The 144,179-nt window shown below is 42.7% G+C and overlaps 2 protein-coding genes and 1 long non-coding RNA gene across 5 annotated transcripts; 2 read left to right on the forward strand and 1 right to left on the reverse strand.

Moving 5' to 3' along the window:
• Positions 1-8,186: 8,186 nt before the first annotated feature.
• Positions 8,187-76,101, forward strand: ARL8B (ARF like GTPase 8B). Its single transcript, XM_060022945.1, is given in 8 exon segments — positions 8,187-8,337; positions 8,339-8,512; positions 57,042-57,122; positions 58,470-58,543; positions 59,191-59,284; positions 69,385-69,452; positions 70,035-70,105; positions 72,096-76,101. Coding segments are annotated over 8 exon segments (735 nt in total). The 5' UTR covers positions 8,187-8,214; the 3' UTR covers positions 72,146-76,101.
• LOC138414202 (uncharacterized) lies at positions 75,058-82,091 on the reverse strand. The gene is made up of 3 exons (XR_011246651.1): positions 81,937-82,091; positions 79,021-79,200; positions 75,058-75,134 (listed from the first exon to the last, which is right to left on the reverse strand). It is a non-coding gene; the product is annotated as an uncharacterized lncRNA (long non-coding RNA).
• Positions 82,092-82,247: 156 nt separating this feature from the next.
• On the forward strand, positions 82,248-119,599 carry EDEM1 (ER degradation enhancing alpha-mannosidase like protein 1). Of its 3 annotated transcripts, none has more exons than XR_009520904.2 (14): positions 82,248-83,004; positions 88,092-88,164; positions 91,470-91,573; positions 92,745-92,916; positions 94,153-94,336; positions 96,020-96,194; positions 97,749-97,869; positions 98,348-98,518; positions 100,367-100,440; positions 101,310-101,406; positions 102,580-102,783; positions 104,027-108,753; positions 115,970-116,107; positions 117,030-119,599. XR_009520904.2 is itself a non-coding variant. In XM_060022944.2 (12 exons), the coding sequence occupies exons 1-12, from the start codon at positions 82,487-82,489 to the stop codon at positions 104,114-104,116; spliced, it is 1,983 nt and encodes a 660-aa protein (XP_059878927.1). In that variant the 5' UTR covers positions 82,248-82,486; the 3' UTR covers positions 104,117-111,760. The 3 variants fall into 3 exon arrangements, 1 of the variants encoding a protein (XP_059878927.1); XR_009520905.2 differs by having other exon boundaries at positions 104,027-108,503; XM_060022944.2 differs by lacking the exons at positions 115,970-116,107; positions 117,030-119,599 and having other exon boundaries at positions 104,027-111,760.
• Positions 119,600-144,179: the final 24,580 nt, after the last annotated feature.

Below are 144,179 nucleotides of genomic sequence, written 5' to 3' on the forward strand. Positions count from 1 at the left end.
GCTGGGGGCAATCTTGTCCCTGAGGAATATCTGGCCGTGTCTGGAGCCGTTCTTGATTGTCATAATGGGGCGAGGGTGTGCTGCCGGTGCCTAGTAGATGGAGTCCAGGGATGCCTTTAAAGATCCTACAGCACACAGAAAAGCTGCCCATGCACAGAATTACGAGGCCCCAAATGCCAGTAGTGCTGTGGTTGAGAAACCCCGGCTCCAACACTGAAACCACTGTATGTATCCTAAGTGCTCCTAAAGTGGCTGTGAGGATAGCCGAGAGAGAGCACCCCCAGGGCGTGTGGTTGTACAATGGGAATGCTTAGGAGGGGACTGGGTCAGTCACTTACTGGGCGGCGTGCCTGTCACAGGAACACGCAAGAGGGAATTTCCACGTTAGGCTTCGGGATCCCAGATGTGAGAAGTAACGACAGTGGGATTAAAGGAGCACTTTCTGTGGGCAGAGCCCTGTGCTGAGGCGTCGTTGTGTTGTTTCATTTGACTCTCGTGACAGCCCCGAGAAGCAGGTATTATTTCCATCTAGGCTCAGAGAGGTGAAGTAATTTGCCAGAAGTCGGAAGGGAGAAAATTGGGATGCAAACCTGCTCCCGCTTGACTCCAAAGGGCAGGCTTTTGTTACCCCCAACCTGGACTCACCTCTTGGTGGGTGTTGAGCCCCAAAGCACAACTAAGCCAAAGATGGGGAGAAGGAAGGATTTATCACTTGCAACAAGTAAGGAGGACACTGGGGATCTTTTCCCAAAGCAGCGTCTCCCTAAACAGCAAAGGGGGACATTTTAAATTGAGTACATGCATATTCACGAAGGGGCTTGAGCAGAAGGGAATGCGGGATAGAATTGGGGCAGAGGTGGCCAGAATCCAGTCTTTGGTTGATTTAAGTCAGGAGGGTTGGAAAAGGTCAACATCATCATTCCTTGGGTTCTGACCAGTCTGGGATCTCAGCATGTTGTTACCCTCCTCCACTGCGGTGGGGCCTTAGTTTCTGCAAAACTTGGAGATCTGTGTCAGGTTGTTAGGTAGATCCCTTGAGGAGGAACTAGGACTCTGTTTTGTTGCTGAACTATTGCTTTCTTGACTGCTTTTCTTTTGTTCCTGTCTTCCCTTGTTTTCTTCAGATCATTAGTTACTGAGACCTGCTCAAAGATCAACATTGTGGCCAGGCTTAGATCACGAAATGGCTTAGACCAAAAATGGCTTCTCTTATGTCAAGAAAGCCAGGCCTAGTTCTCTTTCTCCAGGACCGCCACCCCCTTCCCTATCTGCTTACAATTTTACCCCCGAAACCATAACACTGACCGGTAATCAAATCCACCGAAAAGCACAGATGACCTGGATGGAGAGATCTATTTGAAAAAAGTTAATGCTTCTATCCAGTACCTGTATTCTTTTCTTTGTCTATTGTTTCTTCTACTTTGTTGCATTTTATTTCATTTCTTTACCTCACTTGGTTCCTTTCAGAGACAGTTGAAACTAAAGCCCAGAGGAGGGAAGTGACTTGCCCAAGGTCACTGTTTAGGTTTTAAAGCCAGAATAAGAACTTTTTATTCAAGGTAAGGCTTTTCCTTGCCAGCAGAGTGCTCTTTGCATCACCCCGAGCGTCTGTTTAGTATCTGTTTTCCACCCTTGGAATTCTCAAATCATTGACTTTTCTTACAACGGGGTGGACGAGTTCAGTTTTAGAATAATGAGGAGTGTTCCTTCTAAAGAGAATTCCCTAACTGGTTCTTGCTTCCCTTTTCCTGAGGTTGATGCTCTTTTTAAAAGACAAAGCTGGCATTCTGCCCCTTGTCAATTTGAAGGGCTCTCTCTATGACCTGGGCTGATGTCCATGGCTAAGGAAAGATTCTGGCTCTTTGACTGACTTGGCCAAGATGCGGCCATGTCCTGTGGAGAAGGCTCAGGTGCTGTCATTTTAAAATGCTGTGAAACTGATAATTAGGCCAGTGGGAACATATGGAATGTGTCACACCCGTCTTATTCCTTGTCCAAAACTATTATCTCATTAGACAAATATGAGGCTGACAAAACAGACAGCTAAGAGATGAGACCTTAACCACTCATTTTCTCAGAATGACTTTATTAGTTTAAGTAGAAATGGTGCCTGTTCTTAAGATTACAACTGAAAATCATGTCGCTAGCTGTGATATTTCCTCCTCCGTGCCTCAGTTTTCTTCTCTCTCTCTTTCTTTTTTTGAGATCGACACAGCACAAGCTTTATTCAGTGGCCAAAGAATGGAGGATCTGGAACTAAGTTCACAGATCAACTTCTCACCCACCTGGGGAGAGTTATTTATTTTATTGTATTTATTTATTTTCTAATTTTTTAAACTTTTTATTTTATATTAGAGTATAGTTGATTAACAATGTTGTGTTAGTTTCAAGTGTACAGCAAAGTGATTCAGCTATACATATACATGTATCTATTCTTTTTCAAATTCTTTTTCTGATAGCCAAAACTAGAATGGTCTTCAAGGATGCGTCCAGGTCTGATGCCATAGAGTTTTCCATTTCTTATACAACAGCCATGTAGCAAACAAATGGGTTATTCTGATCACTTGCCTTGTCCTCTTCATCCACATTCCCAGGACAATGGGATTCCTGACCTTTACGCATGACTTGGGAATATATCTGAGCACATGATCCTGCATTCCCATTTTTATTATTTATTTATTTATTTATTTACATATTTTTTAACATCTTTATTGGAGTATAATTGCCTTACATTGTTGTTTTAGTTTCTGCTGTATAACAAAGTGAATCAGCTGTACGTATACATATATCCCCATATCCCCTCCCTCTTGCATCTCCCTCCCACCCTCCCTATCCCACCCGTCTTAGGTGGTCACAAAGCACGGAGCTGATCTCCCTGTGCTATGTGGCTGCTTCCCACTAGCCATCTATTTTACATTTGGTAGTGTATATATGTCCATGCCACTCCCTCACTTCGTCCCAGCTTACCCTTCCCCCTCCCGGTGTCCTCAAGTCCATTCTCTACATCTGCGTCTTTATTCCTGTCCTGCCCCTAGGTTCTTCAGAACCTTTTTTTTTTCTCTTTTTAGATTCCGTATATATGTGTTAGCATACGGTATTTGTTTGTCTCTTTCTGACTTACTTCACTCTGTATGACAGATTCTGGGTCCATCCACCTCACTACAAATAACTCAACTTCGTTTCTTTTTATGGCTGAGTAATATTCCACTGTATATATGTGCCACATCTTTATCCATTCATCTGTCGATGGACACTTAGGTTGCTTCCATGTCCTGGGTATTGTGAATAAAGCTGCAATGAACATTGTGGTACATGACTCTTTTTGAATTATGGTTTTCTCAGGGTATATGCTCAGTAGTGGGGTTGCTGGGCCATATGGTAGTTCTACTTTTAGTTTTTTAAGGAACCTCCATACTGTTCTCCATAGTGGCTGTATCAATTTGCATTCCCACCAACAGTGTAGAAGGGTTCTTTTTTCTCCACATCCTCTCCAGCATTTATTGTTTGTAGATTTTTTTGATGATGGCCATTCTGACTGGTGTGAAGTGATACCTCATTGTAGTTTTGATTTGCATTTCTCTAATGATTAGTGATGTTGAGCATCCTTTGATGTGTCTGTTGGCAATCTGTATATCTTCTTTGGAGAAATGTCTATTTAGGTCTTCTGCCCATTTTTGGATTGGGTTGTTTGTTTTTTTGATATTGAGCTGCATAAGCTGCTTGTATATTTTGGAGATTAATCCTTTGTCAGTTGCTTCATTGGCAAATATTTTCTCCCATTCTGAGGGTTGTCTTTTCGTCTTGTGTATGGTTTGCTTTGCTTTGCAAAAGATTTTAAGTTTCATTAGGTCCCATTTGTTTATTTTTGTTTCCATTTCTCTAGGAGGTGGGTCGAAAAGGATCTTGCTGTGATTTATGTCTTAGAGTATTCTGCCTATGTTTTCCTCTAAGAGTTTTACAGTGTCTGACCTTACATTTAGGTCTTTAATCCATTTTGAGTTTATTTTTGTGTATGGTGTTAGGGAGTGTTCTAATTTCATTCTTTTACATGTACCTGTCCAGTTTTCCCAGCACCACTGATTGAAGAGGCTGTCTTTTCTCCACTCTATATTCTTGCCTCCTTTATCAAAGATAAGGTGACCATAGATGTGTGGGTTTATCTCTGGGCTTTCTATCCTGTTCCATTGATCTGTCTTTCTGTTTTTGTGCCAGTACCATACTGTCTTGATTACTGTAGCTTTGTAGTATAGTCTGAAGTCAGGGAGCCTGATTCCTCCAGCTGCGTTTCTCTTTCTCAAGATTGCTTTGGCTATTCGGGGTCCTTTGTGTTTCCATACAAATTGTGAAATTTTTTGTTCTAGTTCTGTGAAAAATGCCATTGGTAGTTTGATAAGGATTGCATTGAATCTGTAGATTGCTTTGGGTAGTATAGTCATTTTCACAATGTTGATTCTTCCAATCCAAGAACATGGTATATCTCTCCATCTGTTTGTATAATTTTAATTTCTTTCATCAGTGTCTTATAGTTTTCTGTGTACAGGTCTTTTTTCTCCTTAGGTATGTTTATTCCTAGGTATTTTATCCTTTTTGTTGCAGTGGTAAATGGGAGTGTTTCTTTAATTTCTCTTACAGATTTTTCAACTTTAATGTATAGGAAAAATTCCCATTTTTAAAACTTAACTCTAGATAAAGTTCAAAGGGAAGAGTACCCACAGGACTTTGTACATGATGGACTGACTCCAGAAGAAAATGCCTCTTCAGTTAAAATATCAAATAAGGGTGGTATCCTTACCCCTATTTTACAAATGAGAAACTGAGCGCCTGAATTGCTAACCAAATGTCCTGAGTCGCTATGTTCCAGAAATAATAACTAACATTTAGTGAATGTGAATGCTGCACCGGGTGCTATAATAAGAGTTTCATGTGAATTCATTTACTCTTCACAATAGCCTTTTGAGGCTGATAGCAATATTACCTCCCTTTACAGTAATTAGAGGCACAGAGAGGTTAGACAGCTTGCACAGTTCACACAGCTGATAGGTAGAGGAGCTGTGATCAGAAGGTTCATTCTATACTATGAACACCATACACAAAAAGTGTATCATCTTGACTTTCATTATCTTACTTAATATAATTTACTATTATTTTATTTAATTCTCACTTTAGTGCTATGAATTAGGTACTATCAGTAGTGTGCCAGTAAATGTCTAACAACTGGCTCTCCAGGGAAGGGTAAGTTGTAGCCTAAATTGTAGTGTTTGCCAATTTCCATGGTGCAAATACTCCCAGAGTGGTTAATTTCAAACTACCAATGAGAATGATGAACTCGGAATTGGGAAGAAATGTTCTCCATTATATGGTATTTCCATCCTATGGATACACTACTTGTAAATAGCTTCAAGAATATAGCCAAGGGCTTCCCTGGTGGCACAGTGGTTAGGAATCTGCCTGCCAATGTAGGGAACACGGGTTCGAGCCCTGGTGTGGGAAGGTCCCACATGCCGCGGAGCGGCTACGCCCGTGAGCCACAACTACTGAGGCTGCGCGTCTGGAGCCTGTGCTCTGCAACGGGAGAGGCCGCGACAGTGAGAGGCCCGCGCACCGCGATGAAGTGTGGCCCCCGCTCGCCACAACTGGAGAAAGCCCTCGCACAGAAACGAAGACTCAACACAGCAAAATAAATAAATAAATAAATTTATTTTAAAAAGAAAAGAATATAGCTAATAGTAAACTGTATTAAAGTGATTAGGAAACGATGTTTTGAATATCTATTTGAATATTTATGCCTTTCTTTTTCATGAAATGTATTTAACTATAACTGAACAAAGGAAGCTCTAGAATAATACCTACAACATGTTCCCATTTTTGTGCATAAGAGAAAATTCTCTACCCCGTGTATGTGTATAAATGTTTGTTTGATCAAAAAAGAGTAAACTCTTAAAATGGGTTACTTCAGAGATGGGGACTTGAGGATGCCAATAGACAGATTCCCTTTTTCTTATCATACGTCTCTACTAGTTGATGGTTTTACAACCATCATATTGTGCTTTTATGATAAAAAATAATTTATAAAGTTTTCTTTTCTTTTTTTCTTTTTTTTTGGCCCTGCTGCGTGGCTTGCGGAATCTCAGTTCCCCAACCAGGGATTGAACTCGATTGAACTTGGGCAGTGGAAGTGCTGAGTCCTCACCACTGGGAACAACTGATAAAAGGGGTTTTGTGTTTTTTTACTGTGAAACTAGAATCAGGAGGTAAGAAGTGACTTTTCTATTAAATGGTTTTAGAGGTGAAGGAAATTATGATAATTGTAAAGGCTGAGGAATGTTCAACTTTTCATTTTGAAATTAGTTTGTTGACTTGTTCACTGTCTTTCTCTCTAGAACGGAAGGTCCGTGGCAGCCGACACCTAAGTGTGTCCAAAGTCTTGGGCCCAGCCACCAGCATCACTCCCTTACACTAGTATAAGAGCTTCTGAACCCATCTCACTGCTTCTGCTCTTTCCCTCTGTATTAATTTGCTAGGGCTGCCATACCAAAGGACCACAAACTGGGTGGCTCAAAACCACAGAAATGTATTGCCTCACAGTTCTGGAGGCCAGAAGTCCAAGATCAAGGTATTGGCAAGGTTGGGTCCTTCTGAGGCTGTGAGAGAGAATCTGTTCCAGTTCCTGGTGGTTTGCTGGCAATTCCTTGGTGTTCCCTGGCTTGCAGCTGCAACACTTCAGTCTCTGCTTCTGTTGTCCCATGGGTCTCTCCCCTCCTGTGTCTGTGTATCTTCTAGTCTTCTTGAGGAGAAGAAGTCATTTTGGATTAAGGGTCCACCATACTCCACTAAGACCATCTTAACTGATTACATTGGCAATGGCCCTGTTTCCAAAGAAGGCCATTATCTGAGGTACTGGGGGTTAGGACTCCAATGTATCTTTCGTGGGGACACACTTCAACCCATAATGCCTTCCTACAGTCAGTTCTGCATGGAGCTGCCAGAGAAAACTTTTAAAAATATAAACTGGTTCACTCTCCAAGTTCCCCATCATATCAAGACCTGAACTAGGGCGACCATACCCTACTTCCTCTGGTCCCTGCATCCTTCTCCATCCATATCTCTTAGTATTAGGATTCTGAGCTAACCACAATGACTGTCTCTCTATTCCTAGAGCATTCCATGTGCCTTTCCCCTTCAGAGTCTTTGCTGTTCCTTCTGTCTGAAACGTGCTTCCACCAGATGTGTGCTTGGCTCTCATTCTCATGTCCTCCAGGTCTTCCCATCCAGGGCCAACTCCTTTGAGAGGTCTACTCTGACCCTAACCCCTAGAACAGGGACCACTCCTGTGTCTTCTTGTTCAGTTTTCTTTATAATGCTCAGTACTACATGGCATTATGTCTTATATTTATTTGTTTATTATGTTACATATCTCCCCCCTGGAATGTAAGCTCCTCAGGGGAAGGTATTTTTTAAAATTTGAAAACCTTGCAGATATTTTAGTGTACTTTTTAGTTAAATTAAACTTTTGAACAGGTGACTTATTTACATGGTTGAAAGTGAAAATGATATAAAAAGATATCCAGAGAAGGCTCGTTCCCATTTCTGGGAACTATCCAGTTTCCCTGACCCTCATAGAAAACCATTTTTACTAGTCTCCCAGTATCTCTTTATGGAACTACAATACGTATTTGTATATATGTACATATATATTCTTGTTTTCCCATCTTATACTGAAGATGTCATTTAATCCATAGTTGGCCTCTTGCATTTATGTTCCTTCAAAATATTTCCTGGACATCATTCCATATCAGTTTATATAGAACTTTCTCATTCTTTTTTAAACAGCTCTATAGTATTCCCTTTTGGGAACATACTGGAGTTATCACTTCTCTACTGATAAATACATGTGGCTTCCATCTTTTATTATATACGACAGGGATTTCCATGCTGTATCCCCAGAGTTTTGAAGTCTTTCTGCACAGAGCGGACTGTCAATAAACAATTGTAGAGGATGAAAGATGAATGAACCAATATGAATGAGCCAAGGAGGGTAGTAGGAAAGGAGCCCAAGGGCGGCTCGCAGGTACGCGGTGCTGCACGGAGGCCCCAACAGGTGGCGCTGTAGGCGGCGGGCGCGCCTGGCCGGGGGGGTGGGGGTGGGGGCCCGCCGCTCTTGCCGTGGGCGCAGACGGCAGCGCGGGGACAAGCGTGCGGGGTAGGGCAGGTCATATGACCCGTTCGGCTTCCTGGCTTCGGCCACTGCCGCCGCCAGCCCGTGCCCGCCAGCGTCGAGCCGGGGTCCCGAGGAACCGTTGGGGGGTTCGGTCCGAGGCCCACTTGTGTGGAGGTCGTCGTCACCGCTGCCTGCCCGCTCGCCCGTCCGTCCTTCCTCCCGGCCGCCATCATGCTGGCTCTCATCTCCCGCCTGCTGGACTGGTTCCGCTCGCTCTTCTGGAAGGAGGAGATGGAGCTGACGCTCGTAGGGCTGCAGTACTCGGGCAAGACCACCTTCGTCAATGTCATCGCGGTGAGTGCCCTCCCGCTCACCCGCCCGGGGCGCCGCAGCCCGCGCGTCCGGCGCGGGGTCCGCGGGCAGGCCTGGCTTGGGGGTCCCCTCTGCGCGGCGGGGCTCTTGGGAGTGTGTGTGTGTTGGGGGAGGGAGTAGCCGTGCTTGTCACCTCCCCTAGGGTCAGGACTCGGAGCTTCGCGTGTGTTGGTGGCTGAAGTGTAGCGCTGAGATCGGCAGCTGAAGGGTTAATTCCATTTAGTTGTTTTCTTCCAAGCGCCGTGTTCTTAACGCGGCCGGGGTTTGGAAAGGGTGGAATTGGGCTTGTCACATTTTTAAGGCGCTTGGGGGATTGGGGTTTCCTTCGGGTTTGGTCTGTGAAGGCAGCGGAAGGGTTAACTCCAGCTTGTCACTTTCCTGAAGGGTGGGATTTGGCGACTCCGTGTGTCCCGTGAGAAAGCATAAAAATTGAGATCCTCTCAACTAACCACTCGGGACGAAGAGCCCCGATGTAGGAAAGCAGGGGACCGGTGGGGACTCATTCCTGAATTCTGTGGGCAGCTTCTCCGCTGTAATTCAGTTACTGGTTTTCACCCGTTCCCCGAGGGGCCAAGATCAAGTTGATTGTGCTGCGCTCACCGGTAAAGCTGGGGAGGGACATTTCCAGCCAGTCCAGAGTAGTGCACAGCTTTTATTTTACTTTATTCTGCACTTTACATATCTAATTGAAGTATAATTGACTTATAAATGCACAGCTTTTATTAAGCCGAGCAGTTAGGGGGTCTTTGCAGTTCTAGAGCTAAATGTCCTCATCTAGGGGGTAAGATTTGCAGCCAGCGTAAAGTTAACTACGTTGAAAAAGCGGGGGTGGTCTTTTGTGATGGTGCTTCTTAAATGAAGGGAGGGGAAGGGTCTGGGCAGGAATGTAGCTTATTCCGCGCCCAGGGAATGGGTGTCTGGGAGGGAAATTGCCCTGGGAACCGATATATAATGTGGTGTTTATTCAGCAGTGATTGAGGGGAAGGAGGATGATTCAATATTGCTTGTTTGGTTGGCTGGGGAAGAAATAAGAGCGAAAGATTCTCGTCAATCTTTATTTACAGCCCAGGAGTTGCTGTGCCTCAGTCTTAGCTGATAGGGGCTTGTGCTTGCCCAGCTACTCCAAAGAGAGATGGCAGCAGTTCCTCCACCGTTTAGATGATGGGTGAAAAAATAGGCGACTAGCTGTCCAACTGGTTGGGTTACTGGAATTATTCAAACACGACTTCCTTGTTAGGGAACACAACTTGTGTAACTCGTGACTCTCAGTCCTTGCAGTTATAGAGCAACAGGAATGAGTAAGACTTGGAGAAATAGAGATCAGCAGAACTCCAAACTTCCTTTGAGGAATGTTGCATGGCCTACTTTTTGGGCTCTTTTTGTATAATATGATTGGGGGGGTGCTTGAGGTGACTTTTTTCAACAGTCATAGAAAAGTGGCATGTGTGTCTAGTACCACTAAAATTAGTAAGGAAAGACTTTGCGCTAAGTATCCATATTCGAACTTTTGTGTGATGTGGAAAAGCTCAGCCTGAGTGCAGCTGAGCTCATTTAACTGTACATTTTCTGATATTCCTTTCAGATAAGAATTGGTGTCTCCTCCTAAATTCTATCTTTTTGACAAGACTGAATTATTTTATAGGGTATATAGGTATATTACTACAGTCAGTCTTGTTTGTTGCAGAGAAGTAGTTATTCTTGGGAAACCTAAAAAAAGTTTAGTAAATCTTTGAGGAACTTCTAAAAATACAAGCTCTATTTTCATGCTTATGTTTCCAGTAGACAGTGTAGTTTAATATAATGAGCATGAACTTTGAAGTCAAGCATCCCTGGGTTTGCAGTCTGGCTCTGCCACTTAGCAGCCTTGTATCCTCTTTCAGTCCTTGATTTCCCATCTATTAAGAGGAGATAATAATGGGTTTCTTAGAGTTGCTGTGAGTACATGAATTGACAGATGTTAAGTGACTCGCGTCATGCCTGCCTATAGAAGGGGTTAGATAAATGGTAACTGATGTTATTATTTGTAGTGGGTATACTCGTTTCATGCAGAAACGATATTTTGAAAAATATTCAGAAAGGAATTAGCTGGGGTCATTTCCGTCTTTGAATTTGTGTATGTATGCAAATGTGGACTGCTGTAGTGGATTCCTAGATTGTGGCAAGTAATCACATCATGTCCTCTCTGTTCCCCCCTTTTTTGCATTAGATTATTTTAACATCTGGAAAGCTGTTGAACTCAAAGTGAGCTATTATTTTAATGTTAGACTCTTCATTGCGTTTTGTTTTGGCTGCGCAGTGCGAGTTGGGGAATCTTAGTTCCCCGACCAGGGATTGAACCTGGATCTATGGCAGTGAGAGCTCTGAGTCCTAACCCCTGGACCGCCAGGGAATTCCCTATACCATTCTTTTTGAATGATATGATGTGGGTAGGTTCTGTTAAGAAAAAATCGTGACGGTAATTGCCCGTGGCCTTTAAGATGCTGGAAAAAAAGAGACCTCAGTAAATTTCATGCCTTTTTTTAAACCTCAGACTTTAATCTAATCTGTGGTTCCTATAGAATATATTGAGGGTGAGGAAAAAGTTTGTAATTAGAAGTGAATTTACAGAGTTTTAGATAGAAACAGTGTGTCCAAAATAGTAAATTTAGCTTTATCTTAAAAAAAATCAACTGCATTATTCTTTGTATAAAGTGTTTGATTTGTAGACTCAGAAATTCAGACGCGTTGACTCCTACATGTTACTTTAGAAAGTTGGCCGTTTATTTCTCAAATTCAACAAGTAACTTTCCAGGTAGGAAAAGCTTCAGGTGAAGCCAATTTTCTTAGGTAGACATCAACTTTTTGTAAACGTCAAATTAAAATGTGTCTTTATTTTCTGCCTTAAAAGTTAAGACAACTTTGAGTGATGTCATTTAACTTACTCAAAAGGTTTGTGAAGCTGAATTACTTATATGCAGGGTTTGGTCCATTCTGAAATTAGGCAGTTTGCTTACAGAGAGTTTCAGTCCTCAAATTCATATTCTTATGGTTTCAAAGCCCAAATGATACTTCATGTTATCTAATGTTTTATGTAGAGACATTTAATATACGTAGTGTTCTCTTTGTTTTGAATATTAAAAAACAGAAAAGAAACACATCTAGTCTTTAATTTTTTTGATTAGTGTTAGGAAATGAAATACTGCCCATTGCTAAGTATTATGGCAGTTATGACGTAATAAAGCATGTGTCTTGTATGTGTAATGTATGTTGAGTAATCTTTATTTTTAACTGAGACCCTTAGATGGGTTATAGGATACTTATGAAGAAATGTTTAATAGGATTTACCAAAATGTTATGGGATAAGTTTTATAGACATTGTGTATTTTTGAAATTAGTAGTATTATAAAAATTTGTCTACATTTTTGTGAAGTATCGAGAGCTCAAAGGTTAATCCAAGGAAAAGTTTATTACTGCTGAGAATTAGAAAAAGGAGATATTTGGAAAAATGGTAGAAATCTGCACCTAGAATAATTTTTTTAAGAGTTTGTAAAAACCTTAATTAAGTGGTCTAATTTTACCCTCGTTTTATAGTTGTAGGTAGGAGATCCAGAAAGGTTAAGTGAAATTCCTAAGGCTAATTAGTAGCAGAGATAAAATTAGAACCCATGGCCAGTGCACTTTCTGCGTCTGTAGATTTACCTGAGGTTAGAACCATAGAGCTGTGAATTGGGAGCTCTTAATCCTTTAAACATCTTTTTTGAATATAAATATACTCCTCTTACAAATCTGGATAGCTTTTTAGATCCAACCTTCTTAAGCATATTGACTAACATTTGAGGAATATACACACACACAGACACACACACACAGTGTTTGTGTATTTGAGGACATCAATTAGAGGAAAGAATGATAATCTATGGAAAGTAGCAATAGTGGAATATTATACTACTGTGTTTGGACATTTAAATAACTGGCTAACAGGCATTGTTGGGTTATTGAACTACGTTTAATATCTTTTAAGAGCAGAAATAGTTCTGTGATCACAGTGCTTCTTATTGAATTACTTTGGGGTAAGAAGGGCAAAAATAGTTTTTAAAGAAAACATGCTCACCTGTAAAGTTTAGCAAATCTGAAACTTGACTGTAGGAGCTGGCCTTCCAGTGAAGTCATCTTCAGATACAGATTCAGAGTTGTGGAACAGGAGGCATCCTGCCAAGGAGCATTTCTTCAAAGTTCTTTACCCCCTTCCCCTTTCCCATTGTGTTTTCCATGCAGGCTTAGAATCTCAAAACAAAATGTTCTCCTTAAGAAGCTGTTAAGAGTGCATTAAGGCACTTTAAATTACTAACTTAGAGGATATTTCACAACGTAAAGCACTGTGTTTCTCAGAGATAAAGTGGAATGTCAGTGAACATGGATACAAAATGCATTGCACCTATTAAAGAAGAGTTATTTACATATTATTTTTAGAAGATCTTTTTTTCCCCTAATTATCAAAATAGCACAGGGTCATTAGTAGAAATTTGAAAAGAATACTATAAAATAGAAGAAACCGCTTGTTATCTCCACCATCCAAAGTTAACTACTGTCAGCATACCAGAGTATTTCCTTTTCATCTTTTTTTTTTAAAAAAGTATATATCTAAACGGCTAAAAAAGTCTTGAGATAACGTTTATAATGTTTGTATCCTGGTTTGTTTTCTTTTAATTACGGTGTACACATTTTTCTGTGTCTAAAACCATCTTTAATTCCTTCATAATTTATCCTGTTATAGCATATCTTGTGGATATACCACGTATATTTGATCATTTCCTCATTATTGGACAGTTGAGTGGTTTGCAGAGTTTTGCTGTTGTACATCAGTTTGATCTGCATTTCCTGAGGATGGGTTCCAGAGTTGGCGTCACTGGGTCAAGGGTGTGAACATATTTCATGTCAAATGGCCAAATTGCTTTCCAGAAAGTATGCACTCCTACTGAGAAGGTCTTCTGAACAAAACTTGGACTTCATTTAAGCACTTTGTCCTGTGGTATTTTTAGGGCATACTTAGTTTTGTTGGTAAGGTAAAGTTAACCAGCAGTATTTTAAAACTATCCTATCAGATAATTGCTCTGTTTCTTTGTTTAATGTTTTAAGAAGTACCTATTTATGCTTCAGCAACCGCTAAGACTGAGACTATAGAGAACATAATTCCTTTTTCAATTTTCTTTTTTACTAAACTTTGCAGGCAAGCCATATAAATACAGCTCATCCCCTTTAGCTATCACAGCCTAATTTGTTTTAAACTTCCTGGTGGATTGTCTTAGGGGTTTGTATTCCAGAATTATGGCATGTTTCCGTGCAGTCCTTACCTAGTCTTGCCTATTATAGTGGGATGCTGCTCACTTTTTTTGCGGGGGGTGTATTAAAAGCAGTTTTTCCTAAACCAGAGTCTAAGAAAGTTTGCCAGGTAGACCACTTTTTGAAGCTATAGCATATGAAATTTTTAAGTTTATAACTTGAGTATCATTTATACTTGTAAAAGTTGATTTATGTCTTTTGAACTCTTGTACGAAAAAAACAAAGGAAAGAAATATTAACCTGTCTGCTGAATAGGTCAAAATCAAACGATAATTTAAGGCATTTAGTTTTTCTGAGACAGGACAAACCAAAATTGAAATCTGTAATGGAGTGATTTGAGTTAATTTCTTTCTTCAAAGTAAAAACCACAAGTCTTACATTCTATTGTGCTATTTTTTTTAAAGGTTACATTGTTTTTTGTTTTTAATAAATTTATTTATTTTATTTATTTATTTTTGATTGTGTTGGGTCTTCGTTGCTGCGTACAGGCTTTCTCTAGTTGTGGTGAGCAGGGGCTACTCTTCATTGCAGTGCAGGGGCTTCACAGTGCAGGGGCTTCTCATTGCTGTGCTTCTCTTGTTGCGGAGCGCAGGCTCTTGGCGTGCGGGCTTCAGTAGTTGTGGCTCACAGGCTCTAGAGCACAGGCTCAGTAGTTGTGGCGCACGGACTCAGTTGCTCTGTGGCATGTGGGATCTTGCCAGACCAGGGCTCGAACCTGTGTCCCTTGCATTGGCAGGCGGATTCTTAAGCACTCTCCCACCAGGGAAGTCCCGTTATATTGTTTCCTAAATTAGATATTGGATCTTGTATTTGGATCTGATTTCATAGTTTTCCCAGTTTTATATAATAGAATAAGATTCTTATTTCATATCCGGACAAACTTTTTTAAAAAATTAAAATATTAATAAAGCTTTAGGGTTCATTTAGAAATTATCTCTAAGAATACTGTATTTTTAAAAAATTATAATACTGGCAAAATAATTTTAGGATTCAGGTACCTAAGTAGTGACACTTTTCTTGAAAATTGAGGCCTTTCCTCTTAAACTGGGCTAGAAAAGTAATCATTTGTTGTTAAAAAAAAATTGTATGATGATTGGCAAAATGCTTCTAAAAATGTCTTTTGTATCAATTTACTTGATGACAGTTACTTAAGCATCTACCAAAATAGTGTTACTATAAGAATATATTTTGAGCCTAAATTTGTTGGTATATGAATGTGGTATGGTTGAGTTTATTTGGAATATGTGTAAGTGGCTACATGAATTAGAATGCATGGAGGTTGGGAGTTGAAAGCCAGATTATTTAGGTCCAGATCCTGACTCTTAACACCTGTACTATTTTTGGCAAGTTATTTAACCGCTCAGTATCTGCTTCCTTACTTGTAAAATAGGAATAATAGTAGTTTCTACCTCATGGAGTTATTATGGGTTTATACTTCTAAAACACTGAACAGTGATCAAAATAAGGCATGTGTTAGCTGCTAGGTTACTATAATATGATCTCCTGGAGAGCAGGGAATTCTCTCTTTTTTGTTCACTGATGTGTTCCAAGTGTCTTAAACAGTTTCTGGCATACACTGGGTGCTAACATGTATTTTGCAATGGACAAATATTACATTTAAAATATAAAATTAAGAACAAGTGTCTTTATGAACCCATATTCATATTTCAGTATGCAAAGTGTAGCATAATGTTAGGAATGAGAGTTTTGGAATCTGATAGATTTGGATTTGAATATTGACTTGGCTATTATATCACTTGTATTAGCATCTGTGTGTTTCATTTTTTCCTCCTCTGTAAAATGTAGATGGTCAAAGAACTGCCTCCTGGAGTGGTTTTCAGAATTAAATGAATGTATGTAAAGTGCTTAGCACTGTGCCTGGCACATAGCGCTCTAAATGGTAACTGTTATGTGTCAGGGGTAACATTTGATGTAATCATCAGCCTTTATGCTCAATTATTTTTTAGATTTCTCTTAATTATATTTAAATATTTGTAGCTTTTGTTTAGGAAGTAAAGTTTGGTTTTGTTTAATTCTTGGAAAAGTTTTGAGCACGTTATATTTTATCATGTTGAATTTTTTTGATAGCTGAGATGGGCTGGTAGAAAAAATGTTTTAGCCTCCTGGATAGGCTAGTTATTTTTGATGGACCTACTCATATAATTCTTCCTTTTAGAAAATGAGGTTAATAGATCTATATACTTCTCCTTGGACTGTGTGTGTGTGTCTGTGTGTCTGTGTGTGTGTATATATAATTGTATTATTTGTTATGGAAAGAATTTACAGGGAATTGGAAATATGAGTTGTTCTTTTGTTTGTCCCACCACTGACTAATGGCAGGACTGTGGACAAGTCATTTAACTTCTCTGTTCTTCGGTTTTGATGCTTGTGAAGAGTGAATAAGCACTGACAACCTTATTGTTTGAGAATTTAGTGGTGCTTTCCTATATCTGGAATTGGAACTCTTACTCACAGATCAGAGAATAAAATAAAAGTGTAAAGGCTCCAATATAAAATGCCGGTTATAAGATCCCAGCCTCTTGCCAGAAGAAAAACTGAGATGGTTTGCTGCTTTATTTAAGAGGTGGAAAGGTAGACGGATCCCAACAGGAAGAAAAGAGTGAACCTTTTGAGTAGTACCTGCCCTCTAGAATTCAGGTGTCCTGTACAAATATATGCTTAGATGAACTTTTTAAATTTGTATTAAACCATAGTAGTGCTTTTTGTGTATGTTTGTTGTAATTTTTAAACCAGGATTTAAGATCCAAGTGGATTTTAGTCACTGTTGACAGCTGTAAATTTGCAAGCCCCAGCAGGCAGTGTGCTGTGTCTGTGTTGGCCTGTTCCCCTATATGAGAACTGGGCTCTGCAGACTGCATGCAGGCTGGGCCAGAAAGGGCTTTTGGCAGAGTTTCCTTTCTTAAGGTGGCTTAAGGTCTGGTTTAGACACACATCACTAGGCTACCTTTTCTTTACTTTTTTCTTGAAAGCTCATTTTGTCTGGAGAATGGTTTAACACAAATATATAGATTTGATCATTTCTGAATAGTTTCTTTCAGAGGAAAAACTGGGAAGTGGAGGAAATTCACTTTTTTCTCCCTCTATAATCTACCTGTTTCACTCCACTAGCTGTTGGTTTCCTTATTTTGATCTTATTATTTCTTCATTCAGTGGCTGAATTAAAAAACTTAAAACGTTTAAAAAAATACACAAAATCCATATTGTTTAAAAAAGTAGTGTGGATATACAGATTGGAAAAAATAATCTTTAATACCATTAAGATTTAATCACTATTAACATTAAGCTGTATATCCTTCAGATTTTTCTTCTCCCTTTATATATACAAATATCAGCTTTTAAAAAATTGATGTATTTGACATATAATATATTAATTTTAGTTGTATAATGTAACGATTCTATGTTTGTATATACTGTGAAATAATCACTACAGTAAGTCCAGTTAACATCACTACCATACATAGTTAGAATTTTTTTTCCTGTGATGATTACTCTCGTAGTAACTGCAAGTATACAGTACGGTATTCTTAACTATAGTCACTTTTCTGTACATTACATCTCATGACTTCTGTATGTATTTTGTAACTGGAAGTTTGTACCTTTTGATCTCCTTTCACCTATTCCAGCCCCAATCTGTTCTCCGTCTATGAGTTGGGATATTTTGTGTTTTGTTTTAGATTCCATATATGTGTCTTTCTCTGTCTCAGTTATTTCACTTAGCATAATGCCCAGTATATGCTTTCTTGACAACATTGATGGGATCATGCTGTACATGCTGAGTGGTCTCGAGTAGTCTACTTGATTTACCTACTTTGACGGCTAATAGGCAACTCACATTCAGTCAGTTCAAGACGGAATTCCTGATCCCTTCCTCTCTCAATCCAAGGAACCAACATCTACCCTTATCTTAAAATTATTTTTTAAAAAAAGAAAAAAAGGATGTTACAGGCTTTAAATAACCCTTATGTGTACATTTTGGTTACAGGCATGATTTTCCACTGTTGAGTGATTGAAATGTTGGCGCCTAAAACTTTCATTTTGTAGTTTTCTTTGGAGTTCCAGGAAGTGGGCCAAATGATTTGACCAGCTTTAACCTTTACATTTTCCTGTCATCCTGTGTATGGTAGGTATCTTCCCCAGTCAGGATTGATCATGTCACCTCCATTGTAATTTTCACCACACTTACCACCATCAGAGATTATCTTGCTTATTGTCTTCATCTGTCTTCTGAATATAAATTCCATAGGGGCAGGGCTTTTTCCTTTTTTCATTGGTGCATCCCAGGGCAAAGAACAGTGCCTGGCACATAGTAAGCTCTCTAAATGTTGAGTGAATGAATGAATATAACAGCAAAGTAGTGTATCTATTCTTTTATACTCAAACTGTGTGCAAGGCATCATGGTAGGAGATGATTCATAAATATATCAGGCAGGGTTATTTGTGGTAGAGTATTTGCCTCATAATAGCCATGTATAGGATAGAAATATTAAGTGCCTTAAAATTGGCACATAATGTTATGGGAATCTCCCCACCCTCACGGAAGACATAAGGGGAGTTTTAGAAAGGCAGTTTGCTGGCTTTGGGTGGGACTGTGTTGAGAATGGCCATGGAGCTGAGCTTTGAGTAGGGTGGTTTTCATTCATTCAGTGGATAGTTGAATCAGTGTTCTAGGCAACATATGCATAATGAAGAACAAAAGAGATACGGTTCCTTCTGTTGTGGAGCTTCCAGTGCCACGAAGGAACAGTAGGAGAAGCAAAGACACAATTGAGGGCAAGAACTTTTGTCAAATTGAGTGTAACTTGCACGAAGGGAAAAAAACCCAAAAGCCTAGAAAAATGGGTTGAATCAGTTAACACAAAACCTTGAGTAAATTTGAATCTGTAGGCATGGGGAGCCATTGAAGATTTTGTTCATGGGAATGAAGACCTGTGTTTCCAAAGGATTAATTTGGTAGCAATATAGAGAGCATCAAGAAGGAAATTGGTTGCAAGATTATTACAGAAGTCTAGTTAAGAGATAATTAAGTGGGGTGGGGAGTAAGAGAAAGTAGTGAGCTTTATTATGGAAGTGGAGTGGGTACAGTTGAACAGTTGAATCAGATGTACAGGGCAAAGGGGAATTTGTAGTCAAAGACCTTTTTAAGGATTTAAGTGGAAGATGGTGGAAGAGTGAGACGCGGAGATCACCTTCCTCCCCACAGATACACCAGAAATACATCTACATGTGGAACAACTCCTACAGAACACCTACTGAACGCTGGCAGAAGACCTCAGACCTCCCAAAAGGCAAGAAACTCCCCACGTACCTGGGTAGGGTGAAAGAAAAAAGAATAAACAGACAAAAGAATAGGGACGGGACTTGCACCAGTGGGAGGGAGCTGTGAGGGAGGAAAGGTTTCCACACACTAGGAAGCCCCTTCGCGGGCGGAGACTGCGGGTGGCGGAGGGGGAAGCTTCGGAGCCAGAACCGCGGAGGAGAGCGCAGCAACAGGGGTGCGGAGGGCAAAGCAGAGAGATTCCAGCACAGAGGATCGGTGCCAATTGGCACTCACCAGCCCGAGAGGCTTGTCTGCTCACCCGCCAGGGCAGGCGGGGCTGGGAGAGGGCTGGGGTTGGTGGCGTGAGCACAGCCTGCAGGGGGTTAGTGCACCACGGCTAGCCGGGAGGGAGTCCGGGGAAAAGTCTGGACCTGCAGAAGAGGCAAGAGACCTTTTCTACCCTCTTTGTTTCCTGGTGCGCGAGGAGAGGGGATTAAGAGTGCTGCTTAAAGGAGCTCCAGAGACGGGCACGAGCTGCGGCTAAAAGCGCGGACCCCAGAGACGGGCATGAGACACTAAGGCTGCTGCTGCCGCCACTAAGAAGCCTGTGTGCGAGCACAGGTCACTATCCATACCCCCTTTCTGGAGAGCCTGTGCAGCCCCCCACTGCCAGGGTACCGGGATCTAGGGACAACTTCCCCGGGAGAACACAAGGCGCACCTGAGGCTGCTGCAATGTCCCACTGGCCTCTGCCACCGCAGGCTCACCCCGCACTCTGTGCCCCTCCCTCCCCCCAGCCTGAGTGAGCCAGAGCCCCCGAATCAGCGGCTCTTTTAACCCCGTCCTGTCTGAGCGAAGAACAGATGCCCTCCGGCGGCCTACACGCAGAGGCGGGGCCAAATCCAAAGCAGAGCCACGGGAGCTGTGAGAACAAAGAAGAGAAAGGGAAATCTCTCCCAGCAGCCTCAGAAGCAGTGGATTAAAGCTCCACAATCAACTTGACGTACCCTGCATCTTTGGAATACCTGAATAGACAACGAGTCATCCCAAATTGAGGAGGTGGACTTTGGAGAGCAAGATTTATTATTTTTTTCCCCTTTTCCTCTTTTTGTAAGTATGTGTATGCTTCTGTGTCAGATTTTGTCTGTATAGCTTTGCTTCCACCATTTGTCCTAGGGTTCTATCCTTCCTTTTTTTTTAAAAAATCTTTTTCTTAATAATTATTTTTTATTTTAATTTAATTTAATTTTATCTTCCTTTATTTTATTTTACTTTATCTTCTTTCTTTCTTTCCTTCCTTCCCACCCTCCCTCCCTCCCTCGCTCCTTTCTTTCTTTCTCCTTCCTTCCTTCCTTCCTTCCTCCCTCCCTTCCTCCCTTCCTCCCTTCCATTCCTTCCTTCCTTCCTTCTCTCCCTTTTATTCTGAGCTGTGTGGATGAAAGGCACTTGGTGCTTCAGCCAGGAGTCAGTGCTGTGCCTCTGAGGTGGGAGAGCCAACTTCATGACACTGGTCCACAAGAGACCTCCCAGCTCCACACAATATCAAATGGCAAAAATCTCCCAGAGATCTCCATCTTAACACCAGCACCCAGCTTCACTCAACTACCAGCAAGCTACAGTGCTGGACACCCTATGCCAAACAACTAGCAAGACAGGAACATAACCCCACCCATTAGCAGAGAGGCTGCCTAAAATCATAAGTCCACAGACACCCCAAAACACACCACCAGACGTGGACCTGCCCACCAGAAAGACAAGATCCAGCCTCATCCACCAGAACACAGGCACTAGTCCCCTCCACCAGGAAGCCTACACAACCCACTGAACCAACCTTAGCCACTGGGGACAGACACCAAAAACAATGGGAACTACGAACCTGCAGCCTGCAAAAAGGAGACCCCAAACACAGTAAGATAAGCAAAATGAGAAGACAGGAAAACACACAGCAGATGAAGGAGCAAGATAAAAACCCACCAGACCTAACAAATGAAGAGGAAATAGGCAGTCTACCTGAAAAAGAATTCAGAATAATGATAGTAAAGATGATCCAAAATCTTGGAAATAGAATAGACAAAATGCAAGAATCAGTTAACAAGGACCTAGAAGAACTAAAGATGAAACAAACAATGATGAACAACACAATAAATGAAATGAAAAATACTAGATGGGATCAATAGCAGAATAACTGAGGCAGAAGAACGGATAAGTGACCTGGAAGATAAAATAGTGGAAATAACTACTGCAGAGCAGAATAAAAAGAAAAGAATGAAAAGAACTGAGGACAGTCTCAGAGACCTCTGGGACAACATTAAACGCACCAACATTCGAATTATAGGGGTTCCAGAAGAAGAAGAGGAAAAGAAAGGGACTGAGAAAATATTTAAAGAGATTATAGTTGAAAACTTCCCTAATATGGGAAAGGAAATAGTTAATCAAGTCCAGGAAGCACAGAGAGTCCCATACAGGATAAATCCAAGGAGAAACATGCCAAGACACATATTAATCAAACTGTCAAAAATTAAATACAAAGAAACCATATTAAAAGCAGCAAGGGAAAAACAACAAATAACACACAAGGGAATCCACATAAGGTTAACAGCTGATCTTTCAGCAGAAACTCTGCAAGCCAGAAGGGACTGGCAGGACATATTTTAAGTGATGGAGGAGAAAAACCTGCAACCAAGATTACTCTACCCAGCAAGGATCTCATTCAGATTTGATGGAGAAATTAAAACCTTTACAGACAAGCAAAAGCTGAGAGAGTTCAGCACCACCAAACCAGCTTTACAACAAATGCTAAAGGAACTTCTCTAGGCAAGAAACACAGAGAAGGAAAAGACCTACAATAACGAACCCAAAACAGTTAAGCAAATGGGAATAGGAACATACATATAGATAATTACCTTAAATGTAAATGGACTAAATGATCCCACCAAAAGACACAGATTGGCTGAATGGATACAAAAACAAGACCCATATATATGCTGTCTATAAGAGACCCACTTCAAACCTAGAGACACATACAGACTAAAAGTAAGGGGATGGAAAAAGATATTCCATGGAAATGGAAACCAAAAGAAAGCTGGAGTAGCAATTCTCATATCAGACAAAATAGACTTTAAAATAAAGACTATTAGAAGAGACAAAGAAAGACACTACATAATGATCAAGGGATCGATCCAAGAAGAAGATATAACAATTGTAAATATTTATGCACCCAACATAGGAGCACCTCAATACATAAGGCAAATACTAACAGCCATAAAAGGGAAAGTCGACAGTAACACATTCATAGTAGGGGACTTTAACACCCCACTTTCACCAACGGACAGATCATCCAAAATGAAAATAAATAAACACAAGCTTTAAATGATACATTAAACAAGATGGACTTAATTGATATTTATAGGACATTCCATCCAAAAACAGAATACACACTTTTCTCAAGTGCTCACGGAACATTCTCCAGGATAGATCATATCTTGGGTCACAAATCAAGCCTTGGTAAATTTAAGAAAATTGAAATCGTATCAAGTATCTTTTCTGACCACAACTGTGTGAGACTAGATATCAATTACATGAAAAGATCTGTAAAAAATACAAACACATGGAGACTAAACAATACTTAATAACGAAGTGATCATGGAAGAAATCAAAGAGGAAATAAAAAAATACTTAGAAACAAATGACAATGGAGACACGATGACCCAAAACCTATGGGATGCAGCAAAAGCAGTTCTAAGAGGGAAGTTTATAGCAATACAATCCTATGTTAAGAAACAGGAAACATCTCAAATACACGACCTAACCTTACACCTAAAGCAATTAGAGAAAGAAGAACAAAAAACCCCCCAAAGTTAGCAGAAGGAAAGAAATCATAAAAATCAGATCAGAAATAAATGGAAAAGAAATGAAGGAAATGATAGCAAAGATCAATAAAACTAAAAGCTGGTTCTTTGAGAAGATAAACAAAATTGATAAACCATTAGCCAGACTCATCAAGAAAAAAAGGGAGAAGACTCAAATCAATAGAATTAGAAGTGAAAAAAGAGAAGTAACAACTGAAACTGCAGAAATACAAAAGATCATGAGAGATTACTACAAGCAACTCTATGCCAATAAAATGGACAACCTGGAAGAAATGGACAAATTCTTAGAAATGCACAACCTACCAAGACTGAATAAGGAAGAAATAGAAAATATGAACAGACCAATCACAAGCACTGAAATTGAAACTGTGATTAAAAATCTTACAACAAACAAAAGCCCAGGACCAGATGGCTTCACAGGCGAATTCTATCAAACATTTAGAGAAGAGCTAACACCTATCCTTCTCAGACTCTTCCAAAATACAGCAGAGGGAGGAACACTCCCAAGCTCATTCTGTGAGGCCACCATCACCCTGATACCAAAACCAGAAAATGATGTCACAAAGAAAGAAAATTACAGGCCAATATCACTGATGAACATAGATGCAAAAATCCTCAACAAAATACTAGCAAACAGAATCCAACAGCACATTAAAAGGATCATACACCATGATCAAGTGGAGTTTATTCCAGGAATGCAAGGATTCTTCAATATATGCAAATTAATCAATGTGATACACCATATTAACAAATTGAAGGAGAAAAACCATATGATCATCTCAATAGATGCAGAGAAAGCTTTCGACATAATTCTACACCCATTTATGATAAAAACCGTGCAGAAAGTAGGCAAAGAGGGAACTTTCCTCAACATAATAAAGGCCATATATGACAAACCCACAGCCAATTTCATCCTCAATGGTGAAAACTGAAAGCATTTCCACTAAGATCAGGAACAAGACAAGGTTGCCCACTCTCACCAGTCTTATTCAACATAGTTTTGGAAGTTTTAGCCACAGCAATCAGAGAAGGAAAGGAAATAAAAGGAATCCAAATCGAAAAAGAAGTAAAGTTTTCACTGTTTGCAAATGACATGATACTGTACATAGAGAATCTTAAAGATGCTACCAGAAAACTACTAGAGCTAATCAATGAATTTGGGAAAGTAGCAGGATACAAAATTAATGCACAGAAATCTCTTGCATTTCTATACACTAATGATGAAGACTCTGAAAGTGAAATCAAGAAAACACTCCCATTTACATTGCAACAAAAAGAATAAAATATCTAGGAATAAGCCTACCTAAGGAGACAAAAGACCTGTATGCAGAAAGTTATAAGACACTGATGAAAGAAATTAAAGATGATGCAAATGGATGGAGAGATATACCATGTTCTCGGATTGGAAGAATCAACACTGTGAAAATGACTATACTACCCAAAGCAATCTACAGATTCAATGCAATCCCTATCAAACTACCACTGGCATTTTTCACAGAACTAGAACAAAAAATTTCACAATTTGTATGGAAACACAGAAGACCCCAAATAGTCATAGCAATCTTGAGAAAGAGAAATGGAGCTGGCGGAATCAGGCTCCCTGACTTCAGACTATATTACAAAGCTACAGTAATCAAGACAGTGTGGTACTGGCACAAAAACAGAAAGATCAATGGAACAGGACAGAAAGTCCAGACATAAACCCACACACCTATGGTCACTTTATTTTTGATAAAGGAGGCAAGAATATAGAGTGGAGAAAAGACAGCCTCTTCAATAAGTGGTGCTGGGAAAACTGGACAGCTACATGTAAAAGAATGAAATTAGAACACTCCCTAACACCATACACAAAAATAAACTCAAAATGGATTAAAGACCTAAATGTAAGGCCAGGCACTGTAAAACTCTTAGAGGAAAACATAGGCAGAACACTCTGACATAAATCACAGCAAGATCCTTTTTGACCCACCTCCTAGAGAAATGGAAATAGAAACAAAAATAAACAAATGGGACCTAATGAAACTTAAAAGCTTTTGCACTGCAAAGGAAACCATAAACTAGATGAAAAGACAGCCCTCAGAATGGGAGAAAATATTTGCAAATGAAGCAACTGACAAAGGTTAATCTCCAAAATTTGTAAGCAGCTCATGCAGCTTAATATGAAAAAAACAAACAACCCAATCCAAAAATGGGCAGAAGACCTAAATAGACATTTCTCCAAAGAAGATGTACAGATTGCCAACAAATACATGAAAGAATGCTCAACATCATTAATCATTAGAGAAATGCAAATCAAAACTACAATGAGATATTATATCAGTCAGAATTTCCATCATCAAAAAATCTAGAAACAATAAATGCTGGAGACTGTGTGGAGAAAAGGGAACACTTTTGCACTGCTGGTGGGACTATGAATTGGTACAGCCACTATGGAGAACAGTATGGAGGTTCCTTAAAGAACTACAAATAGAACTACCATATGACCCAGCAACCCCACTACTGGGCATATACCCTGAGAAAACCATAATTCAAAGAGTCATGTACCAAAATGTTCATTGCAGCTCTATTTACAATAGCCAGGAGATGGAAACAACATAAGTGTCCATCATTGGATGAATGGATAAATAAGATGTGGCACATATACACAATGGAATATTACTCAGCCATAAAAAGAAACGAAATTGAGCTATTTGTAATGAGGTGGATAGACCTAGAGTCTGTCATACAGCATGAAGTAAGTCAGAAAGAGAAAGACAAATACCGTATGCTAACACATATATATGGATTTAAGGGGAAAAAAATGTCATGAAGAACCTAGGGGTAAGACAGGAATAAAGACACAGACCTACTAGAGAATGGACTTGAGGATATGGGGAGGGGGAAGTGTACGCTTTGACAAAGCCAGAGAGTGGCGTGGACATACATACACTACCAAATGTAAAATAGATAGCTAGTGGGAAGCAGCCACATAGCACAGGGAGATCAGCTCGGTGCTTTGTGACCACCTGGAGGGGTGGGATAGGGAGGGTGGGAGGCAAGGAGACCTAAGAGGGAAGAGATATGGGAACATATGTATATGTATAACTGATTCACTTTGTTATAAAGTAGAAACTAACACCCCATTGTAAAGCAGTTACACTCCAATAAAGATGTAAAAAACGTTTTTTTAAAAAGGATTTAAGTGAATGGTGGGAAATGTGATTGTGTGATCAACAAGTAGCACATATTGGGGTAGAAAAGGTGGAATGGGTGAAGAGAAGGGGACAAGTTGAGTATAGAATGTATTATATAATTAATGATATAAAGGGAATGCTGTTTGGGAAGGGAATTAGTACTATATTTACGTACAGTGGCACTAAAACTGAGAATTGAAATTTCCTCCAAAATCTTGCCAGTGTTTAGTATGCAGGGACCAAGCAGAATATCTCCACTTCTTCAGAATTGCAGTTGGACTATCTTTTTTTTTTTTTTAATAAATTTATTTATTTTAGTTTTGGCTGAGTTGGGTCTTCGTTGCTGCGCGTGGGCTTTCTCTACTTATGGCGAGTGGGGGCCACTCTTCGTTGTGGTGTGTGGGCTTCTCATTGCGGTGGCTTCTCTTTGTTGTGGAGCACAGGCTCTAGGCATGCGGGCTCGGTAGTTGTGGCTCACGGGCTCTAGAGCGCAGGCTCAGTAGTTGTGATGCATGGGCTTAGTTGCTCCGCGGCATTTGGGATCTTCCTGGACCAAGGATCAAACCTGTGTTCCCTGCATTGGCAGGCGGATTCTTAACCACTACGCCACCAGGGAAGCCCCAGTTGGACTATCTTGATTTATTTTTGGTGCTTAGGTGCATTAATCTGTGCCCAGAATGAAGGCCTTCCATAACAGGTCCTTTCCGCTGCTGAATGAAGGCTGTGTGTTCAGAGTGACTCATACTCTTTTATAGTCTTGGAAGCCCTTGCTACTTTGAAGAGGAATGTTTCTATCCCTGGAACATGTCTGGTTTAGTGTCTTTCTACTGAAGAGAAAAGTTGTTATGTGTCATTTATTTTCTTTAAACATAAAGAGTATCCGATTTGTTGGGATTTTTTCTTAGGTGCTGGGTAAGCTTGTAGATAGTATTAGGCTCAGAATATCATTTTTTCTTTCTTGTCAGGTTACATTACTGATTATTTTACTGTGTGGTTGTGAAAACAAAGTGTGATCCTCAGTTCTCATGTCAGGCAGTTTGATGTCTGCTTAGAGCCTCACTTAGTGCAGTCTGTCGTGGATTTATAGTGCTCAAAGTGCTCAAAGACATCAGTTCATCTTCGAATGTGGACATTACCATAAAACAAGACAGGAAGTGGCTGTGCCACCTACACTATGTCGTTCTCAAGGGTGATTAACACAAAGAATGTTCCTAGACCTCCTATTTCTTTTAATTTCTTTTATTTATTTATTTTTGGCTGCATTGGGTCTTCATTGCTGTGCGTGGGCTTTCTCTAGTTGCGGCGAGCGGGGACCACTCTTCGTTGCGGTGGGCGGGCTTCTCATTGCGGTGGCTTTTCTTGTGGCAGAGCACGGGCTCTAGGCGCACGGGCTTCAGTAGTTGTGGCACGTGGGCTCGGTAGTTGTGGCTCGCAGGCTCTAGAGCGCAGGCTCAGTAGATGTGGTGCACGGGCTTAGTTGCTCCAAGGCATGTGGGATCTTCCTCGACCAGGGCTCAAACCCGTGTCCCCTGAATTGGCAGGCGGATTCTTAACCACTGTGCCACCAGAGAAGCCCCATCCTACTGTTTCTTAATCCTCCTTTTCCTTTATTTCCATCACACAGGGCATTCAAGAAAAATCTTTTCATTCATTTAGTTAATGAAACAGTTGACTGTTTTATGAAGTGCTTTCGCACACAATGCATTGTATGTTTTTTGTGGCTCCTTTGTTAAGTGGATATTCATTATATAGGGTAAAGAAAGGTTTAAGTGACACAGTTTTTAGATAGATCTGGAATTCAACTCCAGTGCTCAGCCTGAATGTTGTATTCCATAAAGAAGGCGAACTATGATGAATCCATGGTGACCGACAAATCCTTTAGGGTTGTACTTTGCCACCTGATAAGTACAGTTCTTCCAAGTCCTGTTACAGACTAGTTTGGAAATTGGACATGACCTTGTGTTGTTCCATATGCGATTTTAGCTTTCTTTGGCTGTTTGTTGCCAAATACTTTGTCTCCTTTACTGGTTGTTTAAATAGCCCCTATTTTATCGTTTCTGGGAGCATTTCTAAATCTTACTGTTTTGTTGTGTTTTTGTGAGACTTAGGAGGGGGTCTTAAATTTGCCAGTGTGGGTGTGGGGAGAAGGATAGAGGAAGCAGGCCTTTGGAATCCATGTTAGACTGTGGTAATGAAGGAGAATGAGACACCCAAGATATCAACACCCCCCCCCTTTAATTTTGGCCTACAATACAGTTTTTATCTCCCAGTGTTCCTTTTTCCTTAGATGACACTGTCTTACACATTGTTTAGGTCCCAGATCTGTGAAACCTTGCCCCAGCTCTTCTCCCAGGCAAAGTTAATTGTCCCTTGCTCTGTTGTCATAATACTTTGTTCAGAATTGTATTTGAGCCAGTTATCTGTTCATCTGTCCCTACTTCCAGACTGTAAACTTACTTATTATTATTTATGCCCCCTAAGTGTAGATCTGGGCCTGACTCAGTAGGTGCTTCATAATTATTGACTTAATAGAGTGAAGCAGAGTCAGGTCATGTTTAAGTATGTTGGGTCAGACAGGCCTAAATTTGAATTCTAGATCTGTCAAAGCTCTGTGATGCCCTCAGAATTTTAGTTTGCTCATTGGTGATGTGGGAGTGAGACTAGGTACCCCAGGGACGCATGGTATGAGGTAAGGTAATCAGCACAATCCCTGGCATGTAGTGAATGCTCCATAGTTAGTAATTATCATTGTGGTTGATGTGATGTTTGGGAATTAGGGCAGGGGCATGTGCTCCATTTAGATGGTAGGTGAAATGGAAACCCCTCACTCCTCAAGTGAGCACTGAGTAGGGATTCAGTTTCAGCGGGGGATGAAAGGCTCCTGAGAGTCAGGGTAGAGGTGTAATGGGTGCTAGGGACCAATTTCTGATTCTTGGTGAAGGTTTTCCATTATTGTGAGAGAGAAACTAAAATAACAGACTGTCCTTTGCCATAGTCCACTGTAGATGTGCTAGGATGTTTAGAGCAACCGTTTGAAAATTTTGCTGGTTTATTTGGTTTGTCTTCCTGTTTGTACATTTAGTTGTGGTTACTGGTTTTGGCTTGGTGGGAGAGATTCTGATTGCTCTAAGTTGGTATTTTACTGCACATGCTAGTAGAATACTAGCATAGTATCTATTTACAGCCTCTCAATTGACCATTGAGTGTGTATTTTGTTGTTGTTGCTTTTGAGCATCCTAACGTTGCCTTCAAGCTTCTGGACAGATGATGACCCTTGCTTATTTATCAACAAATAACCCTCAAATGCCTGAAGTAGTATATTCAAGTAGTGAATAACATTAGGGCTTTGAAGTTTAGACTTGGATTCAAATCCCGGTTTTGCCACTATTTATAGCTGAGTGTGTGACCTTGACACCTTGACCTCTAACTTCCATTTCTGTAAAGTGAGGCCAATAAATCAAATGGTGTTGTGCTGCTATTGTTATTTTTATTGTTATTAATAGGGTAAGCCAGCAACATGTATCCTAGCTAATAACTAATGTATTCTTGATGCAGTAATCACATATAACTGGAAAATATTCTTGTTACTTCAGCCTCTTTCTGCACTTTCAGTTCCCTGCCAAGCTCCCCACCCGGATGGTAGTAAGTGGGGTTGTAGACAGCTACTGAATTAATAATGATGTTAGCATCTTAGAAGGCTCTGCAGTTTGGAACCTGAGCAGTGTACAGTGACTCAGTGTTTCATGACTGTCCATCATTTAAGAGCTGAGTTTCAGTATGAAGCAATTCTGATAACACTGATTGGGCTAATGGAGTAACTTTACAGTGTTTAATGTTTCTTTGGGGACACCCAGAGAGCCAGAGAGTGAAAAATAGCCACTGAGAGAGAACGTATTCAGATCATTTTGTGCAGCCATGCCACTGTACTGCCAAACTGATAAACATTGAATAAGAGATGCCTCCGCTGATACACAAATAAATAGATAGCTAAAAGAATTGATGTGTTTTAGTTTAATATGTTTTTAGGGAATTATTAACTTTAATATTTAAAAAAGTAAACAGCGCTACTAAACATTTTACAGTGGGGAAGACAAAGCAACCCACATGACATTATTAGTGGAGGAGATAAGTTTGTAAATCCACAAGGCCAGAAAGTGTTACAAGTAGGCAGTAAAGGACTAATAAATTAAAATCCATGTTTTAATGTATCCTAATGATAGGTCCCACAGTTTGCTTTCTCCAGAGTCTGACATCAGAATTGTGTTTATAAACATTTTCTTGCCTCCACTACTTCTGTCAAGAATGCCTAGGCTAGGGCTTCCCTGCTGGCGCAGTGGTTAAGGATCTGCCTGCCAATGCAGGGGATGTGGGTTCAAGCCCTGGTCCAGGAAGATCCCACATGCTGCGGAGCAACTAAACCCTTGCGCCACAACTACTGAGCCTGCACTCTAGAGCCCATGAGCCACAACTGCTGAGCCCGTGTGCCACAGCTACTGAGCCTGTGCTCTAGAGCCCATGCTCCGCAACAAGAGAAACACTGCAATGAGAAGCCCGCGCACTGCAACAGAAAGTAGCCCCCGCTCTCCGCAACTAGAGAAAGCACATGTACAGCAATGAAGACCCAATGCAGCCAAAAATAAATAAATAAAATAAGTTAAAAAAAAAAAAAAGAATGCCTAGGCTAGTCTTTAAAAGATAAGGGAGGATTGCCTATCGGTTTTATGAAATAATTGTGGAGCATGGTTTTAGTAGCTTCATTTATCTTCCAGATGGAAACGAGAACTGATCAGAGATCACGCATATACTGTCATCAGGCAAGATATGGTGTAATCCTAGGTTACATTTAGAGGATTTTTCATTCTAACATTTAAGGGTTTCAAGTAGCAATAGTAGTCATGGATTAAGTTCTAAACTAGGAGATGGTTTCTTGGTACCTTCTAAGTAATGTCTTTGACATTTGTTTGATTGCAGATCTAAAAAGCCACTAATGGATATTACAGTTTCAGTGAGCAGTGAAATTTGTTTGCCTGGAAATAGATTGAGGCATACTCAGACAATTGTGTAAAACGTTGCCAACAGTTAGATTTCTTCATGGCCTAGAAAAACTCCTGTATAACTTCCCTTAAAGAAGTGGAGCTGGGCTCCCCTGGTGGCGCAGTGGTTGAGAGTCTGCTTGCCGATGCAGGGGACACGGGTTCGTGCCCCGGTCCGGGAGGATCCCACATGCCGCGGAGTGGCTGGGCCCGTGAGCCATGGCCGCTGAGCCTGCGCGTCCAGAGCCTGTGCTCCGCAATGGGAGAGGCCACAACAGTGAGAGGCCAGCATACCGCAAAAAAAAAAAAAAAAAAAAAAGAAATGGAGCTGAACAGGAAGCAAAAGTAGTTAATGGATGATATTGGACCTGGGAGTTCTGAATGTGTCAGTTCAGTTCCTACAGGGTGTCCTGTCTAAGAGAAGTTAGGGGAATATGCGATACAGAGCTTGCGGGGCTCCTAGTGACCTTCTTACTCATATTCTTTCAGAGGTGGCAATGGTCATGGCATCATCTTCCTATACAGGATATGATAGCTTGTTTTCTTCACTTTGGGGACCATGTGTGGCAGTTTTAAATTTGATGCTCTTTTGGTGCCTCAGGAACCAAGCTTCATGGATAAATTCCAACACAGATTAATCTTGTCTTTATTTCTCTATTTAGAGAATATTGGAGCAGGTTTTCACACTGCTTAAAACTGAAATGTGGGTACAGTCAGAAGAGAAAAGACACCCTCGGGGAAGCAGCTGTATGTGTGGAACTGATTTGTTGTATTCTGAAAATTAGAATAAATGGTTCCTGAGATACCAGGAACCATCGAGGAGTTATCACCAGTAACCTCCTGGCAGGGGAGCTTGGCATGCTCCCACTCCGCTACCCTTCCCCACCAATCTCTGTCTGGGCCTAGAGATTTCTATTTAAGAAGATTTAAAATTACTTATTCCATTTCTTTAATAAATAGAGGACTGTTAAAGTTTTTCTTCCTTGGTAAGTTTTGATAGATTGTAACTTTTAAGGAATTGGTCCATTGCACTGGAGTTGTTGAATTTGTGTGCATAGAGTTCATAGTATTTCCTCATTATCTGTTTAATGTCTGTAGAGTTTAGTGATATCTCTTCCTTCATTGTTGGTATCCATAATTTTTGTCTCCTCTTTTTTCATTTGTTAGTTTATCAGTTTTATCTATCTTTAGAGAACCAGCTCTTGGTTCCATTGATTTACTTCTATGGATTTTCTGTTCAGTGTTATTAATTACCGCTCTTACTATTTTCTTCTGCTTATTTTGGATGTATTTTGCTCTCCCTCCCCCCCCCCAGTTTTATTGAGATATAATTGACATAAGCACTGGGTAAGTTTAAGGTATACAGCATAATGATTTGACTTTCATATATTGTGATGAAATGATTGTCACAAGTTTAGTTAATACTCATCACCTCTAGATACAAAAAAAGAGGAAAAATTTTTTTTTCTTGTGATGATAACTCTTCGTATTTTCCTCTCTTAACAACCTGCAAATATACCGTACAGTAGTGTTAACTATAGTCATCATGTTGTACATATCTTTTCTTTTTCTAATTTAAGTTGTTAATTTGATACCCTTCTTCTTTAATATAAACATTTGAGTCTTTGAATTTCCTTCTAAGCATTGCTTTAGCTGCATCCCACAAATTTGGATGTGTTTTTGATTTAGTTCCTTGAGACTTCCTCCTTGCCCCATAGATTATATATAATCAAGTATTTGGTTATTTGCAGATACTTTTGTAGTAATTATTTCTAGTTTAATTCCACTGCAATCAGAGAACATATTTTGTATGACTTGAACCTTTTAAAATTGCTTAAGTGTTGTTTGATGGCCAGCATATGGTTTATCTTGAATGTTCCCTGTTTACTTGAAAATAGTGTATATTCTGCCCTTTTTGAGTGGAGTGTTCTATAAATGTCAATTAGACCTAGTTGGTTGTTGGTGATGTTAACTTCTGCACCTTTTTTTGTTTTCTTGCTATTTGTTCTATCAATTAAGAGAGGAATCCTGAAGTCTTTATAATTGTGGGTTTATTTCTCCTCTTAGTTCCATCAGTTTTAAATTTATTTTGAAGCTTTGTTGTTAGGTGCATACATGTTTAGGATGTTATATGCTCTTGGTGAATTGATTTATCATTATTTAGGGTCCCTCTTTATCCTTGGTAATTTTTCTTGCTCTGAAGTCTGTTTTGATATTAATATAGCTATTCCAGCTTTCTTTTGGTTAGTCGTTGCATGGTGATACTCTTTCTAGCTTTTTCCTTTTAACCTACCTCTGTCATATTTGAAGTGGATTTCTTTTTTTTTTTTTTTTTGCATTACGCAAGCCTCTCACTGTTGTGGCCTCTCCCGTTGCGGAGCACAGGCTCCGGACGCGCAGGCTCAGTGGCCATGGCTCACGGGCCCAGCCGCTCCGCGGCATGTGGGATCTTCCCGAACTGGGGCACGAACCCGTGTCCCCTGCATCGGCAGGCAGACTCTCAACCACAGTGCCACCAGGGAAGCCCTGGATTTCTTGAAGATAGCATATAGTTGGGTCTTTTTAAAAATACATATATTCCAACAGTCTGTCTTTTAGTTGGTGTGTTTAGACTACTTACTTTTACTGTAATTATTGGTATGTTTAGATTTAGTTCTACCATTTTGTTTTGTTTGTCTCCTTTGATTTTTGTTCCCTTTTTCCTCTTCTGTTTTCTATTCATTCTTCAGTATTTTAATTTATTGAGGTTTTGACTGTTATCTTTGTATGGCTCCTTTAGTGGTTATTCTTGGGATTAAAATAGACATACTTTACCTAGTTTACCTGAAATTAGTACATTATCACTTCATGTGGAATGTAGAAACCTTACCACCATATAGGTTCGTTTACCTTTTTCCCTTTATGTTGTGCTTGTCATATCATATCTACATACATTGAAAACCATACCAGACAATGTTGTAATTTTTACTTTCAACCATCAAACATTTTATAGTAAAGAGAAAGTAAATACTTTATTACATTTACCCAGATATTATCATTTCTTTTGCTTTCCTTTAATTACTGAAGCTCTAGGTTAGTTTCTTTTATGGCTGAAGAATTTCATTTAGTATTTCTTTTAGAGCATATCTGCCAGTTGCAAATTCTTTTAGTCTTCTTTCCTTTGAGGATGTCTTTATTATCTTCATTCCTAAAGGATGTTTTCCCTGGATATAGTGTTCTAGGTTGACAGTCCTTTTTTTTCACCCAGCACTTTTGAATAAGCATTTATTATTTATGATGAGAAATTCATAATCATTCAAATTGTTATTCTCATGTCATATATCATTTCTCTCTGGCTACTTTCAAGATGTTTTTCTTTGTCTTTGGTCTCAGCAGTTCAATTATGATGTATCTGGGTGTGGATTTCTCTGAGCTTACCCCGCTTTGGGTTTGTTGCATTTCTTGAATCTGTAAGTTTGTCTTTCGGCAAATTTTGAACATTTTCAGCCATTTGCTCTCTTTTTCTTTATTGTATAATTGACATCGAACATTATGTTAGTTTCAGGTGTGAAGTAAAATGATTCAATATTTGTATACATTGCAAAATGATTACCACAATAAGTGTAGTTAACCTCTGTTACCTTACATAGTTGCCAAGGAACTTTTTTTCTTGTGATGAGAACTTGAAAGATTTACTCTTAGCAACTTTCAGATATTTAATACAGTATTATTAACTTTTGTCACCATGCTGTACATTATATCCCCATGACTTACTTATTTTATAACTGGAAGTTTGTAACTTTTGACTCTTTCACTCATTTCTCTTACCCCCCATCACGCATTTCTGGCAACCAGCTGTTTGTTCTCTATCTATAAGCTTAGTTTTTTTGCTGTTTTGTTTTGTTTTTAGATTCCACATATAAGTGAGAGCGTTTAATATTTGTCTTTCTTTGTCTGACTTTTTTCACTTAGCTTAATACCCTTGAGGTCCATCTGTGTTGTTCCAAACGGCAAGATCTCATTCTTTTTAAAGACTGAATAATGTTCCATTGTGCGTGTGTTTGTATGGGTGTGCACATGTGTATATGTCTATTAATCTGTCACATTTAAAAAATCTTTTCATTCGACACTGGACACTTAGGTTGTTTCCATATTTTGGCTGTTGTAAATAATGTTGCACTGAACATAAGTATGCATATATCTTCTTGGGTTAGAGTCTTCATTTGCTTCAGATAAATACCCAGAAGTGGAATTACTCGATCATATGGTAGTTCTGTTTTTAATTTTTTGAGGAACCTCCAGACTATTTTCCAAAGTGGCCAAAAGTGCCAATTTACATTACCACCAAGAGTGCACAGGGGTTTCCTTTTCTCCACATGCTTGCCAAAACTTGTTATTTCTTTTTTTTTTTGATAATAGCCATTCTAACAGGTGTGAGGTGATATTTTCTTGTAGTTTTAATTTGCATTTCCGTGATGATTAGTGATGCTGAGCACTGTTTCATGTACCTGTTGGCTATCTGTATGTCTTCTTCGGAAAAATGTGTTTTCAGATCTTCTGACCAGATTTTAACCAATTGCTTGTTTTGCTAGCTTTTGAGTTGTATGAGTTCTTACATTTTGGATATGGGCCCTTTATCAGATACATGATTTACACATATTTTTCCTATTTGGTAAGTTGCTTTTTCATTTTGTTGATGGTTTCCTTTGCTGTGCAGAAGCTTTTTAGTTTGATGTAGTTTCACTTGTTCATTTTTGCTTTTGTTGCTTTTGGTGTTAGATTCAAAAAATTGTCACCAAGACCTGTGGCAAGGAGCTTAGTGCCTATGTCTTCTTCCAGGAGCGTTATGGTTTGAGGTCTTTTATGTTCAAGTCCTTAATTCACTTTGAGTTAATTTTTTTAATATGGTGTAAGATAGTGAGTGGTACAGTTTCATTCTTTGGTCAGTGAACCTGGACCACTATCCAGTTTTTTGGTTGTCCAATTTTCCCAATGCCATTGATTGGAGTGATGTCTTTTCCTTATTGTATATTCTTAGCTCCTTTGTCATAAATCAGTTTATTTCTGAGTTCTCTATTCTGTTCCATTGATCTTTGTGGTTTTTTTAGGCTCATACAATACTGTTTTGATTGCTACAGCTTTGTAATAGAGTATGAAATCAGGTAGCATCGTGCCTCTAAATTTGTTCTTTATTCTCAAGATTGTTTTGACTCTTTGAAGTCTTTTGTGGTATCATTCTTTTTCTCTTATTCTTGGATTTCAATGACATGAATGTTAGACGTTTTTATAGTCTTATGGATCCTTGAGGCTCTGTTCATTTTTTCCCCCAGTCTTTTTTTCTGTTTCTTTCAGCTTGGAATAATTTCTCTTGATCTGTCTTCAACTTCATTGAGTTTTTTTCTGTCACCTCCATTCTTCTGTTAGCCCATCCATTGAGGTGGTTTTTGTTTGTTTTAGATTTTGGTTATTGTATTTTTCAGTTCTAAGATTTCCACTTGGTTCTATTTTATGGCTTTTATTTACCCTCTGAAACTTTCTTTCCATTCATTTCAACAGTGTTTGCCCTTCTTGGAGTATGGTTATGGTAGCTAGTCTTTGATATTTCCGTTATTTGTGTTATCTTGATGTTGGCATCTGTTCAGTGTCTTTTTGCCTTGCTACTTGAAATTTTCTTAATTCTTCACATATTCAGTTATTTTGGACAGTTTGAATATTATGAGACTCTGGGTTTTGTTTAAATTCTTTGGAGAATGTTGATTTGTTGTTTTGTTTTAGCAGGCATTTGGCCCAGTTAGGTTCAGGCCACAAGCTCCAATCAACCTTCTTTGGTCTTTGGTCTTTGGTTCTTATGTCAGTCTAGTTTGCAGTAGTACTGTTTGGATCATTCCTGCCTGTACACTACTGAGAGGATTAACCAGAAATCTGGCTAGTGGTCTACCTCATAGTTTAGTTCTCAAGGCCTTTGTTTAGGGTCAGACCCACATACCACAGTTTGAGGATGAGCCCAGGAGTTCAGATACAACTTATGGGGTTCATTTCCCTAGTCCCTTTCTTTATGAATCTCCCTGATACTGACTCATAGGGCTCTCCCCCTCCCCGCTTTCTGATCCTCTGGCTATAAAGTTGTGGGTGGTTGGATGGAGTCAGTCTCCTTGCTTTGCTGTGCCCTTTCCTCAACTGAATCTCTCAGGAGCTAAGTGGTAGGAGAGAGAATAAAGACCAAAAAAAAAGAAAAAACAAATCAACAGGGATTTCTCCCTCTACCACCCCCAGTGCTCTTCTCATCCACCCCACCCCCAAGTACTTTCCACAGTTGCTATGGTTAGAGAAGATTCCTCTTCTCAAGGTACTTGCTTGGCCATAGCTGCTGTTAGGTGCTCACAGCTTCAAGACTTGGTTTGTCTGGGGGCTATGGCAGGAGAAAGGATAAAACCCAGGGCATTTCTCCCACTTTCTCTGTCCTATTACCCACCTCCCTGCCGGCCCCCCCCACACAAACACCCATACACAGTCCTCCTACCAAAAAGAGAAGACTCTCTAAGCTTTTTCTGTTCATGCTTGGTATACATTTCTGGCAATTGGGCTGCCTTTGATCCAGGCTCTGGGAGATTGAGAGGGAAGAAAAAAAAGCAAAGAAGCAACTAGGAAATAGCATCAGATTGCTTATGTTGTGTTTTTTTTTTTTTTGAGGATATATTTATTAAAAAAATTTTTTTAATAGATCTTTATTGGAGTATAATTGCTTCACAATACTGTTTCTGTTGCACAACAAAGCGAATCAGCCATATGCATACACATGTCCCCATATCCCCTCCCTCTTGAGCCTCCCTCCCATCCTCCCTATCCCACCCCTCTAGGTCATCCCAAAGCACCGAGCTGACCTCCCTGTGCTATGGTGCTGCTTCCCACCAGCCAACTATTTTACATTCGGTAGTGTGTATATGTCGATGCTACCCTAGTTTCGCCCTCCCACCCCACGGCCTCAAGTCCATTCTCTGTGTCTACCTCTTTATTCCTGCCCTACAACTAGGTTCATCAGTACTTTTTTTTTTTTTTTTAGATTTTATATATATGCCTTCGCATATGGTATTTGTTTTTCTCTTTCTGACTTCACTCTGTATGACAGACTCTGGGTCCATCCACCTCACTACAAATAACTCAGTTTCGTTTCTTTTTATGGCTGAGTAATATTCCATTGTATATATGTGCCACATTTTCTTTATCTATTCATCTGTCCACGGACACTTAAGTTGCTTCCGTGTCCTGGCTATTGTAAATAGTGCTGCATTGAACACTGTGGTACATGACTCTTTTTGAATTATGGTTTTCTTAGGGTGTATGTCCAGTAGTGGGATTGCTGTGTCGTATGACAGTTCTATTTTTACTTTTTTAAGGAACCTCCATGCTGTTCTCCATAGTGGTTGTATCAATTTACGTTTCCACCAACAGTGCAGGAGGGTTCCCTTTTCACCACATCCTTTCCAGCATTTATTGTTTCTAGATTTTTTGATGATGGCCATTCTGACCAGCGTGAGGTGATACCTCATTGTAGTTTTGATTTGCATTTCTCTAATAATTAGTGATGTTGAGCATCTTTTCATGTACCTCTTGGCCATCTGTTTGTCTTCCTTGGTGAAATGTCTATTTAGGTCTTCTGCCCATTTTTTAACTGGATTGTTTGTTTTTTTGATATTGAGCTCCATGAGCTATTTGTATATTTTGGAGATTAATCCTTTGTCTGTTGTTTCATTTGTAAATATTTTCTCCCATTCTGAGGGTTGTCTTTTTGTCTTGTTTATGGTTTCCTTTGCTGTGCAAAAGCCTTTAATTAAGTCCAGTTTATTTGTGTTTTTATTTCTCTTACTCTAGGAGGTGGGTTAAAAAAGATCTTGCTGTGATTTATGTCAAAGAGTGTTCTTCCTATGTTTTCCTCTAAGAGATTTATAGAGTCCAGTCTTAACATTTAGGTGTTTAATCCATTTTGAGTTTATTTTTGTATATGGTGTTAGGGAGTGTTCTAATTTTATTCTTTTACATGTAGCTATCCAGTTTTCCCAGCACCACTTATTGAAGAGGCTGTCTTTTTTCCATTGTATGTTCTTGCCTCCTTTGTCGTAAATTAAGAGATTGCTTGTGTTTTGAGTTCTGATTTCATTGTCTAATCTATCTGCTACACTTACTTTCAGAGTTCTCAGTTAGCTGCTGCGTGCATTCTGTCCATGGTGTTTAGTTACATTCAGTGGAAGGGACAGGGTGGAGTGTGTTTACCTAATCTTAACCAGAACACTGTGAACTACTTTTTAACATCACATTTCATGGACTCTATGTGATGATGATGATAGCAAATATTCAATGCTTCCCCTGTACCTGTAACAATGCCCAAAACAGGCATTGTTCTAAATGGTGTATGTATTTTAAATCATTTAACTTGAGGTAGAGACTTGGTTATATTCATTTTACATTTGGAGAAAGTGAGTTTCAATAAAGACTAGGCTTTTGGTTTTTTTTTGGCTGCATTGGGTCTTCGTTGCTGCGCACGGGCTTTCTCTAGTTGCGGCGAGCAGGGGCTACTCTTTGTTGCGGTGCACGGGCTTCTCATGCTGGTGGCTTCTCTTGTTGCGGAGCATGGGCTCTAGGCGCACAGGCTTCAGTAGTTGTGGCACACGGACTTAGCTGCTCTGTGGCATGTGGGATCTTCCCGGACTAGGGCTCAAATCTGTGTCCCCTGCAATGGCAGGGGGATTCTTAACCACTGTGCCACCAGGGAAGTCCCCTCTTATTTTGTTTTAAAAGAGTTCAAGATTCATTTTACCATTTGTAGGTTACAAGTTGTGATTTCCATCACAGTGTTTTTCTTAAGACTGAAGGGCTTTTGTTATGTATGTAACTCATTGATGTGTACCATTTGGTTGGCTTTAGGAATCCCCTTTTTAAATTTAATAATAGAAGCCTATTTTAGGATTTGAAGGAAAGCTTTTCTTTTTATAATCTTTTTTTTTTGAACAAGCTGTACATGCACACACAGAAGGGCATACAGTGAAAAATAAGTCTCTTTCTCATTTTAGTTCCATCAATACCCAGTTCTTCCCAGAAAGAGGGAAAGAAACTTTTAAATATAGAAAATCACTTATTTTGTTCAGTATAACTGACATATAGCACCGTATAAACTTAAGGTGTACCGCATAATGATTTGACTTATGTACATCATGAGATGATTACCATAATAAATTTCGTGACATCTATCATCTCATAAAATTAAAAGGAAAAAAATTCCCTTAGAACGCTTAGGATTTACTCTTTTAATAGTTTTCATATGTAACATTCAGCATTATAATTAATTATATTAATCATGTTGTACATTACATCTCTAGTACTTATTTATCTCATAACTGGAAGTTTGTACCTTTTGACCACCTTTATCCAATTCCCCCTCCCCCCACCCCTCACCTCTGGTAGCCACAAATCTGACCTCTAAAAAGAGTGTTTGTTTTTGAAGTATAATTGACCTGTAATACTATGTTAGTTCCTGATGCACAGAATAGTGACTTGATATTTCAGTACGTTATAGAATGATCATACTGTAAGTCATCATCTGTTACCATATATAGTTATTACATTATTATTAACTGTATTCCCCCACTCTTGTACATTTCATCTCCATGAGTCATTTATTTTGTAACTGGAAGATTGTACCTCTTAATTTTCCTCAGCTGTTTCACTCATCCCCTCCACCCTCCTCCTCTCTGTTTTCTCTGTATCTGTGGCTCTGTTTCTGTTTTGCTACGTTTGTTCATTTGTTTTGTTTTTTAGGTTCCACATATAAGTGAAATCATACTGTATTTGTCTTTCTCTGTCTGACTTATTTTGCTTAGCATGATATCCTCTAGGTCCATCCATGTTGTCACAAATGGCAAGATTTCATTCTTTTTTATACCTAGTATTCCATTGAATGTATATATATCTATACACACGCACGCACATATCACACCCCACATCTTTTTTATCCATTCATCTGTGGGTGGGCACTTAAGGTTGCTTCCTTATCTTGGCTATTGTCAATAATGCTGTAGTGAACATGAGGTGCATATATCTTTTCGAATTAGTGTTTTTGTTTTCTTTGGAAAAAACCCAGAAATGGAATTGCTGGATTGTATGGTAATTCAATTTTTGATTTTTTAAGGAACCTCCATACTATTCCATAGTGGCTATATCAATTTATATTCTCACTGACAGCACACAACAAGGGTTCCTTTTTCTCCACATCCTTGCCAGCACTTGTTATTTGATGTTTTTTGATAATAGCCATTTTGACAGGTGTGAGGTGATATCCTATTGTGGTTTTGATTTGCATTTCCCTGATGATTAGTGATGTTGAGCATCCTTTCATGTGTGTGTTGGCCATCTGTATGTGTTCTTTGAAAAAATGTTTATTCATGTCCTCTGCCCATTTTTTTAAAAAATATTTATCTCTGCTGTTGAGGTCTTAAGATTAGCGTCTTTCAACATTTTTATTTATTTATTTATTTTTACATTTATTTTTGGCTGTGTTGGGTCTTCATTTCTGTGCGAGGGCTTTCTCTAGTTGCGGCAGGCGGGGACCACTCTTCATCGTGGTGTGCGGGCCTCTCACTATCGCGGCCTCTTATGTTGTGTAACACAGGCTTCAGACGCACAGGCTCAGTAGTTGTGGCTCACGGGCTTAGTTGCTCTGCGGCATGTGGGATCTTCCCAGACCAGGGCTCGAACCCATGTCCCCTGCAGTGGCAGGCAGATTCTCAACCACGGCGCCACCAGTGAAGCCCTGCCCATTTTTAATTGGATTGTTTTTTGATGTTGAGTTTTAAGAGTTCTTTGTATATTTTGGATATTAAATCCATATCATGTTATCTTCTCCCATTCAGTAGGCAGCTTGTTTCCTTTGTTGATAGTTTCCTTTGCTGTGCAAAAGATTTTTAGTTTGACGTAGTCACATTTGTTCAGTTTTGCTTTTGTTTCCTTTCCCTGAGGAGACATACCCAAAAAAATACTGCTAAAGATTGATGTCAGGGGACTTCCCTGGTGGTCCAGTGGTTAAGACTCAACTCTCCCAATGCAGGGCGCCCAGGTTTGATCCCTGATTGGGGAACTAGATCCCATATGCCCCAACTAAAAGAGTCCTCATGCCGCAACTAAAGATCCTGCATGCCTCGACGAAGATCCCGCGTGCTGCAACTAAGACCCAGGACAGCCAAATAGAAAAATAAATATTAAAAAAAAAAAAAAGACTAATGTGAAAGAGCATATGGCCTATGTTTTCTTGTAGGTGTTTTATGACTTTAGTTTTTACACTTAATGTAGCTGTACAGTTTTCCCATCACAATTTATTGAAGAGGCTATCTTTTTCCCATCATGTATTCTTGCCTCCTTTGTCATAGATTAATTAATCTAGTGTGAAATCCAGCAAAGGGCATGTGTGCCCATGGTGCCGAAAGCCAAACTCTGATAGTGGTAGTTTGCAGCAAAGTAAGGATATGTTGCAGGACGCCAGCAAGGGAGTAGGAGGCAAGCCTCAGATCCACTCCAACTTGGTCTTTGAGTTAGTTTTTTGTTTTTGTTTTTTTAAAGGGGGGAGAACAAAGAGGCTGGGATTAATCATTGTCATGGGACATTTCTTACTTGAAGTTTTGGGAGTCTGGTTTATGAGTATCTGCCAAGTGGTCCATGGGTTGGGGGTCTGTTAGCTCATCTTGCCCTGGAGGACAACCTGAGTTTGTACGTTAATGTTGATATGATGATATCTATGATAGCAGTTTTAGTACATTATCGATGGCATCGACAACAGCAGTTTCAGTCATCCAACTGGTTGATTAGTATTAAGTTAGCACAGCATTGAGGTCAGAGGAGACAAGAAAGGGAATAAAGTATAGGACAGAGAGATTAATGATAAACTTGGTAAGGGAACTTAGTTTTAGGGAGACTCAGTTTCAAGTGTGGGTTCATTTCTGGGCTCTCTGTTCTGTCCTTTGATCTATGTGTCTGTTTTTCTGCCAGCACCATACTGTTTTGGTTATTATAGCTCTGTAGAATAGCTTGAAATCAGGTAGTGTGATATCTTCAGCTTTGTTCTTCAAGATTGTTTTGGTTATTCAGAGTCTTTTGTGTTCTTATACAAATTTTAGAATTATTTGTTCTACTTCTGTGAGAAGTGCCATTGGTATTTTGATAGGAATTGCATTGAATCTGTAGATTATCTTGGGTAATATGGTTATTTTAACAATATTTATTCTTCCAATACATGACCATGGTATATTATCTTACATCTTGTGTCATCTTCCATTTATTTAATCAGTGTCTTACAGTTTTCTGAGTACAGGTCTTTTACCTCCTTAGGTAGGTTTATTCCTAGATATTTTATTCTTTTTGATGCAGTTGTAAATGGGATTTTTTTTCTTGCTTTCTCTTTCTGATAGTTTACTGTTAGTGTGTACAGACACAATAGATTTCTATATATTAACTTTGTATTCTGCAATTTTACTGAATTCATTGATGATTTTTTTTTTTTTTTTTTGGTGGTACGTGGGCCTCTCACTGTTGTGGCCTCTCCCGTTGCGGAGCACAGGCTCCAGACGCGCAGGCTCAGCGGCCATGGCTCACGGGCCCAGCCACTCCGCGGCACGTGGGATCTTCCTAGACCGGGGCACGAACCCGTGTCCCCTGCATCGGCAGGCGGACTCTCAACCACTGCACCACCAGGGAAGCCTGATGAATTTTTTTGATGGTGTCTAGAATTTTTTATATGTACTATCGTATTATCTGCCAACAATGGCAGTTTTACTTTCTTTCCAGTTTGGATTCCTTTAATTTCTTTCTCTTGTCACTTTCTTTATGAAAAGGTATTTGTTACAAAGGAAAGTAAAATTAAAAAAAGTAGTAGAATTGTCTAGAGACCAATCAGTAGTAATAGTATCAATGCCTGAAAATGTGACTTGTATGCTAATTCCCCTGACCCTCATGCTTCGGACTTCAGAACATGCTTCATCCTACATGTGAAGATTAGTAGACTTTTTTCATATAAAGATACAAGTATTTATTACAGATTTATAGTGGGCTCTTGATGTTCATGGGAAATACATCCAGACATATTAATGACTTGACAAGTTAGCAAATACTGTATTTGCTAAAGCTCTCCAGCGCTGATTTCTTTTGGGGCCCTTTTTTACATTGTTATTGCATCATCAGAATTTCTGACTGAGTGAAGATGCTGCACTGTGGTGTGGTTGCCCAGTGATTGACTAGGGATGCTTACTAGCAAATTGTTCTATAGACTAGCAAATTAATTTTCTTCAGCAGTTCTTTGGATGTAGATTTAGTAAAACCGTTACTAATGTGCTGTTAGTGAAAGTCGTAGTGAACGTAGGAAATAGTCATTAGAGACCTTTTGAAGTGAATTTTCTTCAGGAATAGAGGTTAGCAGGAATGAGAGTTTTCAGGCTCCTAATTGAAATTGTGGGTTTGAGAACATTTTAATCCTCAAGACTTGTCTTTGTAAAGGAGATTGCTGCATAGTAGCTCTATTGGTATTAGCAGGCAGTAGGGATTAATTAGTTGTTTGAAATGAGTTGAATTACAGTGACAGGCATTTAATTAGTTCCCTATGTCATTATGCTTAGTAAAAAGTTTTTTTTTTTAAATTCGGCTGTGATTTTCAGTTAATTTATTTTATTTATTTTTGGCTGTGTTGGGTCTTCGTTTCTGTGTGAGGGCTTTCTCCAGTTGCGGCAAGCGGGGGTCACTCTTCATCGCGGTGCGTGGGCCTCTCACTATCATGGCCTCTCTTGCAGAGCTCAGGCTCCAGACGCGCAGGCTCAGTAGTTGTGGCTCACGGGCCTAGTTGCTCCGCGGCATGTGGGATCTTCCCAGACCAGGGATTGAACCCGTGTCCCCTGCATTGGCAGGCAGATTCTCAACCACGGTGCCACCAGGGAAGCCCGCTTAGTAAAAAGTTTTTATCTCAAGAATTCTCATCTGTTATATTCAGATTTCATAGTTTCATATCAAAGAAAACATAGTGTCTTTCACCTAGTTTTAATGTTGCTACCTAAAAATAACTTTTAATTCATGTTGCTACTATTTGGGGTGTATAGATAAAACCTAACCAATAGTTAACTTTAAAAATAAACTATTCACCTGAAGTCCCTCCCAAGGCAAAACTGATTGCTTGCCAAATTACCATAAATTTACCATCAAAAAAGAACAAAACAAAAAAACCTGGCAATTTCAATCCTAAAACCTGGAGACTTGCCTAACTGGACCCTTTAAAGGAGTGGTCTTCAGTCCACAAGTATATCAAGAGTGCCTCTGACAGCAGAGAGACAATTCTTGAGTGGTTTATGAGGATCAGGATAGCAGTTAAGGGTTAAATATTACATATTATGCATCCGAGTGGGTCTGGAGCCTTAAATATCACTCCTTCAGAGAGGCTTTCCTTGGGTACCCAGTCATCCTGTATTATCTCCTCTGTAGGATATATTTGTTGTGTGATGTTTTTATATTTGTTTCCTAGTTACTTTTCTTTTCCTTTTCTCTGTTGTTGAATAAGTGAGTGAATAAATGAATGAATAAAGGCAGAGGCACAGTAGCTTTGTGGGTTGATAAAACCATAAAGGAGGGGGTGAACAATAATAGTTGTTTGTGAATCATTACAATAGAGATTCATTGTCTGTGTCTGCTGTTGATGATTGGATCATCTGCAAAGTAGGCTTTTATAATTGGCCTGCCGACATTAGAACATCTAGACCAGAGTTTGTAAATGCCTAGCATGAGAGCCACAAGCACTTCTCCCTCATCTGTGTGGATAACACAGATGAAAGAAGAGCACAGCACTCACTGTGCCCAGGTGGAAGCTGCTGCCAGTCAGTTTGAGTTGGCAGACCAGATGGAAAACATTGGCATCTAGACCACAGTCTACACGGGGGCCTGTCCATGCCAGAATCTAGGGATGCCTTTATCTTTTTGGCTAGTGTTTTTTGAAGAGTTAGAAGTTTTTTTTGAGTCAGTATTGTTGCAAATTACGCCACTTTTTGAAGGGTAATCCTGGAACTTTATGATTCTGCAGAAAGTTTTTATTACTTAATTTGCTTCAGAAAAATAGCTCTTCAGTTTGGTTTATTTGGAATGATGGCCCATTTTCAGAATCTGGGCCATTTGGAGATGAGAGGCCTTAATTGATTATGCCCCTAAGAAACCTAACATTTAAAAATTTTGCATGCTACTTAATTTTTTCTGGTAAGGACTGAAGAGAATCCCTCCCTCTCAGAACAAACAAAAAACACAAACAAACCCACTGGGATTTTGAGAGACATTATTCCTTGGTTACTAATATTTAAATCTCAAATGAATCTTAACATGTGCTTTTAAACTGACATCCTGTGGGAAGCAATTTTGTCTGTAGTTGGAAGTAACTCTGGCACATAAAACTGAGAACAAATTACTGTCTTTTGGGAAATTATTTAAGGAAATGTCCAAAATGTTCTAAAATAGAAAATGAACATTGTATGATCCTTGAAATACTGCTGTAGTGAATGGTCTTTTCTAGCCCCTTAAAAAGAGGTTGTAGGGAGATATCCTTAGATACGATGTATGTGTTCACAGTGGTAACTACTGTATGAAATGTTCAGAAAGAAAAGAAGAATATGTGTTAAGTGGGACAGTTTTCCCCAAAACTAAGAGGAATTTAGACTTGGAAGAGCACACTATGTTTAATTCATTTCCCAGCTTATAAATAAATATTAAAACATTGGAGTAGATTTTAAAATGCCAATTTTAAAGCCCAGAGGCATTTTCCTTACACTGAAACTATAAAACATGGATTTTTCTATTAGAAGACATTTGTAAGTTAGTATTCTTTTAGAATATTAAAGGACAAAACAAGATTAGCAATGACTTGTTCCTGAACTAGTTGTCATAATTCCTTGTGATTGAATGTATTCATGAATTTCACTACTATTGTAGTAGGTAATTTATCTTCTAATTCTAGTTGTGTCCTAGATATGATATACAAGAAGATGGTATTTGATTATTCCATTTAACAAATCTTTTATTTGGAAACAATTTCAAATTTACAGAAATTTTGCGGGAATAAAAGCATTCCAAAAAACATTTATATACCCTTTACTGAGGTCAAACATTTTACCTCATTTGCTTTATCATTCATGCACTGCGTGTGTCACCTTAGGTAAGTAAGGTCTATGTACCATGGCCCTTATTCCTAAATACTTAAGTTTGTGTTTTCTAAGCTTAGGAATATTCCCTTGCATAACTAATTTAGTTGCCAACTTCATTATGTTAGAAAATGATACCTCACATTTTTATCTCTTCCTGTTTTGCCACTTGACCCGATAATGTCGTTTATAGTGTTTTTGTTCTCCAGTTCAGGATCCAGTCTAGGGTCAGCCACTGCATTTAGTTGTTGTGTCGTTTTAGTCCCCTCTATCTAGTCTGAAACATTTTTACAGCCTTGATCTTTTATGACATTGACATCTTTGAAAAATTACCCTCCCTCCCCCGCCTTTTTAAGAGAATGTTCCTCTGTTTTGGATGTTTCTTCATGATTAGATTATGAAGAAAATATGTTAGAAAATGATAACCTCACATTTTACCTCTTCCTATTTTGTCACTGGACCCGATAATGTTGTTTATATTGTTTTTGTTCTCCAGTGCAGGATCCAGTCTAGGGTCAGGTACTGCATTTAGTTGTCATGTCTTTTTAGTCCCCTCTATCTAGTCTGAAACATTTTTACAGCCTTGATCTTTTATGACATTGACGTCTTTGAAAAATTACCCTCCCTCCCCTGCCTTTTTAAGAGAATGTTCCTCTGTTTTGGATCTTTCTTCATGATTAGATTTAGTTTATGCATTCTCAGCTGAAATACTATATGGGGGATATTGTGTCCTCGTAGTAATACTTCTGTAGGCACATGAAGTCCATCTGAGAAGCCCATGTGAAGTCAAGATGTTGTCTGATTTCTCCATTGTAGAATTGCTTGTTTTTCCCTCTGCAACTGATGCGTAGTTTGTGGGGTACACTTTAAGATCATGGAAATACCCTACTGCTCATCAAAAGTTCCCCTAGATCTACCTTTCATTTTAAACAACTTCAGTAAAAAATAGGTTGCCGTTTTTTTTAACTTTTGTAAATTGAAATAAAAGAGCAATATTATCAGTAATTCTGCTTACTAGTGAAATATAAGAAGCGTAATAATGCTACAAACTAGGAAAATGGGTATTGATAATAACAGTTTTCCATTTGAATTAAAAGTTCTTGGAAAGAAAAATGACTAACTTGTGTATTTATTGGCCATATCTTCTCACTTGTCAAGTGTGTAAATTTTGGCGATTAAACAACTGAGTCATAGTGTGAGATGACCACTCTGCTTAACATGCGAAAGTAGTTTCTTTGGCTGAAAGGAGAAATTTAGTATGAGTATTTTGTTGTGCTCTTTATTTCATTCTTTAGCTTGATAACTAAAGCCTTAAAAAATAAAAAGATTCTTAGAGAAAGAGACTGTGAGACATTTGTCGAAGCAGGTATTTTTCCACTTGTGTTTAAAGTTTGTTGAATTGGATTGGACTGCTACTACAGAGGAACAGATTAAGCGAAGAGAAACTTCTACTACCATGTTGTTAATAGCTTGATTTCTGCATTTGTTCATTTAAAAGAGCAATGGTAAAGTCTAATCTGTTCCATTTGGAGTCTCTACTTTAAAGCCCTGAAATGTATGAGTATTTCACTGTGTTCTCACTAGTGTCAGGTATCATGTATATAAGCAGCCAGTGCTGCATGGTACATCTCTGTACATTAACCTGTTTACAAAGAATAGACCCCTCCCCCATTCTTATTGTCTTAGAGTACACAGTGTCCTTTCACTAATACAGGTCCACTGCCTCCTGTTTTCTGCCTTCGTGGTGTTAACTTTTGCCTTGGTTGTTCTCTTTCCTTCCCCTTTTCTATTTGCCTCATTCCTACGATCTGCAGTAATAAATTTAGGTCAGCTCTGTTTGCTGAAGTTGACACTAACAAAACTTTATGGGACAAGGTCTGCTTTTAGCCTTTGGTATACTAATGAATTTTTGGAAAAAAAAAAAAAGAGCCACATTTTTCCTACTGCTGTAGGCATTCATTTCTTAACTATATTTTAAATGAGAGGCCTATGAATAAAACATAAAACCATAAATGTTAGAGCTCGAAGTGATTTTGGAAATACTCTTCCAAGTACCTTTTTCTCTAGTAAGAAAGCTTAATCCTGAGGGTAAGATGACTTGCATGTGGTTAGTAAGTAGTGTAATTGGTGATAAGATTCCTGGACCTTGAGATAGTCTTTTTTTTTACCGTTTTATTTTGCTTCAATTTTATCTTGTCCGAAGCCAGATTCCAAAGATACTACCTTGTGACTTTGGGTACACATTGATAACTGCAGTTCTGTCCACTGTCACAAAATCACAGTGAGTGTCACTTGTGGTCTTGAATTTGTGTTATTAAGAGAAGGTCAGTTTATGTTTCATATCGTATTTAGGAAGACAGGTATGAAAGCATATTTTTACTTCTCTTCACAGATCTTAAAAATGATGGGACTTTGAGCAAATGACTTAACCTATCTTTGCCTTGGTTTTCTCATCTGAAAAATGGGGATAATGCTACTTACTTCATAGGGTTGTTAAAAGGATTAAGTAAGTTAATACTGATTAATATTTACTAAGTACTTAAAACAGTGCTTCACATTATTTAAGTGTTTGTTAAAATAAATAGCATGATACACAATTAAGTAGTACTTTTAAAGCATCTACTTGTTTCCTGAATTGCTAGTCTCAGCCTAGTGGCATTTTGACAGCATAGAAATAAATTCTGTTATTTAGAGCACAACTGCCAGCTTAGTGGTTTAGTCATTCAGCACAAACTTTGAAAAGTGACGATTAAGATTTGATACGAAGAAAGAAGTTGAAAATGCTTCCAAGTCTGTAAAGTTGTTATACCACAGAATCCATTCATAAAAGCTAATGAATGATTTTTGAACATTTTGCTGTACTCAAGACATTTGGGGATTAAAAACCCGAAGATTTGATTACCTAATTTTCAGCCATTGCAGATTAGCAGTGCCAGGTGAATTAGGGAACGTTATTGTTAACATCTGCCAGCAGTGAGAAGTAATGGTGAAGAGAGAGATGAACATTTATGAAAGTTCAGGGGCAGCCGTGTATACTACAGCCCCCTACATCATTTCATCATGGGCTGGTACTATAATTGATGGTCGTAATCATAAAATTTTACTACCAGAAGGGCCCTTAAAGGTTATCAAATTTAGTTTTCTTGTTTTTTTAAAAAAAAATATTTTAAGTATTTCCACTTTTTTTTTGGGCCGCACTGCATGGCATGTGGGATCTTAGTTCCCCAACCAGGGATAGAACCTGAGCCCCCTGCAATGGAAGCACAGATTCTTTTTTTTTTTTTTTTTTAACATCTTTATTGGAGTATAATTGCTTTACATTGTTGTTTTAGTTTCTGCTTTATAACAAAGTGAATCAGCTATACATATACATATATCCCCATATCCCCTCTCTCTTGTGTCTCCCTCCCCCCATCCCTATCCACCTCCTCTAGGTGGTCACAAAGCACCGAGCTGATCTCCCTGTGCTATGTGGCTGCTTCCCACTAGCTATCTGTTTTACATTTGGTAGTGTATATATGTCAGTGCTACTCTCTCACTTCGTCCCAGCTTACCCTTCCCCGCTCCCCTTGTCCTCATATCCATTCTCTACGTCTGCGTCTTTATTCCTGTCCTTCGTCTAGGTTCTTCAGAACCTTTTTTTTTTTTTTTTAGATTCCATATATATATGTGTTAACATACGGTATTTGTTTTTCTCTTTCTGACTTACTTCACTTTGTATGACAGACTCAAGGTCCATCTACCTCACTACAAATAACTCGATTTCCTTTCTTTTTATGGCTGAGTAATATTCCATTGTATATATGTGCCACATCTTCTTTATCCATTCATCTGTCGATGGACACTTTGGTTGCTTCCATGTCCTGGCTGTTGTAAATAGTGCTGCAGTGAACATTGTGGTACGTGACTCTTTTTGAATTATGGTTTTCTCAGGGTATATGCCCAGTAGTGGGATTGCTGGGTCGTATGGTACTTCTATTTTTAGTTTTTTAAGGAACCGCCACACTGTTCTCCATAGTGGCTGTACAAATTACATTCCCACCAACAGTGTAGGAGCGTTCCCTTTTCTCCACACCCTCTCCAGCATTTATTGTTTGTAGATTTTTGGATGATGGCCAATCTGACTGGTGTGAGGTGATACCTTATTGTAGTTTTGATTTGCATTTCTCTGGTGATTAGTGATGTTGAGCATCCTTTCATGTGTTTGTTGGCAATCTGTATATCTTTGGAGAAATGTCTATTTAGGTATTCTGTCCATTTTTGGATTGGGTTGTTTGTTTTTTTGATATTGAGCTGCTTGTATATTTTGGAGATTAATCCTTTGTCAGTTGCTTTGTTTTCAAATATTTTCTCCCAATTTGAGGGTTGTCTTTTCATCTTGTTTATGGTTTCCTTTGCTGTGCAAAAGCTTTGAAGTTTCATTAGGTCCCATTTGTTTATTTTTGTTTTTATTTCCATTTCTCTAGGAGGGGGGTCAAAAAGAATCTTGCTGTGATTTATGTCTTAGAGTGTTCTGCCTATGTTTTCCTCTAAGAGTTTTACAGTGTCTGGCCTTACATTTAGGTCTTTAATCCATTTTGAGTTTATTTTTGTGTATGGTGTTAGGGAGTGTTCTAATTTCATTCTTTTAAATGCAGCTGTCCAGTTTTCCCAGCACCACTGATTGAAGAGGCTGTCTTTTCTCCACTCTATATTCTTGTCTCCTTTATCAAAGATAAGGTGACCATATGTGCATGGGTTTATGTCTGGGCTTTCTATCCTGTTCCATTGATCTATATTTCTGTTTTTGTGCCAGTACCACACGTCTCGATTACTGTAGCTTTGTAGTATAGTCTGAAGTCAGGGAGTCTGTTTCCTCCAGCTCTGTTTTTCTTTCTCAAGATTGCTTTGACTATTCGGGGTCTTTTGTGTTTCCATACAAATTGTGAAATTGTTTGTCCTAGTTCTGTGAAAAATGCCATTGGTAGTTTGATAGGGATTGCATTGAATCTGTAGATTATTTTGGATAGTATAGTCATTTTTCAATGTTGATTCTTCCAATCCAAGAACATGGTATATCTCTCCATCTGTTTGTATCATCTTTAATTTCTTTCATCAGTGTCTTAGAATTTTCTGCATATAGGTCTTTTGTCTCCTTAGGTAGGTTTATTCCTAGGTATTTTATTCTTTTTGTTGCAGTGGTAAATGGGAGAGTTTTCTTAATTTCTCTTTCAGATTTTTCATCATTAGTGTATAGGAATGCAAGAGATTTCTGGGAAGCGCAGATTCTTAACCACGGGACTGCCAGGAAAGTCCCTAGTTTTCTCTTTTTACAATTTATAAAATAACCCTGAAACACCAAGAACACATTAAATCATGTTCCATAGACTGTGAGAAGTTAACCAAGTATGTATTTCATTTTAGAAAGCTTTCTGTGCAAGCTTTTTTAAAAGTTTTGTTATCTAGAAACTTTAGCTACAATTTCTGGCTGCTTTATTATGTATAGCACCTTTTCCTAATATACCAAATAAATGAAGCATTATCTCATACACACCTCTCCTCAGATATTAATTAAAGCCTATTACAGTTCACAATGGCGATCTGTAAGACATGTAATTAGCAACTATTGAGCTATGTGACCTTGGGAATTTCTTTCTTGTTCTGTAAAGTAGTAGGGATAATTGCCTCCCTTTACATCATACATTTCTAAAAAATGTAAAACACACAAAACGTTAAAATTACCATCTTAACTATTTTTGGGTGTACAGTGCTATTAGATACATTCACATTTTTGTGTAACCATCACTGCTGTCCATCTATAGGACCTTTGATCTTCCCAACCTGAAATTGTGTACTCAGTAAGCATTAACTCCTTGTTTCCCCCTTCTCTAGCCTTTGGCAACTACCATTCTATTTTCTGTCTTAATGAATTTAACTACTCTAGGCTCCTTATTTAAATAGAATCATGAAGTATTTGTCTTTTTTGGGACTGCCTTACCCTTAGCATAATGTCTTCAAGGTTCATCCACGGTGTAGCATGAATAAGGTTGGGTTTTTTTAATGTCTTTATTGGAGTATAATTGTTTTACATTGTTGTGTTAGTTTCTGCTGTATAACAAAGTGAATCAGCAGTACGTATACATATATCTCCATATCCCCTCCCTCTTATGCCTCCCTCCCACCCTCCCTATCCCACCCCTCTAGGTGGTCACAGAGCACCGAGCTGATCTCCCTGTGCTATGCGGCTGCTTTCCCCTAGCTGTCTGTTTTACATTTGGTAGTGTATATGTGTCAGTGCCACTCTTCCACTTTGTCCCAGCTTACCCTTCCCCCTCCCCGTGTGCTCAAGTCCATGAATAAGGTTTTTAAGGCTGAAAAATACTGCATCGTAGGACTAGACCACACTTCATCTGCTCATCTGCAGGTGGACACTCAGGTTGCTTCCACTTTGTGGCTATTATGAATAATTCAGCTGTGAACGTGGTTATACAAATATTTCTTCAAGTTCCTGCTTTCATTTGGGTATATACCCAAATGAACTGGAATTGCTGGATCATGTGGTAATTCTATTTTTAATTTTTTGAGGAACTGCCATATTGTTTTTCATTCTCCAGCCCCTGACAACCACTGATATTTTTACTGTTTTCATAGTTTTGACTTTTTCATAATGTGATATTGTTGGAATCATACAGCATGTAGTCTTTCCACATTGGGTCTTTCATTAAATATGCATTTGAGGCTTCTCCATGTCTTTTGTCGCTTAATAGCTAATTTCTTTTAGTACTGAATAATACTGCATTGTCTGGATATACCAGTCTATCCATTCACTTATTGAAGGACATCTTGGTTGCTTTCAGGTTTTAACAATTATAAATAACGATGCTGTAAGCATTTAATGTGTGAGTTTTTGTGTGGACTTAACTTTGCAAGTTCTTTGGGTAAATACCAAGGAGTGTCATTGTTGGATTGTATGGTAAGAGTATGTTTGGTTTTGTAAGAAACTGTCAAAGTGTCTTCCAAAGTGGCTGTACCATTTTGCAAACCTATCAGCAATGACTGAGAGTTCCTCTTGCTCTACATCCTCATCAGCATTTGGTGTTACCAAAGAATACCAGATTTGGGCCACTCTTATTGCTTTGTGGTGGTATCTCATTGTTTTAATTTGCATTTCTGTGGTGACACATGATGTGGTGCATCTTTTCATATGCTTATTTGCCATCTGTATATCTTTGTTGATGAGATGTCTGTTAAGATCTTCGGCTCATACTTTAATTGGATTGTTTGTTTTTGTACTGCTGAGTTTTAAAAGTTCTTTGTATATTTCCCATAACAGTCCTTTATAGAGTATCTTTTGCACATATTTTTCTCTTACTCTGTGGCTTGTTTTCCGAGTCTCTTGGCATTGTCTTTTGCAGAGCAGAAGTTTTTAATGAAGTTATCTTATTATTTCTTTCATAGATTATGCCTTTGGTTTTGCCTTTGCCCATTTTCAGGTTATATTTTTTGTTCTTGTGTTATGGCTAGTTATGATATATGTAGTTTTGATATCATGACTAGATCTTCACACATATAAATCGTATATGTGAAAGTTCTGAAAATTATAATGTCTGTATGTATAAATAAAGTAGTGATTATGGTTGTGTTAACTTTCTTCCTTTCTCTCTCTCTCTTTCTTTCTCTTTCTTCTTTCTGTCCTTTCTTTTCTTTTTCTTTCTTTCTTTCTTTCTTTCTTTTTCTTTCTTTCTTTTCTTCCTTCCTTCCTTCCTTCCTTTCTTTCTTTCTTTCTCTCTCTCTCTCTCTGTCTCTCTCTGTCTCTCTCCCTCTGTCTCTCTCTCTCTCTCTTTCTCCTCTCTCTCTCTCTCTCTCTCTCTCTCTCTCTTTCACATTTTTTTGAGATTAGCCCAAACTCCACTGAACAGGAGGGGAAAAAATTTTAAAGTAGAACACTTTTGGGGTTATGTAGAAGAAATTAATTTGTAAAATTGGAATTCATTGTGCTTGGTACAATTGGTACTTGTAGACAGTTTTGGAATGAATGTGTGGCAAACAATTGGCCAGTGTTAGGGCCTTGAAAATAGTTCCATTTGTTTAATCACTCCCATGTTGATACATTTCATAATCCCGAGCTGTACCTAATAAATAAGAGACCACTTGAGAAATAAACATTTGGCAAATAAAATATATGAATATGTAAATATATAAAATCTGTGTCAATTGTGACTCATTAGGTGTACTTCATAATTGCAGTCAAAATAAAGAATATGACAAGAAACATGGAAGACCTGTTAGAGAATTATGATACTTCACTGAACGATATAAGGGATTTGAATGTTTGAGTGGACAAACCGTGTGCCTAGGTGGAGAGACTTGGTTAAGTATCAAGAGTTGATAAAGGGAAGTTAGTATTTTAACAGAATTATTAATTTTTAAAGTTTATTTCAAATGCGAGAGATGAAACACATTCCTGAACATTCCAACTTCTTGATCTGCTATATAGAATAATATGTAGGATAAGCTACAGTAATTCATGTAGTCCTAATTTATTTCCAATTAGAAATAAACAGACTAATGGAAAAGAATGAAAGACTCAGATATAGAATTGTCTCTATATGGAATTTGGCATATCACATCAATCTAGTTAGGAAAGTGTGGATTTTTAAATTAGGAGTGAGGGCATCCCTGATGGCGTAGTGGTTAGGAATCCGCCTGCCACTGCAGGGGACACGGGTTGGACCCCTGGTCCAGGAAGACCCAACATGCTGCGGAGCAACTGGGTCTGTGCACCACAACTACTGAGCCTGCGCTCTAGAGCCCCCAAGCCACAACTACTGAGCCCACGTGCCACAACTACTGAAGCCCACGCACCTAGAGCCTGTTATCCGCAGCAAGAGAAGCCACTGCAATGAGAAGCCCGTGCACCACAACGAAGAGTAGCCCCAACTCGCCGCAACTAGAGAAAGCCTGTGCACAGCAAAGAGGACCCAGCACAGCCAAAAATAAATACTAAGTAAATACATAAATATTAAATGAGGAGTGAGGTGATTATAGGTTATACATTTGTAAAAAGGGCCTTTCTTGCATTGTATAATCAAATCCTAGATGGGTGAACATTTTAAATTTAAAAATATAAATACTCTTAGAAGATATTTAATTTTAGTCCTCTGACAGGAAAGTCAGAAACCAAAAAGGGAATATAATTGATTACATAAGGGAGGATCATGTTCATGAAGAAAACATTTTATAAGCCTTGTTAAAAGACTGACTCAGAAAAGCAACAGTGAATTTTAACAGTATTGTCAAAATAATTTCAATCCTAAAAATAGAAAACTTTGAACTTTTACTTCCGATTTACTTGTACCTTGTATGCAAAAATTCACGTATAGGTGCAAGAATTAATAAATGTTCATATGTAGTTGTACAGTATTTCTTAAACTTAAAAATATGTAAAAAATTATAGTAGTTTCAGAAGTATCTTTAATGGAAGACTATGTCTTTGAATGAAAAAAATAATGCACCTCTTCAAGATTTATGGCTATTAGGAGTGTTTTCTTAAGGTATATTGTTATCGTCACTAAAAAATTAGTTATTTGCTAAAATGGGTACAGAGTAATGTTGATGTGAAAGGTTTGCAGTGTTACATGTTTTAATAAACAACGATTAGTCTAAAAATGTTTTCTTTCAGTCAGGTCAATTCAGTGAAGATATGATACCTACAGTGGGCTTCAACATGAGGAAAGTAACTAAAGGTAACGTGACAATAAAGGTACGTCAGCTTCTTGCCATACTTGATTTACATTGTTAGCAGATACAAACTAGGAATTTTTCTGTTTGTTTCTTTGCGTTTTACATGAGTATTGGCAGTTCTTAATTAATGAGTGGGCATATTCGAAAAAAGTGTGTAAATCAAGTTTTTTTCTTTCTTGCTCTAATAGATCAAAATGTGTGTGTTGAAATGTTGTTAAGTGCCCATAAAAAACTTAACATATGGGTTGGCAGAAGTATTATTTGGGATTTAGGTGTTCCTAGGAAAGAAAAATCCCATCTTCAGAGTATTTGGAATGTGATATTATTACATTATTTCATGAATGATATTTTATATTGAAAGATAATAATTGTTTATAATGTTGGTAATTTAGTATTATATTTGTGGTAGCAAATATGGTAAACTAGTTTTCCCTTTCTTTGCTAATAAGCCCTAAAATTAAAACTATAAAACAGTAAAAAGTTAACTAGTTTAACATAATTTTGTTTCTAGAATAAGTTTCATAGGTTTGAATAATGGACTGTTGGACTGTTTTTTAATTTATTAGTAGTATTATTTTTGGCTTCCCTGTTCATGGGGGGAGTTTACTTCTATAGCCTGAACTTTATGGCCATTTTACCCAGTTCTTGTGGTTCACAGAAGCTGTTTACTAAATTCGTTCCATAGCTTATCTAATGAAGCTGCTAATTTTTCGTGTGTGTCTTCATGCATGTTTCCAGTGTCTATGGCTAAATTGGAAGCCTCCTAAAGATAAATATCATGACTTCAGACCTTTACATAGCCCTACAGAGTAGCCATAATAGTGAAATTACTGTGGGTAGTAGCTTTCATATGGGTAAAATAATGTTATATAAGAAAAGCACCTAGGTAGGAATGTTTTCTGTTATGTACAGAATAACTAAAAACGATTAGATGTTAATATATACCCAATCAGACAACTAAAATAGATTCTGAATGAACCGTTTTTTTCTGTCTTGGACTCCAAATATGGATGACGGCTGATTATGCAGATTCTAAGAGTGCTATTTCAAAAAATACGTATTTTCAATATTGGAAATTTATTGGTTAACAGGCAAAGAAAGTATTGCACAGAAACTAAATGTTTGCTCAAGCACCACCTATTAGGTCTAATGTAAACATATTAAGTATGAGCTTCAAGTTTAGAAGTGGCCCCAAGAACTTCCAGATTAAGAGCTTGTTTGACCTCAAGTTTTTCAAAAGCAGTTTGGCTCTAATACTGTGGAAATGAGCATATCTGCTTGATCTTTGTCCCCTCCTTCTGCTGCTTTTTTCTTCAATGTGTTATTTGAAATATCTTTATTAAGAACTGTCTATCTTGATTTGAAGATTTGGGACATAGGAGGACAACCCCGCTTCCGGAGCATGTGGGAACGGTACTGCAGAGGGGTCAACGCTATTGTGTAAGCTGCTTCCACGCCCCTCCCCCCCCCCGCCCCGTCTCTCCCCCCCCCCCGCCCCGTCTCCCCCCTTGCAGTCAGTTTAGGTTTCAAGGGAAAAACGCTGGTTTTCATACTTTTAAAGGCTCAATTTTTACTTTGGGCAATAACAGTCTTTCTTAGATATTTTCTTAGTGTAATCCCATTAGCATCAGACTTTAAAAATAGAATGAGAGTTTTATTTGCTTTTTATGTAGCTAAGAGCTAATGGATATAAATGTTTTACTATCATGTATTAGCCCCCTAAGAACAGTCTACCTATCTACTTATTTTATTGAAGTATAGTTGATTTTCAGTATTGTGTTGGTTTCAGGTATACAGCATAGTGATTCAGTAGTTTTAATTATATTCCATTATAGGTTATTACAAGATAATGGGTATAATTCGCTGTGCTATACAGTATATCCTTGTTGCTTATCTAATTTTATATATAGTAGTTTGTAGAACAGTCTATTAGAAAGTATTTTTGGGTGCCAGCCTTTTAAAATCGAGGACTTTATTTTAATGAACAGTTACAGTAGTATAAATTAAGAAAATTAAAACATCTATTAATTGCGATCATCAAAGAATATGGTGGAGACATATTGAGATCACTTCATGTTTCTGTAAAGCTACATGATAGATGCTGCAGATCGTGAAAAGATAGAAGCCTCTCGAAATGAACTACATAATCTTCTAGATAAGCCACAATTACAAGGAATTCCAGTGAGTATGGAGTACTGGTTAATTTTACATTATATAATTATAATATTTATAATTATTATTACAAGTATAATTACACATTTTTATTTATTGTGTTTGAAATCAGTAAAATGTCTTTTGTTTTAAAGCGTGGAAGGCTTACATTTACTGAGTATCTGCCACATACTGTGCAGTGTGCTGTTTATTCATTTCTTAACCAGCTGTTTATTGCAGTGTATGTAGTAGGAGCAGTGCTTAGTCCTGGGGAAATAGTAGTGAGCAGAAGTGAAAAGAAACATGCTGCCTACAATCATGGAGCTTATGGTTTAGTAGGAAGCTAGGTAGATGATATGAAATCATTTGAATAATAAGGCTGTGATCAGTGCTACAAGGGAGAGGTACAAGGGGCTATTGAGTTGTAAGTTAGAGGGGAGATTTAATGTAGTTTGAGGGAAGAAGGAAGGATTCCCTGAGGAAGTGCTGCTTGAGCTGAGATGTGAGGGATGTGTAGGCATGTGAGGGATGTGACAGCTGGAGGAAAAGGGAGTTGCAGGCAGAGGCTCTTTGGTAGGAGGAGGTGGGGCACTGGGAGGAAGCCAGTGTTTCTTGAGCACAGAGCAGAGTGAGGAGGGTGGGGTAGAGTGTGGCGAGCTTGCGGCGGCCCGGACACTAGAAGAGGCTGTGTGGGGCGGGACTGTTTGTTTCTCTTTATTTATTTATTTTAACATCTTTATTGGAGTATAATTGCTTTACAATGATGTGTTTCTGCTGTATAACAAAGTGAATCAGCTATACATATATCCCCATATCCCCTCCATCTTGGGTCTGCCTCCCACCCTCCCTATCCCACCCCTCTAGGTGGACACAAAGCACCGAGCTGATCTCCCTGTGCTGTGCACCTGCTTCCCTCTAGCTATCTATTTTACGTTTGGTACTGTATGTATGTATGTCCATGCCACTGTCTCACTTTGTCCCAGCTTACCCTTCCCCCTCCCCATATCCTCAAGTCCATTCTCTAGTAGGTCTGCATCCTTATTCCTGTCTTGCCCCTAGGTTCTTCTGATCATTTTTTTTTCTTTTTTTAGATTCCATGTATATATGTGTTAGCATTGGTATTTGTTTTTCTCTTTCTGACTTACTTCACTCTGTATGACAGTCTCTAGGTCCATCCACCTCACTACAAATAACTCAATTTCGTTCCTTTTTATGGTTGAGTAATATTCCATTGTGTATATGTGCCACATCTTCTTTATCCATTCAGCCGATGATGGACACTTAGGTTGCTTCCACCTCCTGGCTATTGTAAAAAGAGCTGCAATGAACATTTTGGTACATGACTCTTTTTGAATTATCGTTTTCTCAGCGTATATGCCCAGTAGTGGGATTGCTGGGTCGGATGGTAGTTCTGTTTTTAGTTTTTTAAAGAACCTCCATACTGTTCTCCATACTGGCTGTACCAGTTTACATTCCCACCAACAGTGCAAGAGGGTTTCCTTTTCTCCACACCCTGTCCAGCATTTATTGTTTCTAGATTTTTTGATGAGGGACATTCTGACCGGTGTGAGATGATAGCTCATTGTAGTTTTGATTTGCATTTCTCTCATGATTAATGATGTTGAGCATTCTGTCATGTGTTTGTTGGCAATCTGTATATCTTTGGAGAAATGTCTATTTAGGTATTCTGCCCATTTTTGGATTGGGTTGTTTGTTTTTTTGATATTGAGCTGCATGAGTTGCTTGTATGTTTTGGAGATTAACCTTTGTCAGGTGCTTCATTTGCAAATATTTTCTCCCATTCTGAGGGTTGTCTTTTCGTCTTGTTTATGGTTTCCTTTGCTGTGCAAAAGCTTTTAAGTTTCATTAGGTCCCATTTGTTTATTTTTGGTTTTATTTCCATTGCTCTAGGAGGTGGGTCAAAAAGGATCTTGCTGTGATTTATGTCACAGAGTGTTCTGCCTATGTTTTCCTCTAAGAGTTTTACAGTGTCTGGCCTTACATTTAGGTCTTTAATCCATTTTGAGTTTATTTTTGTGTATGGTGTTAGGGAGTGTTCTAATTTCATTCTTTTACATGTAGCTGTCCAGTTTTCCCAGCACCACTGATTGAAGAGGCTGTCTTTTCTCCACTCTATATTCTTGTCTCCTTTATCAAAGATAAGGTGACCATAGGTGTGTGGGTTTATGTCTGGGCTTTCTATCCTGTTCCATTGATCTATATTTCTGTTTTTGTGCCAGTACCACACTGTCTTGATTACTGTAGCTTTGCAGTATAGTCTGAAGTCAGGGAGCCTGATTCCTCCAGCTCTGTTTTTCTTTCTCAAGATTGCTTTGGCTATTCAGGGTCTTTTGTGTTTCCATACAAATTGTGAATTTTTTTGTCCTAGTTCTGTGAAAACTGCCATTGGTAGTTTGATAGGGATTGCATTGAATCTGTAGATTATTTTGGGTAGTATAGTCATTTTCACAGTGTTGTTTCTTCCAATCCAAGAACATGGTATATCTCTCCATCTATTTGTATCATCATTAATTTCTTTCATCAGTGTCTTAGAATTTTCTGCATATAGGTCTTTTGTCTCCTTAGGTAGGTATTCCTAGGTATTTTATTCTTTTTGTTGCAGTGGTAAATGGGAGAGTTTTCTTAATTTCCCTTTCAGATTTTTCATCATTAGTGTATAGGAATGCAAGAGATTTCTGTGCATTAATTTTGTATCCTGCTACTTTACCAAATTCATTGATTAGCTCTAGTAGTTTTCTGGTAGCATCTTTAGGATTCTCTATGTATAGTGTCATGTCATCTGCAAACAGTGACAGCTTTACTTCCTCTTTTCCGATTTGGATTCCTTTTATTTCTTCTCTGATTGCTGTGGCTAAAACTTCCAAACCTATGTTAAATAATAGTGGTGAGAGTGGGCAACCTTGTCTTGTTCCTGATCTTAGTGGAAATGCTTTCAGTTTTCACCATTGAGGATGAAGTTGGCTGTGGGTTTGTCATACATGGTCTTTATTATGTTGTGGAAAGTTCCCTCTATGCCTACTTTCTGCAGGGTTTTTATCATAAATGGGTGTTGAATTTTGTCAAAAGCTTTCTCTGCATCGATTGAGATGATCATATGGTTTTTCTCCTTCAGTTTGTTAATGTGGTGTATCACATTGATTGATTTGCGAATATTGAAGAGTCCTTGTATTCCTGGGATAAACCCCACTTGATCATGCTGTATGATCCTTTTAATGTGCTGTTGGATTCTGTTTGCTAGTATTTTGTTGAGGATTTTTGCATCTATGTTCATCAGTGATATTGGCCTGTAGTTTTCTTTCTTTGTGACATCTTTGTCTGGTTTTGGTATCAGGGTGATGGTGGCCTTGTAGAATGAGTTTGGGAGTGTTCCTCCCTCTGCTATATTTTGGAAGAGTTTGAGAAGGATAGGTGTTGGCTCCTCTCTAAATGTTTGATAGAATTCACCTGTGAAGCTATCTGGTCCTGGGCTTTCGTTTGTTGTAAGATTTTTAAGCACAGTTTCAACTTCAGTGCTGTGATTGGTCTGTTCATATTTTCTTTTTCTTCCTGGTTCAGTCTCGGAAGGTTGTGCATTTCTAAGAATTTGTCCATTTCTTCCAGGTTGTCCATTTTATTGGCATATTGTTGCTTGTAGTAATCTCTCATGATCCTTTGTATTTCTGCAGTGTCAGTTTTTACTTCTCCTTTTTCATTTCTAATTCTATTGATTTGAGTGTTCTCCCTTTTTTTCTTGATAATTCTGGCTAATGGTTTATCAATTTTGTTTATCTTCCCAAAGAACCAGCTTTTAGTTTTATTGATCTTTGCTATCATTTCCTTCATTTCTTTTTCATTTATTTCTGATCTGATCTTTATGATTTCTTTCCTTCTGCTAACTTTGGGGGGTTTTTTGTTCTTCTTTCTCTAATTGCTTTAGGTGTAAGGTTAGGTTGTTTGTTTGAGATGTTGTTTGTTTCTTAAGGTAGGCTTGTATAGCTATAAACTTCCCTCTTAGAACTGCTTTTGCTGCATTCCATAGGTTTTGGGTCGTCGTGTTTTCATTGTCATTTGTTTCTAGCTATTTTTTGATTTCCTCTTTGATTTCTTCAGTGATCTCTTGGTTATGAAGTAGTGTGTTGTGTAGCCTCCATATGTTTGTATTTCTTACAGATTTTTCCCTGTAATTGATATCTAGTCTCATAGCGTTGTGGTCGGAAAAGATACTTGATATGATTTCAATTTTCTTAAATTTACCAAGGCTTGATTTGTGACCCAAGATGTGATCTATCCTGGAGAATGTTCCATGAGCAGTTGAGAAGAATGTGTCTTCTGTTGTTTTTGGATGGAATGTCCTATAAATATCAATTAAGTCCATCTTGTTTAACGTATCATTTAAAGCTTGTGGTTCCTTATTTATTTTCATTTTGGATGATCTGTCCGTTGGTGAAAGTGGGGTGTTAAAGTCCCCTACTATGAATGTGTTACTGTCGATATCCCGTTTTATGGCTGTTAGTGTTTGCCTTGTGTATTTAGGTGCTACTATGTTGGGTGCATAAATATTTAGAATTGTTATATCTTCTTCTTGGATTGATCCCTTGATAGTTATGTAGTGTCCTTCTTTGTCTCTTGTAATAGTCTGTGTTTTAAAGTCTGTTTTGTCTGATATGAGAATTGCTGCTCCAGCTTTCTTTTGATTTCCATTTGCATGGAATATCTTTTTCCATCCCCTCACTTTCAGTCTGTATGTGTCCCTAGGTGTGAAGTGGGTCTCTTGTAGACAGTATATATGCGGGTCTTGTTTTTGTAAGCATTCAGCCAGTCTGTGTCTTTTGGTTGGAGCATTTAACCATTTACACTTAAGGTAATTATCAACATGTATGTTCCTGTTACCATTTTCTTAAGTGTTCTGGCTTTATTATTGTATGTCTTTTCCTTGTCTTTTTTTTCCTGCCTAGGGAAGTTTCTTTAACATTTGTTGTAAAGCTGGTTTGGTGGTGCTGAATTCTCTTAGCTTTTGCTTGTCTGTAAACCTTTAATTTCTCTGTCAAATCTGAATGAGATCCTTGTTGGGTAGAGTAATCTTGTTTATAGATTTTTCTCTTTCATCACTGTAAATATGTCCTGCCACTCCCTTCTGGCTTACAGAGTTTCTGCTGAAAGATCAGCTTATGTTAACTTTATGGGGATTCCCTTATGTGTTACTTGTATTTTTTCCCTTGCTGCTTTTAATATTTGTCCTTTGTATTTAATTTTTGATAGTTTGAATAATATGTGTCTTGGCATGTTTCTCCCTGGATTTATTATGTCTGGGACTCTCTGTGCTTCCTGGACTTGATTAACTATTTCCTTTCCCATATTAGGGAAGTTTTCAACTATAATCTTTTCAAATATTTTCTCAGTCCCTTTCTTTTTCTCTTCTTCTTCTGGGACCCCTATAATTCCAATGTTGGTGCGTTTAATGTTGTCCCAGAGGTCTCTGAGACTGTCCTCAATTCTTTTCATTCTTTTTTCTTTATTCTGCTCTGCAGTAGTTATTTCCACTATTTTATCTTCCAGGTCACTTATCCGTTCTTCTGCCTCAGTTATTCTGCTATTGATCCCTTCCAGAGAATTTTTAATTTCATTTATTGTGTTGTTCATCTCTGTTTGCTCTTTAGTTCTTCTAGGTCCTTGTTAAACGTTTCTTGTATTTTCTCCATTCTATTTCCAAGATTTTGGATCATCTTCACTATCATTATTCTGAATTCTTTTTCAGGTAGACTGCCTATTTCCCCTTCATTTGTTAGGTCTGGTGGGGTTTTGCCTGGCTCCTAAATCTGCTGTGTGTTTTCCTGTCTTCTCATTTTGCTTATCTTACTGTGTTTGGGGTCTCCTTTTTGCAGGTTTCATGTTCGTAGTTCCCGTTGTTTTTGGTGTCTGTCCCCAGTGGCTAAGGCTGGTTCAGTGGGTTGTGTAGGCTTCCTGGTGGAGGGGACTGGTGCCTGAGTTCTGGTGGATGAGGATCTTGTTTTTCTGGTGGGCAGGTCCATGTCTGGTGGTGTGTTTTGGGGTATCTGTGGCCTTATTATGATTTTAGGCAGCCTCTCTGCTAATGGATGGGGTTGTGTTCCTGTCTTGCTAGTTGTTTGGCATAGGGTGTCCAGCACTGTAGCTTGCTGGTTGTTGAGTGAAGCTGGGTCTTGGTGTTGAGATGGAGATCTCTGGGAGATATTCACCATTTGATATTGTGTGGAGCTGGGAGGTCTCTTGTGGACCAGTGTCCTGAACTTGGCTCTCCCACCTCAGAGGCACAGCCCTGACACCTGGCTGGAGCACCAAGAGCCTGTCCTCCACACAGTTCAGAAAAAAGGGAGAAAAGAAAGAAAGAAAGAAAGAAGAAGATAAAATAAAATAAAATAGTCATTAAAATAAAAAATAATTATTAAGAAAAAAATGTTTTAAGTAAAAAAAAATGGACAGACAGAACCGTAGGACAAATGGTAAAAGCAAAGCTATACAGAGAAAGTCACACACAGTAGCATATACATACACACACAGAAAAAGAGATAAAGGGAAAAAATATATATATAGCATTGCTCCCAAAGTCCACCTCCTCAATTTGGGATGATTCATTGTCTGTTCAGGCATTCCACAGATGCAGGGTGCATCAAGTTGTTTGTGGAGATTTAATCTGCTGCTCCTGAGGCTGCTGGGAGAGATTTCCCTTTCTCTCTTTGTTCGCACAGCTCTGAGAGTTCAGTTTTGGATTTGGCCCCGCCTCTGTGTGTAGGTCGCCTGAGGGCGTCTGTTCTTCCCTCAGACAGGATGGGGTAAAAGGAGCAGCTGATTCGGGGACTCTGGCTCACTCATGCCGGTGGGAGGGAGGGGTACGGATGCGGGGCAAGCCTGCAACGGCAGAGGCCGGCGTGACGTTGCACCAGCCTGAGGCGCGCCGTGCGTTCTCCCGGGGAAGTTGTCCCTGGATGCCGGGACCCTGGCGGTGGCGGGCTGCACAGGCTCCCGTGAGGTGAGGTGTGGAGAGTGACCTGTGCTCGCACACAGGCTTCTTGGTGGCGGCAGCAGCAGCCTTAGCATCTCATGCCTGTCTCTGGGGTCCGCGCTGTTAGCCGCGGCTCGCGCCCGTCTCTGGAGCTCATTTAGGTGGTGCTCTGAATCCCCTCTCCTCGCGCACCAGGAAACAATGATCTCTTGCCTCTTAGGCAGTTCCAGCCTTTTTCCCGGACTCCCTCCCGGCTAGCCGTGGTGCACTAACCCCCTTCAGGCTGTGTTCACGCAGCCAACCCCAGTCCTCTCCCTGTGCTCCGACCCTGAGCCTCAGCTCCCAGCCCCGCCCGCCCCGGCGGGTGAGCAGACAAGCCTCTCGTGCTGGTGAGTGCCGGTCGGCACCGATCCTCTGTGCGGGAATCTCTCTTCTTTGCCCTCCGCACCCCTGTTCCTGCGCTCTCCTCCATGGCTCTGAAGCTCCCCCCCCCCCCGTGCCACCCGCAGCTTCTGCCCACGAAGGGGCTTCCTAGTGTGTGGAAACCTTTACTCCTTCACAGCTCCCTCCCACTGGTGCAGGTTCATCCCGGTTCTTTGTCTCTGCTTATTCTTTTTTCTTTCACCCTACCCAGGTACGTGGGGAGTTTCTTGCCTTTTGGGAGGTCTGAGGTCTTCTGCCAGCGTTCAGTCAGTGTTCTGTAGGAGCAGTTTCACGTGTAGATGTATTTCTGATGTATCTGTGGGGAGGAAGGTGATCTCTGCGTCTGACTCTTCTGCCATCTTGAAGCTCCCTGGGTGTTTTGTTGTTGTTGTTGTTTTTTGCGGTACGCGGGCCTCTCGCTGTTGTGGCCTCTCCCGTTGCGGAGCACAGGCTCTGGACTCGCAGGCTCAGCGGCCATGGCTCACGGGCCCAGCAGCTCTGCGGCATGTGGGATCTTCCCGGACCGGGGCACGAACCCACATCCCCTGCATCGGCAGGCGGATTCTCAACCACTGCGCCACCAGGGAAGCCCTCCCTGGATGTTTTTAAATGATGAGATTTATCATCTAAATCATTCTGATGTCACTTTAAGAATGGATTGAAGCGTGACTGTAAGGACGACAGTTTTAGGAAGCTATTGAAGTTGTCTTGGCAAAATAGAGTACCATGGATTAGGGTGGTCGTAGACAAGGTCGTGAGAAGGAAATAGACTGGAAGGATCTTTAGGAAGAGTGGCCACCAGACTTGGTAGTTTTACATGGGAAGATATAAAGGATAGTTCCTAGTTCCTGGCTCTTTTAGTCAGGTGGAAGGTGGTGCCATTTGTTGAGCTAAGGGATGCTGGAAAGGACTAGGCTTTATCCTCATGACCAGTTCACGAGTGTCAGATCCTCGCGGTATGTTGTCTCAGTTAATCCTCACAAGGTATTGAGGTCGATGGTGTGATCCCTCCTTTGTAATAGTTGTTATTCACTCAAGATCACACGGTCATTAGCATTTTGGCACAGCTAGGTTTTGACTCCATGTCTTTCTGACTTCAAAGTCTATTCTTCTTCTTCTATGTTAACAACTAGTTTTACATACCGTAAGTAAGAGAATCAGTCTTATCTTGGTCACCGTAAGAGTTCTTAGTTGCAAGCAATAGAAAAGAAAGCTGATTTAAGTAGAAAGGAATTTACTGAAAGGATATTGGGTATCTCACCGAGTCTGGGAGAAGGCTGCCCATAACCATCTTCAGAAAATAGGCTGGAACAAGGGAGGCTCAGCAGCTGCTAGGACCACATCCAGACTTACACCATCGAGTAAGTCTGGTGACTTCATGCAGTTTCTGAACACCAGACACAGTTGCTCCGATTGGAAGGTCATTTAGTTGATGCCCCTTCCCTAGCAGAATGGATTCTCTATCCCCACTTTCTTGCAGTACTGACTCTGCATTTGTAGTTCTGGTTGATCCTAGATTATGTGTCCATTCTCCAGCAGAAAGGAAGGTTGGAAAAGAAGTTGTCTACAGAAGCAAGAAGCTTTATTGGGAGGCAGGTTCATAAGGTGGAAGATTTCTTAAATGTAGGAAGAGGGCTAGGATGTCAGGCAACCCCAAACTGACAACTGATCACAAATGACCATGATGCAGTTTTTAAAACTCACACAGGTCCAGGTTGAGAACGTGGGGTGACTTAAATAAGAGTGTAGAGAGGGGTAAGAGTTGGGGAGGGGAGGACGGGCTGACCGCAGGCGCTGAGATTTGGCTTTTGGCTCTCCGACCCCTGTGATTTAGCGTTCCCCGGGGAGCTCCTGGTGACCCTGGCTGTCTGTCTCCGTCCTTGGCTCTTTCTCCTTCGTGAGAACTAAGCGTCTAGGGCCTAGAAATAGAATCAGTCGCCGTGTTTGGAGTTAGGGGTGGGGGTAGGGGCATGTATTAAGTGAAAGAAATAGGTTTGACCAGTGTTTAACAAGATGACAAGGTAGACATGGCGTGTACTTTCTCAGGATTGGTCAAAGATACAGTTTCTTAGAGAACGTTGACTCAGTAAGGATGTTATCAAGTACGTTATACGTACTCATAGGTTTTGCTTTTCATAAGGTAGAATGGATGTACCTGGGGAAGATAGAGCGATGATTGGGACGCCCCTCTCCACTTCCCTTGTTTTTCAAAGCACATCTACCAATCAGATGGTGATATTTATTCTCAGAGTTTATGGCTACTGCATTTATTCTGAACCCCAGTCTTATCCATTATCTTAGAATATTTATACATTATATTTTATAGGATGGGTGTAGAATTTTAAAGGCTTATTTACATGTTTACTGTTAGATTAATGACTAACAGATAAAAATAGTTTAAACTCATTCCTCCACCCTTGGTTGTTAAGATCATATTCACTTCTTGGTAAAGATTTATTAAGAAATAGCAGAATGTATACCGTAGACTTAGAATATTTCAAATAGAAGTTGGCAGCCACATATTGAATTAAGGACATGTGCATGGTAGGAGTTAGAATAAATTCTAATTTGAATGATTAAATGAATGAGATAGGCCACCAGTCACATAAATATACTTTAATTATGGCATGATGTAACATCCTGATTTTAATGTCTACAGATATGCATATGGTATGCTTCTGTGACATTTTCTTAGGTAAAATTTACTCAGTGTCTTTTCTTTTTAAAGGTGCTAGTACTTGGAAACAAGAGAGATCTTCCTAATGCCTTGGATGAGAAACAGCTAATTGAAAAAATGTATGTCTTAAGAATGAATGATGGTTTTTTAAAAATAATTTGGTTCTAAATTATACTGTTTTGCTCACTGCTTTGTTTAGCATTGCTGTATTATTCAGTAATGATCATAGTCACGTTTTGGAGTACATAATCTTGACATACTAGAAAAGTGAACCCGTAAATTTTTTTTTCCCCTTAAACATTGTTTTTTTAATGAATGAATTAATTAAATTTTGGCTGCATTGGTTCTTTGTTGTGGTGCACAGGCTTCTCATTGCAGTGGCTTCTCTTGTTGTGGAGCACGGGCTCTAGGCGTGTGGGCTTCAGTAGTTGTGGCACATGGGTTCAGTAGTTGTGGCACACGGGCTTAGTTGCTCCGTGGCATGTGGGATCTTCCCAGAACAGGGCTTGAACCCTTGTCCCCTGCATTGGCAGGTGGATTCTTAATCCCTGCGCCACCTGGGAAGTCCCCGTAAAATTTTAGTATCAGTAAAATAATTTCTTCTGTATAGTAATTCAAAAAACAAGCAAAATTGAGCAGTGAGTGAAAAGATGACAGTTGTTTTAAGCACAGACTTATTTTCTTAATTCTGCTTTTTATAGGAATCTGTCTGCTATTCAGGATAGAGAAATTTGCTGCTATTCAATTTCTTGCAAAGAAAAGGATAATATAGGTAAGAAATGACTGGTGTTTGTGGAAGAAGTAGGTATCATTAGAAGGGATGTCTCATGCTTTTTACTGTTTATTATCTCCATTTCTGTTTAAGTGATTTCCCTTATAAAGTACTATTGCTTTTGCCTCAGGAAAAAGAGTACACATTATACCTTTTGACAACAAATATAAAATCCTGAATCTGCTCCACGCTATTTAAAGAAGTAAATGCAAAAGAGACACGAAGTTAAGCATTATGTGATATCAATTTATTGTATTAACTTTTGCAGAGCTAGTGTCCAGCTGTGCATTATAACAGGATGATGTTTTTGAAATAAGACTTTACAAAAATTGGTCTATAGGCATTATTATGATTTTGCATGTGTCAAAATCAAAATATATTACTGCAGTATGTTAGCTCTCTAAAGGATAAGCCCAGAATACCCTTTATCTACTTAATGTCTGTATTAATTTCCTAGGACTGCCATAGCAAAGTACCAGTCCTGCTTAGCTGCCTTGTCCTGTCAGTCTAAGTGCCTTTCCTGGCTATTCTCGGCCACTGTAGCTTCAGTTGCCACCTCTACGATGCTGTCTTGCCAGTTTCCATCTCTTCCTCAGATCTGTACAGATGAAACAACCTGCTGGACATCTCCATGTGCTACCTTCTCCATCTCAAACTTGGTGTGCCTGCTGCCGAATTCTTAGTCTTTTTTTCTCAAGCCTGTTCTTCCTTTAGCTACTGTTAGTCAGCAGCTCCATGACACACACACTTATTCAGGCCAGAAGATTCTTTCTCACCCCCTGCATTTGCTCAGTCCTGTTAGGTTCTATATTTTGAACATGCTCCTCATTTTATTCCTCTCCATTCCTACAGCACTTGATTTGCTTCAGGCCTTCGGCCCTTTCCTGTTCCTGTTGTGATAGTCTCTATACTGGCAGCCTTCCAAGTTGCCCTCCTCGGTTGCCATTGTTGAATTTACTACAATAAACTTAACAGTTTACAATAAACAGTATGGTTTCCCTGCTTAACATTCTCCAATGACTTCCTGTTGACTTGGTTGAATTTACTCGGTTGCCATTGTTGAATTTACTACAATAAACTTAACAGTTTACAATAAACAGTATGGTTTCCCTGCTTAACATTCTCCAATGACTTCCTGTTGACTTGAGAATAAAATCCAAACTTCTGAGCATCTTAGAATGGCACACAAGGTTATCTGGCTCCCGCTAGGCCTGTGGTTCTCAACTGAGAACAGCTGAGCTCCACAGGGGCCATTTGGAGATAATCTGGAGCCATTACTTGTCACAGCTGAGGATGGGGGGTGGTGATAATGGCATCTTGTGGTCAAGGTTACAGATGTTGCAGAATATTGTACTGTGCACAGCAAAGAATTATCCAGCCCCAAATGTGGAAAGGGTGAGCTTGAGAACCCCTGCTCTAGCCGTAGCAATGAGTGGCACCCCCCTCACCCATCCCTGTGCTTCAGCCACATCTTATCACTTGTCATCCAGCCAGAGCTCCACACAGTTTCATGCCTCTGCTTACCCTATGCGTTTTGCTCTTTCTTTTACCTGGAATTCTGTGGAGGCTGTCCTCCAAACCCAGACGACTACCTGCATGTTTTCCAGCATACTGAAAGCTCCTCGAGGGCAGAGAGTGGTTTTCCCGTCTCTTTGCATCCTGGAGCTTCACACACAATACCTGATCTTACAGGCAATCAGTAAACTTTTGAATGAATAAAGGAAGGCACAAGCTGTTCTGTACACAATTTAGCTTTTAAATTGGAGACTCTTCAGTCTCTCATGTTTCCAGATTAACCTCTTGAAGGTCAGGGAATGAAGAATAGTGGGATAGATAGAGATATCTATATAAGTATAGTAGTATAGAGGCAGAAAAGAAGAGGGCGGGCCCAGGATATGCTTTGAAATAGCTGCGTTTTAAATATTCTCTGATATTTAGTTTCTTAACTTCGGTATCGTAACATCTTCACTCTTTTCCCCTCCATCTTTAGATATCACACTTCAGTGGCTTATTCAACATTCAAAATCTAGAAGAAGCTGAAGCATCTCCTGAAGTCTTCCAGTCCTTCCTGGCTACAATCCCAGAATTATTGTCCGTTCCTCTGAAGTACTTCCCAGAATATGGTCCTTCCTAAACCCAAGAAATTGCCTTTTTCAGAGTTTATTTCTCATGTGCACTGCTGAAGATGTGTATCCTTAACCCTTCATAAAGAATCAGCTAGAGTTGTCATGATAAAGTCAGCACACAAAAAGGCTTCTTATACATACTTGTCTTAAACAGTGTGTAGAGCTTTTTTAAAAAAAAACCCACACTTTTGACCATCTTAAATCAAGAAAAATTGCATATTTCTGTTCTGGTCTTTCTGGGCCAGGTTTTTATATTGGTTTTCAGTAAATGTCTGTCTATGATATTTCATTATAGAGTCCAGTAGCTTAATACTGATACTGACTTGATACAGCATGAAGTTTCTAGTGCCACACACAGTATTTAGAAAACCTTTAGCCTGACTCATGTGGGATAGAAACAAAATGTTTACATATCTCACAAATGCATGTGAAATGTATAATTACACCTTAGGAATTTAAAAAACGGTCTGCAAAGAGTGAATAGAGGCACCAGATCAATGTTGTTGTTCCTTCTTTACACTGGCAAGATCTTGGGCGATGAATTTTAAACACATTCTGCTTTCTGAGAGTTCTTCTCCAGATAGCAGTCGGGGGTACGGGAGGAACTGAGGCATGCTGTTTTGTATCTGTCCAGATCATTACTTCTATATTTTTTCTTTTCTTTTTCCTGGTTCAACACACTTTTTTAAGGGGTTGGGAATTGAAGATTTTCTCAAAAGCTTTCATGAATTTAGAGCATTCTAGCCAATATAATAAACGTGTTAAGAATGTCAGACTGTTGAAACACCTGTCTGTTCTTTCTCTCTCCAGTCACTAAAGCAGTGCTGCTGCATGACACTCTAACTCTTGACTTTTTATATTCCGTCATAAAGTTGACTTTCAGCACAATAGATACTTAGAAACAAATAAAAATTCTTATTTTTCTCTCTTATCGATGTAAGGTTTGGCACTCTTTTGTCTGGTGCCATTAGACATCTTGTTTATTGTGACAACTCTAGACCTGCCTGCTTTATCTGATGTAATCATGCACAACGGCTGCAGGCTGTTGAATAATCACACAGAGGTGAGGAAGTGATGCTGTCTGTTGTTTGCTTCTATGATACAGAGATGTATGAAAACTTACCTGAACGTGTTTTGTAGTTTAGTGATCATCATGCACATAAAGGGACATATTAAAACTGGAGCACTTGTAAATTGTTACGTAGCCCACTGTAGTAGATAAAACTCTGTGGTACACTTGCGTATGTGTTGCCTCACACTATGTGTGATTTTGTTTCTTTTGTTAAGCAGCACTCATGTAGACAGTGCATTTCCAGACATGTTGAGCACTCGAAGTGCAGTCAACAGTAAGTTCTTTTAATGATATCAGTTTTAATTTATAGACTGCCATGGCCTTAATGATATTCTGTACAAAATACTGCACCGTGTTGCACAGACACTATTTGCTTTTCTCCATTCACATTTTTATGAGTAGAATCTTGGCTTTTAAAATTCTGTTCTTATTCTTTGAAGCATGTTGCATACTTCCCTGATGGGATGGATGGTTCTGTAAATGAAGGGATATTTAAACTTGCTACTGTACTTCAACACCATTAATGGTCACTGTGAACCATTACAAAGAATGTGGCAATTTGCTTGTGCCTAAAAGGAGGAATCAGAACAAGAATGTGTGACTCTGTGGGGACCGCATAGGTTCATTAATTGACCTACAGCTAAACCGTAATGTGTTTGTGTGTCTGTTCATTGCTTCCAGGGTTTCAAGACATCCAGATACTACTACCAACATTTTCCTGTGCATTAACCTCTGCATGTGGAACCTAACAGTTACTGAACTTTGTAAATATGTGAATTTTTTTATTTAGGTGGATGCGTTTTTTGTCTGTTTTACTGCTCTTCTCAGCTTTATTCAATAAACTTGCATTTTGAGGGTTGTATTGACGGTTTTAACTTAAAATGTCCATCATGCTGGAAGGTGCTGACTTTTTTGGAAGGGGGTGGAAAGAAGGTTACCATGAGCAGGGTCTGTAGACCATGTGCTAGAAAGAAATCAGCTCAGCTCTTAAAGAATTGGGTCTGTGAGCTAGTTAAAATAGAAACAAACTTTGAAATATCCACAGAATTGACCTTGCGATGGGGCGGGGGGTGGGGTGGAGGAAATGCTACTACTTGTAAACTGTCATAATACACCAAATTTAGGACTTTTTAAAAATAAGTATTGAGTTAGTTAAGCATTTTGTAATCTGGTTTTAAAAATCATAACAAAACTATTAATAAACTGAAATTACAAGATATGTCTACTTGCTGAATTCAGTTCCAGAATGAAAAGATTTAAAGTATCAAACCTGGTAGTTTTTCCCAAAGAGGCACACTTTTAAAGTAAAACATTTGACCTGTTTTGTATAGTATGTTATCTTTTGCACTATAGAAGTGAACGTTTATCCCATCAAAGCTCTTGGGGAAACGATTTTATGTATTTTTACTCAGAGAAGTTCAACTCGGCTCTTCCTCCGTGTGCACGCCGTCCTTCTGTGCAGCCAAATTGTGTTGTCAGTTGGATGTGTGATCTTGCACTTCTAGGACAGAAGTACTTGGGTATCAGGTTTAAATTCTTTTATTGAATCAGTGGAGCCATTTAGTCAAGCTATCAGTTTGCTTGTTTTCTCAACAGCTTCCTATAAAGCGATTTTTGAAAGAGGAGTGTGTTGAGGGCATGGCTGGGGAGAGGATATACGTTTAGCTTGCTTCACCCTGCTTCTGAGTCTATGTTTGCTTTCAAAAATTGAGACTTCTAAAATTAGTTCCTTTGGGGACTTCCCTGGTGGTCCAGTGATTAAGACTTCGCCTTCCAATGCAGGGGGTGAGGTTCGATCCCTGGTCGGGGAGCTAAGGTCCCATATGCCTCGCTGCCAAAAAACCAAAACATAAAACAGAAGCAATGTTGTAACAAATTCAATAAAGACTTTAAAAATGGTCCACATCAGGGCTTCCCTGGTAGCGCAGTGGTTAAGAATCCGCCTGCCAATGCAGGGGACACGGGTTCGAGCCCTGGTCCGGGAATCTCACGTGTCGCGGAGCAACTAAGCCCGTGCACCACAACCACTGAGCCTGCGCTCTGGAGCCCGCGAGCCACAACTACTGAAGCCCACGTGCCACAACTGCCGAGGCCCGCGCACCTAGAGCCCGTGCTCCGCAATGGAGAGGCCACTGTAATGAGAAGCCCGCACACCACAATGAAGAGTAGCCCCCGCTCGCCGCAACTAGAGAAAGCCTGCGCGCAGCAATGAAGACCCAACGCAGCCATAAATTAAAAAGTTCCACGTCAAAAAAAAAAAATCTTAATAAAGTAAAATTAGTCCCTTCGATTCTGTCAAGTAAATTGGGTGTATTGGACTGTGTCTGCTTTTGTGTTTATTGTTTTTGACTGAGGAAGTAATTGCCTTGTGTATTCTATTCATGCAGTTACCCTGAAATCTTGTTGCTTTGGTAATTCCAACCTCTTCAGGGGCTGGCGGATTGAGAACTGGAGCGGCTAATTTACTGTAGCCAGAACCATATCTGTAATATCCAATTGGCTGAATTCTGTTCTCTAAAAATGTGCCATTGGGGGAACCACCATGTTCAGTACGTGAAATATTTTCATTTTGTTAGCAACTTTAAAGGTTGTACCCTCAGCAGGATGTGTATCAGTGAAGATACTTGAATAGGAAGACATTTAAAGCAAACACTAGGCTTGCCCGTCTTCCCTTCAGTTTGCAGTTCTACAAATGTACAACCCACGGCAGGTGCTTCCTGTTGATTAGTAAATATCCTCCACACAATTTCTGTTTAAAAATTCAGCTATTAATAAAAGTGGGTACTTTTGTAATTGCCGCCTCTTGAATGTTCTTAGGGAAACAGAAGCAAGTCATTGACATGCTAGACAGACTCAGTGGAAAGTTCCTTAATCTGAGCAACAGCAGTAGTCATTCATTCTTCCATCTCATTAACAAGCGCTCTCTGTGTGAGGTAATTCTATTTTAAAATCCCAAGGTAGCTGGTGATTTAGGTAATGCACATTTCCTGGCAGGAATCAGGAGGGGGAGGGGACCTTAGCCTCATTTTACTGGGGCTTGCAGGTCTTGCATTCATAAAAGGGTTGTGGTGGGGAAAGAATTGTCAGCTTAAAATGCTCACTTGGTTCTGTCAGGAGTGCTGGATCGGCATTTAAGAGAATGAATTCTTTGCTGTTAACTGATTGTGTGACCGTGGTGAGTTGCTAAACCCCCTCTGGCTCCGTAGTTTTCCATTCTGCAAAATGAAGAGTAGAGGATTTCTAATATGATTTCTCCTACTCACAGGCTGTGGTTCTAACAGCCTAGAGATTTGGCTGGTGGTGAAACAGAAAGCAGGGAAGAGAGATGAAAAAGCCCGCTGCTCCTAGTGTCTGTCCTAGTGATTGTGTTAGTGTTGCGTGTGTTCCTTCTGCTTGAAAATAATCCTGAAACCACAGAAATGTTTACATGTTGTAACTTTTAACATAGTTAAGGACTGGAGATCACAGACATTTTACAGAATGATGTAATAACTTACATTTTGTTCGAAGGAAATGCTGTAACCACACGGGCTTATACTTTGAAAGCCATTTAAAAATTTTAAAGCATTTCTCCCAGACTGCAGAAAAACGTGTATTCTGGTATACAATGTGGAAAAATATAAACCACAGATATACTACCAATTTGGGGGCAAATGTTTATAGAGTGAGTGTTTTAACACTTTATGACTGCTGTGTTGCTAAGTTCTGCTAAAATTTATTTAGAGCTTGGAGAAACGGGGGGCAGTTAGAAAATAGTCCTTTAAAATAGCAAGTGGGGGGAATCCCCCAACAAAATCAATGTGTTCCCTTTTGAACATGGGAAATAGAACATCAACAGATTGCTAATTATAGTACGTCTCCAACCAGCTCTTATATAATCCACAGCTTTGGCCTACCCTCAGTTTTGTACAATTTGTATCACATAATGTACAGTCTTGTTTCTACATTTTCAGAGTCCATCTTTTGTTTGTTTGTTTTCAGTACGCGGGCCTCTCACTGTTGTGGCCTCTCCCGTTGCGGAGCACAGGCTCCGGACACGCAGGCTCAGCGGCCATGGCTCACGGGCCTAGCCACTCCATGGCATGTGGGATCTTGTCGGACCGGGTCACGAACCCGCGTCCCCTGCATTGGCAGGCGGATTCCCAAGCACTGCGCCACCAGGGAAGCCCCAGAGTCCATCATTTTTATCTACTGTTACCCAATACATGAATTAGATGACTCCTTTTTCTATTTGTATCATCCCCTAAGGAAAAAGAAATTGTCATACCATGAGCCAATTTATGAAATTGCTAGCTCTCCTCTCCCTTCAAAGAAGGGTTAGGAACTTATTCCTACTCTTTCTGGACGCGTCAGTAACTTAAGGGCTGGGGCATGGCACGTGAATGGTGATGAAAATCAGTTCTCGATAGAAAGTTGCAGTGTTTGATTTAGTGGTATAGTAGTTGGAACACGTGGGCAAGGGACTTCCCTGGTGGTGCAGTGGTTATGAATCTGCCTGCCAATGCAGGGAACATGGGTTTGATCCCTGGTCCTGGAAGATCCCATATGCCGCGGAGCAACTAAGCCCATGTGCCACAACTACTGAGCCTGTGCTCCAGAGCCTGCGAGCCACAACTACTGAAGCCAGTGCACCTAGGGCCTGTGCTCTGCGACAAAGAGAAGCCACCGCAATGAGAAGGCCGTGCATCGCAATGAAGAGTAGCCCCCGCTTGCCGAACTAGAGAAAGGCCGCGCACAACAACGAAGACCCGGCACATCCAAAACTAAATAAATAACTTTATTTAAAAAAATAAAAGTGTGGGCCAGAAAGCTCATCATTTTTTCTCCAAGTTCCATTTGTTTTTTGAATAAGTTGATTTTTCATATGTATGTTACATGTTTCAAAAATTGAAAATACATAAAAAGACGTAGGAACTCTTGATCCCACCCATGACTGAGTAACCACTCTTCCACTACCACCTGGTCTTATAGGTCACCCTTATATCAATTTCTTATTTATCTTTCTAGTGTTTTATACAAAATACAGGAAACAAATAGAAATATATACTTTTTAAAAAGTCTCTTGTATAGGAGGTATTTGAACATAACTTTTTTCCATTTGCTATGTACGAGTGATATTTCCACAGCCCTATGTAGAGAATTCCTCATTTTCTTTGACAGTAGTATGGTTCCCATTTCACTGTGTGTGGTTTTCACTGTGTCGGGTTTCCGTAATTTATTTAACTGGTCCTTATTGATAGACATTTGGGTTGTTTATATAACCTTTTGCTTTTTTCTTCCTTTTAAATTTATTTATTTATTTATGGCTGCGTTGGGTCTTCGTTGCTGCGCGCAGGCTTTCTCTAGTTGGGGCGAGCGGGGGCTACTCTTCATTGTGGTGCGCGGCCTTCTCATGGCGGTGGCTTATCTTGTTGCGGAGCACGGGCTCTAGGCGCGCGGGCTTTAGCAGTTGTGGCTCGCGGGCTCTAGAGCGCAGGCTCAGTAGTTGTGGCGCACGGGCTTAGTTGCTCCGCGGCATGTGGGATCTCTCCAGACCAGGGCTCGAACCCATGTCCCCTGCATTGGCAGGCGGATTCCCAACCACTGTGCCACTAGGGAAGCCCACATAACTTTTTAGAGTAGAAAAATCCCTCCTTTTTATAGACTAGTCCTGATATTTAATATAGGAAGCTCTGGGACTACCCTTTAGGGTCATCAAAGGGCCAGAGCGGGCTTACCTGGTGGCGCAGTGGTTGAAAGTCTGCCTGCCGATGCAGGGGACACGGGTTCGTGCCCCCTCCGGGAAGATCCCGCGTGCCGTGGAGCGGCTGGGCCCATGAGCCATGGCCGCTGAGCCTGCGCGTCCGGAGCCTGTGCTCCGCGACGGGAGAGGCCACAGCGGTGAGAGGCCCACGTACCTACCAAAAAAAAAAAAAAAGAAAGGGCCAGAGCTTTTTTTCAGGGTTTGCAGTTTTAGGAAACTAGTGCGTTGATTCACCCCCTCAGCCTCACAAAACTGATCCCCAGAACTGTAATGTCTATTGATTTACAGTGGAGGATATCTTTAAAGGCACAGAAATAGAAGTAAGCAGTCATCTCCTTCAACTATCAAAGTAAGAGGGTGATTGAATGAGGATGACCTTTTGGGACGTAACCCAAATCACACAGATTTAGGACCTTGATGTGTGGAAGCTGGAACAGGTTAAGTTAAATAGAACTGGAATTAGACGAGGATTCAAAGCTTTTTCAACTGTTCTTAGACTGTGGTAACTTTTAGCCCTTGTCCTACTTTATGCTCGGTTGAGTTAGACACATTTTTCTCCTAAAATAGTGCTTTGAAAATTGTAGGGGCTTAGTTATTTAATTCATCCAACAGACCTCAGCCTTATATGTTCCAGGTACTTTTACTAGTTGCTGGTCTTAACACAGAGTAGATGAGTAGTAATAATAGGCCTCACCATGTATGTGGCACTGTTGTAGGTATACTATATACAATAAAGAATGTAACTCTCACAACCGTATGTGGTAAGTACTGTTTTTATCACCCTCATTTTACAGATGAGAAAACAGGTCCTGAAAAGTAACTTCCCAAGGTTACTCAGAGGGCAGCGCTAAGATATGAACACCTGGCAGCTGGACTTCTGAGTCTGGGTTCGTAGCTGTTATCTCTTTGGCGTCACCCATTTTTACCACGGCGCATTTCAGTGTTCTTTTTAATCAGTCCCCTGTTGCTTTTGTGAGCTTATGTGTGGAAGAACCTATCACAAAACAGTCTCTTAAGGAGCTGATTTTTAAGGTTGGGTTTTCTAGTTAGATACAGGTGTTGTTCCAGTCTTAGCCACATTTACCTTCAGGGGAGTCTAGTCTAATCTAAAGGGCTAGCACAAGATTTTCGTTGTTGAGTTTAATTCGAGAAGGAGATATTTTCTGAACCTGGCCCCTAAATCCTAGGCTGTGCCTTGCAGGACACTAGTGTCAGCATTGTTGCTTTGGGAAGAATAGAGAAGGACCAGTCTTTCTTTGCTTTGAAGGCCAGCTAGTTAGAGTAAATTTCTGGGACTAAAGTGTGAGAAAGCAGGGCAGTAGTGCTTTTTCTGCCTAGAGCCAACTAACTTGGAGGACTTGAGACCCCCAACCTGACTTCTTCCCTTATGGTTTATGGAACAGAGCATATAAGGTTTTCTGCGAAGGTTAAATGAGTACACGTGAAAGTAGTTTGAAACTCGCCAGACATATACAGTTGGCAGGTATTGTCAGTTTGACCATGAAAAGCATCTTTCAAAAGTTAGATGGTTTTCTCTGGTTACGAAAAAAGATTTGTTTTTATTAGACCTTGTCTCTAATGTGAAAACAGGAGCTATTATCCATGTGGTCTGTAGTTGACTGTGGTGAGTTAAGATTTGCAGTAAAATAACTTAGGGAGGAAACATACAACGCGGTCCTTAATATTCACATTCAGTTTGCAAGTTCCAAGAAGGCGGATCTGAAAGTTGAGGATCAAGCGCTGGTGTTGGACTTTCAGCAGGGTCCCTAGGTGCCTTTCACAGGGGAAAAGAATCTGTATAGGCAAAAGACCCACGCTCCAACTCTTTACACTCTTTTCAATGCTTGGGCAGGCCTATCTCAGGATTTTGGACAGGAATACGGCTCAGCCAACAAAAAGGGCCTTACTATGTGCCTGCTACCTTGTGTTAGAATCAAGTGTTTCTTTGGATTCCTTCTCAGTCCCCATTATACCTCCTCTGTGTTGCTAAAAGTCCTCTGACTCTGAGAATGTGATGAGTGTGCCACGTGACAACTTTATCATCCTTAATCACTCCCTTGGTCACTCAGCCAATCTCTGATTTGAGCCACCCATCAGGCCGTGCTTCCCAAGCTTTTCGGGAACCTCGGTATGTAAGAGGCACATGGTCTAAGCTTATGGAGGGCAAACCTTAGCAGACATTTTCAAGTGCAGCAAGCAAAAGAAAACAAAACCCCTCAACTGCTGAGTCATCACATGAAAGCAGTAGACCTTCAGAGCTGACATTTGCCACCTTATTAATTATGGAAAGCAGATACAGAGGTGTAAAGTGACCAGGAATCTATCCCACACCTCAAAGGATAGGTCACTGCTGCACTGTACAGGAGAGATGGTGGCAGTGGGAGGGGCAGGAGGGGACATGATTAAATAGATCTAGTAAAAATACTTCGGTGGTGGCAGCGGCAGCCTTCACTCCTACCGCTGTATCTGTTTTTAAAAAGATCCTATTTCCGAGACAAAGGCAATGTAACCTAACTCAATATTTCCTGAGATTGCCGGATGCTAAGAATTGCTCAAGAACACTTGTTATACACACATTCTCGGGACACTCCACTGGAGTTCGATAGGTCTAGGACAGGACCTGAGAACAATCACCGTGAGCAATTCTTCCAAGTTAGGGTGTTTCAATAAAAAAAGTGTTAAAAGACTACAAATTAGGATGTTTTAACATAAAGAATTCAGGATACCGTTTTGTGCAGTCTTAAGCTTAAGGATAGTATCATCCCTACCACATCCCCTACCACATAACATCCTCTACCACAAAACATCCTGTACCACATAACAGACAAATTAAAAACCCTGTCCTACAGAAATGTCCTTTTTCGTCCTCCTCGTTCCTTACGTCTTTTACCTGTCACCATCCTTAACATAGAGCTGGAGTAGTTTTCCTCCTTCCTAGCTCTGGGAGAAACAGGCTCTACGCGGAACCGGTTGGGCCCGGGGCCACGTCCTTGTCCCGCGGCCGTCCGCTCCCGTGCCGCGCTCCCATTGGCTGAAAGTTCCCTCGTCCGGAGCCCGAGCGGTCCCTACTCGCCACGCCAGCCCATCCGAATCCTCCCGCCCAGGGGGCGGGGCCCGGAGGGCGGGGCGGAAGGAGGGGCGGGGCCTCGCGGCGCTGGAGACTTACGGGTGGCCTATGGCGCGGGAGGGAGTCCGCTGCCGCGCCCCGCGAGGCCGGGCCGGGGCCGGGCCAATCCGGGCGACTGGGCGGGCGAACGTGGGGCCTGGCCGGCCGGGCCCGAGGTGCTGGGGGTGTGGAGATAATGGGCCAGTTCCTGGTGCGTCACGAGGGAGTTCCTTAAAGGGGAAGTGAGCGGAGCTACTGGGTGGACGTGGGGTGCGGTGGTCGGCGGGGAAGGCCCCCCGCGTTTGTAAATAATGCCCGCGGCGCCCGCGCGACCATGCAATGGCGAGCGCTCGTCCTGGGGCTGGTGCTCCTCCGGCTTGGCCTCCACGGAGTGCTATGGCTCGTCTTCGGGCTGGGGCCCAGCATGGGCTTCTACCAGCGCTTCCCGCTCAGCTTCGGCTTCCAGCGCCTGAGGGGCCCCGACGGCCCCGAGTCTCCTGCCTCGGGGCCCGCGGGCCGGCCCGGGACGCCCGGGGGGCCGTCGGGGCCATCGTGGCTGCAGCCGCAGGTCCCTGGGGCGGCGGCGGGGCGGCGGCGGGCTCCGCGGCGGCCCGGGCCGGACGTCTGCGGCCCAGGCCACTGGGGCTACGTGCTGGGCGGCCGGGGCCGCGGCCGGGACGAGTATGAGAAGCGCTACAGCGGCGCCTTCCCGCCGCAGCTGCGCGCCCAGATGCGCGACCTGGCGCGGGGCATGTTCGTGTTCGGCTACGACAACTACATGGCGCACGCCTTCCCCGAGGACGAGCTCAACCCCATCCACTGCCGCGGCCGAGGACCCGACCGCGGGGACCCGTGAGTAGCCCGCGCCGGCCCGACGCCCAGGACCGCGCGCCGCACGCGCTTCCTTCCGTTCTCCCGGCGGGTGCAGCCTTCATTCCTCCGGGTCCCCCCATTGGTGCCCGGGCGTTTAGGGTCCTGGGGGCAGCGCCCACCCGTCCGGCGCCTCGGCTGACCGACCCCCTTTGAGGTCGGCCTGGGCTGGGGGTTGCGTGGACGGCCCGCTGGCTGTCCTGCTCTTGCTTCTCCTGGAATCTCTGTTACTGGACAGCTGTCAGCGCAGTCTCTTTTACAGATGGGGAAACTGAGGCCCAGAGACCGGAAGGGACAGTGGCAGTACCGAGGGGTGGCTTGGGGGGCCTTAGACTTCCGTCTGCAATCCTTTCTCCAAGTGAAAGTCAAATCAAAATGAAATCCCTTGTAAGCGCAGCTTCGAAACGGCGCTTATCTCCCTCCACCTAGCCAACTCCAACTTTACTGTATAAAAATATAAAAATTCAAGAGTTGATCCTGAGAAGGGACTTTCTAAAGCCATCTAGTGAGTTTGAGGCAGAGCAGGGCTACAGCCTTTCTCCTTTATCACAGGGGTGGCTCCTTAGGCTGAGATGGTTAGATGGAAGGGAGAGAGAGAGGCTGCGTGGCCCAGATTTGGGGTCCTGATGCTCAAGATGACATTCCTTGCTCTGTAGGGTCTGTTCCATAAATTCCCCCACCCTGGTGGCAGGGCTGTCAGGGAAGATCTACCAGTCTTCCCCTTCCATCAGCCGTGTTTGCAGAGGCTGAGCTTCAAGGGTTACTGCTGATGACATCAGAGTCCAAGAGGACAGCACACCCAGCTAAGGACCTCCTAGCTGGAGGGAACCGGTGTGCCTTGACACTGACCCTGTCAGGCTGGATATGGCTGCCTTTCTCTCGGCCGCTCCCCTCATTTGGCAGTGGAGGAGTTGAGCTGCTTGGTCCCTGTGGACATTTGAGGCCTGTGTTTTCCTTCACCTGATGAAAAGCAGCAGAGTCCAGTCCTTAGGTCCTAAAAAGGAAGCCCATACACTAAAGGGACTTAAAGAGTTTTAAAAATGGTTGGATTATCTACAGATTCTTGTCTTAAATTGCATTTGGAGAGCATGATTTTTAGTGAAGCCAGGGGGACATCCCAGGTTAACTTAAAAAAGACTTGGCCTTTTTAAAGTTGTAGGAAACTGATGAGTTATATTTTTCATGTTTCACTGTGTCAGGCTTTATACATAGAAATGTATTTTCTATCTCAATTTTTTTTTTTTTGAGAAAAATTTTAAGTAAGTTTTTTTTTTAAAAATTACTAGGCTTTTCCAGATTTTAGGAAATTGAGTTGTTTTGCTTAACTAGTTCTCTTTGCTTGGGGATGACATCTGCTGATGAGTGGTTTGGTTTGACTGTTCAGTGACAGTCTGGATAAGTTGAGGTCAGGTTGCTTTGAGACAGATACATTGCTTCTGGAAAGATGGAGTTAGAGATATTGAGGGGATGCCATGTGGGAAGGGTTGTGCCCTTTCGGTTGGTCAGCCTTGGTGTCTTTGAGAAGGTGAAAGAGCTCTGGGGTTATGGTAGCCTTGAGTAGACCCTCAGGCTGGCCGCTCGTAAAGAGTGGAAAGTTAATTTTTCTTAGTCCTTTTCCTTTCACTTAACTCCTCTCAGACTTTAGTCTTTTCAGGAAAAGAGCAGGCCACATTTACATCCCTGAAATAAATAACTGGTAATAAAAAGTCTTTCAGATATTTATTTTAAGCAAATGTATTCTAATGATTACTGTCAAGTGAATTCTAATGACTCACTTAAAAAAGAGAGTAACTTAGCCATTAGAATATTATGTACAAAGTACAGAAACAAAGTATGAGTGCTAAATGTGCCTGTCTTCTCTTTTTAGTCACGTTTACTTGAGGCTTATCTTACGTGTCTTGTTTGACTGGAGGTAGGATGAAGAGTATTGACACGAAGTAAATAAAACCGGAACACTTTTTTAAAAATAGCAAACGTGTCTGTCCAGCTACAAATCACTATGTAAACTCAGTTCCTCTCACATCCCCGATTTGGGTTGGAGGATCCAAATTCAAAAGTTTCTTCAAGTAAGTCTGGATATTGAAACTTTGCAGTCTCATGAATAATAACGTTAGTTCAGACCTTGGGTGCATGACCCTTCTTTGTTTCTCCCCAACCATATTGCTGTTCAAACAAAAAAGCAAATCAAACCAAACCGATGCTGGCCCCTAAACCGACTCGTTCCTAGGCACCCCTAGTTTAAGATGGCCTCCTCTGCATTCCCCTTTCTTCCTAAAATCTTGGCTTCCTTCAGAGTCAGGCTCAAGTCTTTTTCCATGACACCATTGAACTGTTTGAAGATGACTGTCCTTGATCTACTCAGTTCTCCTTTCGGTTCCTTTCCTTTGAGCTGCTTTTCCACCTTTTAATATCGTGTGAGACTTGAGTACTGTTGTGTGTTCACCTTCCTTTCCCTTTGTCTTGTCTCCCCAGATTGTCAATCCCTGGAACACAGGGACTGTTTCTTATATTACCTCTGTGCCTACACAGCACCAGGTAGATTTCTGAACAGCTGTTACAGGTTAAGTATATGTGGAATTTTTTTTTTTCTTTTTTACACATGCGTTTAATTTTGAACATGCTATGTTAGCATTATGTTAGCTGCGTCGCCAGAAATTTTCTGTGAAAGGCCATAGTTTTCTCCATCTTCTCTGTTTGGGGGTAATAACCTTAAAAATGCAGCGTGGGGTGAATGTCACGAACAGGCACACAGGGTATCTTAAGTGGAGAGCCATCGTGGTTCGGCAGCTGGTTATGTGGAAAGATGGGCACTTTTGAACCCAGCCTTGTACCTGAAGTTTGAGTTCTTGGTCAGGTTTGCACAGGACAGACGGATCGCCGTCTCGCCTGCACGGTGGGCTGGCCTCAATGGATGCCCGGTAATCTGGTGCCGTTAGGCCAACAGGCTTCCGTGGAGTCTCCTGTTTCCTTCCTGCCCTCCCCATTTTTCTTTTTTCTAGTTTGGCACATTTTGAAAGAGTGTGTAACAATCTGGTAGAAAAGAATTTGGAAGTGTTTTCATGAACGCCTTGGATCTTTGAGTGGATTTGCCTGAGTGGAGAGAAGGAACCACCAGTTACTACAAACACGTTTTTTCTTGTGCCAACTCTTATAATTGTTCTCTGTCGTGGCTGCTTGGGCGTTCTATTGAGAAGTATTTTAAAACTGGGTCCGGTGTAGTTATAGCCTGAAAGGAAAAGCACAGTAAACCATGGGAAGGAGTGCAGTGCTCCAGATTAGTCCTCCCTTCCAGGGCCGGTGCAGGTGGAAAGGGTGATACGCCTCAGGGGAGGGTGGTCCCACGGGGTTCACCCAGCATCCAGCCTGGAGGCTAGGTGATGAGCGACCCGTGTTGGGATGAGGTGGGTTGTTGGAGGCAGCTCCTGGTTTCTGAGCAGCAGACCAGTGGAGGTAGATATTTCAGCTCAGTAGAATGTTCTTGAGTGGGCAGCACTGAGGATCTCCTTGTCTCCTTTGGCCTTCCCCTCCAGCTTTTGACACTTCCTATATCCTCTCTGGCTGGCACTGCCCTTGAAGGGCTGAGCTTAACCCACAGCTCTCGTCTTCAGAGGACCTTCTGCAATCATATTCATGTATTCAGAAAGAATCGACAGCTAGAAGCAGCAGGTGCGGTTCTTCAGCAGGTGTGGTGTGCTGGCCTTGTGGCTTGGGAGAGACATGTGAGAGCCCTGGTTCCTAGATCGCCCCTTCTAGATAGTTTGTTTCAAAAAAAAAAGGAGGTACAATTTTGCCCTACATTCTTTGTCCTAGATTAAGTGACATAATCAGCCTAAAACAAAGGCTCAGGTAAAATCGGATGTGAGGTGTGTTTCACGTGGGGCCCACTTCGCCCCAGCTGAGGCACATAGGAGGCCTCTCAGAGAGCAGGGCGAGCAACAGGAACACGGAGATGCTGCCCGTAGGGAAGTGAGACAGGACCCATCAGAGAGAGCCACGGAGCAGGTGACGTGGTCTGGGGTTTGATGGAAGACGTCATAATGACGGTGAATCAGTTGCTGAAGATAAAACTAGGGTGTTTTCACTGTGGTTTTTCATAAACGTAATCTTGAAACAGTCATCCTCTTTCTCTCCTGACTTACATCTTTTTCATCTTTTTCGTTTCTCTCCTTACTTTCAAATCTTTTCAAGCTTCTGCAGCTGCTTTCTAGGGTTTGTGGGAACGGGACAGGAATAGCTGAACTCCCTAGAATTTGTCAAGCTGACTTTATGACTTGCACTATTTCTCCGTCCCCACCTTTCCCAGATGTATTAGTATTATCTTTGTCGTTTTTAGTGCTGTAAAGAACTGTCAGTTACCCTCGTTGCAGCCCTGAAGTTGGTGTCTTAAGATTGTTTCACAGTGGGCGACTGGTGTTGATCATGGGGCAGGAGGTGTGTGGTAGAATCATTAATGCAGCTGCAGTTACGAGAAGCCCTGGCCTGGTTCATGGTAAAACAACAGCTCCTCACAATTGATGGAGCTGGTGGGGATTCTTTGGGTGGTATGTTAGGGAAAAAATGATACAAAGCAGTTAATTTATTCCCCCACCCCAAGGACAGATGAGTGATACTGAGCCTGTAACTGAGGTATTTATTTGCTGCTTTGTGTGTGTAATCTGCGCCAGTGTCTGATCTCTGTATTAAAGTTTTATTTGCAGGTCATGTGACAGGGCCTCTCCTTTTTCATTCCTAATGATTTCGAAATCAGAGCTTTTTGAAGCTGGACAGAAAGGTCATTTGTGCTGTTAAAACTATCTTGGAGAGGGCAATGACTCTTGTTTCCCATTTCCTTACTTCCCGTTTTGTGTTCTTTCCACTATAGTATAAGCGTGTGTGTCTCTGCTATTCTGTGCCACTATAGAGACTGTCCCTTGTGAGGCAGAAGGACCATTGCCGTACTGATCCACCCACAGTAGTCCCTGAATAAATAAGTGTCCAGCCATTTTAGTTTCTGCTGAGTGTTTAGTTTTGTTGCCTCTTTTATCTTTTAAAAGTACCTTTGTTTAATTTTAATTTTCTTTCTTTTTCAGTTCAAATCTGAACATCAATGATGTCCTAGGGAATTATTCGCTGACTCTTGTTGATGCGTTGGATACACTTGCAGTAAGTGTTCAGCTTTATTATTATCTTTAAAAATTAATTAAGATATTTTGGAGTTAATTACCCTTACTTTCCCCCAGGGATGAGAATTCCAGGAAACGTGATTCTCAACATGTATTCATAGCTCTGATAGCTATTGTTTATTTTAATGAGCTTAATGCTGAGAGCAAGAAGAACATTGACGGTTAGATGAGGGGAAATGTGATTCTCCTAAAAAAGCAGAGGAGAAAGTGTGATCGTTGGGCTTCCCTGGTGGTGCACTGGTTAAGAATCCACCTGCCAATGCAGGAGTCACGGTTTCGAGCCCTGGTCCGGGAAGATCCCACATGCCGTGGAGCAACTAAGCCCGTGTGCCACAAGTCCTGAGCCTGCTGCGCTCTAGAGCCCGTAAGCCACAACTACTGAGCCCATGTGCCACAACTACTGAAGCCCGTGCTCCTAGAGCCCGTGCTCCGCAACAAGAGAGGCTGCTGCAATGAGAAGCCCGCACACCGCAACTAGAGAAAGCCCATGGGCAGCAACAGAGACCCAGCGCAGCCAAAAATAAATAAATTAATAAATGAATAAATTTTTAAAAAATGTTTTTTAAAAAAAAAAGAAAATGTGATTGTTTTGGGGGAAACCTATTTTTCTGCAGGGTCCCCACTATCTTATTCCTTAAAGGAACCAGTATACAGTTACTGTAGTTAAGACTTCAGAAGTAAAAGACAGGATCTCAGGATTTCAAGATCTCCAGGGGACAAGATCCCCTGAAATGTGCCCCAGCTACTGGCTCCCCAAAATCAAGTCTGAGCCCTGGTTCCAGCCCCTGCGCAGAGACCCTCTGTATAAACACTCTTGTTTTGTTTGCTGTCCGTGTTTTGTGGACACTACCCCCTCCAGACTTGGGCTGCCAGCTCAGGAGCAGCCTTTACATGCTCAGCCCTGGTTTCCCTCAAGGCAGCTGGAGGCCTCTAGACAGATGAGCCAAAGCACGTGGAAGGCAGTCAGGCACCAGGCATGGTTCTTGCTACCAGGCTGCCCTGTGTGCTTGGTGTGCCTCACGACCCTTTGCTGTAGAATACAGCAAGGGACTATATCCCAGCGTAGCGCTGAAAAATTTCCTTAGTAAACACGATTCTACTGCCTCTTTGCTCTCCTCCGTTGTCCGGCGCACCTTTACCATAAGAAAATTTGTACTGTAGTCGATTCCAAATCCCGCATTTTAACTTTCCTTAAACAGAGTTTGAAGCTGTCGGGAGTTAGGATTGGGTAACGCTAGCTAAGTTCGCATTACAGCTGTCCCAGATCTTGCTAGTAGTAGAATTACCGGAACTTGGGAAGAGCTGGAGCGGTCCTTCTCAATTCCCCTAGGCTCATGGTCTAACAGAGAGCCCGGGGTTTCATTCTGCCAGGCCGTAGTTGCACAGCAGTTTAGTTTCCCAATCTCTCCTTCTGAAGTGATTGCTACTCCCTGTCAGTCATCCACCATCACTGGTCAAAATGTGCCCGGACGGGTGTGTTCACCCTGATTAGAGTTAACTTGTTGAGGGGACCAGAGGCTGGCTCAGGCTACAAGTGTTGCTCTAAAAAAAGTCCCAAGACTCATATATAGCTTATGAAAGCACACCTTTTCCCCCTGACCCTCTCTCTTTTTGCCCCATTGTGTCTTTTTATCCGTCTGCCATGCTCTTGAAGTATAGAGACCTTGTCCCTGTTACAGTCACTGCACTCTGTCCACACCGCATGGTGTCTGATACATGATAGGAGGGCAAATACGTGTTAAGAAAATGAATTTCTAGTAACCTGGCACTTCCCAACACAGATTCCAAGGGTGTCCTCCCTCAAAGAAGAGTTCTGCTCCCAAATGAACTTGAGAAATTCTACCAGTCTGTCCCACTACTGGAGAGCCACCATGCACACCAGCAGTTTAAAGGCTCTGAGAAGTAAAGAAACGCAGTCCAGCTTTTCTTGAGCCTGAGTGAACGATTTCAGAGCCTCGTTACTCTGTTCCGTAGCTGTCTAAAATGGCAAATTACAATATATCATTGAAAGCTGTTGGCTTCCTTTGCCGTCCTCCACGTGATCTGAGATCATATCAGTGCCTGCAGCTGCTATAACAGAGTTTGCTGCTGGTGAACATCTGTAGGGAAACAGACCCATCTCTGTGGTTTTCATTGTAGAACATCCGGTCTTTAAGGTACACTTCAGGCTTATTTTTCAGGTGTTACTTCTGTTGACGCTTCCCTTTTCTTTTGCTGACATTTTAAACAAACTTTAACAGGTGTGCTTTGGAAACACTTTGACGATAGCAGTCCCTTGACTGTTCGATGCAACTTGCAGCATGATCGCATAATCTTTTAAAAAGAAAGAACCGAAAGCCAGAAAAGAAACGTCTGTACTTGCTCTGCATGTAACAGCAAAATAACAATGAGGGGGAGAAAAAGAAAAAAAGCTGCACTAGATCAATAAACACTAGGAAATAAGACATACTTGAAATAAGTAGTGTCTGAATGAAATTGTTTTTTCTTGTTTTGTTTTTTTTTTGGTGTCTTTATGATGTTGTTATAGTGCCAGGATTGTCATAAAATTTTGAACGGCATGAAAGCATTTCTATTCAGGTTATTTTTATCAAATTTTATGTCCAATTTGCAGTTCATATAAGAGAGAGAAGCTTGGAATGATACCATATCCACACAGCCAAAATAGGAATCCTAATTCTAGAACATTTCTTACAAAGGATGTAGAGCTGGTTATTTGTATGTTTTGTTTGTTTTGAATGTCATTGGTCTTATGCTATGTTCCAAAAGATAATACCACTATTTCCCAAAGTGTTCAGACATCTGGGTAACAAGCAAGGAGTCAGTTTTCCAGGTGTTTCGGTCTCCTGGGAGCTAAGCGCCCAAGCTGTTGCATTATCTGAGGAGCAGAGGGAAAGCCATGTTTTTCGTTTCTTCAGTTTTTGGATTTATTGTTACTCATTTCAGGAATTTCTGGAAGTGTAATGCCTTGCACGCTAAACAAGATCAGACAGAAGGTGAGGGAGAATGGGGCAGGACGAGGAGGGCTGCTAATGATTTTATGAGGAGTTACTGACACAGTTTTGCCATTTGGAGATAGGATGCTTGAGTTTGGTGGAAACGGGCTTGCCGTCTGTCCCAGAATGTGTTCTGAGAGATAACTGTGCTCTTCTGCCTTTTGTGTTTCTTCTCCCACGAGTGGCAAAACCACACGTACAGACATTCAGATGAAGTGGCCCAGCTCCTGCGATCATGCAGCCTCAGTGTCGTTTCAGGCCGTTGTAATGGTTTGTGTTCCTCTTTTTAAAGATAATGGGAAATTCATCCGAGTTCCAGAAAGCAGTCAAGTTAGTGATCAACACAGTGTCATTTGACAAAGATTCCACCGTCCAAGTCTTTGAGGCCACGATAAGGTAAAATAGTACATCAAACGGATTGAAGGCTGCTTTTGGGTGTGTAAGGAGAAAACTCCTGGAGGGTCCACCAGCCCCGGGGTCCAGGTAGGGAGTCCGTGCAGACCTTGTGGGCACTGTGTCCCTTTTTCATCTGCTTTGCATTGATCAAAACTGAAACAGTTGCCATTTCATTAATTATATTTGGGGCCAAATAGAAAGACACATTGTAATGCAGGTTTAAGATAGATGTCCCTTTAAAGGAGTTTTTCATTATTTCACTTTATGTCTGGTCTCATTTCCTCCACTGTGTCCTAGGAAAACCCCTATGTATTTCTGAAGGAATCATAGTTTCTCCTGTCACCCACCGCCTGCAGAAAACCACTGCTGACCATTTGGGTTTCCCTCCCTCTCCCTCTCTCTAATGTACTGGGCTCATGTTTTATATCTTGCCTTTTTAGTTTGATAGATTGCGACTGCCTTCCTATTCCATTTAAACTTTGAAAGTTGTATCACTGCATAACATTCCAGATGTAGCGTTTATTTAAAAGTAAAGTTATGAAAACATTTGTTCTGAAAAATGTCACAATCTGCTTCACCTCATTGGAGGGGGACCTGAACTCGTGGCTGCTGAGGGACTGAGATCTAAGCTGGGGGCGCCTGCCTGTCAGTCGGGTCATTCTCTCCTTCTCCTTCTCTTCCCCACCTTGCCTGTTTAGCAGAAGCTGGAGAATTGGACGTTGCTTGGCAGCCAGAACTACAAAAGTTACTTAGTGTTTGTTGTCTTGCTCTTTTCTGTTTTTTATTTTGCTAAGTTTTTTCCCCATGTGAGAGAAACCAAGAGTAGTTTATTAATACTAAAAGGTGTTATTTATTCTGGGAATGATTAGGACACTCCCTTCTGATGAGATGATGAAAATGACTAAACATTGTTACTACTTCAAGTGGGATTATTCTCAGTAGCCTCAGAAGAATGGTTCGCTTTCTCCCTTTCCATAATGCTGTTAGCTAACAATGATCGTTTACTATCACGGCTGGAAAGAACTTCAGGGGGTCATTAAGTCCAGTCCCTCTGATTTCAGGCAGTGCTAAGTCCATAGGGGATTCAAGCCTGCTTCTGTCATTCTGAGCTGCATTGTACACATTTACAACCAACGTGATTTTATTCTTCTTTTGTTTTTCCTGCCATTAGGGTCCTGGGAAGCCTTCTTTCTGCCCACAGAATAATAACTGACTCCAAGCAGCCCTTTGGTGACATGACGATTAAGGATTATGATAATGAGTTGTTGCATATGGCTCACGACCTGGCCGTGCGGCTCCTCCCTGCCTTTGAAAACACCAGGACAGGGATCCCCTACCCTCGGGTAGGTAGACGGCGTCAACAACTCACCACCTTCCCGAATTAAAACTCTTTGTTGATGAATTTATTTGCGGGAAGGAGTGGGGCTGATGCGGAAGAGGAAAGCCATGTCCTTGAGAGAATTTGGCCCTAAATATGATAGAAATGGTTTTTAGTTCATTCAGCATTTACTGGACACCTGTTGTGTGCTGGGCATACAGTGAAAATTTTTTTTTTTTTTTTCGGTACTTGAGCCTCTCACTGTTGTGGCCTCTCCCGTTGCGGAGAACAGGCTCCGGACGCGCAGGCTCAGCGGCCATGGCTCACGGGCCCAGCCGCTCCGCGGCATGTGGGATCTTCCCGGATCGGGGCATGAACCCGTGTCCCCCGCATCGGCAGGCGGACTCTCAACCACTGCGCCACCAGGGAAGCCCACAGTGACATATTTGACTTAATCCTTTCCCTTAAGGAAGTTATGTTCCTGTGCTCTGTATTCTTAACCCCTTTTGCAGGTGGGATTTACATCCTCTGCTGCAAAACAGTGGGGGCAGTTTGTCTTCATTTCTGACTTGGGTCCATTTCCCCACATGTACGCTATAGGAGCTCAGCGAATGTTCTTTTGGACACTTCATGTGGATCTTTCAAATAAAACCTGTACAGACCAGTAAGTTAGCTGCTGATTTAAATGCAAGGTCTGGCATGAGACTCTTGTCTTTGTGGCATCTGGTTTACTGAGTCCAGAACCCCTCTGAGAATTGAGTCAGCCTTTGGGTCAGCAACCAGTGGAGAATTGCCAGACCACTGAGCCTCAGTGATCAAACAGGCTGTCACTTGCTCGCTGGGTTCATTTCTCTCCCAGTCCAAGATTTGTTAATGTTTGCTGAGCAGGAGTGAGTTCATAGCAGCTCACTTAAAATTTCTACGTGGTTCCACAGCTTGCCTTTGTCCCCAGTGCCAAAGCCTGGTGCTGCGTCACCATGAAGAGAACCTGCTGGGAAGAGGCAGATTAGTGAATAGCGTTACAATGATTCCCCCAAGGCTTGCTCTTATTAATAACACAGGGCTCTGGTGTTCGTACTGTCTTCTTTGCGTCTTAAACTTACTCCCATTTTCCTTTTGAATGTAAAGTGGGAGGCAGCGGGCTGACTCCCCCTGTGGTGAGCTTGGTTCATTAGTGGAGTGTGGTCGCTGTAACCTGGGCTTCTAGCCCTGTGGGCTCCTTGACTTCTGCCACAAATCCTTTGCCTCTTCCTGTCCCCAGGTGAATCTAAAGACAGGCGTTCCTCCTGACAGTAATAATGAGACGTGCACGGCCGGCGCTGGTTCCCTGCTGGTGGAATTTGGGATTCTGAGTCGACTGCTGGGGGATTCCACGTTTGAGTGGGTGGCCAGGAGAGCCGTGAAAGCCCTTTGGAACCTGCGGAGCAACGATACGGGATTGTTAGGTGTGGGGCACCTGTGAGGCCCTTGGCACTGTGCACATCGCCCCCTTTCCTTTCCTCTTCTCTGGGGCCCTCCCTCCTTTCCACTCCTTCTTCCTTGTACCACTGAACCTGAAAATTGACAGCTCAGAGAGAAGGGCCCTCCCTCAGTGTCTGCCACATCTGATTTCTCCCTGTGACTTTTCACTTAGAGGGTGGGTGGAAGGTTTGATGGGACAGAGTAATGCTCTTCCTATTTGAGGGCTCCCTTCTGATCTGAATCCCTTGGCATATTCCACTTGAAGATGATTGTTAAATGCTATAAAAAGAACTGCCTCGGAGGCAGATTATATTGCTTCAGTATAAGGTTCCAAAGATAGGAAGTTAGAGTTAGGAATTTAGAGTTAACTGGTAGAGTGACTTCCTCCTTTTAAAAAATCACGGCATGTGGTAGTAGGTTAAAAGCCCAGATTAAACCTGTATTAGATTTTATTTTTTTCCCTTGAGAATTTTGATCAAGATGTTATTAAAAAATTATTATGGAAAATTTCAAACATAGCGAAGTAGGAAAAAGTATAATGAATAATGAACCCCTATGTACTCATTATTTATCTTCAATGATTATCAGTATTTTACTAGCTCGAGATGTTATTTTAAAATAGGTTGTTTGCCTCTTGTAACTGTTTGTCTTATTTTGAGAAATATTTTCTTTTTGTCATCGGGAAGGAACTGGATTGGTGGTCCTGGAGCCTAGAGTGTCATTGCAAAAGCACTGCTTTTTAGAAGTGATCTTCGATTACTGTTCCTTAAGTTCTTCAATTTATTTACAAATTTTTTGTATTTAACAATAACAGTAGAAACAAAACAGTTGCCCCGTCACCCCATTACCAGTGTCACCCCAAACTGTCAACTTTAAAATTTTCCATAGGCCCTTGCAGCCTGTCATGTGCAACTTTTTTTTTTTTTTTTTTTTTTTTTTTTTTGCGGTACGCGGGTCTCTCACTGTTGTGGCCTCTCCCGTTGCGGAGCACAGGCTCTGGACACGCAGGCTCAGCAGCCATGGCTCACGGGCCCAGCCGCTCCGCGGCATGCGGGATCCTCCCGGACCGGGTCATGAACCCGCATCCCCTGCATCGGCAGGTGGACTCTCAACCACTGCGCCACCAGGGAAGCCCCATGTGCAACTTTTGTATACTTTCAAATTATAATATAGATATTTTTATTCTGCCTTTCATTTGGCAAATCATGCAGGTGGTTTCAAGTTGTTGTGTTGCTTTCACAGTTATTGTCTTTAAAGTCTATATGACAGTCCATTGACTCTTCTGATGTTGGACATTTGAATTATTTCCGTTTTTCTTTTTTTTTTCCATTTTACAGATAATGTAAATTATAAAATTTATCATTCTCTGATGAACAACACCCTTTAGGCTTTTGAAATGCATTGTCAACCTGGAAAAGCAACACGACAAGCCTAGTTTTCTTGTGCATTAAATGTTTTCCCCATTTTTGTGTCAGTGTTGAAACACTGTATGTTCAGGAAGCTCTGGCCACCCATGCTGCTGATAGGACCGATAAAGACGAGAGGGCCACGCGTTCATCCCTCCTCTTTTCTGTGAGGGACGAAAGTGCTGAGCAGCAGTGGGGCTGAAGTAGGAGGCCCCCCGGCCCCCCACCCGGGGGCCCTGACGAGCTTGCTTGTTTTCACAGGCAATGTTGTGAACATTCAGACGGGCCATTGGGTCGGAAAGCAGAGTGGCTTGGGTGCCGGACTGGACTCCTTCTATGAATACCTCTTGAAATCTTACATTCTCTTTGGAGAAAAAGAAGACCTAGAAATGTTTAATGCTGTATATAAGAGTATTCAGAACTACTTAAGAAGAGGGTATGTCTCCTCACCGTCTCTCTTACTGTCCCGTCAAGCAAACAGAATGTATTGTGAAATGTTCGTATTTTTCTCAACATAGATTCACAGGGTCTTTTGGTCTCTGCCCTCATTTTACTGCCTCCTAGTTGTTTGTTAGTCATTTGAGGGGGTGGTGAAGAGGTGTATTAGCTATTTACTGCTGCGTAACAAATTACCCTGAAACCTAGTGGCTTAAAACAGCAAACATTATCTCACCCGTTTTCTGAGGGTCAGGAAGCCAGGAGCAGCTGGGCTGATCCAGGGGCTCTCACGAGGTCATCCACAGGCTATTGGTGAGGGCTGCAGCCTTGTCACGGCTCACTCAGGGCTGGAGGGTCCCCTCCTAGGCTTCAGTTCTTCACGTGCTGTGGCTGGAAGTGTCAGTTCCTTGCCATGTGGGCCTCTTTGTAGGCAGCTCATGGCAGCTGGCTTCCTCAGAATGAGTGATCTGAGAGAGATGGAAAGAGAGCTACCAGAATGGATGTCATAAGCTTTCATGCCCTAATCTCAGAATGACAACCAGCACTTCTGCCGGACACTGTTGGTCACACAGACCAGGGCTGACGTAGTCTGCGAGGGTACTGCACAAGGGTGTGACAGCCAGGAGGCGGGGGCCACTGGGGGCCGCCCAGAGACTGGCTGCCTCAAGAGTGACACACCCCTCTGTTTCGCTGGTTTTAATTGCACATAGCGCTGTAATGCGGCACAGCTGTGTTGGTTCTTTCACTTTCTAAAGAAGTTAGGATTGATCTTTATACTTGATGAGAGAAAGGACAGCTGCCACCTTCTTTTCCCTCTGTGTTTGTTTAAAACAGCTTTGCTTGCCGCTTGTCAGTTGTGCGTTCAGGACGGCAGAAGAGAAGTACCATTGGAAGCTGCAGCGGCCTCGACCCTGGTGCCGCCTCTGCCTTCCCTGGGTCTTCCCTTGTGCACGTGTGTGTGTTAAGTGGCCAGTGCACGTGATAGCTACTAGTTGCCTGCCCATTTCTACCCTAGCTGTTGTAGGATCATTCAAGTGATGTGTTTTAGTAAGAGGCTGTTTGGCCAGAGTTCAATCCTTTTCGATTTTTAAAGCCCCTAAATTTACTAAATTAGTAGTAATCACTGAGCTTCTTGCTCCGAGGTGTTCCTCCAGGCCCGTGGTGTAGGATTTTATTAGAGAAGAGACTCCTTTTTTTTGTGCAGAAATAACCAGACTTCCCCACTCAGGTCAAAACTGACCCATGCTATATACCAAATTACGTGGAAGTATTTCTCAAACCTGATTGTCAAAGTGCTTTCTGCAAAATGCAGTGAAATCCCAGTGTGTTACCATGGCTGAGTTTAGAGCTTTCATCCTTTGGTAAGTGTCATCTTATGCTAGAGTCTCGTATTGAGAGGTGGAGGCAGCCTGTCTGCAAAGGTTTAAAGAACGAGTGAGGAGAAAAGGTTAATGTTGATTCCATCTAAGAGAAGCTGCCAGGGGCTGCTGGGGGGACAGAGCCTGAGCTGTTTCTCTTTCCTCCCCTTTGGCCTCTCTGCGTGGCTCCTCAGTCGGGAAGCCTGTAACGAGGGGGAAGGGGACCCGCCCCTCTACGTCAACGTGAACATGTTCAGCGGGCAGCTGATGAACACGTGGATTGACTCTCTGCAGGCGTTCTTCCCAGGACTGCAGGTATTTCGCAATCCTGTATGCTAAGAAATAGCAGTCATTGGGAAAGGGCTTTTTTTCCCCCCTCTGTTTTCTTTTTATGGTACCAGAACATTCTCTGGCTCCTTCAGATTTGGGAAGTGAATAGCACAGTACGTCCCCATTATTCTCTTTGGGCATTACTCCACACTAAATCAGTGCAAAGCCATGCCAGAAAAGTAACGGCGTGTGACTTTTGGGTGATTCATGTCTCAGTTGTCCGTTCTCCATGCACGAGTACAGCTAGCCTCTTGTCCTGTGCAGTTCTCAGGGCTTTGGCACTGATGGCCAGATGGGGGGTGGGGGGGGGTCTGTCTGGGATGCTCCTTTTGGGTTGGTTTTGTCTCCAGCCACGTTTGTAGGTCAGGTGACCAGTGCGGGGAGGGGGAAGACCAGGGCCTGTGTCACGTCTTGCCGCTCTGAGAACAGTGTCTTAGCCTGGTGACCTGCGCCTTCCCTGTAGGTTCTGATAGGAGACGTGGAAGACGCCATCTGCCTGCACGCCTTCTACTACGCCATATGGAAGCGCTACGGGGCCCTCCCCGAGAGGTACAACTGGCAGCTGCAGGCCCCCGACGTGCTCTTCTACCCACTGAGACCTGAGCTGGTGGAGTCTACGTATCTCCTCTACCAGGTACGAGAGCTTGTTGAACAGTAGTTTGTGTTGAAATGCTGGGAAGACCTGTAGCAGTTGGTTCGTAGGGAACACTTGCTGACAGGTGGGGAATAGTGTTATTTCACAGCGACCGTTAGAGTGACCAGCGGCCCAGAGCCTTGTTAGCGCTCAGTGTCTGTCCTGGTCGCACGGGACAGGGAAGACGTCTGCGGTCATGTACGCGTTTGCCCTACAGTCTGCAAAGCTGAGTCGTATCTTCACTGCAGGGCTTGTTTCTCACATCCTTCAATCAAGAGGAAGATTTGGTACTCTCTGTTTTCCAAATTTATTTGACCAAACAACTCTTGTTGGGGGATGCATTTCTGTCCTCATGTACTGTGGAACCCTGGTTTGTGTAAAGTATTCAGATAGAAAAATTATTTTTCTTAGTTGGAAAGGGAATCTTCTGGGATTGTCTGAGTGCCTACTTTTGTTAATCGTTCAAAAACACATACAGTGTTCCTCTTTCGTGGAATTACTTGAATGCCAGAGGAAATGTCACTCTAACTGTGAAGGATCTTCTCCCCGACGGTTTAAGGCCGATATTTATACCTCTGGGCGTGCCGTACATACATACACATCGAGAGTTGTCAGCCATTCGCAAATTCAGCAGCACGAGCTGCTCACTTTCCCAGAAGCTGGCCCTCCATGCGTTCGGCAGACGCGTGTAGTGGGCAGGCCCTCGCAAGGAGATCTCATGAGCTCTGGTAGTAGGATTAGTAGTTTAGATTTATTCCATAGTTTTTTTTAGCACCGAATCCTTGCCATTTGCTTCTGAAAAAGGGAGAAATCCTATGCAACTGGTAAGTGACTTCAGGTGTAGAGAGACCTTGTGAGTTGTATGTAAGCTCTCAGGGGTGGGGAGGTGGCCTCTGGTTTCGCCTCCCAGATCCCAGGGTAGAGTCCGGCCACTCGCGCTGCGAGGGTGACACACTCGGGTGCTGGCTGCGTTCTCCTCTTAAGCTTAGGTCTGTTGCCTTTGGGTTGATGCCTCTTTGTTTTGTCACTGCTTCTTTCTTCTTGCAGCTTCTTCCTCATGCTGACTACTTTCTTAGAATCCAGAGAAATGTGTGGCTTTCCGCCCTGCCTTCAGAAGCTGCTCCATGTGCCCTCCTAATCCAGACACAGCTGACCCTGTGCTCGTTTGCTTTTGGTGCTGCGCAGTTGGCACTGGGCACGAATTATAGGTGATCCCCAACTTTCAAACTAGTTTTGGGATAAAAGTCTCATCTTCCCAGAGAATTTTTTTTTTCCCCTAACGAAACCATCTATGAGCACGTGACAGAAGAGGAAGCAGCAACCCAGGGACTGAGTTCCTAGGGTGATGAGAGAGCACAGCACGTGGAGGCCTCCTTAGATACTTGAGAGTCTTCTTGTCCCCGCCCTTCTCACGGTGCTGTGGGTGGAATGGGGGCCACGTCCTGTTCCCCTGTGCTCGCAGCTTAAGTGTCGAGCGAGTTCTGAGGCAACACAGAAACTGGATTTGTTCTCAGATATGGGGCTGTCAGTGAGGCGTTGTTTCATTTCTGACCATGATGGGGATCACGAGAGCCAAAGGCAGTGAGTTGATCTGCTCTGGGGCAGATCTTCTCGCCCCCGCCCCCCACCCCGTTCAAGTTAAGCAGATTGGAGGTGCGCTTTGATGTGAACCAACAGAACACCTTAATCCTGTAACATTCGCGACCCTTCAGGATAAAGTGAACTGGCCCGTGCCTACCTTTGGACAGTGATTCGTCTCCTCGGGACCGTCCTGCAATCACCGCGATGTGTGTTGACGGCGTGTCTTCCAGGCCCCCGCTGGATCACATTCTCTCGTGTTCTCTCTAGGCAACCAAGAATCCCTTCTACCTCCATGTAGGAATGGACATCCTGCAGAGTCTGGAAAAGTACACAAAAGTCAAGTTAGTTTTCTAAGTTCCATCCTTTTTCTGTTGGCCACTTTTGATTTCATTTGAGTTGTGCTGAGGTAATATTATTCTATTTTGCATTTTACTTTTTAGAACAGGTCGTTAATGTTAATTTTGTAGGGAAATTGCTTACTTTTTGTGTAGTAGAACCTGCCCATTATAGTGGGAATTAAAATTTATTTTTCACCTTTATTCCTGTAGGGTTCCAGCAGACTATATGAGCTCTTTTTAAGTAACTTATTTCCCCTGTTATACAAATAATATATATACTAAAAAGTTCATGGAATATAGAAAATATAGAGGTAGAATATTATCACTGTAATCTCCACCTGCAGAGATAACTGCCATCAGCATTGAAGTACGTAGTTTTATACTCTTTTATATATTTATATATAAATCTATAATGTGTGTATATATGTATAAAAACTCTATTTCAGTTTTTTGAGATGTGCTTTTTTTACCTAGCTATAATATCATGAGTATTTTCTTACAAAATATTGTCTTAGACTATCAAGTGATTAGTCAGTCTATGCAAGTATTGGGACACGAAATTTAAATCAGTCCTTTTGAATTTGCTGCGAGTCATTTTCTTGGTGTCCTGTTATGCTTTTGGCAAATACTGTCCTCCACCCCCACCCCCCTTCTGCTGCCATTAACCTGATGATTCGGCAGCCAGACCACTTTTTAATGAAGTTTGCAGACAATCTAGGCTGGAAAAGGACAGCCCTTAAACCTACCTTAGTTTGTTTCTCACGGGGTGTTTGATGCCTTGGTGGCTCTGTGAATAGGCTACTTCTGCCTCTTCAGTTAATAAGCAGGTGGGAAGGAGCAGAGGTGGGCCTCACTGGGTGATTGTTCTGTAGGTGTGGCTACGCTACGCTGCATCATGTCATCGACAAATCCAAAGAGGACCGGATGGAGAGCTTCTTCCTCAGCGAGACCTGTAAATACTTGTATCTGGTAGGTGTGTTGTCAGATTAACCCCGGAAGTGCTCCATTCTGCTGACAGGAAGCACTCCTCCGCCTTCCATCTAACATACGCCACCAGGCGCTGCTCCAGGCTGGACATTTCGCCGGCCCAGGGGCGCAGTACTGTCGGAGCAAAGGCACGTTGCTGTCTGCTCCGTGGTTCCTGACCTCGTACGGGAGGCACTGCCGAGTACACACATAGACACTCTTTGGGTTACACGTTGTGTGAAGTGCAGGTAACGGTTCCTGGGGGACCGCCCGCTGGCCACGTGGTCCTGCCACCAGGTCCTGTGGGCACCGAGGTCTCCCACACTGCACAGTGCGGCCAGTCCGGTCGGCTGCCGAGAGCCTGGCGGGCATCCCGTCCGGCAGCCGTGGGGTCCGGGGTATTCACGGGGCAAGTTCTGGAGCGAATGAATGGAGGAGACCCCCAAGGTGTTCCTGGAGAAAGAACTCAGGGCTGCGGGGGGTGGCGGAGGGGGAGGACCCAGGCCGACCCTGTTCTCATCCTAGGAGCCGTGTGAACACGGAGCAGCTGTGCCGAGTGTTCTTCCTCGTTTGTAAAATACCTGAGGTGCCTGTGAGGTTTCCTCCGTCTCTAAGAGTTCTGCGTTCTTCCTCATGCGTCGTTTACCGCACGCCTGGGTTAGGGGTCCTTTCTAGATGCCCCCGCTGCGCCCTCCTCCACCCCCCACGCCCGCTGCTGAAAGAAGGACTGCCTGGGGTGCCCTGTGCCCTCAGAGCCCACACAGGAGTGCGCCATGCGGTGGCACGTGTGTCAGGCCCTGGGGACCTGGTGAAGGATGAACCACCGACCTCCTTCTCTCCAGGCTTTTCCAGTTTCAGGCCTAGGTGCGTGTGAGCTGGGGGTGGTTCCAGGATTCCAGCGCTGGGACTCTCCGGAGAGCGTGGGGGCATCATCTAGGGCTTTTACAGATTAGTGGCGCTTGGGTCGTAGGCCCGGGCTTTCTAATCTCTAGGTCTGGGCGGGATCGGGGAAGTCCAGGTGTCTGAGTTTCAACACGACTGGGGATTCCGCCCCACAGCCTGAGTTGGCCTGAGAGCCAAGCAGGTTCTTGTCCCTAAGTAGTCTTAACTCAGCCGCCCTATGAATTGGTTCCAAACCTGCTACAATTGTATGTTTTCTTTTCTTTTTTCTACTAGCTCTTTGATGAGGAGAATCCAGTACACAAATCTGGAACCAGATACATGTTTACAACTGAGGGACACATTGTATCTGTGGACGCACATCTCCGGGAGTCACCCTGGAAGGAGTTCTTTTCTGAAGAGGGAGGGCGGGACCCAGTGGGAAAGTCGGGGCACAGGCCGAGACCTCATGAGCTAAAAGTCATCAACTCCAGCTCCAATGTAAGTTGCTTTCTCCAGGGGTGGTTTGCAATTGGAGGAAGAGAAAACACTACTCATCACATTATCATCCAGAGTGTCTGACAGAATATTCATGGCACACTCGGGTTGGGTAATTTGAGAAGAGTCTCAGAAGGAGGCCATTTCTGTAGCTGTAGATAAGACCCTGAAATTTATATTAGGCCATGGAGTGTAGATTAAGCAAGCAAAGCGTGATTGAGAGGAAAGGCTAAAACAGAAGGAGAGAGAATATCATAGCCAACGTTTACTTACAGAGCTTACCACATGCTAAGCACTGTGCTGAATGCTTGAGTATGCTAACTTCTCATAGCAGCCCTGTGAGGGGTGGGTATCGTAATATCCCTACTGCACAGACAGAAGAAGGGAGGTACAGAGAGGGTCAGGTCACACGCTGGAGCCGCGTGGTGGAGCCCGGATTTATACTGAAGGAGACACTTGTCTGATAGACCCGATTCCATTGTGCCGGGCACCAGGGATGCGGGCCGGTCAGAGGGGTCCTGGTGCTGGATGGGCCCAGGGCCCAGTGTAGAGACCGGTTCCCCCCGGGTGCTTGTCAGTAGGAGGCTGTGTGAAGTGCTGTTGAAACACCGAAGAGGGAGGAATTATTCTGCCAGGAAAACAAGGCGGGCTTCACTCAGGAGGTTGCCTCTCAGTAGCTCCTGGAATGATGAGGGGGGGCTTCCCAGGAGGGACGCTCTGGCAGAAGGCAGAGCACCTACAAAAAGCACGAGTGGGGGGCGTTGGGTTTAGCTGTGGATGAGAAGAGCAACAGACTCAGACAAACAACAGTATTTTCAAGTAGCTGAAACATGTTTTGCGATTCTGGGTGGATTGAGGACCCAAGGGGTGCAGGTTTTAGTCCCGGCCCCTCTTCACTTGGGTGCATGTGTTTTAGCCTCCCTGGGTTTCCATTTCTTCACCTGTGAAGTGAGGAAATTAAATTACATCAGTGGTCCTCAACTGGAGGTGACTTTGCTCCTCAAGGGACATTGAGCAATGTCTGGAGACAATCTTGGTTGTCACAGCTGGGGCTTAGGGGCAGGGGGCATATAGCGGGAGAGCCCAGGGATGCTGTTGACCATCCCACAGTGCACGGGACAGGCCCCAAGTGTTGACAGTGCCAGGATGAGAAACCCCAGGGGAGGTCATCCAGTCACATCTGAGGAATTAACACATGGCGTCTTAACTCAAAATTCGAATTGTCCCTCATTTACTTTCTTTCTAGTGCAATCGTGTTCCTGACGAAAGGCGATATTCCCTGCCCTTAAAGAGCGTCTACATGCGACAGATTGACCAGATGGTTGGCTTGATTTGATCTGCTCTCCCCTGTGTGGCCTCATCTGAAACTGGACCTAAAACAGCTGAACCCAGGCCAGGCTGAGACCCAGTCCGAAGTGGAGGAGGCTAGGCGTCTGGCTGTCCACGATGGTGTAGGAATCTCTGTCCAGCTCCCCAGCCGCATCTGGTAGATTCTTGGATACTTTAGCGTTTCTCTTCTGTTCAATAAAATGCCCTGTTTGTCTTAAGGATGTACTTTGAAGTGAGAAGGTACGTAGGAGTTGGCTTCTTACGACGTGCGGATGTTACTGTGCACCGTGGGTGGGCCTCTTTGGCTGGATCTCCAGACCTTCCTACTGTGGAATCCGTTGAGTCTTCTCTGCCGGCGCTTGTGTGACCGGTGCCTGGCCGCCTCTCTGCCAGAGGAGTGTGAATGAATTTCTGTGCAGCAGGGCCTGCGGTTTCCCTGACATCCCTATTTACTGCATTCTGTCATCCTCTCTCTCTTATTGGATAATTGGGCTGTGTCCCAGGTCTCCACCCACGGTTGTCGGTCACATGGGGAAAAATCATCCAGTTATGCATTTGCGCCCCATGCAGTTCGTCACGGTGTTGACAGATTATTTGCTCACGAATTTATCCGAATTCTAACAGGCAGTCTCTTAAGTTGTCGCCTCACAGTTTAAGAGCTTAACAGGTAGATCTTTTGGATGGTGTTCTACATTTATTGTGAACTCACCTGAGGATCTCCCATAGTTTCAGAACCAGGTGCCTTTCAAGGGAGAGAAAAATACCTATGATCGTCTGAGCTTTCATCTGTCTTGTATTTACTAACCAAGGATTATCAGTTCCGACCACGTTTGGGTTGGAATTGTTTCCTTTTTGTTTCCTGTGTCTAGTGCCAATCAGCTAAGTCAGGGAGAAAGAAATGATCAGATGACTTTCTGGCATCCTTGAGCCATTTCTCTGTGCAATGCAGGCTTTTGATGGGTGCCTTATACTCTTTTGGTTTGGGCCACTGGATGTCACAGCTGCTGCTATGATTTTAACCGCCTTGTTTTGTATTGCTACATGGTGTGACCACAGCGAAAGGGGCATGGGATGGATATCAGGCAGGTTCTGGAAACTTCTTGGCCAGTCCTTGCCTTTCAGCCTGATATTTTAAGCAAGCATACATAAAGAGGAAGTTGTGCTAAAACGCCTCTTTTCTTTGTTGGTATTATTTCTTTAGTGAGCACGGAACTGTGTCTCTTTGAACTGTGCAGAGGGCTCAGAGAAAGCAGAACCCTGAGCTTTGGCTTCCCTGTAACGTCAGAGGTTGAAATGAACCTCAATAGAAAGGGTAGGAAGTCTCTTAGAAACCTCCAGTTTCACCTGTCGTGTGGCTCACCCGTCACCGCTAGGATACTTCAAATGATTTTATTTTTGTCTTTTTAAAGCTAGAAAGGAATGCTGTGTAAGCCATTGCATTTTCAGTCAAAAGGGAGGAATTTTATTCTTGAAAATTTAAGTGTTGCTGGTTTTAAAATAGATATCTAATTCAGTTCTTTGAGGTTTTTAGAAGAGGGATTTTCAGTAATAAACGTCACCTCTGTCTTTTAAACATTTACTGTGCAAATGTTTTAAAGAAAAAAAATCAAACGCTTCTGTTTTACATTTTTTCTTCATTTCAGAAGCATTCTGTTTGTCAACATTGTCTCATCTACTGAACAGAAAAGTTTCTTTGAGAATACTCTATATATTTAAAATATTTTCATTGCCTCAGTAAACCCAAAATATCCCCTTTTAAAGACACACACCTGCATGAGCATCCCTGCACCTGTTCTCCAGGTAAACCAAGGTGGGACTATAAATGAGCTGTTTGGGAGAATGGGGCACCTCAGGGAAGAAAGTGGGCCCTTTGTGATCACACTGTTAGGTTATCGCACCCCAATGTTCCCCCTCCTCTGGGCTCAGGTATCCCATCTCCCTCCCGCTCTGGAACAGGGACCTGGGCCTGAGCGCCACAGAGGCACCTCACGGCTACAGGCTGGCATGAGACATGTTTTGTATTAAGTCTCAGACCCCCTTGGCTTCCAGGCACTGGACTTGTACCAGTCATGAGTCCGAGGGTGAGCGACCCATTCTCACCCCGGTTGCTGAGCTTCCAGACTGCCCAGTCTGAAGTTGGATGCCATGTAGTCAGTGACTAGATGCCAGAATGCCCGTCTCGTGGCTAGTTACGGAGAAGGTCCTTTGAGCCACGTTCAAAACTTGCTTTCTCTTTAAAGGTCAGAGTGTCAACAACTGTGATATGTCCTTCAGGGTCTTTGCTGTTTCTTCTGGGTCGTGGGAGATCAGGAAGGCGAGGGCTGAGGAGGGGAGTGTCAGGGAAATTCCCTTGTGATTTGCCCTAGGAGCACCCTGATTCCAAACATTCCATGCTTTGGAACAGCTGACAGCTTGCACCATCCTTGCAATCCTGTGTGTAGCTAATGTCTAGACTCTGCTTTGGTTCACACAATGAAAGTGGTTTCGCCAAACCTTTGTGGGAAGCTACCTTATAGCTACCTTTGTGGGTGGAGTCTAAATGTCCCACCACAGAGTTCTAAATTGTTCCAGGGCAGGCTTCGCTGGCTGAGATGCTGTGACTGAGGAACTCCGTTTCCTGGAGGAGGAGGTGATGAAGGAAGTGTTTGCTAGCTCTCCAATTGTCCTGGCCTTGGTGGAAATCCAGCTTCCATGTTCAAATCTTCCCTTCAGAACTTGGAAATCTTGCGTCAGAACTTGCTCTGTGTGACTGCTCTGTGCGACTGAATCCCCAGGTTCTGAGGCTGTCCTGGATCATGGGGCGTGTGCACATCAGTCCAATAGTTTTCTGTGTGTTTATGCACCAGGATGGTGTCTGTGCAGATGGAAATTAGCTCCCTGGCTGGATATGTGCAATCTGAGGGTCTCAGCTTGATTCCTCTCTCGCCTCCCTGCTGTGTCCTCCACCAAAGAAAAACATCCCTCTCAGCTATTTTCTTAGCTCAGTTAATGAATGATTACAAACTGTAATCCTTCACTTTGGGTTTTGTAGACAAAATATCAGAAGTTCTTTTTTTCTAGAGGTCTTTCTTTCTTTTTGCCGACCGCAAATTTAATGCTGGTGACCAGGTCGGGCCGGATGATTGCCCCAGCCCTAGAGTGGCTGAGCAGGGACTTTAGAAAAAAAAAGTCTTGATCTTTCTTTCCTTTTCCATTCCCAGACATCCAGCTCCTTCTCTAGTGCCTGTTCCTGCAGGGCAGGGACTCTTGTGAAAGTGAGAAGGCGACTCGGCTGGGCTGTGTGTCCCCAGGTTTTGCAGGGCTCAGGGTTACGTTCCCACTTGAATTTACATGTGAATCTGGCGAGAATGTTAAGTACCTGTGGACCTTCCTGATTTGTTTGTTACCCCCCTTCCCTCTTACTGAGAGGCAGAGAAATAATATTTTTAAAGGTATTTTGTTTTAGTTTTAAATAGCAAAACACAGGCTGCATTTTTATTTATTATGCACAAGAAAGGTAAATATGTTTTTACACACACAAAAAAATCTAGAGTTGGAAACTCTGGGAAAAACCTATTGAAATATACAAATGCTTCTCTCTGTAACGTGCAATATGCTTTGCAACTATAGATGATATTTTATGTTTAATCTGTAAATAAGAAATGTATTTAAATTAAAAGGGAGCTTTTTGTAAAAGGACCAAATGTTCTTTATAAATGTACTAAGAAATATCTTGCTCTTTGAAATTTATTAGGATTTTTATGAGTAATTTTTATTAAAAGATTCTTTTTTTTTTGAGTTGTCATTTTGTTTCTCCTTTATATACTCACACATACACATTATATAGAGGATAAAGAGGGGAGCAGAGTCTATAAAACAGGATGAATAAAAACTTTATTTTGTTTCCTTACAGCTAAGCCCTGCGGAATACCACTTCAGGCTTGTCTGTCGTACCTTCATTTAACCGTCCTTCACTCAGAGCCACTTTTAATGACCTTTGTCCTATCCCTAACCTCTTCACCTTAGCCTCCTTTCTCCCAGGCCTGACTCACTCTCAATTCTTGCTGCCATTTACCTGAGTCTCTCTAGAACCTGGAAGGAATTCTTGGTGTTACCTTAAGCAAGGCAATTCTTTTCTCCTATCTTTTTACAGGCTAAGATGGGATTAATGGTCCAGGGGAAGCACGACCTAGGAGGGTTGCAGAGGGATGGCCTCCATGCCTACTGCTGCCTGAACCTTGATGGGGTCTTGAAGCGATTGCTGATTCTGCCCCTGTGACATCCTGGTGTCCCAGCTCTGTGTCATTGCAATTTTGATGGGGCTTTATAAAAATCCTGAATTGCAACAGAGTGAAGGGCAGTCCCGAGTTTGGAAGCACCTGCTGATCTCAGAACACATGCCACTGTGAGGCAGGGTGAGTGTGTGTATGAAGTCCCATGGGTTTGTAATCCTCTTGACTTCAAGTCCAAGCAGGCCCAGTATGCCAGTGGACAGCTGAAGGGCCATAGATCACGCCTCAGCCCCGCCTTCCCTCTCCAAGATGCAGAGCCCTGGTAGCTGGAGCCCTCGGTCAGCTGTGGAGCGAGTGGACTGGAGCATCCTGTGTGGACAGCGCTGGAGGGTGTCGGGGTGAGGGTAGGGACTCCGGATCCACGGTCTTTGGGGTAAGTCCTAGCTCTGCCACTGACGAGCTTTGTGCCAAGTTACACAGTTATTCCATCCATTTTCAGTTTTCCCATCCATTACATGGGATGGTGATAACAGTCCACATGCACAGAGTGGACTGAGTGGATCATTATGTGTAAAGTGCTTAACATGGCACCTGGCACACGGCAGCCTCTGTGTGTGTGTTCCTTTAATCATGGCCAAATTGGATTTGATACCCAGGACAAGCCCTATGGTCTTTTTTTTTAATTAAGTTATTTTTTGACTGCGTAGGGTCTTCGTTACTGCGCGCAGGCTTTCTCTAGTTGCGGCGAGCAGGGACTACCCTTCGTTTTGGTGCACGGGCTTCTCATTGCGGTGGCTTCTCTTGTTGCAGAGCACAGGCTCTAGGTGCGTGGGCTTCAGTAGTTGCAGCATGTGGGTTCAGTAGCTGCGGCATGCAGGCCCTAGAGCACGTGGGCTTCAGTAGTTGTGGCGTGTGGGCTCAGTAGTTGTAGTGTGTGGGCTCTAGGGCATGCAGGCTCAGTAGTTGTGGCTCGCAGGCTCTAGAGCACAGGCTCAGTAGTTGTGGCTTGCAGGCTTCAGTAGTTGTGGCACGTGGGCTTCAGTGGCTGTGGCTCATGGGCTCTAGAGCGCAGGCTCAATAGTTGTGGCACAGGGGCTTAGTTGCTCCGTGGCATGTGGGATCTTCCCAGACAAGGGATCGAACCCGTGTCCCCTGCATTGGCAGGCGGATTCTTAATCACTGCGCCACCGGGGAAGTCCAGCCCTACAGTCTTTAAACAGGGACCCCAGGGAGGGATAAGAACTGGGACTGGCTCGGAGAGGCCCGGGCCAGAGGCTTTCCCCACAGCTCAGAAAAATCTCCGTGCCTGTGTGGGGATGTGGGAAGGAGGCAGGGAGGCCAGTTGGGGGTCCACATGGCCTCCACACAACAGAAATGCCCTCTTTGAAGAGCTTGGTCCTCCTCAAATATCCACCTTTCCAAGGCGGGGATTTCTGGCATCATGGGGTACACTGAGGAAGCTCTACTCTGAAGGGAGCAGGGTGAAGGGCATCTTCAGTGGCAGGCTGATCAAATTCTTGGAGAACACTGCCCTGTTATTTGAAAAGCTTGACACCTTCTTAGCAAGAAAACCAGAAGGGAGCCAAGAGCCGGCTTCCATTGCTGGAAAACCCATCTGGGCCACCCTAAACTGATTTTGTGGGTAAATAAGGACATTTTAAAATGAAACTGAAAGTTACTCTCTTAAATATATTTGTTTAAATCTAAAAACCATTGCAGTTTGTTACCTACCATCATCTATTTAAAAGCACTTTCAAACAAGCTCTTCTTCATTCCTTTTTCACCACAGAATTTTCTACTGATTTAATATATTTCAGTCCTTTAAAGTTCTGCTGCCACCCACTCACACTGTGCCACAGAAACATACATAGTTTGACAAATAGAAGGTCTAACATTTTCTGTGACCATAAAGCTCCAAGTAGTAAAAAATTTCTTCAGGATTGAACTAACATTACAATTACTATATAAATAGCATAAATATGTATTTTGCTAATTTTTAAAAAGGTAAAATTCTTTTGGAAAAATTTCCTTTTATTAAGTAACTTGTTTTTTTTCTCTCTCTAATTGAATTGTATGTCTCTGGATGAACACTACTTATTGCCAGAATGAGACGGGTTTTAGAATCAATTATCCTATTTTTCATTTTTACAGATGTAACCTCATTCACATAAATAAGTGGATAGAAGTACAAAGAGTTTTTATAGCTATTATATATAAATATCTATAGCTATAGATATCTTAATTCTTTGAACTTAGCAATATGCCCAAAATTACCCAGTAGTTTATGATCAGAACTTAAGTTTTAGAATCCATTTGCTGACAAATAAATTGGGCTCTCTTTCAATTTTGTTGCAAGCAAAGAATTGGAAACCACTGACTTGCAAAAAGATTTGTTATTCAGTTATTAGAGCCATTCACTTTTGCACTTTCTGGTATGTATTCCAGAAAGGCCTTCCAAGATTTGTCAAATGATTATTTTTTGTACCTGTTATTTTTCAATTTAGAGGCACCTTGTGTAACCTGAAATACTCAAAAGTGCTGGGAAATTTTAAAATATTATTAAATGCAATATTATCTCTGATAATACATTAAAAAAAGTAAGTGCCTTTATCTTATGACCTCCCTTAAATATGTTTGCATCAAAACCTTGAAGCTGTAGACTTATTCAATTTAGAAAAATGTATCCATCATTTAACATAACTGGCTAAGCGGATTCTTGTTTTCAAGTTAATTGGCCCTATCAGGCTTATTTGCTCACCGGAAATGTCTGATTTCATTTTTCAGTCCTAATAGTTGTGGTAATGCATGTCCAGTAATAGCCATCTCCCTTCCAAGTTCTAGGATGGAGAGATGCTGGCAGGAAGTCGCGCTGTAGTTTGCTGCAGGAATGGAACGTGTGGAGACAACCTCTGGAGCAAGGCACTGTTTGCCAACAAGGAGGGAAGGGAAAAGGCAGGTTATTACATGAAAAATATTTCACATGGACCCTTTGGTGCCCCAGAATAGAAGCTCGCTACGGCTGTGCAACCAGAGTGGTGAGATTCTGGGTTTGCGAGAGGCGTGCCCTCTGATAAAGTAGAAGAGGGGATTGTGGGTGCTGAGAACTGGTAGATCGTAGGTCAGGTCTCAAGCTGATCGATTGTAGGTGAAAGGATCAATACAAAAGCATATTTTTACCCTGAGGATCTGGAAATGGATTCCCTGAGAGCCAGTGGTGTGCAGAGTTCAGAGTGCCTCCAGTACACCTGGAGTGTCTATGAAAACACAGATTGCTGGGCCATACCCCACAGTTTATGACTCCGTAGGTCTGGGGTGAGACCTGAGAATCTGCATTGCTCACAAGTTTCCAGGTGAGGCTGATGCTGCCAATCTGGGGACCACAGTTTGAGAGCCCTGCTTAGAGCTTTCCCTGCAGCCATGCCCCTTGGGAAATCTTGCAGTAGGAAGGACACTGTCGACTTTTCTATGTCTTGCAGGGGTTGATCCAAGTTTTAGAGGGATCCCTTTAAGAAAAACAATATAAAGTTTTGAAAGTGAATGTAAAAGTGAATATGTATGTAAGATGAGAAGTCTAGCAAATCACAACTATTAAAACGCTAACAAATAATAACATAAAAATCCATAAAAATTACAATGTTTTAATTAAAATTACCTGATTCAGCTCTTTTGTTCCTACATTTTTTGGTTACATACCCTTTGCCTACTCTCTGTACTTACATTCACATTAATATGTAAATTAATGTATGTATGTAATTTTGTGGCTCACATTTGTATGCCCCTCTCCTAACACACACCCTCAACCCTCTGGTTACGGAACCTCAGCTTCCTGGCAGCCAGAGCAAAGAGGGAAAGTAGTTGGGTTCTTGGCCTCTTGTTATCTAACCAAGCTGAGCCTACTTCTTCAACAGGAGACATGTGGTTCTGAGGCAGACGAGTTTATGTGGATTTACATAGGGGATATTCCACTATGCTCCTGATTGCATTTTATAAAAACTACTAAGATAGCAGCAGCCAGTATTTACTGCTTGCATTTTCTGCCTCAAACATAGCAAGCTTTTCCGATGCATTATCTCAGTGAACACTTAGACTAAGCCAATGGGAGAGGGTCCATCATTACTCCCATTCTGCACACGAGGAAACAGATTCAGAGAAGTGGAGGATCTCAGCCCAAGGTCACCCAGCCAGTAGGTGGCTTCCGCATCCAGATCTTAAACGCTAGCTGTATCATTCCAGTTGGCTTTCTGGATCCGTAGATACAGAGGGACAACTTCCCTGTGATGTTTTATATAAGGGACTGGAGCGTCATCAGGTTTTGGCATCCTTGGGGGTCCTGTAACCAATCCCCCACAGATACCGAGGGGTGACTGTATATTCATGGGGGCCATTGCTTGGATTGGCTTCCTGTAAGTTGACTAATACTGAATGGTGGTCTATAGTTTTTTTAATGAGCTGATAAAAATCCTCAGATAAAAATTATATAGTGATTGAATTTATAAAACAGATGACCCCACATACAGACAAACAACCCAGAACTCGTAGCTCTGGTGAAGTAGGGGTGGTAACAGGGACTCTCCCCGCTTGGCACGTACACCCTAACTTCCCTGCTTCCCCAGCCAGGCCAGTTTTACAAGATCCAGGGTCCCCTGGAAACCACTGAGACAGCTGCTTGCTCTGCCTTCTTCGCTAGTAAGGTGGTTTTATTTTTCAGGGTTTTAATATGTTCTGTGCTCTGTATCCCGACCCCCCAACCCCCAAATGGCCTCCGCCTCAACCACCACTCTCGGTTGCCTGTCTCTCCTCAGTAGGAAGGCTTCAGAGTTCTAAGACGTGATTTGGATTATCAACATCATTGCCTCCACAATGTGTCAGCCTGGTTCTGGGGCAAGAGGGAGATACAGAAGCACAGGCTTCTGCCACTCAGGTGCCCAAGGGAAAACAACTTATCTTCAGTTTACACAAGAGTAGGGCTGCTGTCAGAAATGCATGAAGTCAGGACTCAGCTACTTACTAGCGAAATGCAAAGCCAAACTACTGCACACCCTTGAGTTCTGCAAAACTTAGTAATGCCAAGGATGGTAAGAATGTGAGTGAAGGGGGCATCTTCACACCGCTGTGGGGAATGCGAACACACCGCGGGGGGAATGCAAACTTGCAGAACCACTCTGGGGAAGCGTTTGGCCTCACCCAGCAGAGTCGGCTGTGGCCTTGGTTCAGCAGGCTGGGCTGCGGCTTCTGGCTGCAGTAGGCTGTGCAGTGCACGCTCGGGTTGCCATGGGATTGTGCAGTGGGGTGGACCCAGCAGTTGCACTCCTCAGCAGGCCATCTTTAGCAGGAGTCCGCAGACTATGGGACCATAGCCCGAATCTGGCCTGCCATCTGCTTTGGTTTTCTTTCGTTAAAATTTCGTTGCAGCACGGTTGTGTTATCTGTTGCGTTCTGTTGACATCTGGTCCTGGTTGCTTTCCTGATACAATGGCAGAGTTGGATAGCTGCGAGAGACAGAGACTGACTGGCTTGCAAAGTCCCAAATATTTACTGTATGTCCGTTTACAGAAAACGTGTTCCCACTTCCAGCCTGGAGGATCCCCTTGCATGTGGGAATCAGGTGACATATGAGACTGTTCATAGCAGCATTGTTTGCCAATGTGAACAACTGGAAAAGACCCAAACGTTCATCAAAAGGAGTTGATTTGGGGCTTCCCTGGTGGCACAGTGGTTGGGGGTCCGCCTGCTGATGCAGGGGACACGGGTTCATGCCCCGGTCCGGGAAGATCCCACATGCCGCGGAGCGGCTGGGCCCGTGAGCCATGGCCGCTGAGCCTGCGCGTCCGGAGCCTGTGCTCCGCAGCAGGAGAGGCCACAACAGTGAGGGGCCCGCGTACCGCAAAAAAAAAAAAAAAAGGAAGTTGATTTGTATCAATACAATGGATTATTATAGAGCAGAGACAGAGCAGAGAAGCTCCGTTTATGTGCAGTTCAAAAGCAACTCGAACTAAATGTATGCTTAGAAATACAAACACTTGTGGGAAGCTGTAAAGAAAAACAAGGGAATGATTATCATAAAAGTTAGCCTAGGGGTCATCCCTGGAGAGGATGTGCTTGGAGAGGCACACCGGGGTCCTGGCAATGCTCATTCTTAGTTGCATGAATGCTCACCTTATTTTTATTCTTTATGCGGTGCACATATTTTAGGTGTTCTCAGTGTTTATGTCAAATTTCATAATAAATTTGTCGTATGTGAAATAGGTTTCCCAAATCTTGAAATACAAGTCATAATTCAGTTCTGGTGCAGCATAAAAAAATGGCAAAATGTTCATCAAAAGAGGGGAAAATAAAAGAATGTGCATCATTTGGTGGAGAAATCTACCAAGTATTTTGGTCCTCCTCCAGGCCTTTGAGTTCTGCTACACCTATGCCAGCATTAGTCTTTCCTTGCCTTTCATGGTCACAAACAAAGACAGCGGTTTGTGGTCAATGGGTTGCAGCCCAGTTTTTTTTTTTTTTTCTTTCTAACTTTTTATTTTATATTGGAGTATAGTTGATTAACAATGTTGAGTTAGTTTCAGGTGTACAGCAAAGTGATTCAGTTATACATATACATGTATCCGTTCTTTTTCAATCTTTTTTTCCCATTTAGGTTGTTACATAATACTGAGCAGAGTTCCCTGTGCTATACAGTACGTCCTTGTTGGTTATCCATTTTAAATATAGCAGTGTGTACATGTCAATCCCAAACTCCCTAACTATTCCTCCCCCCCACCATTCCCCCGGTAACCGTAAGTTCCTTCTCTAAGTCTGTGAGTCTGTTTCTGTTTTGCAAATAAGTTCATTTGTATCATTTTTTAAAACTTCCGCATATAAGCGATATTATACGATATTTCACTTTCTCTGTCTGCTTTACTTCACTCAGTGTGACAATCTCTAGGTCCATTCATGTTGTGCAGCCCAGTTTTGAATGGACGTCCAGGAGGGAAAGCCTTTAAGTAGCGTGGCCCCGTTTTGACAGTGATATTTGAAGAAAATGCACTTGTATGCCCAGCACAAAGCCACCGAAACTCAATGCAACGCTGAATCTCAGAGCGTATCTCCCGAACACCTGCTTCAGACCCACCTGGCTGATGGAGGGGAGCAGAGCGGGAAGGCTGGTGGTTGACAGGAGGAATCAAATTTTCATGGCCCTGAGGAAAGGCTCCCAAGTATAGCCTCAGGTTTTAGGCCTGAGCCTTCAAAAACCATCCACTCTGAAAAAGGGGCGTTTTTCTACCAATGGGCTTCAAAAAGATCCTGTGTGATTCACATTCTACAATATATAAATTGTTGTATGTACTGTTTACTTCCACAAGAGACCACTATTGCTTCACTTTTCCTAATGGTGCTTTTAAAAAAGTATAGTTTTAGCCACCAGTGATATAGAAAAATACAGTGTTGGCATGTTTTAAACACAGTGTGGAAAAATGTCATTTCATGGTCCTTTGGAATCTTGTACTGAATTCTTGGCAGGCTGCTCGTTGAAATATGAGTGATGGTGAAAATGACAGTGAGGACACTGGGCCTCTCTGTAGAGACTTCCTCCCAGGATCAAGCTCTTTCATATGTATTATTCAGTTAAGACTCACAGTGCCGTGTGTCTTGGGGTTCCTGTTTTCCAGAGAGTACAGCTGGGGAAACACCATGAGTTGCATAGTCAGGTGATGATACTTCAGAACAATGGGAAGTAAGAACAGGGGAAACGTCGAAACTTCCAGACTGTTCTTTTGGAAGCACACCAGGCCTTCCTCAGTGTTCAGGTGGGTGATTTGATTTTCATCTCAACTTGCTTTCAGCTTGATATGAAATTGGGCACGTACATCATTCTAGAGAAAGCTTGGGAAGGGGGTCTCTCAGTGCCTTGGGAGTTTCCCAGATGACTGCTTCCTTGGACTGTCCTTCCTCACAGCCTCTCACAAGGAGCCTCAACTCTGGATATTAGAAGCTTCTGGGTCCCGTGGAACCTTACCTCCTAGTGCTCCTCACTGTCCTGCCTTTTTTCCATTATCCCATTTGGCAGACAGAGGGCAGTATTTGCAGTCAAAACTGGGGGTTTGATTCTGGCTCCTTATTGCTGGGCGAGCTGGTAGTAAACCTCTCTAAGTCTCAGTTTCCTCATCTGTGAAATGGGGCTAATTATACTCATCTCATAGGGTTTGGCAGGGATTCAAGCAATTGTGTGTGTAAAGGGCCTGACACGCAGTGGCTGCATCTGCTTAGCAAATCCTTCTTCCATTTCTTCCTCTCTTGCCCTTGATCAGCTGCTTCTGTGGTTATGGGCCCTGAGTCTAAGAGAACTCAGAGAATACTTGTTACTGACCTAATTATGTTCAAGTACAACCCAGCAGTCCTTGGGGCAGTGCTTCTCACATTTAAATAAGAATCTCCTGTTCAATTTGGAGATGCTCGGCCAGGCGGGTCTTTGTGGGGATCTCCGTCAGGAGAGCATGGCTGGCCGTTGGCCCTCCTGCCACCTCCAGCCCCGGTACCTGGCTGGGTAATCCAGATCGCCCTCACCAATATGGGTGTCATCCAATGCATGGCAGGCCTGATGAGAATGGAAGGGCAAAGTCACTCTCTGCTGAGTAAAGGCGTCCATCTTTCCCTGCCCTTGGACTGCTGGCTCTCAGGTCTTTATAAGTCGTCTTCAGGGACTTAAACCACGGCTCTCCTGGTTCTCAGGCCTTCAGACTTGGGCTGGAACTACCCCTCCGGCTTCCTGGGCCTCCAGTTTGCGGTCGGCAGATCCTGGGACGTCTCGGCCTCCATAACCAGGTGATGCCAATTCCTCACAAATCTCTTTCTATGTACCTTAAAAAAAAAATCCCTTGGTATGATTGCTAAACAATTCCTGAGTCAGAAGCTGCTTTTCAACCATCTCTCCAGGGGGTTATGAGGTCAGTGGTCAGAGGATCACGGTTTGAGAACCACAACTCTGGGAGTTTGCTGGCGGGGAGCCGCACCCCGTCCTGTATCTCAAGGCCTCCCTTCAGGGACTGATGGATTAAAATTCGTGAATCTGGCTCTTCCAGGCAGCTCCCCGCTGTACCGTCCCGTAGACCCCGGGGCACGCGGTAGCTGCCGGCGACACTGGAAATACCATTAGATACAGCTTGGTTCTCAAGCTCTGGTCCCAGAAGCAGCCCCAGCAGGCCCTGGAAACTTAGTCAGAATGCAAACTCAGCCCCCGTCCCAGGGACTGGGACCCCCGGGGGTGGGGCCTGCCGTCTGTGCGTTAAGGGGACTTAGGGGTTATGCAGTAAGTGGCAGGTCACCATCCCGGGAGGGCCAGTGAGGCTTCCTCCCAACCTGCTGGGACAGGCCCCCGCATCTCTCCAGTTCCTGCTGGAGGCCTGGGTGCTGGGGCTCGTTCTCCGCTCGCCCGAGTGCACAGGTGCTGAGCATTTGTTAAGCACCTACCGGGTGTGCTGGTCATTTACTCTCCCCTCCAACATGCCCCATCACCTGAACCCTTTATTACTTCTGGTTGAGAGGCAGGTTTGCTGTTTCTGATTCATTCTTTCTTTTATTGAACAAATAAACTATTCAACAGCTATAGTGTGCCAGGCGCTCTTCGGGGTACCAGGGATATACTGATAAGATTGTGCCTTTGCAGAAATACGTAAATTTACGCTATGATGTCAAAACGTGGTAGGAGCTTTGAGGGCAAAGTAGGGTAAGAGGATAGAATTTTGGGTGGGGGATGAAGTGGGAGAGGGGAGGAGAAGCTGTTCTGTTCTTGGAGGATATACAGGACTGTATTTTGCTGCCCTTTTCATCCTTGTTCTGGGAAGGGCACCCTGATCTTCATCCCTGCTCATTTAAAAAGATTCCTCTCTCCTCACCCATGGTTTGCGAGTGGGGGGAGGCACGTGACCAAAGTCTGGCCAGTCAGAGCGTTCATCTCCCTGCCCCCAACAGTGGATGCTTCAGCAGTGGGCTCCGAGCTACCCTAACGAGACTGAGCCCTGAGGCTTTTCTGAGAAACTAGCGCAGAGAGAAAGAAGTTTAAAACCCCCTTTTAGTAACTGCTGAGGTCATTGAGCTGTGAGGACTTTAGGCTCGGGGTTTTCAGAGGCTGCCATGCAGGGCGAGCTTTCCTGAGAAACAAAGCCCACGCAGAGAAAGTGGAGCCGAGATGAGGCGAGAGTCCTGATCATGTTGTTTGAGCTACTAGATCTAGCCGTGCTTGAAGCCTTTACTCCTGGGATTTTCAGTTGGATGAGCCAGTACTTTACTTTTTCGGCTAGAATCTCTTTCAGTCCCTTGAGTCATGATATCAAACTAAGGAAACATGGTTCAACTCCCAGTTCTGCCACTTTCAGGCTGATTGAGTCTTGACCTCTTCTGTTACGAGGGCTGGTGGAGAGAGAATTCAACAAGGGCAGACAATTGGCCGGGCAGCTGCCACAGCCCTTGGCCCATAGTAGGAGTTCAGTAAGGGTTGGATGCATTGCAGAGAATAAGTAGCTGTCACGCTAATTTCTTTTTACCTTAGCTTGTGTTCATACTTTGCGTTTCGGAAACACGTGACTGAATTCCCGATGGCGGGGTGAGCGGCTGTGCTATTTTTCATCTCTTTTCTGACAGTCCAGATGGTACAGTGCAATCCTTCCCTCTTCGCACCCCACCAAAGACGCACAGGTTTGCCAAGGAGAGACATTTTTCTTTTTCTCAATGAAATACAGTTACATGGAATTCATGGCATTGATGATATTCATTGTCTCAAATTACACTGTTTCCTGGTGCTGGGTTGAGAGCTATATACTAAAGTACTGATAAGGATATTCTCTTTCTAACCCAAACTGTATGCAGATAGGTGACACCTTCTAAGGGCAATAATTTCTCTTTTCTCAGAATTATGAGAAATCAGTCATTCTGAGGCTAATCTACATTGCATGTACTCTTCACACATCCATCAATTTCAAAATAGATTTCAATGAGCAAAATAAAATTCTCTCAGCCCACACAGCGAGGTGGTTTGATTTTAGTAATATGCAAAGCAGGGGTGAGGGAGGTGAGGGAGAAGAATTGCCAGGCTTGGCCCAGGGTAAATGTGCTGGTAACTGGAGGAGACGGGAAGCATTTCCTCGTGCTGAGAACAGTCTGGGAGGGGAGCCGCTGGGGGTTGGGGTGCTGGAAAAGCAGTCTGGACCGACCAGTCCTTAGACTGGGAATCCTCCCGAGTAACAGAAAGAGGCCATTTGGAGCCCTTGGGGCTCTGCCAACACCATTACCATAGTTAGCATCCATCTAGGGCAGCGTTTCTCAACTTTGTTTTTGCGTTATTGCCCGCGCCCCCCCCCCCCCCCGCAAGGAGCCTCTCAGACTTTTTCTTTCTGATCCTCTCCAGCCGCCCACAATGAAACTTTAGTACCACTGGTAGGCTGGATACCTGTTTATCTGTGCTGTCTGTGTATCTGTGCTTTATGTATAAAAATAATACGATTTTGTTTGCCTCCAAGAACCATTCCGCTCTCTTGGCGATTTTGTTCACATGAAGTATTCATGATCTAGGCTCGGTTCTGAGTGCCTCCCTATATTAGCTAATTTAATTCTGCTGCCACCTGAGGGCAATTCTCTGAAGAAGGGACAGCTGTGCATCTCTAGGGGCCAGTGCTCTCGTTGGTGCTTTGCGGGTGCGGAGGCGGGTAGGAATGGGTGCCCCTCCCCGGAAGGGAGAGCTGGGTGGGGCTGCCACAGAGCCTCCTGCTATCACCTTGCTGAGTACCTGTTTGGTTTATTTTCAGAAGTTTAAAAATGTCCCTCCTGGTCTTGGCTGAGGCCTGGTTCTGGGAATAACCTCCAGGTAGAGACCCGAGTCTCCTCTGGCTACTGAATCGGTACTTCCCTAATATTTGTCATCTTCAGCCTTGGTGTTTCCACAAGTGATCTTTCTCCATGTTTAATTCTCTCTTCACTGTCTGCATCTGCTTCTTCGTGTTCTCACTGGTGTCTGGCTCAGTGGAAACCATCAGGTCCTCAAAATCTGCTCTGTCCCCTTGGCATCGCTGAGGGTGAAGGGAAAGGGCGAGTGAGCTTCTGGCGGCAGCCCTCTAGCTGTCAGAGGCGAAGCCGGCCACTTCCCTAGCGGCCCCTAGCGGTCCCTGTCTGCTGGTATTCACGACCCTGTGTAGTTCCTGCCCCGTGTGCCTGGGCTGGACGTAGGCGTCTCTCTGTAAGCTCACAGGGCTCCTTGGTGTAATCTGCTAGTGCAGCTCCTGAGCCCCGTGGGCGAATCACCAAGCACAGCAAGGAACTGTGACATTGCCTTCAAGGCCTTTTGCAGGGTGGGCCCCTGTCAGCAGGTGCTTTGACTGAATGGAATATGGCAGAAATGGTGGCTGTCCCTTCCAAGTTTAGGTTATCAATGGCTGTGACTTCTGTCTTGCTGGCAGTCTTTCTTGCCTTCTCACTTGCTTGCTCTGGGGTGCACTGCCCTGTGTGATGAGAAACTGAAGAAGGCCGCTGGCTAACAGCTCAGGAGGAGCTGCATCCTGCCAACAACCACCAGGGTGAGCTTGGAAGCTGGTTCTTCTCTAGCTGAGTCTTAAGTTGACTACAGCCTTGTGAGGGAGCCAGGGCCAGAGAACCCCATTAAGCCTCTCCCAAATTCCTGACACACACAAACTGTAATATAATAAAAAGTTTTAAAGTGTTTTAAAGTGCTAAGTTTGTGGGTAAGTTGTTACACAGCAGTATCTAACTAATACAAAAGTCCTGGGAGGTGGAAAGTGAGGCAGAGCCTGTGTTGTGCTTCTGTGAAACGTAGTATTCTATGGTAATCGTTTTCCCCAGCCATTAAAAACTAGTCATGAACATGGTTTTTCATAAATGCATCATAATTCCTTTAGCCATTCTCTTATTATTGGTTATTCTGACTGCCTTCATTGTTTTCTATGGTGAATGATGCTACCAAGAGTTATATATAACCTTTGATCCACATCACTGTTCACTTCCTAGGATTTTTTTTCTAGAAGTGGAATTATTAGGAAACAAACATGTTTATGATTTGGGGTATATATTGCTTGATTGGCCTCTGGAAGGCTTGTATCATTTTATAATCACACCAATAGAGTATGATCATACATCTATAAAGCTTATTCCAGACTGAAAATCTTTCTTTCTGTTTGATTAAGAAGACTTTGTATTTGTTTCTGGATATGCACACTCTAGCTTGGCACCTGACATGTAGTAAGGCCCATTTAGAGATTAATAAGTGATGGGAAAGCCTGTGTGAGTGCCGGATAATCCTTGTTTCATGATTCTTTGTTTCCAGGACTGTCAGCTCATTGGACATCTACTGCTCTTCAGTTTGTGACTTCTTTTTTTTTATTATTAGTTAATTTATGTATTTTTGGCTGTGTTGGGTCCTCGTTGCTGTTCATGGGGTTTCTCTAGTTGCGGCGAGAGAGGGCTACTCTTTGTTGTGGTGCGTGGACTTCTCATCGCAGTAGCTTCTCTTGTTGTGGAGCACGGGCTCTAGGCGTGCAGGCTTCAGTAGTTGTGGCATGCGGGCTCAGTAGTTGTGGCTCGTGGGCTGTAGAGCACAGGCTCAGTAGTTGTGGCACACGGGCTTAGTTGCTCCACGACATGTGGGATCTTCCCGGACCAGGGCTCGAACCCGTGTCCCCTGCATTGGCAGGCTGATTCTTAACCACTGTGCCACCAGGGAAGTCCCAGTTTGTGACTTCTGACCAAGTGGGTAGAAAAGTGCAGTGGATCAGAACGCATGCATCAGAATCACCTGGAAGGCTTGTTAAAACACAGATTGCTGGGCCCCACTCCTAGCGATTCTGAATGAGCACATCTGGGCTGGGGCCTGGGAGCCTCTGATGAGCTCCTGGGTGATGCCTGGTCCCTGGACCACACTTGTCATAGAACTAGAGTAGTGGATGTGCCCTACAGTTTGGTCTGTTCCTCCTAACCCTCTTTGGGTACCACCTCCTCCCCACTCTCTGTGATTTAGGTGGGGCTGCCAACCAAGGGTGCCTGATCATCTCTGCAGCAGGGTGGAAATGGGTCTCAGGTTGGTCTGAGAACCAGGGAGTGGTCGATGTGTAACCTGGACGGGGCTATTTAGAGTGTTTTTGGAGGGATTTAGATGGATACTAGATGAGAGAGGAAATGTCCCTTCTCTTGAGGCTACAGAGGATCAAGTGAGCCCTGAGCTTGCCTGAGAATGAAGTCAGCAAAGGGAAAGCAGAGCCAGGGAGCTGGAGGAAAACATTCTCTTCAGGACAAACTTTGAGCCCCATATCTAGTCCTGCCATGGACTTCCTAGAAATGGGAACCAGTACACTCCTCCTTTGCTTAAGCTTGTTTGAGTTTGATTTCTGTGTTTTACAATTAGAAGAGAGTCCCGGTCCAGGACTCCTATATGCTGGAATGTGGGAGGATGCTAATGTGTGGACGTAAGCACCAATGCCCTGCTCGTGGGCGTCTCTCTGTAAACTCACATGTAAAAGAAAACTTTTGCACTGGATGTTTGTTAAGAATGGCAAGGCAGAGTTTATTTGAGTTACTGCAACTGGGGGAGAGAGACTCCAGTATAGAAAGGAGCTAGGAATTCAGAGCCAATGAGCAGAGTGAGGGGGGTCAGTGGATGGAAAATAACTAAGAGAAAATTAATTAATAGCAAGGGTGGGAAGATTCTTGCTAAACGGACATAGTATTCTTTGCTAAAACTGGAGTCAGCTGGCCAAGGATGTGGAAGGTCAAGGTCAAGGCCTAGTTGATAAGAGGGCTCAGAGGACCCTGAGTAAAGGTTGATCAAGGAGGGAGTCCTCGTCACAGAGGAATCCTAAGTACGGTCTGCTAGCGCGGCTCCTAAGGGCGTGGGCACAGGAAGGAACCAGGACGCTGCCTGCAGGGATTCTCATAGGGTGGACCCTGTCAGCAGAGATCTCTGCAGATGGTCAGAAGTATTGTCAGCCCAGTTTTCTGTCTCAGGTTTGCCCAAGAAGTTGCCTGCACACAGAGTAGGTTCAGCGAAGGTTTGTGGAATGACCCTCTGCTTACCTGAGGCTGAGGAAGAGGTGGCCTGAGTTCCCTTTAGGAGGGGACAAGTTTTTGATTCCACAAGAAACAAAACTGATGATGAAGAAGCTTCTGGAAGAAAGGCTCTATGAGTTTAATTGGCAGAGATTGATGGTGTGCAATTGATCTGAGTTTTTGATAGAGGAAGGGTTTGATGGGAAGAGGGCGCCATAGGTTCCTGGGAAGCAAGAACAAAGGACAGAGATAGTCAGTTATAGGTACTGAAGACAGACAGAACCACGCTGGGTCTTGAGGGGATCTCTGGAGCCAGAAACATGTTTGTTAATCAAGCGGCGTGATCTCCATTTTGTGCTGGTCTCATTCCCTCCAGATAACCACCTCTTCCTCCTCTTGGCACTTTTCTCTTAATATCCTCACCCCATGCAACATCTCACTGGTCCATTCCTTCCTTCTGTTTGTTTATTTATCTGTTAAACAAATATTTACTGCTAGACATTTGCAAGATTAAGTGTTAGGAACCAATGGTGCTTTGAGAAGCAGATATAGTCCCTGTTCTCATGGGGTTGCGGTCGAGAGGGACAGAGAAACATTAATCAAATAAGCACCCAAATGCGTACTTAGAAATTCCCCAAGGAGCTGAGAAGCAGAGCCATGCACAGCACCCAGCTCAAGGTCTTCATTGACACAACTTTACTACTGACTGCCTGCATTAATGGGACTTACCCAGTTCAGAAAGTTGCAGCTACAGATAGCTGTGCTGTTTGAGAAAATCTGTTTATCCAAACCGAGACCTCCCAGGGAGCTCCCACTAGGGTAAATGTCTCTTTCTCAGGGCAATAAGCTTCTTAACTAGACTCGTCAAATGACATTTCAAGACTGTGTCAAAACCCTTGCCTGGCTGTGTCTGCCAATCCTAAATGATTGTTATGAACTTTGCCCATGACCCATCAGACCTCGCATTAGCTAGTAGCAACCTGTGGTATAGCGCTGGGAGCTCAGCTCGTTGCTCTGTGATGACCTAGATGGGTGGGATGTGGAAGGTCCAAGAGGGAGGGGATGTTGGTGTACATATAGCTGATTCACTTGATTGTACAGCAGAAACTAACACAACATTGTAAAACAGTTTTACTCCAATTAAAAAAAAGTGCTCACACACACACACCCCCACAAAAGAGCCGCCTTAAACCAGTTCCCCCAAGTTTCCTAAATATTCCAGCTGTGTCTCCCCACTCTGAGATGTTACTACAGTTTTGACAAGGCTGTGCTCTCCCTTGTTGTGAGAGCAATGAACTTGAAGTTGGAAAGGTGATGATGGGGCTTCCCTGGTGGCGCAGTGATTGAGAGTCCGCCTCCTGATGCAGGGGACGCAGGTTCATGCCCCGGTCCGGGAAGATCCCACATGCCGCAGAGCGGCTGGGCCCGTGAGCCATGGCCACTGAGCCTGCGTGTCCGGAGCCTGTGCTCTGCAGCGGGAGAGGCCGCAACAGTGAGAGGCCCACGTACCGCAAAAAAAAAAAAAAAAAAAAAAAAATGATGATGGGGCTCTGAAGGTGTGGACTACAATCCTAAAACACCTTAACAGCAAGGGATTGGGACCCAAACTGGAGGTTTCCTTGGAGAAGTAACGCTTGAGCTGAGTTCTAAAGGATGTACAAGAGCGAATATGGTAGAGAGAGAGAGGAGGATGAAGGAGGGCAAGGAATAGGAAAGGAAGAACATGCAAAGGCCCTGGGGCAGGAGGGAGCGTAGAGCTTCAAGGGACAAGGACAGATCAGATTAGCCAGAGCCCAGAGGGCAAGGGCCTCACAATGAGAGTTTAGGCTGGGAAAGTAGGAGGGAGCAAACCACACAGGGCCTTATCAGCTGACCAGTTTTGTGATTGTGTCCTTCATCTGGAGAGCACTGAGAAGCCATTGACAGATGTTTTTAGTTCAACTTTTATTTTCACTAGTGCTCACCGTCTGCAATCAGCAAGGAGAATTAATTAGGAGGCCACAGTGTTTATCCTGGGTAGAAACAGCCAGAATAGCTCGCATTAGGGGATGAGAGGGCTAGCAGAGAAATGGCGAGAAGAAAGCGGATGGATTTGGGAGGTCTGTAAAGCTGAGGGCTGGAGAAATTAAGTAACTTGACCAAACTCACATAGTGGCTATTTAAACTTATATTAATACATTTTAATACATTAAAATATGTTTCTCAGTGGCAGCCACACGATGAGAGCTCCTGAGACACGCGGGGTACTTTATTGGACAGGCAGATTATAGATCATTTCCATCGTCACAGAAAGGCTCCCCTAGCATCCAGGTCTCTTGCAGTTCCTTGCCTAAAGCATGGACAGCTTCCCTGCTCAGTATGGAGACTCCGTGCTCAGGGCCTGAGGTCAGCAGCTCTAGGCTGGGCTTGACCCGCAGGTGCTCCCCAGGTGCTCCTAAAACAGAGCAGAGTCCAGAGCACCTTTGCTATTCCTGCCGTCTTCACTACGGGGTAGTGACTGAGGCGTCTTAGCAGCTGTGTCAAAGATGCTCATGCGAATCTCATCACAGAGCCACCGGGGCTGCATGGAGACCCAGAGGGAACGAGCACAGACCCTTCTTCATGCACAACCAGCACTCAGGGGTTTGCCCAGCTTCTGAATATATTGGCATGCAGCACACACATCTCACGGCTGGAATTGCCCATTCCTGAATTAGATAAAACATGTCAGAAGAATAATAAAGTTACTTTTGGTGAGTACATATTATCTATAATGAAATAAAATGGAATTGTAGAAACTACAACTCAATCTTCCATCTCAGAGGTTTATTAATTCAAATCCCCCTAGAATCAGTAGCAGGATCTGGGAGTGTAATAAAATGGACTCATTTTTCACACTTTTTTTTTCCTCGAGTGCTGGTGGTGTAAAAAGAACAATATTAAAAACAAACAAAAAACAAGCATTTGTTTACATTTCCCCTGCTAATTTAAGACTGATTTTTGTAACAATCCTGTTGTTTTGGAATAGCGGCTTCCATCTCACTTTAGTTTAGAGCCAAGATAGCAAATCCATGGCATATGTCTTTGCTCCCCCATCCCTTGCAGGCATCATTAATCTATCACAGAACTCTTTCCCTATGATTTCAGACATGGCCTTAGAGTCTTTCTCTCCTCAACAGTCCTAGGAGGGGAGAGAATGGGTCACAAACCTAGTTGCTATCCTTGGGTTAGGGACGGGTATTTTATCTGAAATGGAGGAAGATAATTATTCATTTCTCAGAATGGTGGTAGAAAATTGTTCAGAGCTGTTTACTTCTGTGAAAGAGGGGAACATTCTTGCTATTTTGGGGGTCATTAAAGAGGAATGGTTTATCCCAGTCAACCCGGCAGTGGCTAAATTGTTGTAGTAGCATCATGGAGAATAATGGGAACCCTCACCGTGATGGGGAACGTATTTCTCAGCAATTCCATAGGCTTTTTTTTGTCCTGGAAAACTCATTTATTTAATATTTTAAAGCCAGAGTCCTACTGATGAGACCTAGGGCTGTTCCTCACCCACATTTGGCAGAAAGCATGTGGTGTCTCACATGTGGCTCTGAGTCCATTGGCTTTCTTGCAAACCACCTGCCGGGCATCCCACTCAAACAATCAAACTGACTAAGGTAGAATGAAAGATTTCTGGAACTTGGGAGACTCATGAGTGAGTAAATAAATGAACATAGCCCAGTGTTCCCCAAAATGAGTTCCAGGGAACCATTCTCCAAGTGTTAATAGGAGTTATAGGTTAGAACAGTTTCATGGTCAACCACGTTTTGGACGTGCTGGGTTAACCAACGTGAAGTAAGCTTCTTTAACGTAGGACTTCTCAGAGCTCTTAGGTATCAGTGCATCTTGTGATTCACCAACAGGGTGACGCAACATGCAGCGTGTTCCAAACATGTCTGATCACAGGATCCTTCCTATTTTTATTTAAATATATGAAACATCTTGTAAGACTAGTATTCCAAGAAACACATTCTGGGAAGTACCACCCTGGTCCAAACTCCTCATTTTACAGATTGTGAGAAATGAGTCCCAAAGAGGTTAGCATGCCTTTCTCAAGGTTTTGTAGGATGGTGGTTAGGCTGGGATTCAAACTTGTCTGAGGTCAGTGCTTGGGCCACTACATCATGTCACTTCTTGGAGAGCTGGAAGTACCTTGTATCTCATCCTTCTACAAGAGACCCTGGGTTAATGCTGCCCCTTCCAGGCAGACTATTCGTACATAATATAAGGAAAGTTGGCTGAAGCAGTCTCTGAAACATGCTACCGGGACCATCAGGTTCATGGTTTGTCACCAGCAGAGGCTCCATTGGGGGGGGGGGTCTTTGTTAACCTTGTTCATGTAATTATGAAAATTGAGTGCCATTATTTTTGTTCCTAAATAGCACTGCACAGTCTCATCAATTGATCCAAAGCCTTTTTGTGGAGTCTGGCTATTCTACTTGTTGGCAACAATGAGTGGCTTCAATTGTGAGTCCCATGAAGGTACAGAGGCGATTTGGGACACCCTCTTGGGCCTCATTATATCATGGCAGGTGCTTAATTAAACTGTACGTTAACGTCATGGGAGCCCCTCAGAAAAATCCCTTACCTAGGCCTTGAGACCCCTGAACTATGTAATGATGTCTTCATTTCATACGTGATCGATGGAATTGATGAACCGTAGCTACTTTCTAACAGTCTTTTGTTGGGGTCTCCTAAGCTTTCTGTGTCTTTTCCCAGAGATAGGCTGCATATCTATCTGCACAAAATAAGAGAATTCTTAATGTTTGCAAGCCCTCTACTGAGCACGCCTCGGTTTAAAAATCACACTTGCTCGTTAGGCCTCCGCTTTGGCGTGTTCCCATACATGTTAGGGAGAAGCTTGTGCTTTATATCCCAAGAAAGGCCCAGGAGAGTAGAGATTGGATAGCACCACAGCCTCACCGTTTCTTCCCAGGGAAAAACACTACAAGCCATCAGATTACCCTTCTCCCTGGAGCCCAATTGTACCTGGAAGATTTTCTGTCCCGCCTCATTGCTGCATGGGCTCTGCATGCCCTGGGGACCAGTGATATTCAGACTATCAAGGAAACCAGACTTTCCCAGAGGAGCAGGGAAAATCTGGATGTAGCTTAGCAGGGCTTCTGGCGGCAACGATGAGAGAGGAAAGCCATTTTGCCACTTGGTGACTCTTGATGTCCCACAGTTTCCGTCTTGCTGTGGTCAGATGGGCTTGAAGTGCTGTTTAGACCAGAGGGAAGCAGCCCGGGTCTGGCAGTGTCAGGACGGTGCTCTTGGCCTGGCTTACAGCACTCTGTTCTGCAGACTTCGATAGAGTTTGTTGGCTCTCACCAGGTTCATAGGTCACCTGGCCTTCTGCTCTCCTGTTCTAGGCGCTATGACTGTGTACGAGTTGCTGTAACACGTAGTGATTTATGCCCATCGATCCTGTGGGTCAGGAAAGCAGACAAGGTATAGTTCCTCCTAGGTGGTACATTGGTGTTCCAGGATGTCAGGGTCTCCGTTGGGAAGACTCAGAGTTTGGTGGTCACGCAACTGCAGGGGGCTGGTCTCTCCCAGAGGCTCATTCCTGCACATTTGTGGTATCTGGATGAGGATGATTCAGGTTCTGGACCTGGCGTGGCTTCCTGACAGCGTAGCAGCTTCGGGGTCGTTAGACCTGAGGCTGAAGCTGCCTCACCTGCTGTGACCCAGCCTCCAACTCCATCAGCAGCAACTCTGTTCTACTCTATTGGTTGAAGCACCTGCAATCCTGCCTCGTTTCCAGGCTGGAGAGTCACAGTGCGGGCCATCTTTGGCAAATGCAATTCTTCACCTCTCTTAGGAGTCCGACGGGAAGGGGCCAGGCTAAAGAAGGGGTGACAGCTTCCAATGTATGAACTGGAGAAGTGCCCATGTTACCCACTGGTGCTCGGAATGTCCTGGAGTCCCCTTCCTTCTGTAACAGGGAGATCTCCACAGGGAGTCATGAATCTTAAGCCAATTAGCGCACTAGCTAGCACGTAACAGTTTTTCCTAAGTGCCGACTCATGGGAGGCAGTTGTTAGCCTTTATATACTTTAGAAAAAGATGCCCTCTGGATATTTGGAGGGGCAAGCAGAGCCCCTTTTGCAGTGTACTTACCGCACAACCGCATGTAGCAGTCCTCGTAACTACTACTGATGTAATTGGTTTTACCATTAAAAAAGCAGTCAAAGCTTTTAGCAGTCTCCATGCCTCCCGGTTGCCTTCCCCAGTGTCCATTCCTAGCTGCCCTTTTCACTGGACCCACGTTCCTCCCCTTCCCAAAGCTCTCCCCTTTCCCTGAGACATGGCTCTCTCTGTAGCAGTTCACCCACTTGGTGAGGAGAGGGCAACTTGGCAGGAATGCTGATGGCTTAATGGAATGAAATATGTGTTTTACATACTTCTGAACAATTTTTAGATTTTTAACTTCAAATGTAATAGCTATGTCTTCTAAAAATTCAAGGTGACAGTATAGAAAGGTAAAAAAATAGTAACTCAGCACTCTCTTTACTTGTGGGGATTTCCAGCAATATAGTAGACCTCTGTGGAAGTAGGGTAGAGGGTATGTGTGGGTATGTGTGTGAGAGAGAGAGAGATTGAGAGAGAGAGACAGAGAGATGTGAAGAATTGCCAAGTAAAATATAGGACCCTCAGTTAAATTAGAATTCCAGATGAATAATGAATTTCTTTTTCATATATCGCAAATATGTTAATCTAAAATTTTAATTTAACTGGCATCTTGTATTTTATTTGTTAAATCTAACAACCCTATTTCTGTGACGTGCGAGTGGGGAGTATATGCTGTGTGTGTGTACATGGTGTGTGTGTGTACATGGTGTGTGTGTGTGTACCTGGGGTGTGTGTACATGGGTGTGTGTATGTACACGGTGCGTGTGTGTATTATATGTGTGGGGTGTGCGTTTGGGTGGGGGATTGGGAGGGTTGGTCAGAAGAGAGAGGAGATATAGGAAACCTGAAGGTGGTTTTGTAAAGTCCCCACATCAGCCTTGTAACGTACAGATTTTTGTTTTCGTACTTTTAATACTGTGTTGTAACCTACTGGTTTACGTGTCCAGATCCCCCCGGACAGAGAGAGTCAAGAGCTGAGTCTTGTTTGTCTGTAGTCCCTGCACGTGGCATAGAGCACACATTTAGGAGCATACACGTAGATCTGGGTGCTCTCAGACGTTAGAACAGTTAGTATCTTTTGGGGCTGCTATCACAGCTGGGTGGCATATAAACAATGGAAACTTATTTCTCACAGTCCTGGAGGAAGTCCAAGATCAAGGTGTCAGCATGGTTGGGTTCCGGTGGGAGCCCTCTTACTGGTTCATAGGTGGTGCCTTCTCACTGTGTCCTCACATGGTGGAAGAGGTGAGGGAGCTCTCTGTGGTCTCTTTTATAAGGGCACTAATTTCATTCATGAGGGCTCAACCCTCGTGTCCTAACCAATGCCCAAAGACCCCCCCATCTAATACCATCACCTTGGGGGTTAGGATTTCAACATGAATTTTGGTAGGTTACAGACATTCAGACGACAGCAGTCTGGGATTTAATTCTGGTGCATTGCTGTCACTGAATATCAGCCGTGAAGCCACCCACTGCTGGCTTTGAATATCTCGTCTTCAGTATGTGGCAGAGGAGCTTTGTTTCCCAATGTTGGGCCATCAGAGTCACCTGGAAAGTTTGTTTAAAACACAGGTTTGTGGACTCCACCCCTCCAAGAGGTGCAGGAAGCCTTGAGTGAGAGGGAATGACGTATAGGAATTGAAGGAACAATAAGTGTTCATGTTTAATTATCTCCTCTTATAAAAGGAAAAAAATAACACAATCAGACCTATGAGCTATTCTATGAATGAATGAATGTGTGTGTGTATGCAAATCACACACACACACAGGCAACACAGGGTGAAAAGTGAACCTTGGTTCATTGATATTTCATAAAGATTTTTCTGAATCCATGTTGGTGCTACCGCTAGTGCATCACTTGCCTTGAGCAAATGTGAAGTCATAAAGGTCAGCCTGCAGTGAGCTGGGCTCAAAAATGTCTGTAAGGAAAATTGAGGGAAACAAAGAGTTTATTTTCCAGTAGTAAAGCCCAACTAGGCTTTTCAGAGCAAAGATGTAGCTTCAATCCGATAAAAGTACCTCTGTACTGACTTTAGACATAGAGGGCTTCCGCTGATGGAATGAGCTCTTCTAAAAGTAATACTAAAAATTTACAAAGAAAGAAGCCATGAGGTGGGAGAAAAGTAGCATTTGATTCTTTGAGTTCAAAGTTCATGAGGTTAAAAATTCTTTTAGATTTTTCTTTAGTGTTCTCTCCAAAAAGACCAATTCAAAAACAACAGGCTTACTCAAAAGAGGTTACTCAAAAAAAAAAAAAAAAAAAAATCAACTCTGTGAATACAGTAAAAACCATTGAATCATATACTTTAAATGGATGAATTGTGTGGTACGTGAATTAAATACTGATAAAGCTTTTATAAATAAATTTTTTAAAATCAGGAGAACCAAATTCCATAAGCACTAAGCTCTCTGTAAGAATCAGGTCATTTTCACTGGAAATTAACAGTCTGATGATAAATCTTCCGGCAGTTTATCTTCTAAGTATGACCTTGTTGAAGGATTAGGGCTTCCCTGGTGGCGCAGTGGTTGAGAGTCCGCCTGCCGATGCAGGGGATGCGGGTTCGTGCCCCGGTCTGGGAAGATCCCACATGCCGCGGAGCGGCTGGACCCGTGAGCCATGGCCGCTGAGCCTGCGCGTCCGGAGCCTGTGCTCCGCAACGGGAGAGGCCACAACAGTGAGAGGCCCGCGTAACGCAAAAAAAAAAAAAAAAAAAAAATTGATGTAAATGGTAAAATTTTTAAAAATGCTATGAGAGGGATGGTACTCTTGAAAATACTGAGAGTAGAGTTTTAGAAAACATTAATGGCAAAGAGATGTCAAATTATTCATTATCATTTTTCTTTTGTTTCTCCACTTAATTTATTACCTGCTGTCTGCTTGGGCGTAGTGGAGGGGGGAAGGGTAGCTAGGCGTGAGAAATACTGACTAGTGGGCTGCTGCTAATTTTTCATAAGTCTCATTTACTGAAATCTGTAAGTTGAACATGGGTGCTCTTTGAAATGCCCTGGTCCCTCAGAGGTCAATCAATTTCTTAATCATGTAACAACAGCGGAAGCCACTGAAAAAGAGACACGGGCTACAGAGAACTACATGTGCTCCCTTTCACAGGGTACAAAATATGGAATTCGATGTCTTCTTCGCAAACCTCATCTAATAACACTGCACATCGGAGGGCCTTGGGGGAGGGAAATGAAACTTTTTTTTTTTTTTTTTTTTTTTTTTTTTGCGGTACGCGGGCCTCTCACTGTTGCGGCCTCTCCCGTTGTGGAGCACAGGCTCCAGACGCGCAGGCCCAGCAGCCATGGCTCACGGGCCTAGCCGCTTTGCGGCGTGTGGGATCTTCCCGGACCGGGGCACGAACCCGTGTCCCCTGTATCGGCAGGCGGACTCTCAACCACTGCGCCACCAGGGAAGCCCAATGAAACGTATTTTTAAGTGAGAAAAAAGGAAGTCCTAAATGATCATTGTTAGATGAACAACAGAAAAAAATCAAGATCTCAACAGCACCTGATGAAAGGCAAATTATACTGTTCACATTGATTGCTTTTCCTCCCTTTTTTCAAGTGATGTATTATCCTTTGACATTACAGTCAGTTGGCTGGCTTGCTGCAGCATAAATATTTGATCTTGGCGTAATGTTTTTCACAACTGCTTTTTGCTATAGCCAGGCATCTTTGCTTTTTGCCTCCATCTTTCCTTGATGAAAACGAGGAGGTAAACGTTAGGTGTGTGAAGAGAAAGGAAATCGTTGACCTGTAAAGTATCCAAGCGAGGGAAAGCCCCAAGGATTAAAACATAGCAGCAGGGAGGAGCTCCAGATCTGTATTTCCCAGGTGCTATATTTGGTTTGTCCTTTTTCAGTTTTTGTGTCTAGTTGCTGGAGAGAATCAGGGTAGCGTGGCGATTATTTTGTCTCTAAATTGCAGTCTTTTTGTACTTTAGTTCTGATTAAAGCGAGCTCTGCAAGGAGGGGACTGGATTTTCGACAGTCATCGTGCGTGTCAAAATTCAGGTCCAATAGAGTGGCTGGGACAGTGCATACATTCAGCTGCTCTGTGGGACCATCCGTGGTGCAAATTCTCCCCAAAAGGGTGCCACTGTGAGAACCTGGCCGCCGACACTCCTAGCAGCCTGGGTTTGAGAGGATGGGTCTGGCACGAGGGAGCTGGGTGGAGCATTGGCAGCCTCCACTGCACCCAGTGACTTGAGTTCTGTGTTCTGAAGTCAACGAATCTAGTCCAGCTTCTAAGAGATAACCTTCCAAACACCAACGCAGAGTCTGATCCCCGCTCTCTGTTGCATTCTTCTTTTCTCCAGGTTAACTTGGTTTAACCAATGCTCGTAAGACATGGTTTAAAGTCTCACAGTCTCCCTCATCACTCACTTCTGCCGTCACTATTCCGGGTTGAAATCTTGGCTTCTGCTTGGGTCCATGTGGGACGTGGTGGTGGGGGAGAAACGGGGGGCAGGGGAGGGGAAGTTACATCCCTTTACTCATCCACAAAGCAGGGAGTGTAGTGTTTCCTATCTTATGGGTGTTGGGAGGAGGCCATGAATGGTGCTTGAGGAGGGCTTAGCACAGTGCCTGACACAAGCCTATCATTCAGAGCATAATGGCTAGTATTACTTCTCTTTAAGAAAATTGTTTGAAATCACTCATGGTGGCTGCTGGCCTTCCCCCTGCCCCAGAAGCCTCGTCTTTCTGTTCTTACTGGTCTGGTCCATTGCCTTGCTCTGACCTTGGGTTTCCAAAACCAGGCTGTGCATCACAGCTAGATGCTGACGAGACTCAGTATTAGTGCTGCCACTTGCCTTGGGTGACGTCTCTGAGCTTCAGTTATTCCCTGGAAAAAAGTGTACCTTCCTCACAGTGTTCTGGGGTCAAATGAGACGGCGTGTCCGGGGCTGGCATATAGCAGCTTGTGACGCGGTAAACGATGACTACCATTTTCCCCATCTCAGATGCTCCTTCTGCCTCACTCCCTTCTGTTGGCTTGCTTTATAAATTCTCATTTGCCTCAAGTCTCAGTGCGCATGTTGCTTTCTCAAGAAAGCCTTCCTGGATCACCGTATCTGAAAGACATACCTGGCTGTTACTCATGCCATCTGCTGGACTGTAACGACTTCTTTATGGTGGGTACCTATTTACTACCTCTATGGTGGGTACCTATTTACCCTCTCCCCTACCGCTTTCTGCAGTGTCCCTAGCGCTTAGTACATAGGGCACACTCAATATATAGTCATTGAATGAAGACATCGTAATTGTTATCACTGTGACAGAGAAGGCTAAAGCAGGGCTCAAGTGAGTTTTCCATCCCTAGAATTTTCAAACACAGAACGCTCACGCTCATACGGCTCTAAGTAAACTCCCAAGCGCCAGAGTCTGTGTTTCTGTGACTGCAGGGCTGAATCCATGGTCACTGCACAGGGCCTTCTGCATGGAAGTAGGAATCTGAAATTCTATCCCCATTCTATTCTCTGTCTCTGAGTTCCATCCTGATCTGTTTCTCACCCATCCACCAGCTTTCCTGCTAAAAATGGTTCATGTTGGTTCAGCACGTATCATGTGCCAGCCACCTGCACGAGGCTGTATATGTGTTATCTTCCAAATCATCACAACCACCCTTTGTGATCGAATCACGAGTTTTCCTAGTTTACAGAATTCCTAGTTACAGTTGGTTCCAATAGCGCTGGGCTCTGACCATGGATCTTGAACAGAGAGAGAGAGCAGGAAGCCAGGAGAAAGCAACTATGGGCAAGAATGGAAATGCAGGATAAATTGGCAATGGGGCTAAAACTGATCAGACATGAGTCAAGAAAGCATGTTGCCAATCCCAAATCCAGGAAGCTCAACCTGCTTCAGGAGCCCACGGTGCCCAGGAACCAGGATCAAGGACAAGTCGCCAGTGCTGACGGTGGACACACAAGGGCATCCTCCCCAAGCTCCATGTGACATGGAGATCTCGGTCATTTCCTGCTGGGGCAGCCTCCTGCAATTAGGTCCCCATGGCATGTCCAACCCAAGGGTTGTGGTGAAATGGGGATGGGAAAACGGAGAAGGCAGGTAGAGGGAATGAAAACAGATTCTGCCCTGGGCTGGGGTGGGATGGGATGGGGTAGCATTCAGCGGCAAAGGCATCCACAGATACAAAGCATATTTTCAAAAGTATCTTCACCAGGACTGTTCTTTGAAAATGGGACCGAAACCTCTCGAATGTCAAGAGGTGGGGTTTTTGCCAAGGCCACAGAATGCCGAGGACTGCAAGGAAAGATTGTTACTACAGAAAGGTGCTGAATTCTGGAGTGGGGTTTAATTATACCTGAGGTGTTTCTGACATGGTGTGTGTGTGGGACGCTCTGCCTGTCTCTCTATTGCTGTTATTATCTTGTGGTCTACAGGTTAATTTTTCCCACCACGGGGCTCCTTAGTCATCTTTCCAATCGCCCGATTCCCTCTGGGATGCAGTCTCTGGTGAGGCACTCCGCTGCTAATAAAGGTTGCCCCCTGAGTCCCTGACTATTAGTAATCAGATTCCTGGCCATAGCTAATTGTCAGGTTGAGGCTGAGTCTGTACAGCACAGATACGTTTGTGCTCTATAGAAATGCATCTACTGCAAGCGTTTTCCCCAGTGCGTGTGGGAGCTGAACAAAGTGGGAAGCATGGTTGCGTTTCAGGCTGCCTCACGTGATCTCTCTTGATGAATTTGCTCTTCTCAGCTGCCGGCACATCTTTAATGCTGTATTTGATATGGTCCATCTCCCAACCTCTCTGGCTGTTCTTCATTTGTTTTGCCGGCTTCTTCTGAATATTTTATAATCAAGTATTTACCAGTGCCTCTGGAGCTCATCGGGAACTCTATCGGTGGGGTTCTTTCTCTGGATATCAGTTCATCAAGCAGTGCTGAGCTCTCAAGACCAAGTAAAGGCCATGTTTCCTCTGCTCAGACCCTCCAAGGGGCGTCCCATCTCATTCGTTGGAAATCCAGTGGTCTGACCAAGGCATACAAAGACATGCATTTTCTGGCCTCTATCTCTCAGATAACATCTTCTCAACAGTCTCACTGGACTAACTCCACTCCTGCCCTATTGATCTCCTTGCTGTTTCTATTGGATTTCTGTGGCTGCATAATAAATTACTATAATTGTAGCCGCTCAAAACATCCCACCCCCCCATACCCCATGTGTTATTATCTTAAAGTTTTGTAGGTCAGAACTGCAGGTGGGCTGAGCCACTTTTTCTGCTTAGGCTAAAATCAGCTTGTCTGCTGGGCTCTTTGTCTGGGGGCTCTGGGGAAAAGTTTACTCCAAAATTCATTCAGCTTATTGGCAGAGTTCATTTCCTTGTGGTTGGAGGACTGAGGTCCCCGCTTCCTTGCTGGCTGTCAGCTGAGAGCTACTCTTAGCTCCTGGAGGCCACCCAAATTCCTTGCCGTGCAGTTTTCTCCATCTCCAAGCCAGCAAGTGTGCCTCAGATCCTTGTCATGCTTTGGATCTCTCTGACTTCCCTTCCTGCATCCAGCCAGAGCAAACGCTCTGCTTTTAAAATACTCAGGTGATTAGGTTAGGTCCACCTGGATAATCTTCCTCAGTAAAGGTCAACAGATTAGTAATCTTAATTACACTGGCAGAATTCCTTTAACATACAGAGTCATGGGAGTCATGCAGGGGAGGGAGGGGAATTCTGCCTCCTAAATTATTCCTCAAACATGGCGCCATCAGTCTCACCTCAGGACATTTGCACTTGCTGTTCCCTCTGTCTGGAACTCCTCTCCAGAGAGTCAGTCCCATGGCTGGAACAACTGACATATTATGTATTTACTGTCTATTTGTTTGTTCTCTCTCTTCCCTCACGGGAATAGAGGCTCCCTGAAGATGAGGGCTTTGCCGGCTTTATTCAGGGCGGCATCCTCACCTCCTAAGATAACTCCTGGCACTTAGCAGATGCTCTACACGCATAAATAAATGAATGCATAAATGATCTTCAGCTTTCTCAACTCCTCTTCTTCCTTTTCTCTCCAAGATGTCTCTGAATTTTAGAAGTCCATAAAAATGCTCACTAGGAATGGTTTTTTCCTCTCTGAGTATAAGCGTGAGCAATGAAAGGAATTAGGAAGCTCTGCTTTTCCACTTGATCTACATAAGCACAGAGTTTAAAGAGGAAGACTCTCTTATCTCCGTTTACCAGACTTTCTTACCTTTTACACATTTGTCTCTTCTTTGTCTGGCATGGTTCCCATGCAGTCCCATCTTTATGCCTCAGTTGGGGGTTGGAAAGGCCTTGAAGATGTTTGATGTAGCTTCCCATTCAATGAGAGACTCTCCTAACCTGGAATATTCTCCCTCTCCTTGCCAAGAACATCCCCACTTTTAAAGGTCCATCTCAGGTCTCACAGGTTTTGTGCATTCTTTGATTGGTACAGTTCATAGGGAGATATTTTTCTTTTGAACTCATTTAATACCTGAGCCAAAGGCACTGGAGGCACAAGGGCAGGATTAGGTGCACTGGTCTATTTTCCGGTCTGTCATTTTTAAAAGCGTTTGAGCCTTCATTCAAAGGAGACGGCAGTCAAAAACCTAGAATTCTGATTTTTCTTAAAAATAGGCACCCTAACGCTCTGCTCTCATTTCCATGTGGCAGCAACCGGGGCTGGAGAGGAAGCCGCCCCTTAGCTGCGGTGTGTGTCCCTAGTTTGCTGCAGTCCCCACCCCTCCCTACTGTTTCTCTCCAAATGAAGCCTGAGTCTTGTTGCAATTTACGATCATGGTTGTGCTGCTGTTTTTTCAAGTGGAGAATTATTTTTCTGTATCTCTGTTTTATCAAAAGGGGAGAGTGAATGAGAGATCCACCCACACTACCTTATTGTTTTCCATCCCCTGCCTGGGCCCTGTGGGGCTTTTGAGTTTTGCAGTTTCTTCCCAGTCTCTAAGCTCCGTGAGGCTGGAAACAGGCCCGCCTTGTTCACTGTTGTGTTATCAGAGCCTGGAGCATAAGAGGTGATCAGTTGATATTTACAGAATGAATGAATGACTGGTATCTGAAAACTGGGCAACTCATGTAGCACCTCATAACACAGGACTTTACTGTTGTCTTTTTATGTGTGAATATCCTTCCACAAAATTCGCCTGTGTTGTCCCTCCAACTAATTTCTTTAAAGCCCGAAACCATATCTGTATTCGTTTCCTCTTGCTGTTGTAGCAAATCACCACAAACTTGGAGTCTTAAAACAACAGAGATTTGTTCTCTCACAGTTTTGTAGGACAGAAGTCTGAAATCAAGGTGTTGGCAGGGCCACGTTCTCTCCAGAAAGTTCTAGGAGGGGATTCTTGCTGGCCTCGTCCGGCTTTTGATGGTTCCACGCGTCTCTGATTTGTCACGGTATCGCTCCAGTCCCTGCCTATGTCTTCACGTTGGTCAACACAGGGTTCCTCCTTTTCTACGTTTCTGTCTTCATTTTCTGTCTCTTAGAAGAATATCCGTCATTGGATTAGGGCCCACGTGGTAGATCCAGGATGATCTTGCCTCGAGATCCTTAATTCGATCACATTTCCAAAGACCCTTTTGGCAAGTAAACACATTCACGGGTTCTGGGTGGGCATATATATTGGGGGCCACTATTCAGTCCACTGCAATATTCCATGGTAATTTCTATTCTTCATTTGAAAAATTTTGATAGCTTGCTGTTTCTAAGGCTCTGTGCTGGGCACTGAATGGGGAGAGATACTGATTAAGCATCTCTGGGAGGGAGAATAAGGAATATATGCAGGGAACTATTATATCATGACGTTCATGAAATGTACTCTCAGAGCATACAAAGCACTATGGGGTCTCAAAAGAGAAAGGGAATCAGGGAATCAGGGATGGTGTTTAAAGAGGCAGGATTTAGCTGTGCCGTGAAGGAGGGGTAGAATCTTGAAAGGTAGGAGAACATTTCTGTTTGGGTGAAAAGTATGAGAAGCCCAGAGGTGGAGAAACACCACATAGAACATTTACTTATTTTGATGAAACATCAACTATGCATCTCTGAATGTCCTTTGTCTATAGTAGTTGCTCAAGAAACACTTCGCTCTGGCTAGAAGCACTCATGAAACCCCCCATGCCATGTTGGGAACAATACCAAATGGATCCATTTATAGTTTTCTTGTGGTTCATGACAGTGAGATAGGAAATAGAAACAACCAGTAAATTAATGACATTGACATTATGCACTGGGAGGTAATATTTGCAGCCAAAGCCCGGGGTTGGGGGCGGGGGGGGGGGGGGGGATGTTGCAGATTGGCTGTTGAATCTCACAAGGATGCAGCTCAGCCACAGGGCTCTCCAGTTTTCGCGTTCTAGAATCTGACACTGTGGGCTGCTAATTATCCACTCGGAACCCACAGTTTCTTCGTTGTTTCCAAATTTGATTAATGCTCCTGCCTTCATTCACCCTCCTGGTGGTGAGACATAGCCCCTGGAATTACACCCACCAGGGGGTTTCAGGCCACAGAAAAAATTTCTTTTTCAACAATGAGGAGCTTGAAGGAAATTGCCTGAGAAAGCTACCTGATCACATCCCAAAGGCTGTGCCGCCCTGGAGTGGAGCAGGAAGGAGGAGATTACGGCTCCCAGCGCTGAAGCGAGACAGGGAGAGGCAGTGGGCACGCCAATTTCAACAGAACCAAGGAGTAGCCTATGCGGGGAAAAATATTTGTAGTAGATGCTACCTGCCTGTGTTGAAAGTAATGATTCCGACCTTTCGAGTATTTGTTAATACAAATTTAACTTCATTTAAATCCTGGTTAAATGCGGCTTTATTACGTATTAGCAGACTTTCAAAATGTAGACATTCTAATTAGATTTTGGATTCAGTGACTTTATTGAGTACTGATGATGGGCTCGTTTCCTTGAATTCAGTGATGCCAGCCCTGCCTGAAGATGATTGCATGTAGAGTCTGAGAGTTTCCTGATGCCTTGGTACCCAGCATCTCATCCAACTAACATCAATGCTTGAATCCATCTCGCTCCTTGCCGGCATCATCAGGCCTGGCAGTTGACCAGGTTCTATTTGGACACCCTAGTGATGGGGCTCCTTTTACCAGAGGAGGGAACAGTTCTGTAGGATGGCATTTGTTTTCCTTTTATTTGATCTCCAACAAGATATATTTAAAATACTTAGAAATAGAGTCACAGATGCAGAAAACAAACTTTTAGTTACCGAAAGGGAAGGGGAGAGGAGGGCTAAATTGGGAGATTGGGATTGACACATACACACTACTATATAAAAAAGAGATGACTAATAAGGACCTCCTGTATAGCACACGGAACTCTTCTCAATACTCTGTAATGACCTATATGGGAAAAGAATCTTAAAAAGAGTGGATATATGTATATGTATAACTGATTCACTTTGCTGTACACCTGAAACTAACACAACATTGTAAATGAACTATACTCCAATAAAAATTAATTAAAAAATACTTAACCCATTTTTTAAACAAAGAACTAATATACAGCACATTAACCTCTCAATATGAAGAGAGCATATTGTGAGACATTCTTTCTTTTGCCCCCTAGTCACTCTTTCCAGTGTATTTCATGTATATTTCCAGAGGTATTCTTGCCTTAGGCAAAGGTGTTTGTGAATGTGTGTGTCCCCAGTCTTATCAACTCCCACTACTTTTTTTTTTTTTAAGCACTAATGGGATCATACAATTCACAGGGCTCTGTACTTTGCTCTTTTTTTTCACGCTATATCTTGGAAATTATCTTACATTAGCATATATAGTTCTACTGCATTCATTGTTTTCCATCTGTAGAGTTTCCACTGTATAGCTATTTTATCGTTTATAACCATTTCACTATTAATGGCAATTTAGGGGTTGTTTAAAAAAAAACCCAGATAATTTTGACTACCTCTTCTTGTTTTCACATATATTCTTGGATCTTTCCCCAAATTGATCCCCAGTGCCACTCTTTGTAATGCGTATTCATCCTTCAACCAGTGTAAGCTCCTTGGAGAAGCCTTCCCAAATTCCTCTTCTTGCTTCCGAGGGCATTTTGCACACACCTCTGGGACAGCACTTGGCACAGTTTAGCTTTGCCTGGAGTGTGTGCGTGGATCTGGGCTTCTGTTAGGCCAGGCTGTACCTCTTAACTCAAGGGTCTAGTACAGTCCTGGGTCTGGGTCACTTGAGGGCACAAGGGGCCACTGAGAACTCTCCTTTAAGCAGGGGATCTGGGGGGTAGAGGAAGATCGGTAGCGTGGTCATGAAAAATGTCTATGGCCAGACTCCTTTGCCATTTTAAGAAGAGAGTTCCTTAAACCTCTTTTAGATATGATAGTTAAGACAACTGTTTACATGCCTGGCTGTGCCTCAGAAGAACTTAGTGAAATGAGTTAAGATACAGATGCTGGGGCCCTTCCTGGAGAGAATAGTGCAGTAGTCCAGGGACGGGTGTCAGCCATCTGTATTTTTAACAAGGTCCCTGGGTGACTCTGATATGCGAAGCCACGTTGGAGAAACTCTCTCCTTTTTGGACAAATATATGAAGTGCAAGGAAGTGTTTTGACCCTCAAGGAGTTCATAGTCTAGTTGGGAGACAGAGAAAATGGTTAAAAAAAAAAAAAAAAGAAGTGAAATTTCAGTACAAATGGAAATACATGCTAACTGATACTCTGTGGGGAGAGATGCACGCAGGCTGGGGCAACAGAAAAGGTGTCACAGAGAAAATGAAACTTCAGCTGGGCCTGGGACAGTGGTACCCAGTCTGTGGGTTTTTGTGGACTTGAGGTTAGTCCTTGTACAGACACCTCTGTAGGCTTTTAAAGGGAGGCAGTAGGGATCAAGAACAAGGGCTTTGGGGCCGGCTGCTTTGCTGCTTTGCTTTAAATCATGGCTCCACCACCCCTGGTTGTGTGACCTCAGGCGAATAAGTGCACACATCTAGGCCTCAGTTTCCCCATCTGTTAAATGGAAACAACAACAGTTCTCACTTCACAAGGTCGTTGTGAAAATCAAAGTAGGTTAATTTATGCAAAAATCTTGGTGTCTCTAAGCCCTTGATAAAGGTGATCTTCTAATAATATTGAATGATAAACACAGACCAGGTTTCAGTCTCAATCTTTTACTCAGGGAAGTCAGATGTGGTTTATAGGGTCTAGGATCCAGCGGCAAAACAAGACAGAGGGCTCTGTCGGAGAGAGGGGCTGACATACCTTGTGAGCGCCGGTGAATTTTCTGCTGTGAGACTCTCAGCTGTGACCGACCACCCGTGTAAACTGCAGGCCGAAGTGTAGCCCCCTTAGCTCTCTCTGTACTGGTTTGTTTTCTGAGTGGGCAGCCTATGCCCCTGTGCAAACTGGGAGTAGGCCAACATTGGCTGCAACCGAGGAATGGCATGATATTTCCCCCAAATCCTATTAAAGAAAAAAAAAAGAAACAGAATGTGGATGAAAGTTATTTTCCTTCTATATCTGCCTCGAGCCACAGCTTATCACCTAATTTTAGAGGAAGCTTTAGGACCGTGGGAACCAGACTTTTCTCTTACTCTGTTTCAGCGATGGAGGCAGCACCAGATAGGAGGCAGCTAGGTAGTCCAGTCGAGCTCCCTTCCTCCTTAGCCCTCCCCAGCCAGCGGCAAAGCCCTTCTCTGAAAAGGATCTGATAGCTGTCTCGTAGACCAGGTGTGGCTTGTGAAAGAGCGCTCTTGACATACGTCGAGCTCACAACTCACAGTCTCAGGGGCTCGAAATAGGTAACTGGGGTTGAAAGATGAGAGAAAGGAAAAGAAGAAGGAAAGAATCAAAGCAAAAAAGAAATGCAAGGAAACAAAGGGTGAAAAGTAGAAAGGAAAGAAAAGAACACAAACAAGAAAGGAAGAGAAAGAAAGAAAAGAGAAATTGGAGGCTTCTCATCTCGTCCCACTTAGATGTCAGTTAAGCCAAGGGCTGTCTGGCTTCGCTGATGGCAGGCATGTCGCTGTGCACTCCAGCTTTTGTTTAATGAACAGAACATCATTCGTTCCCAGGTCTCTGCTGATATCAATCGATAAAGTCGTTTCTCTTACCAAGGCACTACAGGTGATACTCGGAGATGTACAATAGTGCTAACTAGCTGGAACAACTATTATTTTTGAACTTTAATGAGGTACCAGACAAGAAAGGCAGTTAATTTCTACCTAATGATCCGATGTGGTCCTTGGAGATGTGTGACCAGGTTGCATCACTTTTATTGAACAAGGCTGTCAGTATTGTCTGACCATGTGTCTAGCAAAAAGCCAATGATTGTACGCTGGGACTGCAGAAAGACATGGTTACATAGTCATTTTATAGCACTCAAATTCTAAAGTGTTGGGTGAGAATAGGAAAGAACAACTATTTATTTTTAAAGAGAAATCCAATTGGGTGAAGCCAATTTTATGGAGCTTAGATGTGAGCAATAAAGATGTAAGCATGTTATCAGTTTCTTCCACAGTTGTCTAGGGAAAACCCTTGATCACTTTGCTGAGTAGCGGCCCATTGTGGAAAATTGCTGATATGTACTGTAATTTCTTTAATGCCATCAGTTATGCTGAGCATTAAAAGATACTTTTAAATTATCCATATATAATAAAACATACTAGATAACTCTAGATGAATAAACTTTTAAACAACTGTGACTTTTGGAAGGAGGACACCAGGATGGCATACAGGCTTCC

Source organism: Delphinus delphis, chromosome 10 (assembly GCF_949987515.2).
Source record: "Delphinus delphis chromosome 10, mDelDel1.2, whole genome shotgun sequence".
NCBI lineage: Eukaryota > Metazoa > Chordata > Mammalia > Artiodactyla > Delphinidae > Delphinus > Delphinus delphis.

Coding starts and splice junctions, on each gene's coding strand:
- EDEM1 (XM_060022944.2), top strand. CDS start 82,487: ATGCAATGGCGAGCGCTCGTCCTGGGGCTGGTGCTCCTCCGGCTTGGC. Junction 83,005..88,091: donor GGACCCGACCGCGGGGACCC/GTGAGTAGCCCG, acceptor TTTCTTTTTCAG/TTCAAATCTGAACATCAATG. Junction 88,165..91,469: donor ATGCGTTGGATACACTTGCA/GTAAGTGTTCAG, acceptor CTCTTTTTAAAG/ATAATGGGAAATTCATCCGA.